The 126,560-nt window shown below is 44.9% G+C and overlaps 2 protein-coding genes and 2 pseudogenes across 2 annotated transcripts; 2 read left to right on the top strand and 2 right to left on the bottom strand.

Annotated features, from left to right (window-relative positions):
* Window positions 1-17,670: 17,670 nt before the first annotated feature.
* Window positions 17,671-56,914, bottom strand: LOC142428841 (cytochrome P450 2C23-like). The gene is made up of 9 exons (XM_075533726.1): window positions 56,735-56,914; window positions 48,898-49,060; window positions 33,734-33,883; window positions 31,852-32,012; window positions 31,135-31,311; window positions 30,587-30,728; window positions 29,306-29,493; window positions 19,141-19,282; window positions 17,671-17,852 (listed from the first exon to the last, which is right to left on the bottom strand). The coding sequence occupies exons 1-9, from the start codon at window positions 56,912-56,914 to the stop codon at window positions 17,671-17,673; spliced, it is 1,485 nt and encodes a 494-aa protein (XP_075389841.1).
* Window positions 51,062-52,451, top strand: LOC142428842 (NEDD8-activating enzyme E1 catalytic subunit pseudogene; annotated as a pseudogene).
* Window positions 56,915-74,915: 18,001 nt separating the features above from the next.
* LOC142428912 (cytochrome P450 2C23-like) lies at window positions 74,916-114,187 on the bottom strand. Its single transcript, XM_075533824.1, has 9 exons — window positions 114,008-114,187; window positions 106,164-106,326; window positions 91,004-91,153; window positions 89,122-89,282; window positions 88,404-88,580; window positions 87,856-87,997; window positions 86,576-86,763; window positions 76,378-76,519; window positions 74,916-75,097 (listed from the first exon to the last, which is right to left on the bottom strand). The coding sequence occupies exons 1-9, from the start codon at window positions 114,185-114,187 to the stop codon at window positions 74,916-74,918; spliced, it is 1,485 nt and encodes a 494-aa protein (XP_075389939.1).
* LOC142429553 (NEDD8-activating enzyme E1 catalytic subunit pseudogene) lies at window positions 108,341-109,724 on the top strand (annotated as a pseudogene).
* Window positions 114,188-126,560: the final 12,373 nt, after the last annotated feature.

The following is a 126,560-nucleotide window of genomic DNA, read 5'->3' as shown; positions in this document are numbered from 1 at the left end:
AAAGTACATCTGCAAAGAGGGTCGTCGGGGTGTTCCTACTGAAGCATCCCTTTGTCACGTCTCCCGTCATTAAAAGACTCCTGTGGATTCCCACTATTTATTATAGCAAATATTAAGACTCAGTTTGACACGAGGGAGAAGGAGGGGGCTTTCTACTCCTGTAGTCACTTACAGTTGATGAAACACACAGGGCCAGCTCTCCCCCGTCCAACGTGGTTGTCATGAAGTTAAATTTGACCCAACAGCAGTCATTTGGCACCAGTGTTCTTCATTAGATCGATCCTAATTTTGTTATTTGCCCCCCATGTTAGAGTTAACCCGCTGTATGTTCCACAGACGACTTATTGTCACCAAACTGATTTGCCTAGCAGATTGAGTCCACGGAGCTGTTCGAACAACATTCAGGATGATTTGTATATAAAGGGCAAGGGCTACAGAGGCAATGCTGTGTGACTTGTGGTGACTGGCTTCTTTCATTCGGCATAACTTGTCACGGTCCATCTACATTCTAGGATGTATCAGAACTTCATGTTCCATGATCACTGAGTAATATTCTGCTGTATTTCGTTGATCTACCCATCCGTTGATGGAGAGTTGATTTGTTTCCGCTTCTTGCCTATTTTGAGTCTCCTACGAACATCTATGTTCGAGTCTTTTGTGGACCTGTTTCAATTATTTTGGACAGATATCTGGAAGTGGAGCTGCTAGCTCACACGGTATTCCTAGGATTCATGTCTATTACATTTACATTGAGGAGCTACCAAAATGCTTACTTCAGTGCCTGCACCCGCAGTATCTATGAGGGTCCTAATGCTCCATCCTCACGAACATTTGCTAGTGTTGATCTTTTGACAATGAGCGATAGCTTCCTAGTGAGTGTCACTAGAGCCATGGTGTCATAGTGGGTTACTCACTGGTCGGCTAACCACAGGGTCAGCAGTTCAAACTCACCAGCTGCTCTATGGGAGAAAGATGAGGCTTTCTCCTCCTCTATAGAGTTATAGTCTCAGAACAGGGGCAGGTCTACACGGTCCTACAGGGTCACGCTGGGTCAGAATTGACTCAGTGTCAGTAAGTGATTGTCAAGTAATATCGCATTATGGTTCTGATTGGCCTTTCCTAACAATGAGTAAGTTGAATATCTTTTATGGTCTTATTAGTTATTTGCATATCTTCTTCAGGGACATATCTATTCAAATTCTTTATTCATTTTGAAATTGGTTATTTATTGTCTTAGCTTATTATTATTCCATGACTCTCATACTTCAACTTTCTCTCTTTTTTTAATTATTAAAAGATCATTTTAATGGGGGCTCTTATGGCAATGCATACATCAATTGTATCAAGCATATTTTGTACACGTTACTATAATTATTTTCTAAACATTTACTTTCTTTTTCAGCCCTTCGTATCAGCTTCTCTTTTTCTCTCCTTTGTAAACTCTCTCTTACATTCCCTTTCTTCCATTTAGGTGGTCTTATCACACTTGCAAAGGAGCCATGTTGTTCTCCTGGTTTACGAGTTGGGCAGTTCAAAACAACCAGGAGCTCTTTGCGAAAAACAGGCGACTGTCTGCTCCTGTAAAGACTTAGAAACTCGGAATCCCAGCAAGGTAGTTCTACCCTCTCCTGTCAGGACCCAGGAGTCAGATGAAACTCCATAGCACTGATCTTGGTTTGGGTTATTTCATCTCACCTGGAAAAGAGCCCTGGTGGTGTAGTGGCTTCCAAGCTGGTCTGCGAACCTCAGAGTGAGCAGTTTGAATCCAGCAGCCACTCCTCAGGAGGAAGATAGGCTTTCTGATTCCATCGAGATTGAGACTTGGAGACCCAGAGAGGCAGTTCTACCCTGCCGTAGGGGGTCTCGTTAGTCACGGAATCAGAATGCACTGGATGGCAGTGGGTTTGGGGTTGAGTATTGCACGTGGAACTCCTTGCTCAAGTTCTGCCTTCCCTTGAGACAGTGGTCAGTCTTGCTCACTGCTGTCTTGGTCTCTTTACACGGGTTCCTTTCCTGGCACCCACCAGGAACCTGCGAGGTATTCATTGGATCCACTTGGATTTTATGTTCACATGTTTCTCCTTTTGTCAGAAGGGTGACTTTATTCATTTAAAATGGTTTGGGGTATTTTTTGGAGTACCATATATCGCCGTATGAACTTTAAAGTTTTCCCTGGCTTCATAGGTAACCCATAAATTTGGTTGTGTAACTTTGCTGACACAGAGATGGTCAGGACCCAATTCAGGAAGGTGAAGTCGAGAGAGTGGAAAGTCCAAAGGTTCAGGGTGCCAAGTTCAGGAACTTTATGGCAGAAAGACATCATTTGTTCCCTTGGCACCCCAGCAGGAGAAGTCTCAGGACTGGAGGGTGTCATTTCCACAGTGCTCTAAAGCAAACGGTTAAAATAAATAAAGTTAAAATAAACAGATAAATAAAGCAAACAATTGTCTCTATTGAGGACAGCCCCAGGGACTTTACCATTGGGCTCTGCTGAATTTACTATCCCAGACTTTGTTTGAGGAGGCGGCACGGAGAAATGGCACAAAGGGCAGGTCCTGATAGTAGGACAGGCAAATAACGATGTGCTAATCGGACACTGCATACCCATGTACTTGTACACGTGTGTGTGAAGCTACAGCCTTTGGACTATGGTGATACCACCTAATGGGTGGTTTAAAACAGCTCATGTTATTTTCTCCTGCTTCTGGAAGTTCACCAAGAGACCCCTCCACCATGGAGCCCACTCTGACTCCAGACATTGTATCTTTTGATAGCCGGGCACCATCAGCTTTGTTCACCACACATGATTATGCCACCATTTGTCCTCTGCAATCGTATCAGGAAGGCAAGCTCACAATGATATGATTTTTCCTTCTTTGATGCCTGAAACCTGATCCCTTCGACAACTCGTAATCATACAGGCTGGTGTGCTTCTTCCGTGTGGCCTTGGTTGCTTCTCAGCTAGATGGCTGCTTGTTTATCTTCAAGTGTAAGACCCCAGACGCTATATATTTTAATAGCTGGGTACTCTCAGATTTCTTCACCACAGTTCCTTATGGACCCATTTGTCTTCAGCGATCATATCAGGGAGGTGAGCATCATGGAATGCCAGTTTAATAAAACAAAATGTTCTTGCATTGAGGGAGTACTTCAGTAGAAGCCCAATGTCCATCTGGTATCTTAGTACTAAACCTATAAGTATATGCACATAGATTTGTTTCCTCATCATCATAAATAAAAATATTTACATATGTACATGCCTGTATTTAGAGCTCTTTAAATGCTCTTTCCTCTATTTTCTTTGACTTTCCAGTTGTCCCACTATCATGCTCAGCCTTCATTTGGGTTTCTGCATTTCCTCTCGGCTACATTACCTTTGCTCAAGCCCTACCAGGCCTCCTACACCCTCCTCGCCACAAATTTTGGACCCATTTTTGTTCCTTTGTTCCTGAGTTTGTTAACACCACTTCCTTCCCTTCCCACCTCATTCCCCCTCTCCCTTGTTGCCCTGAAAAGTCAGCTCAGTTGTTTTTTCCTCCAGATTGGGTATCCAGGTATGCTCCCTTCTTGATTTGCTCCATTTTGCAGGGTTCAGACTATGCTGCTTCTCCACCCTGTGATCCCCAAAATATCCTCTGTCAGTCTGCTCCAATAAGGGGTCAGCATGATATGTGCTTTTGTCATTTGCCCAGTCCCTCTGTGTCCCATTATGTCCCAGCAAGGACATCATCCTCTGAGCATTGTGTGCCTGTGTAGGTCCCAGTTCGATCTCTTTCTCTTCCTCCCTCCTGGCCTGCCTCCGTATGGGTGTGGCATGCTGGGCCCTCTCCCCAACCTGCTCTCTGCAGAACCCACTTCCAGGGAAGGGGCCAGTTTGGCTCTGGTTGGGGCCATCCCTGAAGCTCTCTCTTTTCATCCTTGTGACCAGGCTGTCCTCTTGGTTTGGTGCTTCAAGGCAGTGTCTGCATGCCCCTTCCAGTTTCTGTGGAGACAGACCAGTACTCACCCCTGTGTAGATTAGTGCCCTGCTCCCTCCATTATCATTTCATGTTTAATCCCCCTGTTTTCTCCCTCCCCCTCCATCCTTTTCCCATTACTATGTTGGACCAACATGTACCTCCTTGGGTTTGGTTCAACCTCCTCCCACTGCCTTGTATCTCAACCCAATTTTTATGATATAGGTGGCTTCTCTTCTATACCTACCACTCTGATTACACTTACCTCAGGGGACTTATGCTGTACTTCTCCTTTTGTGATTGGTTGACTTTACTTAGCATAATTTCCTCCAACTCTTCCCATGAAAAGACTTGCTTCATGTGCTCTTCTGTGCTTTTTCGTAATGCATAGTACTCCGTTGTGTGTATGTGCCAGAGTTTACTGATCCACTCGTCTACCGATGGAAATTTAGATAGTTTCCAACTCTTTGCAATTGTGAATTGTGCTGCAATAAACATTGGAGTTCATGCAACTGGTCGTGGTTTCTTTCTTACCTCTTCTGAGGATATACCCCAGTAGAGGGATAGCTGGGTCATAAGGTAGCTCAACGTCCTTCTTCTTTAAGTCTCACCAGAGCGCTTTCCATAGTGGCTGTACATATCTACAGGACCAGCAGCAATGTAGGAGAGTTCCCGTCTCGCCACATCCCCTCCAACATTTGTTGCTCTCTGATTTTCTGATTTGGGTTAACCTCAAACGTGTTACATAGTATCTCATGGTTGTTTTGATTTGCATTTCTCTGATGGCTAATGATCATGAACATTTTCTCATATGTTTATTAGCCATATGAGTCTCCTCCCTAATGAAACTTCTTTTCAGTTCTTTTTCCCACTTCTTCAAAGGGTTAACTGTTTTCCTCTTTTTGCAGGCAAGGAGGGTATTGTAGAGTTTCGTAATACGTCCTTTGTCTATTGTGTCATTGCTAAAAATCCCAGTCTGTGGGTTGCCTTGATACTCTCTTGGTAAAGTCTATTGATGCAAACGTGTTTTATCCGTAGTAAATCCCATTTGTCTATTTCTGATCCCCCGGTGTGTGTACCCTGCCCTATTGCAGTTAGCCTTTGTATTCCCTGGGCCAAGTTCATTAGGTTTGTTCTGATTCCTTCACTAATGTTCCTGATGGTTTGGGGTTTTACTTCTAGGTCTGTGATCTATCTGAAGTTTGCTCTTGTGCATGGGGTGAGGTATATATCTGCTTTATTTTCCTACATATGGATTTCCATTGTTTCCAGCACCACTTGTTCAAACAGAGCATTGCCCTCCCACTTGATTTTTTTGAGGCCCTTGTCAATGATCAGATGTCTGTATGCTGATGGTTTTATTTCTGGGCTTTCTATTCTTTTCCATTGGTCTGTGTATCTATCATTATGCCAGTACCACACTGTTTTGACCACTGTGGCTTTGTAGTAGGTGTGAAAGTCTGGTAAAGCAAGCCCTCCGACTATGCTCTTCTTCTTCTGCTAATTCTGGGATTCTTCCTTCTCCATATGAAATTGTTGGTCAGTTTTTCCAATTCTATGAAGAAGATTGGTGGTATTTAAATCGGTATAGCATTAAACTTATAAATTGCCCTTCCACTCAAGTGCCTCCTTGAGTCTTCCAATCCATGAGAATAGGACATTCCTCCATTTGTGGAGGTTGCTTTTGGTTTCTTGTAGTTTTTCTTGTATAGGTCTTTTGATTTTTTTGGTTAGATATATCCCTAGATATTTCAGTTCCGTCTTGACTATTGTGAATGGTACTGCATTCCTGATCTCCTCTTCCATGGTCTTGTCCGATGTATACAGCAAACCAATCGACTTCTGTTTGTTGATCTTGTATCGTGCCACTCTTCCATATTCCTCTATTGCTGTCAGTACTCCAGTTGTGGAGCTTTGGGGGATTTTCATTGTACAGAATCATGTCATCTGCAAATAATGATAATTTCACCTCCTCCTCTCCCAATTGGATACCTTTGATGTCCTTCCATTGTCATATTTTATTAGCTAGGACCTCCAGTACGATATTGAATAGAAGTGGGGACAAGGGACATCCTTGTCTAGTCCCCTTCTTCAGTGGGATTGATTTAGTCTTTACTCCATTGACTATGATGTTAGCTGTCGCCTTTTTGTAGATAGCTTGTATTAACTTGAGAAACTGCCCTTCCATCACTATTTTCCTGAGCGTCTTAATTAGGAAGGGGTGCTGGGTATTGTCAAGTGCTTTTCCTGCATCTATAGATAGTATCATGTTCTTCTACTTTTCCTTATCAATGTGGTATATAATACTTATGGATTTTCAGATGTTAAACTATCCCTGCATCCCTGGGATGTGTCCTACCTGATACTGATGGTTGATATGTTTTGTATACTTTTGTATTCTATTGGCCAACATGTTGTTGAAGATTTTTGCATCTAGGTTCATTAGAGATATTGGTCTATAATTCCCTATCCCTGTGGGATCCTTGCCCTATTTGGTTTCAAAGTTATACTGGCTTCATAAAAGGAGTTTGGGAGTTTGCCATCCTTTTCTACTCTCTGAAATACTTTATGGAGGATCGGTATCAGCTCTACCCTGAATACTTTGTAAAATTCTTCAGTGAAGCCATCTGGTCTGGGAGCTTTTCTTGTCGATAGCTTCTTGATAACCATATCTATTTCTTCTTTTGCTATGGGTTTCTTTAGGTTCTTGTTCTTTACCTGGGATAGTCTAGGGAGGGATTGTTTTTCCAAGTATTTGTCCATGTTTTCCACATTGTTGAACTCCTTAGAGTACTTTGTGATTATCCTTTTAATTTCATTAGGGTCTCTTGTGATTACCCCTGTTTCATTCCTCATCCTGTCTATTGTTGTTTTCTCTTTTCTTTCGTTGGTTAGGGTTGCCAGTAGTCTGTCGATTCTGTTGATCCTTTCAAAGAACCAGCTTTTTGTTGCCTTAATCATCTGCATTGTTCTTTTGTCTTGCCAGTGGCTCAATTCTGCCCTGATTTTTATTAATTCCTTTCTTTTGATGTTAGAGGGATTGTTCAGTTGACTCTTCTAATTGCTGGAGGTTTTGTGAGAGCATATCCATCATAAGTCTCTCTGCCTTTTTCATATATGCTCCTATTGCAATCAAGCGACCCCTGATGACTGCTTTCGCCGAATCCCACAGGTTTTGATACAAAGTATTCTCATTAGCATCTAGAAACGTTTCGATCTCCCCTCTAATCTGGGTCAGTACCCACTCATGTTGCAGAAGATCATTATTAATCATCCAATTGTTTTCCCTTGTTTTCCTGGTCGTTCTTTTATTGATCTCCAGTTTTATGGCATGATGTCAATGTGTTTGAATTTACTCCGGCTTGACTTGTGTCTCAGCATGTGGTCTATTTTAAAAAATGTGCCATGCGCAATTGAGAAGAATGTTGTTGCTTTTTTTTTTCATTTGGATGGAAATTTCTAAATATTTCTGTCAGATCTAGTTGCCTAGTTGTAGTGTTTGGCTCTAGTCTCATTGCTGAGCTTCCGTCCCAATGATCTATCTTTTTTCTGAATGTTGTCTTAAAGTCCCCTACTATAACTGTTGAGTATGTGATATCTCTTTTCATTTTCTGAATAGTTTGTTTGACAAATTTAGCGGGTCTCTCATTTGGTGCACATATATTTATTAAGCTCACGGGTTCCTGGTAAAGTGATCCTTTGAGCATTATACAGTGCCCCCCTCTTATCTCTTTATGGTTTGAACCTTGAGATCACTTTTGTCTGAGATTAGAATTGCGACTCCTGCTTTTTTCGAGTCACCATTTGCCTGGTATAGCTTCCTTTAGCCTTTTGTTCTTAGTTTATTCTTGTCTGTGAGTGTAAGATGTGTTTCCTACAGGCAATAGATTGATGGGCTATTTTTCCAAGCCAGTCTGCAAGCCTTTTTATTTTAACATAGGAGTTAAGGCCATTGACATTTAGAGTTATTAACCCGATCTGTGGATTCATTGCTGACATATCGTGCCTTTTGATTTGTGTGTTTTCCTATCGCCCTTCTTATTGCTGTGCTGTGTCTTTGTTAGGGGCTTCTTTATTGCCATCTTTTCTCTCTGTGGCCATTTTATCTTGGTGATTGGTATCGGCTTGTTGGCTTTGGGTTGGAGTTGGGCTATATGATATTCTCCTGTTGTGCTTGGTGGACGTTGGTCTTCTGACCATAGTGAGTTGGCAAGGATCTTCCTCAGGGTTGGGTGTCTTGCAGCACATTCTTTAAGTTTTTCCTTGCCCTGGAAAACCCTTATTTCTCCCTCTATCTTAATAGATAATTTGGCAGGGTAAAGGATTCTAGGGGAGGCATTTTCTTTGAGCTTTTGGAAGATGCTAGTCCCCTCTCTCCTCCTCTTCATGGTTTCTGTTGATAGGGCTGAGCATATTCTTACCTGGGAGCCCTTGTATGTGTCTGTCTTCCTTTCTCTTGCTGCTCCTAGGATTTTCTTCACAGTTTGTTACTTTAACTATTATATATGCCTTGATGGGTTCTTCCTGTGGTTTAGTCTACTTGGCGTCCTCTCTGATTCTTGTGTGAGTGACTGATTTTCATTCGTTAGGGTGGGGAAATTTTCTTCCAGAAATTCCCTTGTTAGTTTAGCTGTTGACTTCTTCGCTGTGACTTGTTCTGGTAGGGCAATAATTTGGATTTTGTTCCTTTTCATAGCATCAGACATTGATCTCAGGTTTGCTTCCGCCTCTTTTATTATCTTGTTTGATTGTCTTTCTCATTTGCTGAGGTCTGCCTGATTATCTTCGAGATCACTGATACGTTTCTCCACCTTCTCTAGTCTGTTCATGAAATAAGTAATATTTCTTTTTGTGGCAGATGCACATCAGATTCTTCTATGAACATCGTTAGTTCTGCTGATGTGGCTTGTCTTTCTTGTTTACTTGTTGGGAGTTATGTGGTATGCTGTTGTTTACGTGATGATTTTGAAGAGGTGGGCACCATATTTCTGGGAGACCAAGAGGCCCTGTGTACTCTCACTGAGTGACTGGTGACAGTGTTTTCAATGGCTGACTGTGGCCTACTATGGAGGTTGGTCAGGCTGCTGTGAAGACAGGTGGCGTGTTGGCTCAGTGGTCAACAGTGATGAGAGGTGGCGAGCACGGCTGGGGACAGCTATGGGGAACTCAATTTGAGTGGTGGATAGTTTCAGTACAGTGGTAGGGCTATAGGGACACAATGGGCAGGTGGCATTACTCTTAGGACCTAAGGTGGTGTGACCCACATGGGCTATGGTAACTCCCAGTAGTGGGTCGCTTGTCCCCTGTATTCCAGATATAGGCTAGGTTTGAGGCAAGGATGCCCTAGGGGCCTGGGATGTACTATCCACTGAACCACTCGCTGCGTGGGCTAGGAGCAGACAGGGCAGCAAAGCTCCCCAAGCTGCGATTGACTCAGGTGGCGCCTAGCTGAGGCCCCAGGGACTGGGTGCTTGCTGGTCGGGCCTACAAAGATCTGGTTTGTGGCCCTCCGAGGGTCCTGACGAGGTAGTGCGCGGTAGGCCTGCAAGGACCCAGCCCACTAATCTGGGTGAGGTAACTCAAGATGTGTCTGTCTGGCCCCAGTCAGTGAATTGGTCTCCCACGCTAATGCAGAATTTGTGCATTGCGTGTCTGCAAGGACTGGGTGCAGGGGCTGTAGGAGGCGAGCTCTAATGGCCCTGGTCCCAATCTCTACTTTCCCATGGCTCCAGGCAGGCTACTCCTGCGACATGGGTGGGGGCAGGGTGCAGCACAATTCGCTGGGAGGAGAAAAAGGGGCTGGGAGAAGCAGGGGTTGCCAGAAGTCCCTGTGCAAGGGAAATGGTGGGCAGGAAGTGCGGGTGGTGCTCCCGGTGGCCGGTGTGATGCTGGGACCACAATAAGCAGAGGCACCCTTGAAATGGCAGGGGATAACTGTGTGGGAGTTGGAGGTGACCCAGGCCCTGGTGCTGGGTGCACCCAGCTGCAGGCACTCAAACTTGCTGCGGGTTCAGTCCTCGGGCCCTGGGCGGCAGCGGAGAGGGACCCGAGCATGGAGGCGGAATGGCTGCTCGCCCTGTGGAACATAGGGGGACCGTGGGAGAAAAGTGAAGCTCCCCCAAGTGGGAGCCACGAGTGGACAGATGCTATGTTGTGGTCAGGTCCGGCATTGGGTAGCTCCACAAGATAGCCATCCGGTTCCTGGGGCAGCAACCAGGCAAGGGGGTGAATGGGGGGAGTCACTGGATGGTGGCAGAGCACACAAGGGTCACACAGCTGGCAGGAAACCAGCTCTCCGTTGTTGAAATAAAGCTGATGTGGGGAAAGGCCCCTAATGGACAAGGAGAACCCCTCATAGGGACTTTTCCAGTCACCAGAACACTTCTACTGGACTTCCCAGACACCAGACTCACTGGAGCCCGCTGTATGGACTGCTTACCTTGGCACCATCTTGACCAGAAACCGCAAATCTGGCTTCTTTGTGAATCATTTATTGCTTCTTCTTGAATCTTGTCTCCTGGTTACTTAGTGAAATTCTCTCATTATATTCGCGTATGAGTGGAGTTTTCTCATCTCGTTTTTATGCTGAAAGGGCCCCACCCTCGGTTGTCTGTAGTAACATTAGGTGCCTCGGCTTATCCTCGGGTAAATACGGTATCGTTGTTCACTCCATCAACATTTGTTGTCGAGTTTCTTTGGTATAACAGTGGTATGTTGGGCTTCTCTGACACTTTCCTATGACAACACTGAATCAAAGGTGTCATCTGCTTGACTATTCATTTCAGAGGTGCTAAAACGTGACCTAAAGAGCACTTTACAGTCAATGAAATGGAGTTGCTGCCACAATATTCTGACTTACAGTCTCTCTGGTCCAGTTAACAGGGCCATCCAAAGTCTGACACGTGGTGGTCTCCCTATCCCACAGGATCAGATTATGCAGCACCAAGCTACTCTTGTCTGGTTAACCTTCTGCCTGACGCTTGCTTTGATGTCACAGGAAAAAAATACCCCTCTGTTATTGACAAGGAGGATTACAGTCAACTATTTACAAATGAGGCAATGATTATACAACAAATAGACTCAGAGTCCATGCCACACAGTGGCTTGAGACAGTCTAAGCCAACATTTCCCTGAAGCGGTGATTGCCTGGTGCAAAGTGAGGTTCGTGACAGCATATGGAAGAACCTAGATTTCTGGAAGGAGCTCTGTAGATTACGCGCTGGACTGCTAACTATAAGATCCGTGGTTCCAACCCATCAGTCGCTGCTTGGGAGAAAGATGAGACTTTCTGTTCTCATAAGGAGTTATAGCCTTAGGAACCCCCCAAATATGATCTCTGGTGATGTAGTTGGTTAAGCACTGAGCTGCCAATCATAGCGTCAGTGGTTCAAACCAGCCCACCATTCTCCAAGAGAAAGAAGAGGCTCTCTACTTCTCTAAAGATTTAAAGTCTCAGAAACCCAAAGGAACAGCTTGATTCTGCCCAACACGGTTGCCAGGAGTCAGGTTGACTTGATGGTAATGAGAGGTTTCTGGAATTTTGCTCAGTCATCTCCTGTGCTGTTCTAAAATCAATAAAATGTATGTGCAGAGGAGATAGTTCAATATTGGTTATACTTTTTCAACATTTGTTAAGCACCTGGTACATACTGTTGTGGTTGTTGTTGTAGAGTGCTGTGGATTTGGTTCCAACTTATTGCGACCCTGTGGACAACAGAATGAAACACCACCTGATTCAGAACCATCTCCCCAAGTGTTCTGCATGAACATGCTGCTGCAGGCATGTGTCCATCCGTCCTGGGAGGGTCTTCCTCATTTTCACTTCCCTCCTCTTTACCAAGCATGATGCCCTCCTCCAGGCACTGGTGTCTCCTCACAACATGTCAAAATACATGAGCCCAAGTCTCGCCTTCTTCTGGGAATGGAGAATAGGTGGAATTAATTCACAAGAAGAATTGATTGCCATTCAGTCATTTCCAGATGTAGTGTTTGATCAAGAATCAATCATCTTAAAGGAAAAACCCAGGCTACACTGAAGGCATAAGTTAAAAACAAGGTTCCAGGAATGAACAGAACCCCAACTGACGTGTTTCCAAAAATGGATAGAGCACTAGAAGCCTTCATTAGTCTGTTAAAAAAAAAAGGATGACAGCTACCTAGCCAATCATCATGATGGGATTCATATTTGTGCCCATCTCAAATAAATGTGACCCAAGACAATGCAAAAATAGTGAACAATATCACATGCAAGTAAAACTGTGCTGAAGATCGTTTCACAATGATCTCAGTAGTACATCCATGGAGAACTACCAGAAATTCAAAGGAGATTCAGGAGAGGATGTGACAGGAAAACCTAACATTGCGGCATCAGATGAATCTTGGCAATAAGCAGAGACTATCAGGAAGATGTTTACTTGTGTTTTATTGACAGTATGTGTTAGGCTGCATTGACTAGAGAAACAAATCCAGTGACACGCATATATGGGTACGAGAAACCTTTATCTTAAGAAATAATTATAGATAGCAACCAAACATCACATCCCAGTCCAGAGTAAATCCATACTTATGATACTTAGTCCCTAAGTCTCATCACAGCCACAGGCAATGATGCAGAATGCAGGAAGATCAAAGGCCAGTGGGTGCCTATGATCCAGTGGCGATGGCCACATCATAGAGCTCACAACACCCTGGGTCTGCCAGCAGGGAGATGAAGGCAGAGGAGTGGTGAGAGGTTCCCAGGCCCTTCCTCGAGGACAGCATGCCCACAGAAGGTGTCAGGCTGTGTCCTGGTTAACAGGTTAGAATCCACCCCTACATTTCTATAGATCAAGTTGACATTAGATTATGGAAAGACATTAGATAGTATGGATCATTATAGATAGATAGATAGATAGATAGATAGATGATAGATAGATAGATTATAGATAGATCGATAACATCACAAAAGATGGGAGGTCTAGAGCACTATGTTGTGTTCATAAAGAACCTGTACATTTACCAAGAGGCAGTTGCTTGAATAGAACAACTCACTGCCATCGAGTGGATGCCAACTCTATAGGGCATGGTAGAATCGCCCCTGTGACTTTCTGAGATTATAGCCCTTTTTAGGAGTAGAAAATTTATGGTTTTCAATGGTGGACCTTGCGGTTAGCAGGCCAACCTGGAACCGGCACCACCAGAGCTCCTGGTAAGGGAATACTACTTGGCTCAAAATCAGAAAAGGTGTGTGTCCTCTCCCCATACTTACTCAATCTGGACACTGGGCATATCATCTGAGAAGCTGGGCTGTGTGGAGAAGGAGAAGACGGCGTTAGGGTTGAAGGGAGGCTCGTTAACCTGCAACATGCAGGGCACAAAGCCTCGTTGACTGAAAACAAAGAGGACACGAAGTACTTACTGATGAAGATCGAGGTCTGCCGCCTTCAACATGGACTGCAAGTCAATGTATAGAAAACCCAAATCTTATATAAAAAAGAAAGAAAGAAAAGAAAACCCAAATTCTCACAGTTGGACCAACAGACAACATCATGCAAAATGGAAAAAGATTGAAGTTACTGAGGATTTCAGTTGACTTGGATCCACAATCAATGCTCATGGAAGCAGCAGACAAGGATGCAAATGACGTGTTGCCTTGGACAAATGTATTGCAAAAGACCTCTTTTTAAAGGGTTAGAGAACAAAGGTGGCCCTGTGAGCACTGAGGGTACCTGGCTCAAGCCATGGCATTTCCCATCGCTTCTCAGGCATGTGAAAGTGGGACAAGGAGAAAAGAAGTTGGGAGAAGAATGAGCATTTGAATGATGGTGTTGCTGAAGAAGATTCTGGGCTACCAGAAGAACAAAGAAATCGCCCCTGAAAGAGGGGTAGCAGAGTGCTCCTGAGAATCAAGGTTGGCGAGACTGTCTCGTGTCCTTTGGACATGTCATCAGGAGAGACCAGTCCCTGGGAAAAGGCTTCTTGTTTGACAGAGCGAGGATCATTACAAAAAGAAGACCCTCAATGAACTGGGTCGACACAGAGGCAACAACTAGGGGTTCTGACATCAGCACATTTGTGAGGATGGCACAGGACTGGGCAGTGTTTCTTTCTGTTGGACTTATGGCCACTGAGAGTCAGAGCTACCTCAAGGGAACCAGAGGAAATCAGCATGCAGTGTGAGTGTTGGGGCGGAGCGAGAGCTCTGATGCCGAACAGAAAGCCCAGCGTCGGGGCAGGGAGGGCCTGGTTGCCACGGGAAGAAATCAGGACTTTACTGAGGGGGGTCTGGAAATGATCAATATATTGTTGACTGTTTGGTTTCATAGAGATGATTTTTTTCTTATTGCTTCTTTATTTTTAAATCATTTTATTGGAGGCTCGTACAATTCTTATCACAATCAATACATACACCCATTATGTCAAGCACATTTGTACATTTGTTGCCATCATCATTCTCAAAACATTTGCTTTCTACTTGAACCCTTAATATCAGCTCATTTTCCCCCTTCCCTCCCCACTCATCCCTCCCTCATGAATCCTTGATAATTTATAAATTACAATTATTTTGTCATACCTTACACTGTCTAATATCTCCATTCACCCACTTTTCTGTTGACCATTCCTCAGGGAGGGGGGTAATATGTAGATCCTTTCTATCCCACCTTCCTTCTACCCTCCAGGTATCACCACTCTCACCCCTGGTCCTGAAGTGTTCATCTGTCCTGGATTCACTGTGTTTCCAGTTCCCATCTGTACCAATGAAAATCCTCTGGTCTAGCCAGATTTGTAACGTAGAATTAGGATCATGATAGTGGGGGGTGGAAGCATTTAAGAAGGAGAAGAAAGTTGTATGCTTCATCGTTGCTGCCGTGCAACCTGAGTGACTTGTCTCTTCCCTGCGACCCTTCAGTAAGGGGGTGTCCAGTTGCCTACAGATGGGCTTTGGGTCTCTACTCTGTACTCACCCTCATTTACAATAATATGGGTTTTTTTGTTCTTTGATGCCTGCTACCTGATCGCTTCGACACCTTGTGGTCACACAGGCTGGTGTGCTTCTTCCATGTGGGCTTTGTTGCTTCTGAGCTAGATGGCCGCTTGTTTATCTTCAAGTCTTTATGACCCCAGATACTATATCTTTTGATAACTGGGCACCATCAACTTTCTTCACCACATTTGCTTATGCATACATTTTAAGGTACGTTGTACTGAAGAGTAATGTTCATTGTTTTCCTGAGACAAGACTTCCACATTCTTGAACTGGGCAACAGGTGGTGCCATTTCCCAAACAAAAAATATGGAGATGGGGCTGGAGGTGGGGTGGGAGGGAAGAGATGTATTTAGATCCAAGCAGGTTACATTAAACTCCTGAAGGAATAGTCATCCTAGTCAAGGCAATAAGAAACTTATAAATGCAAACAGCATATACCTAACACTTCACAGTTTTTAAAAAACTCTTCTTGGATAGTGAGAATTAACTAGAGCAGACAGTGTGTGGTGCTGTGAGGGAAGTTTTTCTGTTGAAGAGGAGCATTGCGAGCAGTATCCATTGAAAACATTGAAAATCCAGCACTGCCCTTTACTGGAAAAACAATAACATTATTATTTCAATCCAGCATTATTGGATTGCCTTGATTTTTTTAGTATGTAAATTTTCTTTTTTTCTTTTTAAAATCGTTTTATTGGGGGCTCATACAACTCTTCTCACAATCCACACATACATGCACTGTGTCAAGCACATTTGTACATTTGTTGCCGTCATCATTCTCAAAACATTTTCTTTCTGGTTGAGTCCTTGTTATCAGCTCCTCTTTTTGCCCTCCCTGCCGACCCCTCCTTCATGAGCCCTTGGTAATTTATAAATTATTATTATTTTGTCATATCTTATACTGTCTGTAGTCTTCCTTCACCCCCTTTTCTGTTATCTGTCCCCCAGAGAGGGGGTTATATGTAGGTCTATGTGATAGGTTCCCCCATTCTTCCCCACCTTCCCCTTACCCCCTTCCCCTTATGACTAATCTAATTATTCATCCTGAGTTTTTTATTTGTCATGGATTCCCCGTGTTTCCAGTTCTTATCTGTACCAGTATATATCCTCTGGTCTAGGCGGAGTTGTAAGGTAGAATTGGGATCATGATAGTGTTGGGGATGAAGCATTAAAGAACTAGAGGAAAGTAGTAAGTTTCATCATTGGTACACTGCATCCCAACTGGCTCATCTCCTCCCACAGCCTTCTGTAAGGGGATCTCCAGTTGCCTACGGAAGGGCTTGGGGTCCCCACTCCACACACCCCCTCATTGATAATGATATGATTTTTGTTCCTTGATGCCTGGTAACTGATCACTTTGACACCTTGTGATCACACAGGCTGGTGTGCTTCTTCCATGTGGGCTTTGTGGCTTCTGAGCTAGATGGCCGCTAGTTTACCTTCAAGCTTTTAAGACCCCAGACGCTATATCTTTTGATAGCTGGGCACCATTAATTTTCTTCACCACATTTGCTTATGCATCCATTTGTTTTCAGTGATTGCACTGAGGAGGTGAGCACACAATGATATGATTTTTTTGTTCTCTGATGCCTCAAAACTGATCCCTTTGGTACCTAGTAATCACACAGGCTGGTGTGCTTCTTCTATGTGGGCTTTGTTGCTTCTCAGCTAGATGGCTGCTTGTTTACTTTCAAGTCTTAAAGACCCTAGGACTAGACACGATATATTTTGATAGCCGGGCTCCATCAGCTTTCTTCACCACATTTGCTTATGCACCCGCTTTGTCTTCAGCAATCGTGTTGGGAATGTGAACATCATGGAATGCCCGTTTAATAGAACAAAGTATTCTTGCATTGGGGGAGTATTTGAGTGGAGGCCCAATGTCCATCTGATACCTTAATGTCCTTTGTTTTCTAGATCCTATAATTATCAGCGTAGTTTCAATCTCTTGGCCACCATTACGGCTTCGTGCTGATGGTCTCTCTCATCTGCATCATTTGTCTTTGTCTTGCCTTTTCTCTAAAGAATTAATAAAGGGGTCTCTATAAAATACATTTGACTTTGGAGTCTTCTCCCGAGAATGAAGTCAACTATAAAATCTTTATTGAGAATAAGCTTTATTTTTTTAACGTGACAAAATTCATAAAAACGATTTCAATTGGAAATAGAAAAATACACATAGATCAGTCTGTAATGGTGTCTAGTTTAAAACCAAACCAACAAACTAGAAATTACCATTATATCTAAAAGCACCAAAATAGTGAAACCCAACCCACTTAGTGAACTCTGAATTGCAGTGATCCTGGAAAGAATGGAATAGAACTGCTCCCTAGTTTCTGAAGCTGGAAATATTTATGGGAATAGACAGCCTCATTTTCCTCCCATGGAGCAGCTGATGGGTTTGACCCACCGAGCTTATAGAGAGCAGCCCAATGACTGCCAGGGCTCCTTAGCAAGAAATGGTAAAGGCGCTACTGTTTGTTGATTGCCCATGATCCAGGCCATCTATCAGACTGGTCTGATTGGATCAGAGCTGGCTTCAGAGGCCATGGTGTACCTTGCACTTCACAGAATCCAGTCACTTTTGTCAAAGGATTTGTAGATTTCACCAAATGTCCATCAACTTTTTAGTGCATAGTGTTTCTAGCCTAAGTGGCATTTGAAAGGAAGAGATCGACATGAAATGAATTTCCAGTAGAGGGAAGAACATTAATTTCCAGTGCAGATGATGAATAGATAAGAATTCTTGTCTTATCTCGGAACGAGGCATAACTTGAAAGGTGGTGGGGAATTGATGATCCCACTAGTAAGAGGCTTGAGGGGCAGGTCCTCAGGCGCAGTGACGGGCTTCAAGGAAAAGCTCTGCAGGATGGTGGTGAGGAAGAGGAAGAGCTCCATGCGGGCCAGGCTCTCTCCGACACAAGCTCGTTTCCCTGGAAAGAGGAAGCACCTCGGCAGCTCGCTTACGTAACACCATTGAGGACCTACCCAGGACCCCACATCTGCTAGAGGACAGTTAACCGGTAAAGCATCACAAATTGAAACCCTCTAAAGAAGTTTACACAACTTCATCCAGTGATTCCCCTTCTGAGAACTTCTCTGCAAGAAATGGAAATTCGTGTGAGGATGTCAGTTGCATCCATTGTGTATGATATTAATGAATTAGGTGAAGCCCGACATCCATGGATGGATGTAAGAAATTATGCATCCATTTCTGAAAGAATATGTTTACAACGGACAGTCGTTTAGTCATGGCATATTAGTAAAAGCACTTTATCAAATAGATCAGGACTACATTTGCTTCTATAATATACATCTGTTGTATGCAGGAATAATTACTTGAAGTATACGTAGTAAAATAATGTTTATCTCCATAAGGTGAGAGGGCAGAACTTTCTTCTCTCTCTCTCTCTTCTGCATCTTCCATTATTTTTTTGTTGTATGGTTATAATTTCTGTAGCTCTAAATAAGAGGATTAAGGTGTGGGGGGGGGGAATCATCAACAGGGTACAAAGAATAACAAGGGGAAAGATTGTGTGCCACCAATCCTAAATTGGTTGACATGGCGATAGCGACAAGGAGCTACTCAGCTCTGGTCCAGAGGCAGCAGGGGTATGTGGGGCTCTGAAGTGTAGAGAGAAAGAAAGAAGATGAGGTGACCAAGGTCCCCTCCATGGCCTCGAGGTCTAAGAAACAGAAAACTCACACAGTTAGCCACTCTGTTTTGGGTAAGAAAGACGATTTTACAAAAAAAGGTCAATAAAGTTTGCAATGGCAGTTCCCTTGGTCATCTGGTAATACGTACCCTCTCCATTGGATTGACTTGTTATTTGTTAAACTGTCATTCTGTTCAATTGCCAAACCACAACCTAGTCCCTGGGTCATTTATCTGATCCCATTGGATGGAGGGGCACAGTGGTTATGAACTCAGCAGTCTTGCCTTGGGGAAAGGCTGAGGTTTTCTGCTCCTGTGAAGAGTTTCAATGTCTGAAACCCACAGGGGCAGTTCTAGTTTGTCCAATAGAGTCTCCATGGGTCAGTATTGACTCGATGACAGTGAGTGGTTTTATTGGTTAGAGACTTAAATGGCTCTATCTAAGTTTGGATGACAAGAGTTTGAAATGATTGACTTTGCAATCATCCAATGAGATGTAATGAATTCAGTGATCTAGAAATGGTCCACAGGGTCCATGTATGGTATGGGGGGTTATTTGTACTTACCAAGGGAAAAGGGCACAAAGTAGTCTGATTTCATGAAGTTGCCGTTTTTATCCAAAAAATGGTTCGGGTCAAACTTCTCCGGATTAGAAAACTCCTTGTCATCAAACAAGACTGAAGACAGTACCGGAAATATAGTAGTGCCCTAGAAGCAAGAAATGCAGAATGGACAGGTATTTGATTTTACTTATCCTTGATTCAGAGACAAGCTTAAGATTCTTAACATAGTAGGTATAGGATGGGTGAGTTCTTTCAAACTTTTCTGGTGACTCACTGTCTTGAGTTATAGCTTACTTTATAGACACTATTGTATACATTTTATACATGATCTTACCTAATAATAAAAACCATTCTGTTATAAAAGAAAAATTAGTAAACTTTTTTGATCAAAATGGTGTGATTGAATTTAAGTCAGTCTTTGCTGAATCTCTAAGATTCCATGGTGTCCCTGTTGGGCAAGGGGTGGACCGTCAACCTAAAGGCCATGGTTTGAACTCACTAGGCACCCTGCCTGAGAAAGACTATCTGCTCCCATAAAAATCCCAGTCACACAAATGCTATATAGTTAGGATCTACTCTACTGAAGTAGTAGGAATGACGCTTATCCAACTGCCTCTCTGGGACCGTGTATATATTCTCCTTACAAGCTCCTGAGAGTGCATTAAGTGCTAAGTGCCATAAACCTGAGAAAGAGGTTTCTCCTCTGGTTAAGTTAAGGCCTTATGGAAATACGCTCTGGGGGAGGACATTTTGGCAGAGCTGTCTTTTGTACAAAGTCGATGGGAGGAATATTTCTTTTTTTTTTAATCATTTTATTGGGGGCTCGTACAATTCTTATCACAATCCATGCATACATCCGTTGTGTCAAGAACATATGTACATTTGTTGACATCATCATTCTCAAAACATTTGCCTTCTACTTGAGCCCTTAATATCTGCTGCTCATTTTCCCCCCTCCCTCCCTACTCCCCCCTACCTCATGAACCCTTCATCATTCATATATTATTATTATTTTGTCATATATTACACTGTCCAATGTCTCCCCCCGCCTCCTCTGCTGTCCCTCGCCCAAGGAGGAGGCTATACGTAGATTCTTGTAATCAGTTCCCCCTTTCTACCCCACATTCTCTCCACCCTCCAGGCATCGCCACGCTCACCACTGGTCCTGGAGGTGTCATCTGTCCTGGATTCCCTGTGTTTCCAGTTGCTATCTGTACCAATGTACATCCTCTGGTCTAGCCAGATTTGTAAGGTAGAATTGGGATCATGAGAGTTGGGGGGAGGAAGCATTTAAGAACTAGAGGAAAGTTATATGTTTCATTGTTGCTACCCTGCATCCTGCCTGGTTCATCTCCTCCCAACAATCCTTCAGTAAGGGGTGTCCGTTGACTAACATTGAGCTTTGAGTCTCCACTCTGAACTCACCCACCTTTTCAATGATATGTTTTTTTGATGCTTGATACCTGATCCCTTCGACAGCTCGTGGTCACACAGGCTGGTGTGTTTCTTCCATGTGGGCTTTGTTGCTTCTGAGCTAGATGGTCACTTGTGTATCTTTGAACCTTTAAGACCCAAGACGCTATATTTTTTGATAGCTTAGCACCATCAGCTTTCTTCACATTTGCTTATGCACATGTTTGTCTTCATATATAGTATCAGGGAGGTGGGCACCCACTGATATGGTTTTTAGCTCTTTGATGTCTGATAACTGGTCCCTTCTGCACCTTGTGGTCAGACAGGCTAGTTTTCTTCTTCCATGTGGGCTTTGGCTTCTCAGCTAGATGCCCACTTGTTTATCTTCAAGCCTTTAAGACCCCAGATGCTATCTTTTGATAGCCGAGCACCATTAGCTTTCTTCATCACATTTGCTTATAAACACATTTGTTTTCAGTGGTTGTATGAGAGGAATATTTCTTTGTGACAAAACTGTAATACAAGTAAGGATCTTGAGGCTAGCCTGATATGAACTTTCCTAGACCACTTAAACATTTATATTAATGTTTGCTTCATGAAATGAGCCCCTGGTGCCACAAGGAATCCTCACACGCTCTTGAGATGTCTCCTTATAGCTGTGTCAACCCTAACGCTAGCTCTAGCCCTTAACTGTTAATCCTTAACCCAGGTGTTATCACTTTAGCCCTAACCCAGACTTAAAGCTAAACCAAGCCCAAAGCTGAGCACTAACCCTAACCTAGCACTAAAATAAATAAATAGCAACAACAAAAATAAATCTGTGTCAACTTCCACCAGGGATGCATTATGAACCCAATGAAAACTATAGCATATGATGAAGAATCCCTGTACGTCATTCCTAAAATCAACTACTGTATGATGCTGCCCCTTTAAGCGCATCGCCCAGTAGAAGCCCAGTCTGCATTCCTCACCCGTCCACAGGTGACCTCAAGGAAACCGCCAACTGTCTTTGTTTTGTGAACCGTGTCATCTGTGTGATAAAGTGTTCGTGGACGGCCTCAGTTCTCGACTGTGTAGACCGATGCCCTCCAAGTCGGGTGTGATCGCTCTGAGCACATTTCCATAGGCTGAGTGGATTCTTTTCTCCAGCCATGTAACACATGAAGCTGTCCATGGTCATGGGTAATAATCAACTGCTGGAGAGGAAGTGGAGTTTGCAACTCGCACGGTGTCCTGTGGTCGTTCTCGTCATTGCTGCCTCCCTTACAAAGAGCTCGATTTTATTCTTGCCTCAAATCCTCAAAGCTTACTTCGGGGGGAATTTCTTTTCTTCCTGGACTCAGGAGGGACAGAGAGACTTGGAGTTTTGACTCCGTTGGAATCCACTGAGTCACGTCCCGGAAACATTTTGTATGTGTGTGTGCCGAAACCCAGGAATGAAGCAGGAATCTTAAAGAACTAGGGGATAATTGTGTGGCTCCTCAGTGTCACACTGCATCCTGGATTTATCCTCTGTTCTGTGAGGCCCTTCTAAGAGGGACTGTCCAATTTTCTTGCTGGTGGACTTTGAGTCTCCACCATGTCCAGTTCCCTTCATATTCATTTGGATGTATGTTTTTTGAACTTGTGATACCTCTTCCCATCAATACCTCATGATCACACAGGTTGGTGTGCTTCCTCCATGTGGGCTTCATTACTTCCCTGCTAGATGGCTACTTGTTTAACCCCAAGCCTCTAAGACCCCAGACACTATAGCTTTTGATAGCCAGGCACCATAAGCTTTCTTCACCACAATTGCTTATGCACCCATTTGGTCTTCAGTGATCATGTTAGGAAGGTGAAGATCATACATTGCCACATTATTACAACAAACTATTCTTGTACAGAGGTAAGATTTAAGTAGAGGTCCAAAGTCCATCTGTTTCCTTGTTGCATTTACATATGTACATACACACATATATGTTTATACATAAATGCACATATACACATATATATTCAGTTTTGATTTTTTCCTCCCACCCTACTATTATGCTTGTATGTTGCTCACCTCTAAGCAATTCTTCTCAGATACAATTTGATTGACAGACATGCCCCCCAAAAGCCACACCCTCCTCACCGTTCATTTTAGAACTCTTACTATTCCCCTGGACCTGTAATTGTGGGCTCCCCACTCACCTCCCTGCCCCCTTCTCCCCTCCCATGCCCCTCAAGAACTGTTGGTCCAGCCACTGTCTCCTTAAGACTGCCCATCCTGCTTTCTTGTATAGATCAACACCAAAAACAAAAACAAAATAATAACAATCATAAGTAAAGAGAAAAACCAAACCAAAGCAAAAAAAAAAAAAGACAAAGAAAAAACATCAACATACAGATATCCACCAGAGGAACAGGGGTCATGACCTAGGGCCATCTTCTTGTTGAAAACAGTTTCCCATAGGTCCCATGGAGCTTTCAATGTCCTTCATCGCACCATCATCCAAAGGTAGCAGGGTTTTGTTTTTTCTAGTGTTCCATAGATAATGGACAATTGTAATATGCATCTGAAGCAGTTGAAAACACCATGGCTTTTGGGTCAGGTGCACATGAGTCCTCAAAGTGACATCTCTGCTTTTCAACACTCTAAAGCAGCGGTTCTCAACCTGTGGGCCGCCACCCTTTGGGGGTCAAATGACCCTTTCACAGGGGTTGCCCAATTCATAACTGTAGCAAAATGACAGTGATGAAGTAGCAACAAAAATGATTTTATGGTTGGGGTCACCACAACATGAGGAACTGTATTAAAGGGTGGGGCATTAGGAAGATTGAGAGCCACTGCTTTAAAGCAGGTGCAGAAGATTGACCCAATATACTGTATCATTTGATCTCTTGAGTGGTGTTCCCATGAGCATTGATTGTGGACTAATTGTGGATCCAAACAAGATGAAATCCTTGACAAATGCATGAATACTTTATATAAAAAGTGAAAAAGGTACAAATGACTATAGAGTAAAAATGAATTTCTTTCCCTTTTCTATACCCATAAAGACTTAAAGTCTTGGAAACTCACAGGGACAGTTCTACACTGTCCAATAAGGTTGCCATGAGTCAGAATCTACTTGAAGGCTGTGAGTTAGAAACCCTATTCAAAAAAATCAGAAAGCAACAAGTGTTGGAAGGGTTGTGGTGAGATAGGAACTGTCACTCACTGCTGGTGGACCTGTTCGTATGTATAGCCACTATGGACATGATTTGGCTGTATAAAAAATGGATAGAATTTGAGCTACCACACAACCCAGCAATCCGCCTTCTGGCCATATGCTCAGAAGAGGCAAGAAACAAACCATGGCCAGACATCTGTGCCCCAATGTTCATCGCGGTACAGTTCACAATTGGAAGGAGTTGGAAGCAACCCAAATTCCCATCAGCAGATGAAAGGATTAAACTGTGGTACATACATACAATGGAGTACTACGCATCTCTAAAAAGCAGTGATGAATGCATGAAGTACGTCACTCCATGGGAGGAACTGGAGGAAATTATGCTAACTGAAGTAAGCCAAGCATAAAAAGACAAGTACAACATGAGTCCACTGAGGTAAGCTTAAAAAAGAAATGCAAAAGGGGCATAGGGAAAAAGCTACTGTATACAAGCATTCCTGGGGTAAGGTCCAGGTAGTATGGCAGGGACCAGACCAAATCCATGGGTGCATATTGTAGCCAACTAAAAAGGAAAGGGGACAAAGGAAAAAAAAAGAGAAAATTGGGTAGCTGGTAGAACAGGGCACTGATCCATCCAAGGGGAGGGTATTGCTTATATTTCCACAGGGAAAGAGGGACCAGACTTCAACCCGGTGGTCCGAGATGTGAATGAAACATACTGGCATGAAGCAGGGAACCCATAGAGAGGTCTGAGGACCTGGCCCCAATCCCAACTACATGGACACCCACCCATCCCCCAAGAAGAATTCACTTCAGAGGACAGCACTGAAGCTACAGCGCAGGGAGAGGGACATGTATGATCAGAGCACAAGCAGTAAAGGAAGGGGGAGGAAGAGAGAGTGGAGCACACCCTGGCCCACCAAGCCTTGAGGACGATATCCCTGCTCAGAGCAGCCAATGCACAAAGAGGGCCATATGGCTGACCCCACTAGGAGACATGACATCCCTCACTGACCCATAGCCCTACAGGGGACAACACTGGAGTCACAGTGTCGGAATTGTGCCTGATCTGACCCCATCCCCACGGAGGCAAAACACTAAGGGCATGCAACAGAACAGCAAGGGGAACAGAGCAAGGAAGTCCCCAGATGAGGGTGTAGCATCCCATCAGACTCTACTGGAAAACACTCCTAAAGGTCAACAAACAGACTGAACTCTTTACAGGCTTTTCTCTTTTTTGTCATTGGTTTTTTAGTTTTCTTTTGTTGCTTTGTTTTGCTCTGTCTTGTTTTCTGTGGATATTATTAACTCTGCAGGTCTATGTAGATAAGATAGGTGGATGAACAGTCTGGAGGAGAAAACAAAGGGTCTGATGGTTCCAGCAGGACATGGGAAAGGGGGAGGTTGGAAAATGGAAGTGGTGTTAACAAAACCAAGGACAAGGGAATAACAAGTGATCTAAAAGTAGTGGGAAGGAGGGTGTAAGAGGCCTGATAGGGATTGATCAATGACAATGTAACTGAGAGGAATCACTGAAACCCAAATGAAGGCTGAGCATGATAGTGGGACAAGAGGAAAGTCAAAGGAAATAGAGGAAAGCACTAGGAGGCAAAGGGCATTTATAGAGGTCTAAATACAGGCATGTACATATGTGACTATATTTACATGATGATAGGGAAATAGATCTATGTGAATATATTTCTAGGTTTAGTTAAGGTAGCAGACGGACATTGGGTCTATACTTGAGTACTCCCTCAAGGCAAGAACACTTTGTTCTATTAAATTGGCATTCCATGATTCTCACCTTTGGACACAATCACTGAAGACAAAGCAGGTGCATAAGCAAATGTGGTGAAGAAAGCTGAAGGTGCCTGGCTATCAAAAGATATAGTGTCTGGGGTCCTAAAGGCTTGAAGGTAAACAAGCGGCCATCTAGCTCAGAAGCAACAAAGCCCACATGGAAGCAGCACACCAGCCTGTGTGATCATGGGTGTCGAAGGGATCAGGGATCAGGCATCAAAGAACACACAATCATATCAGTGTGAATGAGAGGCAGTGCAGATTGGGGACGCAAAGCTCATCTGTAGGCAACTGGACACCCCCCGACAGAAGGTTTGCAGGGAGGCGACGAGCCAGTCAGGGTGCAGTGTAGCAACAATGGAACACACAACTTTCTTCTAGTTCTTAAATCCTCCCCCCAACACTATCATGATCTCAAATTCTACCTTATAAATCTGGCTAGACCAGAGGATGTACATTGGTACAGCTAGGAACTGGAAACACGGGGAATCCAGGACAACTGATCCCTTCAGGACCAGTGATGAGAGTGGCGATACTGGGAAGGTGGAGGGAGGGTGAGGTGGAAAGGGGGAACTGATTACAAGGATCTACGTAGAATCCCTTCCCTGGGGGACGGACAACAGAAAAGTGGGTAAAGGGAGACGTCAGACAGTGTAAGGTGTGACAAAATAGTAGTAATTTATAAATTATCAAGGGCTTATGAGGGAGGCGAGAAGAGGGAGAGAGGGGAAACACCAGGAGCTGATACCAAGGGCTCAAGCAGAACACAAATGTTTTGAGAATGATGAGGGCAACAAATGTATACATGTGCTTGACACAATGGATGCCTTGATGGGTTGTGATAAGAGTTGTATGAGCCTCCAATACAATGATTTTATTTCAAGATTCCCTCCTTGGAGACGACACAATTTATACACTTTGTTTCATTTCATTCATTGCAATCTCTCATTTCCACACACTTAAAAGCTGTTTGTAATTCTTTCATCGAATTTTCACATTCTGGCCTTTGTACTTTCAGTGTTGGGGGTTGGGTTTTGCTCATGCCAACAGTGCCTGGGTCACCATGAGCTGGCAGCATCTCGGTGGCACACAGCAGTGGCTTTAGATGCTCATCTGGTTCCTCTGCCCCGAGTCCTTGGCTCTTGTGCATTACATGGCATTTCCCCTCAATTTGCCAGTTATCTTTTGACCTTGTGTCTTTGGGTAGATTTTTGTCTTATGTGCATGTAATTAAATTTATCCGTTCTTAAATTGGTCATCTCTTGTCCGCTCCCACCTCTGCCCCCTTTGGTCAATGTCAGGAAGGCTTTTGTCTTCTGACAGTCTCAACAACAACACAACATATTTCCCTTTAACTCAGTACGTTTATAGTTTAAGATTCAGCATGCGCACATCTGAGTCACCTGTAAGCTAGGAAGAGGGGTCTGTCCCTTTGTGAAGCTGTGAGAGCCGGCACTCCGTGGGGTGGGGGTGGGGGCTTGTGTTTTCAGGTGTCAGAAGTTTTCAGTCTTTCCCAGGGTGCATTTGAACACTTCTATGTGTGAGTGGGAATTATTCTTCATTTTCTTACAATTTTCTCCCTCATGCATGTTCTGGCTTACTTATGTAGGTTTGCCTGTATTTATTTCCAACTCCACTGGGAGTTTGCCAATATCTCTTAAGTAATCGAGTCCCAGCAAGGTGTAAACAGTGACAACACTGGGCTCTTGCATGAAGACTGGCGTCTGTCCCCGGTACCTCAGAAGAAAGGCTTGGTGCTCAGCTTCAAAAGATACCGGCCAAGTGGGGTGGCCTTGAGGGTAACTGCTTTGGTGCTTACCGAATAATTCAGATTTCCCTTCCTGGGTAAAAGGAAAAAGGACATCTTTATCATGTCCTATGATCCCATGTGTATGTAGCTTTGTTTCTTAGGCCCGTCATCATTGATCTGCCTATCCAAGGAGCTGTATGTCACTGCCTTAATTTGACTATGGCTTTAGAGTATGTTTCAATGTTCGGCAGGAACTACTCCTGAGATTCTTTATTTCTCAGTGTTCCATATCAGATTTGGGATCTGTTCGTCTAGTACTAAGGAAAAATATCGGGTTGATGTTTGGATTTAGATCTCATTATGTACATAGATTGACTTATTTATAATGTTTGTTATCTCTTAGTAAAAGTTTAGTTTTCTTTCTTTAAATCAATCTCGTGAATCACTTGTTTGTTCCTAAGTGTTTTACCTTCTTTGTTGTTTTGAGTCATGAAAAACTTTCATTATCTCTTTTAAATGATTTTGTATTTTAGAGAGTAACCATCGTTTTTTTGCAAACATGATTGGTACCCAATTATTATCATCATTTTTGCAATGGCATTTCTTTTAATTCTCTTACGTTTTCCAAGTGCTATTTTATGACCTGCAAGTCGGCCACCTTTAAATCGTTTTATGTCTCTTGTTGCTTTCTATTTTCTGGTTCATAGTGAATAATAATGGTAATGGATGGGCTTGTCTTATTTCTGTTTTTAAGGAGAATGGTTCTAGTCTTTTATTAATGAAATAATTGGGACATTTGCTTGAGAGATCTATTTTCTCTAATTAAATAGACATTCATCTATTCCTGGTCCATTGAAGGTTAAAATATCAAGAGTGAAGGCTGAACATTACCAAGTGCATTTTCTATACTGACTGGATCGCATGATGTCGAATCATTCTGGTGTTCCTGTTGTAATATATAATACCATGCTAACTGGATAGTGCTTTTTAATGTAAAGCTAGGCCTTAGGTGGAAGAGCCCTGGAGGCATAGTGGTTGCACATTCAGCTACTAACTACCAGGTGGGCAGTTCGAAACTACCAGCCACTCTATAGGAGAAAGATGAGGCTTTCTAATCCCATAAAGAGTTGCAGTCTCAGAAAACCACCAGGGGGCCATTCTACCCTGTCCTGTAGGGCTGCCACGAGTCAGAATAGACTGGATGGCAGTGTGCTGTGCTGTTGTGTTGGGGACCTAAAGTGTTCAAGGGATCCTTGTTGGTGTAGTGGTGATGTGTTGGACTGTGATCCACATGGTCAGCAGGTCGAAACCACTAGGAGGTCTGAAGGAGAAAGACGGGGCTTTCGACTCCCATAAACAATAACAATCTCAGAAACCCAAGAGGGTCGCCTTGAGTCAGCACTGACTCAGTGACAGTGAGATGTGTTAAAAGACTTCTCTACTGACCTTTGGGAGTATAGTAGCATTTTCAAACGGGGTTGACATCTTTTATGCCTCTTTTATGTTCAGAAAGAGGTGAAAGGTCAAATCCAAGCTCTTACTCACTACACAAGCCTGACGGCTTCCCCTGGATGCACACAGGCTAGTGTTCTATCCATAGGGACTTCCCAGGGCAGCGCTCCCTCCAATCGTCCTGGGAGGAGAGAGGTCCGAATAAAGGAAGGCGAGGCAGACTGGGCTCAAGTGGAGGCACATGTCCCATCCTTCCCTGTCCCTGTCTGTCTGTGTGTTGCTTGGCTCAGATTTCAGGTTCCAAGAGACTTATTCACCCAAATCGTTGCTCATTTGACATTGACACATTTGATATGAGCGGAGCAAGGAGCCTTGGAAGCCCTGGGCCAGCCTCCTGGATTCTACAAAGACAGAGAAGGACCCACAGAGGGAAGGGGTTGTACCAGGGTCAATGGTCACAGTGAAAGCTTTCAAGCTCAGATTCTGTAACGCTGCCCTCTGCTCTTCCTGTGACTCAGTCACCAGTCTCTCTGACCCAGGAATGACACGTCCCACAGACGCTTCCAGGTCCCACAGAGTCCCTCCCACCCCGCCGGCTCTGCCAGGCTGGTCTGACCTTAGGGATGACGTATGACCTGAATTCCGTGTCCTTGGTCACGGAGTGGGGCAGATTACAGGGAAGGAGGGTGATGAATCTTTGTATCTCGTGCAACACAGCCTCCGTGTAGGGCAGCTTCGTCCTGTCCATCGTGCAGGGGCTTTGCTTGTGGCCAATCACCCGGTCAATTTCTTCATGCACTTTGGCTGCAGAGACATAAATCGAAAATGCCGCTCAGGGGTCTGTTCCCTGGAGACCCAGAAAGGCGTTGCCCCGCCCCCAGAAAGGGGCCTGGAGAAGGGTCCCAAAGGCAGTTCCTAACCAGCACGCTGCCATGCTGCTGAGGGACTCTTCACTGTCCAGCTGGCTGCCAATAGGAGCCGTGGTGGTGCAGTGGTTACATGCTGGGCTGCTACCCACAGGGCCAGCAGTTCGAAACCACCAGCCGCTCCGGGAGAGAAAGGTGGGGCTTTCTCCTCCTGTGAAGAGCTACAGGCTCAGGAATTCCCAGGGGCGGTCTGACCCTGCTCTAACGGGCCATTTTCAGGGGGCACCGACTTGATGGCAGTGAGTTTGGCTGTTTCTGGTTTGAGCATTTTTTGGTTTTAATAGGTTTGTTCTCATGTACAGGTGAGCACCCAAGCGGGAGAGCTCTTGGCTTGTCCCCCAATTCTTGGCCAAGCCCCTGCAGAGAGACCATGTTGAACGCTCACTCTGGTGGAGTCCTCTCTCTGTCAGCCGTACACTCTGTCCTACGCATTTCAGAGGGCTGGCAGGTTCTGTCATTTTTACGCACGACACACACTGGCTTCTGAGGGTCTGAGCTCTGAGAGTAATGTTGGAGAAAATCGAACGAACATAAATTCGAAAAGCTTTGGATTTCAAGGGTGATTGGCGCCAGAAATCGTGCTTGGGGAGCTAGATCCCTTGTCAAGGTGTGAAAACATGGGCCCGCAAGGTAAAATAATATGTTAAGAGCCACTGTCAGGTAGCGGCAGGCAGAAAATGAGAAGTGTCCTCATCTAATTCGGGCTCCTTCTCTGGCTTTGTGTCTCAAAAATGAGGCATGGAATTCAGAAGACCCCTCCATTTGTAAGCATCATTCAAAGTGTTGTGTGCTCAAGAGACTGCTTCATCTCATCAACGCCATCAGATGGGATTCTGATCTATAAAAGTAAACCCACAACGAACGGCCCATTGCTTGGTGTTCTACAAGCAGCAGATACCGGCCAGTGTCTCCCTCTCCTCCTCCAGGGCCCTGTCCCCATCTTTCCATGGCTCTTAGGGAGTTTGATGTACCTTCCACTGCTGGGTGTTTCATTAGCAGCAGGAGCCCGAATCTCAGGGTGCTACTCGTTGTCTCTGTTCCCGCCACAAACAAATTAGATCCACAAGCTGCCAAGTTCCTCAAGTTAAATTCAGATGCCGGATTGTCTTTCTCCTGAAAGTGGAAGAGTTCGTGGCCACATGAGTTCAAGAGACTGTGACTCCTTTACTTTGGACATGTCGTTGGGAAGACCAATGCTGAGAAAGGACAGGCACGTCTGGTCAAGCAGGGGGTCAGCTAAGAGGGGAGAGATGGATTGACTCAACAGCCACAGGCATGGCTTCCCAAGCCTCGTGGTGAGGGCCCAGAACCAGGCAACGCATTCTGTCAGACATCAGGCTGGCACGAGTCAGCGCCGACGTGGCCGTAACCAGCAGCACATTATTCATGAGGGCAGCGTCTGCTGTCGCTATGAGATACCAAAATATCCATCATTACCCACATGGTGTAACTATGCCCGCGTGCTGTACTTGCACGGATTGACGGGTACGGGGCCTGGGCACGACAGCGCCGGGGGTACCTGCTCCATCTTGTTCAGGAAACAATCAATGTAGTCCCGAGGGTTGTTCGGATCCAGAGACTCCTGATGCTCCTTGACTTTCTCCAGGATGAAATCCCTCATGTCCTGAGTTCTTTTTATGAATGCTCTGTGCTCTCCAGGAAGATGTTTTATGAGTCTTGGCCAGAGATTATACAACTGAAAATGGGGAGAAACAAAGGGGATATGTGTGTACACACACACACACACACACACACACACACACACACACACACACACACACAGGAGATTCAGTTTGTGAAAGGAGACCAGCTTATGGAATGGAACACCTAACCCTCTGAGCTATCTGACCATGCAGCATCCTTCCCCGGCTTTCATAAAGAAAAGTGAATTCTGAGCCTCCCATTCAAGGAGTCGCCCTTCCCCATCTGCTTGCTCAGTTCAACTGCGCCTGGCCACAGCGGACAATAGGATGTTAGGGACCTTACAAGAAACTTGAGAGCAGAATGTTCTGCCTTCTTTTGTCTGAGTAAACCCATGGTGGGAAGCAGAGGGCAACGTGGCCTCGATGCTGGGCTAAGTGATCTGCAGTCCTCCATCCTGCCAAGATTGAGGGAAGGTGGCCTGCCCACGTTGGCACTTGCTCCCTGGAGTGGGTCAGCAGCTCCTCCCCCCTCCTTCTGAAGGCATTCTGAGTCAGGAAGAGAACCCCAAGTGCAGAGACAGTCTTAGCCTCACCTGGATTGATCGAGAGTTGAGGCACCTGAAATTTTCATTTAGCAAATTCATCAGGTGCAGGAATCTCTCATCAGTGTACTGGAAACGCTCGTTGAAGAGGATGGAGCAGATCACATTACAAGGAGCACAGGAGAAGATGAAGGAGGGGTCAAAGGGCTGGGCTGGTGTAAGAGAAGAACAGCTCTCACATGGAGAAAGGGCAACATCCTGCTGTGTCATCCCAAGCACAAGACCTCTTCTGCTCAGGTGAAGACACAGTCAGGGCGACGTACGATCACCCTGTTCCTAAGACTGACCGCAGTGCTCCAGGAACAGCACCCCTGCTGTCAAGTTGGTTCGGACTCACAGCGACTCCACGGGTGTTCCAGAAGGACTGTGATCCGTAGGGATTTTAATGGCTGACTTTGTGGAGAGGTTACCAGGCCTTTAGGCTGAGCACATTAACCATTTGCACCACCCAGGACTTCCCAGTCTAATAACAGCACCCATCGTGTCATGCAGTATTGAACGCATGCTGCATATTCTGTACAAGCAAAGCCACCAGCCTGCACCAGGTGAGAAAGTGGGGCTTTCTACTCTTGGAAAAACAGTGACAGTCTGCGACACCCACAGGGGCAGCTCTTCCCTGTCCTACGGAGGCGCTATGAGTGGCATAGACGTGAAGGCGGGGAGCTTTGGAGGATTATGGACATGTTTTCTATCACTCAATTCTCGTTCTGATGTCTGACTTATAGCCCTATTTGTTTAGGATGAGGAAAATGTCCTAGTGGAGCTAAGTTCCGTGTCAGTATGTCTGGACTCGTAGTGCTCAGGGGGCCCTAGGGACACAGTGTTTAAAGCAGGAGGCTGCTAACCAAGAGGTGGGTAGTGAAGACACCCCCCAGCGTCTCCATTAGAGGGAGCTGTGCAGTCTGCTTCCATCAAGAGTGACAGCCATGGAGAAGCTGTGGAACAGTGATGCTCTGTCCCCCAGGGTGGCTGTGCGGTGGAATGGCCTCTCCAAGGGTGGGGCTGGGTCTGGTTGGGTAAGAGCCCCTGTTGGGACATCAGCCAAGACACAAGGAAGCCAGGGTCCTGACTCACTATCCATCCCACTCCTTTCTCTGCACTAACTCATCAGATCAGATGCTGGGCTGGGACCCTCACTGATGCCGCTGATTCTGACTCGGCCAGCATAGAACCGTCCAGGTGGGTCTCCAAGACTGCGGATCTTTCCTGTAATGGAAAGAGTCGGGTTTCTCCTGAGGAGCAGCTGGTGGTTTCAAACTACCGACCTTGCTGCTTCGCAGCTGTGGTAGATATATAATCGTTTGTCAGTTGGAGGATTAAGAGTGGAGGGGTGGAGTCTAGCTGTCAAGCAGATCATATTCAATGAGACCTCTGTGTGGGCGTGGCCTTCTCCTGAGTATTCTGGGAAATCTGGTATTTTCCTCCTTGGAGACGGGAGAGACTCTCACTACTTCACATCCTGGGAGACAAAACCGCTGACAAGACGCATGAACCCTCCCTGATGCAGAGACCTCTGTCAGCGCCGAGATGTTTCCAATGCCACTGGACCCAGCGACTGGCCTGTGATCTACATTCGGCATCACGGCATGTGTTTCGTGAGTCAGAGGGGGACTTTCTAGATTAGTATCAGTCATATGGGCTAATATCGGACTTAGGGACTTGATCTGGACTGGGCTGAGATGTTTTCTCAATGTTCAATTGCTCTTGTATATAAATCTCTTTGTAATTCACAGGAGTGTCTCTATGAATTTGTTTCTCTAGTCTACCTGGACTAACACGGCAGGCAACTCCTAAGTGCCTCCCCAAGGAGGAGCGTGTAGGTCAGTGTGGGTGGCTCATCCTTGCTCCCAAAGGTCTGCTGAGAGAGATTCACCCTTTGTGTTCCGGAGCTCCTCCACAAGGCACCGGGCTTCCTCCTGGATCCTCTCCTCGATGCTCCTCTTCCCCATTCCAAAGTTCCTCAGGGTCAGGAGGGAGAAGCGCCGCATCTGCTTCCACCTCTCTCCTTGACTGAAAACGATTCCTAGGGGAAAGAGCAAAGACCCAGAAAGCACTTTGTGTCCTAGAGCCATTGTTCCCGAGGGCCCATCTCTTGTGTCCACCCCTGATGCCCCAGGGCCCCTTCTCCGGCAACGTAAGGGCACACATGATCTGTGGTTTCGACCAAGTTTTGTGATAAAGAAAAACCAAGCCAAGCTGTTGTCAGAACGGGAAGATGGTAGCATTGGACGGGGCGACTATTGGCAGGTGGAGCGCATTCCCACACATGGGTTTGTTCCTTCCATCTGACTGTGTGAAAGGTCGTTATAAATGGCACGTGAGCTCACGACACCCCTTCCCCTGGGCTCTGGTTTCACACTTCCCTCTCTCAGAGGAATTGGTTTCACAGGAGATCTGTGATCTTCTCACTAAACTCACCACACCATTTTGTGTCCCCATTTTGCTTCTGGCTCCCAATTTTGTCCCTGCCCTGTTTCCTTCTTTGAGTGTCTGGCTCTCCTTTCACACTCATTTCTAAAAGCTTATCTGTGAAGCCTTCTTGAGACTCTTCTGCAGGAGGGAATCTTCCTTAAGCTTGTTTTCCCCCTGTCTTTTAATGTCTCAGTGCAAGTTCTCTTTTCTACCTTGAATTTCATAATTTGATTCCTGCCGTGATTTCTCTTCAGAGGTTTGGTCTCCTGTAGTTAGGTATCTGACTGACCTCTCCAAATACTCCCTGGGATGCATGGCCCTTTACCTTGCACCTAGTTCAACATGCAATGAGTTCAATATCTGTTTCGTATCCCCTAAATCAGCAAGCATGTAGAGATTGTATAAATTTTCCACGATGCTACATATTTTGAAAATTTAAGGATTACTTAGAGAAAATGATTAAAACTGTCTCTGACCCATTGATTGCTCTTCTAAAAGTTGCAGAAAGAAATAGTTCTACAAAGGTATACAGATGGATGCTGCGACGCTCTCCGTACCAACTTAAGGAAATTGTAAGCCATTTAGACAATAACAACAGGGCAATTGTTTGCGCGGCTACCGTAAATGAACACTAAAAAGGAACCACACCCACTGCCATGAAGGTGGTGCCAGTCCCTAGTGGTTCCACAGGACAGCGGAGCAGGGTCTCACAGGGCTTCCCAGGCTGTGTACCTGGATGGAAGCAGACCACCAATCGTCAACCCTCAGACAAGCTGTTGGGGTCAAACCGTCCACCTCTCAGTTAATAGGCAAGTGCTGCAACCATGGAACCACTAGGGGTCCTCAGTCAACCCTTCCAAACCCACTGCCTCTGAATTGATTCTGACTCCTAGCGACTCGACAGAGCAGAGCAGAGGTGCTGCTGGGGGTTTCCAAGGCTATCATGTTCAGGGGTGTACACGGACTCATCTGTCTCCCATGGATCGACTTGTGGGTTTGAACCATCAACTTTCCAGCTGACCACACAGTGCTCAGCCCCCAGTACACCCAGGCTCCTCCAAGTCAGCATCAGTCATCCACAAACTAAGCCGTCGGCGAAATGATTATTCTGAAAACGATGTAGAAATACATGAAACGATATGAGTATCCTAAAAGAGATCCGTTAGCCAACGTTTCTGTGTACCTTCACTACGGCTGTGTAAAATGCATGGCAGCATCTGGAGGATGATACGTGCAAGTCGCCGTGTGCAGTGCATGGCGGCAGGTTACTTAGTGCTTACGGCCTCCACACTTAGACACTGCGTCCACAGCTCTGCTCCCACACGCTCTATCCTAGAAACGTCCTTTACTCCTATCGCCTCTGATTCTGCATCTGTGTGCAAATTAAAGAGTACATTCCTCCTGGGAACACTATGTTGATGAAATACGATAATATCCATAACACATTCAACTATGTATGTGGTATATAAAAATACTCAATGAATATTAATATCATAACTATTGTTATTTGATGCTTAGGTGTAGTTTTTTTAAAAATGCTTAAACATAGAAATATTTCATTATATTCACAAATTCTGAGGGTCAGTAATTCGGACAGGGCTCAGCAGGGATGTTTGTCCCTTCTCCACATGGTCCAGAGCCATGGTGGGCCATGATTCTCCAGTCTGGGAGTCATGAGGCAGCTTGACAGTTAGCACTCCATGATGTAATCATCTCCACGATCAGATTTGCTATGAAATGCCAATCAGTTGACATGGAGTTTCCTCAGTAGAGTGGCCTGCATCCAACATGAGGGGTCTTTTAAAAGTTAATGGGAAAGTAGAATTAAAACATGGAATTTTCCCCAGAAACCTTTTGAAATCCCTTCCTCAAGATGAATGCTCTGGCAGAGTCCGCCAGCCTTTTGCTCTCTCTAAATCCTGCATCTGGCTCCTCATCTGACATCGCGGTTTGAGACTTGAGACGGCGGCCTACTGCATGGCCCACCAATGTCAGACGGATCAGCCTCGACGGCCCATGAGCCAGCAGCCTGCGGCCTGACCGGCCAGTCTGGGTTCATCCACTCATTGTAGAGACAGGTGCACACGCGGTTTCTGTGGAATGAAGCTGTGCTTCCCTGACCTGGGTCTCCAGTTGTGGTGACTTTTTATTTCCCATGTGACACATGGTATGCACATGTAGCATCAGTTTCTTATTTACATGTGTGTGTGCGTGTGTGCATGTCCAGAGCCTTGGTGGCTTAATAGTTACACATTGGGCTGTTGAGCACAAGGTCAGCAGTTTGAAACCCCCAGTCACCCCTTGGGCAAAAGGCAAAATTGTCTGCTCTTGAAATATTTAGTCTTGGAAACCCACAGGGGCAGTTACTCCGAGCCATCCGGTCAGTTCTGATTCACGGCGACCCTACATACAGCAGAACTGCGCCCCCTCCCCCCACGGGTCCTGCTCCGTCCTCACAGTGGTTCTGATGCTGGAGCCCATTGGTGCAGCCGCTGTGTCAGTCCATCTTGAGGAGGGTCTCCCTCTTTCTCACTGCCCCTCTCCTTTACCAAGCATAATGTCCTTCTCCAGGGACCGGACTCCCCTGACCACACGTCCAAAGCACATGAGATGAATCTCGTCATCCTTGCCTCTTACAAGTTTTCTGGCTGGCCTTACCCCAACCCGACGTGGTTCTGCTTTTGGCAGTCCAGCGGGCTTCAGTGCTCCTCATTCGCACCATCGCGCAAAGCATCCTCATCCCATGTCCAACTCTCTCGTGCCTAAGACGTCAACAAGCTGCACAACTTATTTTTAAATTGAATCGCCTCAGTGCATCCCAACAAGTTTGTTGTATTTGCACTCCTCAGTGAAGGAATGTATGTCTAGTTATACTTTCTATTTCTTTTAAAAATCATTTTATTCATACATCCATCCATTGTGTCAAGCACATTTGTTGCCACCATCATTCTCAAATTGTTTTCTTCCTACTTCAGCCCTTGGTATCAGCTCTTCTTTTTTCCCCTCTCTCAATCTCCCTCTGTCACAACCCCTTGATAACTTATAAATTATGATTATTTTGTCATGTCTCCCTTCACTCACTTTTCTGTTGTCTGTCTCCCAGGGAATAGGTTATACATAGTTCATTGTGATTGTTTCCCCCTTTCTATACCACCTTCCCTCCCGGTATCACCCCTCTTAACACTGGTCCTGAGGGGTTCATCCGTCCTGGCTTCCTTGTGTTTCCAGCTCTTATCTGTACTAGTGTACATCCCCTGGTCTAGCTGGATTTGTAAGGTAGAATTGGGATCATGATAATGATGTGGAAGAAGCATTGAAGAACTAGAGGAAAGCTGTGTGTTTCATTGGTACTACACTGCATTCTGAATGGCTCATCTCCTCCCTACAACCCTTCTGTAAGGGGATGTCCAGGTGGGTTTCCAGTCTCCATTCCACTCTGCATACCCCTCATTCACAATTATATGATTTTTTGTTCTTTGATGCCTGATACCTGATCCCAGCGACACCTCACGATCACACAGGCTGGTGTGATTCTTCAATATGGGCTTTGTTGCTTTTCAGCTAGATGGCCACTTATTTATTATTAAGTCTTTTAGATCCCAGATGCTATCTCTTCTGATAGCTGGGGACCATCAGCTTTCTTCACCACATTTGCCAATGCGCCCATTTTGTCTGCAGTGACCGTATTCAGAAGGTGAGCATCATGGAATGCCAGTATAATAAAGCTGCGGCCTGCACCAGGGAACCTTCCTGTCCCAGAGAGTCCAGGCTTCTCCCCTGGGTCCCTAACTCTGACCAGGACGCCTCTCAGGGTTACCGGGCCACTTCCTATCTGATACGTGGGGACAGAGACCAGGAGACATCCTTCTCCCTTTACCCATACCCCTTGCAGTTTGAGAAAACATGGGAAATGCTCTGTCTAAGTCTCCTAAGGATAGTCCTTTGGGATGCTTGCTGGCCAATCTCACCAAGCTGGGCCTGGCTCCAGACATTCACCCCAAATGTCTAGTCTTTTTCTGTAACCAAGTGTGGCTACAATACCAATTAGACAATGGGTCTAACTGGCCAGAAATTGGTACTTTCGATTTTAACATTCTCTGCGACCTCTACAATTTTTGTCAACAAACTGACAAGTGGTCAGAAGTCCCATATGTTCAGGGCTTTTTCTTTTTTTCCTCCCATCCCTCTCTACTACCTGTCGCCCTGCTCAAGTTCTCTTTGCCAAACGCTCTCGTAATCAGGCCCCTGAGCGTGCTCCCCCTCATCTTTCTCTGAACCCTCTGAATCCTTTTCTGCACCCCCAGTAAAATCTCCTCCAAATTCTGAGTGTCCCTCACTACCACCTCCTTCTGCTACCCTCTCACTCCCAGAAACTGAGGCGGCTGCATCCCCAACACTTTTGCCCTCTCTGAAGCCCCGAACCCTTCAGACTCCCTAGAATCTCTCTCTCTCTCCCCCTTTCCTGGCTTCCTCCATACTCAACCTCCTCTGAAGCGACACCCGAAACCTCCCAAATTCTCCCATTGCCAGCTACACCTGTTCCCACCATACCCTTGTCTGTCCGCCCCAGGAGGTTGCGGGGGCAGAAAAGCCAGTCAGGGTCCATACACTGTTCTCCCCAATGGACCTCTCCCAAATAAAAAAGTGGTAAGTGTTTTCTCACAAAACCCTATCACCTTTATTAAAGAGTTCCAATTCCTTACTCAGGCTTAGGACCTCACTTAACATGATATTTAAACTTTACAAAGCTGAGGATGGCCCTCAGACCCCCTTCCATGACCTGGTCAATATGGCATTTAAAGGTTTAACTCCTGAGATGAACAGGCTAAGGCAGTTTATGAATCCCAAGCCCACCAAGGGGCAAGCGGGCAAGCCCAAGTCTTGATTGCCGCCCTGAGGTCAACTGGAGGGGTCAGAAGACACCAGGCAGCAACAACTCTAACCATGCCTCTAACTGGCCCCTGCCAGGACCTTGTTTTAAATATGACACTGGGCTAAACATTGCCCACAGCCCCGACTACCAAGTAAACCTTGTCCGCTATGCGGTCAGCAGGGCCATTGGGGAAGCGACTACCCCTCGGTGCCTAGCCACAGAGCCACAGAGGGACTGTCCCTCCAAACCCCGACCCACCATTAGCACTGCTGTTCCTGGCCACCAAAGATGATTGAAGACACCCTGACTCAATGAACCCGGTGACCCTCGCTGAGCCTCAGGCAACAATCAAGGTAGTGGGTAAACTAGTCTCCTTTTTGGTGGACACAGGAGCTGCCTTCTCTGTCCACCCTTCCTTCTCAGGCCCCACCTCTCCTTTCCTGGTCATGGTTGTAGGTATAACCCCTAGTGACACATCCTTTGTTCTAGATATAGAAAACTCCCCTCTTTAACACTCCTTTTTACTAATGCAGTAATGACTTGCACTGTTACTAGGTAGAAATCTCCTTTCCGAGTTGGGAGTTAGTTTTCAGTGGAGCTGTTTGCTATCCACTTCTCCCTCCCCAACTTCCTTTTGCTAACGGTTTGCACAACTGAACCTCAGTCTGCACCCTCCCCCAACCCACTTCCACATTATGTAAACCCAGAAGTGTGGAACACTTCCCAATCTGTTGTTGCAAGACATCACCACCCTGTTTTTATTCACCTTAAAAATCCATCCACCTTCCCATCTTGCTCCCAATTTCTAATCTCCTTCACTCACCCTAAGGGCCTGAAGCTGATCATTCAACACCTTGTCACTAACCAACTCATTGTACCTGCTCACTCTCCATGTAATACCCCTGTCTTGCGTGTCAAGAAGGCAGAGGGGTCCTATCACCTAGTACAGGACTTGTGTCTTATCAATGAAGTCATAGTCCCCATCCACCCTGTAGTCCCTAACACATACACTGTTCTGTCCCGCATTCCACCTATACAACCCATTTTACTGTACTCGATCTAAAAGATGCTTTCTTTACAATTCCCCTGGACCTTGCTTCTAGTTTCTCTTTGCCTTCACTTGGGAGGACCCAGACACCGGAACTGCCTCTCAGGATACGTGGTCCATTTTACATCAGGGCTACCGCAACTCCCCCTACTTGTTTGGCCAAGCGCTAACCATTGACCTCTTACACTGTCCTCTCCACCGTCCACCTTGCTAGAGTACACAGATGACCTGCCACTGTGTAGCCCATCCAAAACCAGTTCACTAGAACACACACCCAAGTCGTAAACTACTTAGCTTCCAAAGGCTACCAAGTGCTACACGCTAAGGCCCAACTCTCTCACCCAACCATTACCTACTTAGCCCTACAACTTACTCCCACCACCCGGGAACTCACAGCAGACCAGCGCCAAGTGGTGAGAGAGCTCTGAGCTCTAGAAACCACACACCAAATACTTTCCTACTTAGGCTTTGTAGGATTTTTCTGACACTGGATTCCTAACTTCTCCTTATTAGTTAAACCACTCTACGAAGCTGCTAAGGCTACTCCTGTTGGTCCTTTAGACCCTCCCCAGTTAGCCAAAGCAGCCTTTAACAAACTCCAACATACTATCCTTCTATCCCCACCTTTACATTTACCAAATCTTTTTTTACTTTGCACAGATGCAAAACAAGGTATAGCAATTGGAGTCCTAACAGCCCTTGGGTCCTGCTCTACCCCATGTAGCTTATCTGTACAAACAGTTAGATACAACAGTCAGAGGCTGGCAATGGTGGCTCTGGGGCATGGCGGCAGCTGCCCCCCTTACCAAAGAAGGCCTCAAGCTAACATTGTGAGAGGCTATCCAGACGTTATCCACCCACAAACTGCAGGACCTCCTCTCACATAGAGTCCTCTTTTTGCTGTCTTCAAGCCGCTTACAGGAAATCCCAATCATGTTTATTGAAAACACAAGAAAATGTTTATTGGGAACCCTGTGCCACGCTCCCTCTTTAAACCCAGCAACCCTGGCCTCATCTCCCAGACATGCCAGAACCTAGCAGTCACTCCTGTCCACAAGGAATTGAAGAACTAGCACTACCCTGACCTAAACTCTCAGACCAACCCTATTCTAATCCAGATCTGACTTTGTTTGATGATGGTAGCTCTGTTGTAGACACCCAAGGACAATGAGCAGCCCCCTATACTGTTGTCTCCCTTGACCAGGTCTGGGAAGTTGCATGTTTCCCAGTCAGGACCACCTCTAAAAAAGCAGAGCTCATTTCTCTCACTCGAACTCTCCACTTAGCTAAAAGAAAAACAGCTAATATCTATTCAGACTCTAAGTATGTGTTCCTCATAGCTCACTGTCACGCCACCATTTGGAAAAAACAGGGATTTCTTACAACCAAGGGGTCCCTCATTGTAAACAGTAAATTAATAGCTAATCTCTTACGGGCTCTTCAGCTACCAACAAAAGTGGCTATAATCCATTGCAGAGAACACCAGACCTATAACTCACTTGTCACACTGGGCAAGGACAAAGCAGACACTACTGCAAGGGACCTCCCTACCAGCCCTGCTAACCCAGCTCCAATTCTCTGCATTACCATCCCTGAGGTCCAATCCTCTTACACACGCCAAGAAGAAGCCACCCTAACCCAGAAGAGGGGACAGAAAACCCTGAAGTTATTCGCAGCCAAATAGCATTACCAACACAGCAAGCTGAACACCTCCTACACCAAACACATACCTTTCTACACATAGTACCTCGTGCCCTTCATTCACAGGATGGGTGGAAGCCTTCCCCACCAAATGGGAGAGAGGAGACACAGTCATAGTCATTTTACTAACCCAAATCATTCCCAGGTTTGTCCTCCCCAACTCTATACAAACTTATAACTGTCCCTGCTTCATATCCCAAATCATACAACAAGTCTCACTCTCCCTAAACATTAAGTGGCCCTTACACATTCCATACAGGCCTCAATCCTCTGCAAAAGTTGAAAAAATGAATGGAATTATAAAAAACCACTTGTCTAAACTGTCCCTAAAACGTCGCTGTTCATAGGTGGACCTACTCCCCATTGTCTTAATTCTAATTCAATCCACCCCTAGCTCCCCTTCCTTTTTTATTTTTTGTTGACATTTTAGAATGCTCACTTTTTTTTCTTCAAACACACATCAAACAATCTTAAAATTAACTGAAGTCATTAGTTATAAGGGTAACACAAGATTAATTCAGCATCCTATCATTTACTGGTTCTTAGTCCCGGTAGGGATTGCCTTCATCCGTGTCCTCACCCAGGTAGAGTTGGAGAGAGCTGGAGCTGATATCTCCTCTTTGGTTCCTAGTGCAGTCCCTTTTATTTCTATTTTTTAAACGTTTTATTAGGGGCTCATATAACTCTTAACACAATCCATACATACATCAATTGTGTAAACCACATCTGTACATTCATTGCACTCTTCATTTTCTTTTTTTAATCTTTTATTGGGGCTCATAAGGCTCTTATCACAGTCTGTACATACATCAATTGAGACACTCTTCATTTTCAAAACATTTGCTCTTCACTTAAGCCCTTGGCATCAAGTCCTTTCCCCCCACCTCCCTCCCTGCTCCTCACTCCCTCACGAGCCCTTGATAATTTATAAATTATTATTTTGTCATTTCTTGCCCTGTCCGACGTCTACCTTCACACCCTTTTCTGTTGTCCATCCCCCAGGGAGGAGGTCACATGTAGAGCCTTGTAATTGATTCCCTCTTTCCAACCCACTCTCCCTCTACCCTCCCAGTATCGCCACTCACACCACTGGTCCTGGAGGTATCATCCGCCCTGGATTCCCTGTGCTTCCAGCTCCTATCTGCACCAGTGTACATCCTCTGCTCTATCCAGACTTGCAAGGTAGAGTTCAGATCATGATAGTCGGGGGATGGGGGAAGCATTTAGGAACTAGAGGAAAGATGTATTCTTCATCGGTGCTACATCACACCCTGACTGACTCATCTCCTCCCCTAGACCCCTCTGTGAGGGGAGCTCCAGTGGCCGACAAAGGGGCTTTGGGTCTCCACTCTGCACTTCTCCCTTCATTCACTATGGTAAGACTTTTTTGTTCTGACTATGCCTTATACCTGATCCCTTTGACACCTCATGATCGCACAGGCTGGTGTGCTTCCATGTAGGCTTTGTTGCTTCTGAGCCTTTACCTTCAAGCCTTTAAGACCCCAGACACTACACCTTCTGATAGTTGGGCACCATCAGCTTTCTTTGCCACATTTGCTTATGCATCCTTTTGTCCTCAGCGATGTATCATGGAGGTGTGCACCCAATGATATGATTTTTTTTGTTCTTTGATGCCTGATAACTGAACCCTTCGGAACCCCGTAATCGCACATGCTGATGCGTTCTTCCATGTGGGCTTTGTTACTTCTGAGCTAGATGGCCGCTTTTTTATCTTCAAATTTTTAAGAGTCCAGAGGCTATCTCTTTTGATAGGCGGGCACCATCAGCTTTCTTCACCACATTTGCTTGTTCACCGCTTTGACTTCAGCGGTTATGTCGGGCGAGTGAGCATCATAGAATGCCAATTTAATAGAAGAAAGTATTCATGCATTGAGCTCCCTTTCCTATCAAAGCCCTTTTGAGCTTCTATATGGCAGGCCCTTTCTTATAAACCACAGCATACCAATCCAAACACCACCACTAGCAAACTATTTACCTTTTCTTTCTCTTTTAAGGAAACTGCTCCAGGAGCATGCAGACCGGTGTCTGCCCACCCCTGATCCTACATGGCCTGACTTGCCGGTGATCAGTCCGGGAGACTCTGTCCTGCTGAAAGAACTTAACCCTCAGCCTTTGTAGCCTAAGTGGACAGGACCATACACAATCGTCCTCACCACCCCCGGGGCTCTCAAAATCCTCAGTGGCCCTAACTGGCATCAACTCACCAGAGTGAAGCTAGCCCCCAACACAAATCATGCCCGGTATTCAACCCAAGTTGTGGGGCCTACTACCCTATGCTTTACTAAGGTGCCTCCTGTTTCCAATACCTAATGCAGCTTGTGCTTTGTGGTATAAACAAAGAGAATTGCCTTTCCCGTGCCCATCTTCCACCCTAACAAGCCCAGGGTCTTCTGTGTGGCCATTTGTTGTTTGAGAAACCTATCAAGGCAAACCTCATGTTGTCAGCAAAGCACACTGTGGTCGGAGTGGATGTCAGGGAACAGTCTGCATCCCATTTAACTGGACTGACCTCTCCTCCAGAGTCGCAAACGCAGTTGGTTATGACTTTGAAAGTAAAGTTGACCCTCTAATGCTCTGCTTTCTTTATGATCAGGTCAAAGACACCTGTAAACAGTGGCCTGACCAGTACAAGGGGTGTCCTGATTGGTCGTGCAAATACCACTTAGACTTTTTCAGTTCCAATGTCTTCACCACCATTAAGTGAGGAAAGTATAAACTCTATATGTCAGTTACCTGGGACCCAAGATGGGGGAACGTGTTGGGAGGGAGGTCTGTGTTACTACCACTGGGGCAAGGAACCCAGAGCCACCCTGAAAATCCACAGATAATATATCCAGATTCCCCCCTCCAAGAAGCTAGATGAAATTGCTGAAGAAATAGGAAACCTATAACTTCATCTATTAACCCAAGTAACAAAAAAAGACCATAACCCTCACCCTTTCAAGTGGGTGAAGCTGCTCTAGGAAGCAGCCTTCTTATTACATGCTTCTGGGATGGAAAACTGATCCTGCTTTCTCTGGGCTTCCCTCCAACGTGCATTGTTGCCAGCTGTTCCAATAAACTCCCTCCCCTCTAGTAATATTAGCAGCACCTGTCTTGCTTCCATTCCTAATATACCATTATCTGTCCAGAAGGCCACATTAATGTTAGCTAGCCCCTGTGCTATTTACCATCCACAGCACAGACCCACAGCATACCTAGCTGCAACCTCACCACAAAGGTTACAGGCACTCAAACCCCTCTAGGAGCCCATTTCTGGTGCATTGGGACCCTCATAAAGTGCCTCAATGCCTCCCACCACTCCCCTTCCCTCCCAGTCACTGCAGTTCCACAATTTATGATGTTTTGACAAGCCGAATTCCAGTGGCTGTGAGAACTACAACTCGTTCTAACCCTCGAATCAAATGAGCATTATTCTTTCCAGTATTAGTAGGACTCAGTTTTTGCTTCCTCCTTAGTTGCAGCTGGCATGTCGGAAGGAACAATAGGACAAACCCTTATTCAAGCTCAGACCTTTAACGACGAATACAATTTGCTATGAATTCCACTTGTAACTCTCTTGTCTCCCTCCAAAAGCAGTTAACATCCTTAGAACAAGTCACCCTACAAAATCACTCAGCCCTCGATTTACTAACAGTAGATAACGGAGAAGCATGCATGTTCTTAAATGAAGAATGTTGTTACTATATTAATGAATCAAGTATAGTTCAGCAAAACATTAAAGCACTCCGCACCACGGCCGATGAAATAAAAAAAGTCAGTGGGGCACCACCAGCCCTTCCTCATGGTTTCAGGATCCTGTCATGACCTGGGTTATGCCCTGATCAGGTCCCTAATAATATGTCTACTATTACTTTTAGCTCCCTGTGTGTTTACATTTTTACTGGAATGGATGAAAGACATCTCCAATCTAGCCATCAACCAGCTCCAACTTCATCCCTACAGTCCACTGCCAACTGACACAAGCCCTAAACCTGCCAACTCTTACACCCTTCCCTTGTCGCCCTATCTCAGCAGGAAGTAGTTACAGACAATACTTAGCATCCCTTATCAGTAAGAAACTGGGATGTTTGGGCCCGGTCTGAACCTTGCAGCCCCTTCCTTCAACCTCTCAGAAAGATGGGTGCTCTGCTTGACTTTGCAGTCCCTGCCTCCTGCATTCCAAGGAGCTTATGTCTCTGGGAAGGGTTCACCCAGCCCTTTCCCCGAGCATTCCTGATTGAGGCATGAAGCAAGTTTGCAAAAACAAGATGATTTATTCACAGACCCCATCCTGGCTCAAATCCTTTTTATACAGCACTAAAAAACTCCCTTCCCCTTTTCAGTACTTACATCCTGACTCAAACACTATATATCACACCACCTGACTGCCTAGTGCAACTGCCTTTACCTAGCTCGTTTGGTTGTAGAATTTGCTGGGAGTTCTTTCCCTGCCTCAATAAAGCCTTTCTTAACTTCACATTCTTGGCTGAATTCTATCTGCTCTGCATCTCTGTTTTTTTACATCTCATATGCATGCAAATGCCTGTATTTAGCCCTTTATAAATGCCCTTTCCTCCTATTTCTTTCCTCTATTTCCTTTGACTTTCCTCTTGTCCCGGAATCATGCTCAGCCTTTATTGGGTTTCCGTAATTCCTTTCAGTTACATTGCCCTTGATCAAGCCCTACCAGGCCTCCTACACCCACCATGCCATCTAATTTGGATCACTTGTTGTTTCCTTGTCTCTAGGTTTGTTAACACCCACTTCCTTGTCCCCACCTTCCCATCTCCCATGTACCCCCGGAAAGTCGGTCCCATTGTTTTCTCCTCTAGATTGTTTATCCCACCTATCTGACCTAAATAGACCTGCAGAGATAATAACATGCACCAAAAACAAGACAGAGCAAAACAAAGCAACAAAAGAAAACAAAACAAAAAACCAATGACAAAAAGAGCCTGTAAATAGTATACATTTTGTTTGTTGACTTTTAGGAGTGTTTACCAGTACAGGTAGATGGGGTGTCACGTCCCTGCCTGAAAGTCTGTTTCGGGGACTCCCTTAGGACTTCCTTGTCTGCTCCCCTTGCTGTTCTGTTACACTCCCTTAGTCATTTGCCTCAGTGTAGTGGGGTCAGATTGGGCACAATTCCCGCACTGTGTCTCCATTATCATCCCCTGTAGGGCTATGGGTCAATGAGGGATGTTGTGTCTTATAGTGGGGCCAGCCATTTGGTCCTCTCTGTGCATTGGCAGCTCTGAGTAGGGATATCGTCCTCAAGGCTATTGGGCCAGGATGTGCTCCACTCTCTCTTGCTCCCACTTCACTTGCTCCTGTGTGCTCTGATCAGACATGTCCCTCTGACTGATCTGTAGTTTCAGTGCTCTCCTCTGAATTCTTCGGGGGCGGGGGGTGAGGTGGGGAGAGGGCTGTCCATGTAGTTGGGATTGGGGCTTTATTTATATTTTTAAGGATGCCAGAAACTATTTTAACTTTTGGCATTTGGGACAATAAGTGATGACCCTGAGCTCTGGTGTGCAGACTGCACAAATAAAAGAAGCTTCTAATCTTTCAGTGAGACAAATGTGTAAAGGTTAGGCAACTAGGAAAAACACGGACTTAAAGGGAGGGCATGTTTCATCAACTTGATCCGTGTTAACACACGGATTGCAGGCAGGAATTTGAAACATTAGATTAATTTTTTTCAAGGATCGAAACAAGCCCTTTAGTATCCCAGCGGAGAACTTCATTTGGGAAGGAGAACTACGAATGCAATGTTTGGTCTTCTCTTAGCAGCCCTTGTAGTATGGGGGTTATGGGTTGGGCTGCAATTGGAAAGGTCAGCAGTTTGCAACCACCAGCCTCTCTTTGGGAGAAAGGCAGGGCTCTCTAGTCCCATGAAGACTAGAAACCCACAGCGTCAGTGTAATCCTGTCCTACAGGGTCCCTGTGCGTCGGCATCGCCTCCATGGCAGTGATTGTGGTTTTGGCTCTTTATGTTTTTCCAGATTAGAGAGGTTGAGGGAAGAAGTAGTTTCTGTCATGTGCAAGTAAGGAGCATTAAGAAGGATTTTATAGGAAGCTTATAAATCACTTTCCGCGGAGTTACAAAAACTGCAAGTGATGAAAAATTCCCCCACGTCAGTTCAGTCCAGCCCAGCAGCTTGTGTTTCTAGTTAAGAGTTAATCCAATCGCTCTCACACAGCCAGTGGACTCCACCTGCTTAGGGGGAAAGAGCATAACCAAGGGAAAAGACCCCATTGTGCCTTTGGTTAAACACATGCAGCCGACTCTGCCCGGAGGAAGACCAAAGATGGCCTTGTTTCAGCCCTTAGTACACTGTCTTACATTTATTTTGCTATCCACAGATAGGCTTCGAAAATCATTGATTGCTTTTCCTCTTGAACTTTTAATTTTCCAAAGTCATATTGTGGAGACATTCAAATTATCCTAAAACATTTCTTTGACTATGCACTATTTGATGCCAAGCAAGGAATATATGGCAAAATATTGAAGCCTAATCATTCAATGAATTATCAGTGAAACTCTCATCCATCTGAAGAAGTAGATCCTTACTGCAACTCTCTGAGTCTGTTGTCACCATAATCACCTGCACTACTCCGTGACAAACAGGCCACCATGGAAACCACGGGGATTTCAGTATCTAGTTGTCTGTGTGTGGTTGCAGCCTTGGGACCATGTGAGACCTAAACCCACGTGTGACTTTCCCAGCTCTCTCAACTGTAGGCCCTCCAACCTGATTGTCTTTTTCTGAAGCGTCTTTATAGAATATGAATAGTCACAGATTGCTTTTCCTGAAACCTGGTCACAGAATCACCACTTGGGCCTTTGGCGTCTGTGACGGCGGTCTCAATGGTGTTATCAGGGCATCTAACTCAACTGCTCTGTGCAAAACAGATACTTGTCCCATTAGCTCATCAGACTTTTTGGCTAAATATTCAGGTATCAATAAAATAATGCATAATAGTATTGAAAACATACCACATCCTCTGAGGGTGTCTTCAGCGATTGGTATTGATCCTCTACCCATGAACTCGTCACCCTGATCAATCAGAGCTTCTTTCACTGCCTCGTATCCATGTAAGATCACAGTGAGCTGCGGACCAAGGCGCAGGGTGAAGACAGGGCCGTATTCCTTAGCCAGCTGAAAAAAGAGTACCACTGTGAAATAGCTCACTTGGAGGCTCACAGTAGAAAATAAGTTCTAAATTGACATGTCGCTTAGCCTTTGCTCCAACAATTCCATTTTAGGAATGGAACCAGATGAACTTAATAGAATAGAATCACCTATCTTATTTGTTCTTTACTAATAGTCTGTTGGCATAGAATTCATATTTTGTCCAATGCAACGTTCAGTCATACTAAGAAGCGTCGTAAGGTCATCATCACAATGATGTTTGCATTGTCTAGCTTCTTGTAGTCATTGCTATTCGCTCCCCACTCCCCCCCAACCTCCCCTGCCACACCCCCAAGAAACCATTCCTGCAGCTCCTGTCACAAAGCCTCATCTCTCTCCCACGGAGCTAAGTTTCACCACTCTCCTTTCCTTGGTCACCGAGGGGCCTACAGTCACACCTTGGAGAGCCACTCTCTAGCCTCCGGTGGCTACCTGCCAGCGTCAGAGGGAAACGCTGTCCTCGGTGTTCCCTGTGATGGCGTCCTGAGGCCCCCAGGCCACGGGACTCATTCCCCCACATTGTTTTCTGTGTTTAAGAAGTTTTCGTAACCGTGCCCTGTCTGCTCCACTACATCCGTGGCTATTTTTGCAGAAAAGGCAAGTGCATGTGTTGAAATAACCCAAGCGTTTGACGTGTCCCCTTTTGCACACCTTCCCCACAGCAAACAACCCCAAACTCCAGTTTTCAGAGAGGAAGTCTTGATGGTGAGGGGAGCCACTGAACACACCTCTCCTCCTCCAACATAATTAGAAAAAATAAGAGTAAATAGAAGCACCAAGAAAGTATTAATCATTTTTGTTGTTAAAAATGTGCAGTTTTGGGGTTACACTCTAAATGGCAGGCAGTTTAATCACTCAGTCTTATTAAACAGGTTTGTGCAGTCTTCACCACAACCAATGTCAGAACAGTATTATTGGTTTTTCATGGTTGTCAGCTCCCCACTGCCTCCATCTCCTCGCCACACCCCTAGGCAATTATCAATCCAGTTACCATCTCTATAGATCTTCCTCTCTGGGATTTCACACGCAGAAAATGATACAAAACACTAAACAAACAAACACACAAACAAAACTCAAGAACGACTAGAAAAAAAACAAAGAAAAATCTAATTTAGAAAGAAAACCGAAAATGTTAAAAGTTGAAACAACTGAGGGGTCTAAGGGAGGAGATGAGTCAGTCAGGATGCGATGCAGCACCATTGAAGAATACAGCTTTCCTCCAGTTCCTAAATGCTTCCTCCCCCCAACTACCATGATCCGAATTCTACCTTGCAGGGCTGGATAGGGCAGAGGCTGTACACTGGTACATATGAGGGCTGGAGGTACAGGGAATCCAGGGTGGATGATACCTTCAGGACCAAGGGTGTGAGGGGCGATGCTGGGAGAGTGGGTTGGAAAGGGGGAACTGATTACAAGGATCCACATGCGACCTCTTCCCTGGGAGAGGGACAGCAGAGAAGGGGGCGAAGGGAGACTCCGAATAGGGCAAGATATGACAAAATAATGATGTATAAATTACCAAGGGTACATGAGGGAGGGGGGAAAGGGGAGAGAGGGGAAAAAAAAAAGAGGACCTGATGCAAAGGGCTTAAGTGGAGAGCAAATGCTTTGAGAATGATTGGGGCAGGGAATGTATGGATGTGCTTTATACAATTGATGTATGTATATGTATGGATTGTGATAAGAGTTGTGTGAGTCCCTAATAAAATGTAAAAAAAGAAAAGAGGAGAAAAAAAATGATTAGGGCAAAGACTGTACAGATGTGCTTTATACCATTGATGTATGTATATGTATGAACTGTGATAAGAGTTGTATGAGCCCCAATAAATTGTTAAAAAAAACCAAATAAATAAATTCACTAGGATCAGGAAAAAAAAATTTATTTACGACCCAGGGGTAGGCGACCCCGCCCTCCCTGCCAGCGGCCCCGCCCACCACGAGGGATTCTGGGAAGAGGCGGAAACCAATATGGTGGATGGCGACGACCCGGAGAAGAAAGGAAGGAGACTAGAGTTGCTGCTGGCTGAGAAAATGGCTGTTGATGGTGGGTGTGGGGACACTGGAGACTGGGAAGGTCGCTGGAACCATGTAAAGAAGTTCCTCAAGCGGTCTGGACCCTTCACACACCCCGATTTCGAACCAAGCAATGAATCTCTTCCATTTTTGTTAAGATACATGTAAAGTTCTGGTCATTGGAGCTGGCGGCTTAGGATGTGAGCTCCTGAAAAACCTGGCATTGTCTGGTTTTAGACAGATTCATGTTATAGACATGGACACTATAGATGTTTCCAATCTAAATAGGCAGTTTTTGTGTAGGCCCAAAGATGTTGGAAGACCAAAGGCTGAAGTTGCTGCTGAATTTCTGTATGACAGAGTTCTGAATTGCAATATAGTTCCACATTTCAACAAGATTCAAGACTTTAACGACACTTTCTATAGACAATTTCATATTATTGTTTGCGGACTAGACTCTATCGTTGCCAGAAGATGGATAAATGGCATGCTGGTATCGCTTCTAAATTATGAAGATGGTGTGTTAGATCCAAGCTCCATTGTCCCTTTGATAGACAGAGGCACTGACAGTTTTAAAGGCAATGCCCGAGTGATTCTGCCTGGAATGACTGCTTGTATTGAGTGCACGTTGGAACTTTATCCACCTCAGGTTACTTTTCCCATGTGCACCATTGCATCAATGCCCAGGCTACCTGAACACTGTATTGAGTATGTAAGGATGTTGCAGTGGCCTAAGAAGCAGCCTTTTGGAGAAGGCATTCCATTAGATGGAGATGATCCTTATCATATTCAGTGGATTTTCCAAAAATCTCTAGAGAGAGCATCACAATACAATATTAGGGGTGTTACATAGAGACTCACTCAAGGGGTGGTGAAACGAATGATTCTTGCAGTAGCTTCCACAAATGCAGTTATTGCAGCTGTGTGTGCCACTGAAGTTTTAAAGATAGCAACAAGTGCGTACATTCCCCTAACAATTACTTGGTATTCAACGATGCAGATGGGCTGGACACGTACACATTTGAAGCAGAGAGAAAGGAAAACTGCCCAGCTTGTAGCCAGCTCCCTCAGAACACCGCGTTCTCCCCTTCGGCTACACTGCAGGAGGTTCTGGACTACCTGACCAACCGTGCTGCTCTGCAAATGAAATCTCCAGCCCTTACAGACAGCCACATTAGAGGGAAAAACAGAACACTTCATTTATAGTCAGTAGCCTCCATTGAGGAACGAACAAGGCCAAATCTCTCCAAGACATTGAAAGAACCGGGACTCGTTGATGGGCAAGAATTGGCAGTTGCTGATGTCACCACAGACTGTGCTAGTCAAACTTCATTTTACATCTTAAGGAAAATAAATGTGCACATAATAGTAAACTCATGGAAATAGACTTTGTGGCTATCAAGAAATTTAGCTTCGTTTTTAGCATTGGTGTTGCTGGAATTGACTTTCTAAAATATATATACAATGAATCCTCTTTTTTAAACAACTTTGTAACTTATCCTTGAAGACAGAATTTTGGGGTTGGTGTCTATAAGCACTTTCTCGATAACCTGTGAAATGCCTGCAAAGATGATGTGCATGTGACTTGCTTCTCCAGGAGGAGAGGCGAACATTCTTGTGTGTGAATTTTGTTGGTTGTGGTCAAAGAAGGTATTCTTCAGCTTTCAGTTGCATACTCACACCCCTTGACAACAATAAGACAATGAAATTTTAAAAACAAAACAAAAATGTAACCACTTATCAACCATCTAGAGCATAGTTACCAGAGTATTTTTTGCGTGATTTAATAATTATTTACTTATGGCTGTCCACATGAATGTAAATTATTTAAAAGGTTTATCTTGTCCATAATAATTTGTAAATGATGTTATAGCCAAATACCTGTGCATGGAAATGGGAATATTTTCATGTATGTATTTGTGTTGTGGTGCCATAGAAGATAATATGCACATCATTAAAGCCAAGATGTTTAAGAAGAATTTAATGTTTAAATAGTTATCACTGATGCTTTCACATTTATTAATAAAATTGTATATTGTCTAAACATTTATTTACTCTTTTCATTTTTCAAAATCAGTTTGGGATGTCATAGTCTGTGTACCTACCTTTAAAGGGTGGGCATGAGAGGCATGCCCGAGGAGAGAGCTGCGGGACCAGTCATGCCGGGAGACCTGGGAGGTGAGGTTGGTGGCGGAAGGCGGTGGTGAGTAGACTGTGCCATGCACTGGGGTTTTGGAGTCAATAACAAGGAGGTAGGGATCTGAGGGAGGACGTGGGTGGGGGAGGTGGGGTGTTGGTGGTGTAGGAGCAACTGCAAAATAGATAAGAAGAGGTACCAGGAGGTGGAAATAAGGGGAAAGTGACAGTGGAGCAGGAAAAAAGGTAAAAGGAAACAGAGGAAGAACCTAGGATAAAAAGCAATTGATAGAGGTATAAACATAGAGGTGTACATATCCACAAAATACATTAATCCACAAAAATAGAAGTAATGGCCTATGTACATGTATTTATATGGCAATGCACTGAGATAGTGGAAGGACTTTGGGTCTCTACTCATATTGTCTCTCAATACAAGAACACTTTGTTCTAACAAATCAGCATTCTTAGATGTTCGCCCTCCCAACACAATTGCTGAAGACAAAACGGGTGCATAAGCAAATGTGGTGAAGAAGGCGGATGATGCCCAGCTATTAAAAGATAGAGCGTCTGGGGTCTTTAAAGCGTGAAGTTACACAAGGCACCATTCAGCAGTGAAGCATCAAGTCCACATGGAAGAAGCACACCAGCAGTGCAATCACGAGGAGGCATAGGGACCGGATAATAGGCATCAGCAGACACATAACAAACAAAAACATATTGTTGAGAATGAGGGGGGCTGGAGAAGAGATCCAAAGCCCATCCAAAGACAGTGGAACAATCTCCCCACACAGAGGCCACAGGGGAGGGATGAGTCACCAGGGTTCAGTAAAGCATCAATGAAACACTCTATATTCCTCTGGTTCCTTGAGGCTTCCTCACCCCCCGCTACCATGACCCCAGTGCTGCTTCTCAATTCAGACGAGACCAGAGCATGTGAACAGCTATAGAAAAGGATGAGAACTCACAACACACAGAATCCAGAAACAGGAGTGGGAGTAGTGATACCAGAAGAGTAGGAGGAAGAGGGAGAGCAGAGGGGGGAAAGGGGGAATGGATCACAATGATCAACACATAACCATGCACCCCTCTCCAGGGGGAAGAACAACAGAGGACATGGGGAAGCGAAAGAGCGGTCAGTGTGAGAGATTAAAATAATGACAATGTACAGTCTATCGGGGGTTATGGGGGTAGGCAGGGTAGAGAAGAGCTGATACCCCGGCCTCAATATAAAGTAAATGTCTAGAAAAGAAGGAGGGCAACATATGTACAAACATGCCTGATTCAATTGATGAATTGTGATAAGAGTTGTATGAGCCACCAATAAAATGATTTTTTAAAAAGACAGAAAACGATGATGGCAACATATGTACAAATGTGCTGGACACAATAGAGGTATGTTTGGATTGTGATAAGAGCTGTAAGAGCTCCCAATAAAATTATTTAATTCCAAAACGAATTATATGTCATGATTAAGGATGACATCTGGGAATGCAAGGGTAGTTCAACAGTAGAAAATCAATTACTAACAAAAGGGAAAGATTCACCATCTCCATCAACACAGAAAAAGCATTTGACAAAATCAAGGCTTCAAACCAGTTAGTTCAGGTCCCACCCCCTGCAGGGAGTTTGCTTTTGCCCCAGGTCTACAAAATCAGAATCAGCATTTTAAGAAGGTCCCAGGTGGTTCCTCTAGAGCCCCTCATGATGCTTAGATCTATATAAGAACATATTCGTGGAAGTCTTGTCAAAATATAGAACTTGATTTAGTATATCTGAGGGTGGGGGGGGTTGGTTGGAAAGACACATTCTCAGCAGGAGGTTGAACCAGAACGAGCTGGTTGGAAGCCCTGGACAAAACTCAATACTGTTTTATGACAAAAACATTCAACAAACCTGGAATAGAAGGAACATTCCTCAGTGTGACAAGGAACATTTATGAAAGCCGCAGCTACAAACCTGGAGCTTGCCCCTTAAGAAAAGGAACCACACAAGGATTCTTGCTCTGTCCACTGCTATTCAGAATTGTATTACGCTACCTATAGACTCCACGGGAAAGCTTCTGCAACAAACAAGGGAATCCAGCACCTTTTCAGCATATAAAATCAGCCCACCAAACTCAGTTGTGGTTTGCTATACCAGGAATGAGCCATCTAGAAAGGAAATTAAGAAAACAATCCCATTTACAATAGCATCTAAGAGGAAAATATACCTAGGAACAAATTTATTCAGGGAGCTGAAAGATTTCTGTACTGAAAACTAGAAACATGGATGAAATAAATAGACCTAAATAGGTAAAGGGCGGGGGGAGCCTCATGTACATGGATGGGAAGATTTCCTGTGAAGATGTTAAGAATCCAAAGCAATCTACAGATTGAGTGCAATGCCAATAAAAATTCCAACAATCATCTTTGAAGAAATGGCCAGCTATCCCCCAACTTATATAACATTGCAAGGGACCCCCTCATAGGCAAGGCAATCTTGAAAAAGAAGAACAAGGTAGAAGGAGGCGCATCCTCATTCCAAACCCTCTCATGCTAGTCTGAAGCACGGAAATCAATAGTAGAGCGATCTGGTAAAAGCAGGGGGCACCTCTGGCTGCCGCCCTGTCGTCACCGAAGGCTTCCTATTGAAATGCTCACCCTGGGTCTCCCTTCTCTCCGGAGCCTTAAACATATCCCACCTAAAGTGCTGAGTCCTTCACTAATCTCTGTGCTGTCTGTCAGATGTCCCTCGAGAGAATATTCTCTAAATTAGGCTGGTGTTTTGCCTCTTTGTTCATAGAAGTATCCCCAGAGCTTGGCAAAGAGTATGGGCTCATTAAACGTTTATCAAGCACATTAATTATCTAGTGCTGCGGCTGATAACCAAAGAAGACATCCCCAGCACTGGTTCTTCTTTTCGGGAGGATCTGTTTTTGCACCATGTACTCAGAGACAGTATCTTTTCCCCAAGGAATATTTAAAGTATGTGAACAGCATACCACGCAGCAGGGTTGGGTTTCCTGAGAGCAGGATTATTCTTTACAAGTAACATAATTAATCATAACATAAAAGAACTATATTACATTTGCCAGACATTGTGATCATAAGATGAATGCATTAGATTAATAAATCTATACAACCACTTCAGGGACTAAGTACTGCCATTATTTCCCATTCACATGTGAGTAATTTAATCAAGCCTATGTTAACATTATCAGGAAGAACCAAGATTTTCACTCAGCTCTTAGATGCAAGTGATACCATTTGTGGATTTGGCTTGCCTCTTGGTGGTGTGACCTCAAGGTGTTCTGGTACCAGAATGCTCTCATTCAATAGAATTGAACCACTGTTTCCATTATATTACCAGCTCTAAAGCGTTCTAGTCCACACAGTAATGCAGAAATAGACACGCCAGAGTGTTCCCTTGAGGAGCAGAACACGAGAGTGAGGCAAGACCACCAGCTAGCCGTCGTCTGAGATGCACTGCTGGGAGATCACAAGCCCTTACCTTGGAGAAGGATGCAGGGAGGTCATTGGGGTCCAGCTGCAGCATATTCCCAATGATGGGAAGAGGCGTTGGACCAGGAGGGAGGCTTCTCTGGCGCAGACTGTTCCTCCATACCCAAAGAAAAATCAGGCAAGCGACACAAATCGTCAGGGTAAGAGTAGGCACTTCCAGAAGCACCATTTCACCCGCTCAGCATCCAGAACTCTCAGGATGGCCTGCCAGAGAATCAGGCCTATTATACACAGGATGAGACCTGCAGGGCAAAGGTTGGTCTGGGTTTTTGGAATCCCTTTGGACTCAGCCAGTACAACGTGCTTTGGGTTTATTTGCTTTGCTGAAGCATGGGATTCATACTTTATACTTCTCATTCATGAAATCTGCAACCTCATCCCTTTGATTTTATAAGTATTTCCACAGTTTAATTTCCCCCCCTGTCAACACTAGTCATTCATGAAATATGAAGGTATTCTAAGGTTCCAAAGCTGTGTACACACTAGAAAAAAAAGGGGTAGATCCTACTCCCACAACCTGAAAGTACATCTGCAAAGAGGGTCGTCGGGGTGTTCCTACTGAAGCATCCCTTTGTCACGTCTCCCGTCATTAAAAGACTCCTGTGGATTCCCACTATTTATTATAGCAAATATTAAGACTCAGTTTGACACGAGGGAGAAGGAGGGGGCTTTCTACTCCTGTAGTCACTTACAGTTGATGAAACACACAGGGCCAGCTCTCCCCCGTCCAACGTGGTTGTCATGAAGTTAAATTTGACCCAACAGCAGTCATTTGGCACCAGTGTTCTTCATTAGATCGATCCTAATTTTGTTATTTGCCCCCCATGTTAGAGTTAACCCGCTGTATGTTCCACAGACGACTTATTGTCACCAAACTGATTTGCCTAGCAGATTGAGTCCACGGAGCTGTTCGAACAACATTCAGGATGATTTGTATATAAAGGGCAAGGGCTACAGAGGCAATGCTGTGTGACTTGTGGTGACTGGCTTCTTTCATTCGGCATAACTTGTCACGGTCCATCTACATTCTAGGATGTATCAGAACTTCATGTTCCATGATCACTGAGTAATATTCTGCTGTATTTCGTTGATCTACCCATCCGTTGATGGAGAGTTGATTTGTTTCCGCTTCTTGCCTATTTTGAGTCTCCTACGAACATCTATGTTCGAGTCTTTTGTGGACCTGTTTCAATTATTTTGGACAGATATCTGGAAGTGGAGCTGCTAGCTCACACGGTATTCCTAGGATTCATGTCTATTACATTTACATTGAGGAGCTACCAAAATGCTTACTTCAGTGCCTGCACCCGCAGTATCTATGAGGGTCCTAATGCTCCATCCTCACGAACATTTGCTAGTGTTGATCTTTTGACAATGAGCGATAGCTTCCTAGTGAGTGTCACTAGAGCCATGGTGTCATAGTGGGTTACTCACTGGTCGGCTAACCACAGGGTCAGCAGTTCAAACTCACCAGCTGCTCTATGGGAGAAAGATGAGGCTTTCTCCTCCTCTATAGAGTTATAGTCTCAGAACAGGGGCAGGTCTACACGGTCCTACAGGGTCACGCTGGGTCAGAATTGACTCAGTGTCAGTAAGTGATTGTCAAGTAATATCGCATTATGGTTCTGATTGGCCTTTCCTAACAATGAGTAAGTTGAATATCTTTTATGGTCTTATTAGTTATTTGCATATCTTCTTCAGGGACATATCTATTCAAATTCTTTATTCATTTTGAAATTGGTTATTTATTGTCTTAGCTTATTATTATTCCATGACTCTCATACTTCAACTTTCTCTCTTTTTTTAATTATTAAAAGATCATTTTAATGGGGGCTCTTATGGCAATGCATACATCAATTGTATCAAGCATATTTTGTACACGTTACTATAATTATTTTCTAAACATTTACTTTCTTTTTCAGCCCTTCGTATCAGCTTCTCTTTTTCTCTCCTTTGTAAACTCTCTCTTACATTCCCTTTCTTCCATTTAGGTGGTCTTATCACACTTGCAAAGGAGCCATGTTGTTCTCCTGGTTTACGAGTTGGGCAGTTCAAAACAACCAGGAGCTCTTTGCGAAAAACAGGCGACTGTCTGCTCCTGTAAAGACTTAGAAACTCGGAATCCCAGCAAGGTAGTTCTACCCTCTCCTGTCAGGACCCAGGAGTCAGATGAAACTCCATAGCACTGATCTTGGTTTGGGTTATTTCATCTCACCTGGAAAAGAGCCCTGGTGGTGTAGTGGCTTCCAAGCTGGTCTGCGAACCTCAGAGTGAGCAGTTTGAATCCAGCAGCCACTCCTCAGGAGGAAGATAGGCTTTCTGATTCCATCGAGATTGAGACTTGGAGACCCAGAGAGGCAGTTCTACCCTGCCGTAGGGGGTCTCGTTAGTCACGGAATCAGAATGCACTGGATGGCAGTGGGTTTGGGGTTGAGTATTGCACGTGGAACTCCTTGCTCAAGTTCTGCCTTCCCTTGAGACAGTGGTCAGTCTTGCTCACTGCTGTCTTGGTCTCTTTACACGGGTTCCTTTCCTGGCACCCACCAGGAACCTGCGAGGTATTCATTGGATCCACTTGGATTTTATGTTCACATGTTTCTCCTTTTGTCAGAAGGGTGACTTTATTCATTTAAAATGGTTTGGGGTATTTTTTGGAGTACCATATATCGCCGTATGAACTTTAAAGTTTTCCCTGGCTTCATAGGTAACCCATAAATTTGGTTGTGTAACTTTGCTGACACAGAGATGGTCAGGACCCAATTCAGGAAGGTGAAGTCGAGAGAGTGGAAAGTCCAAAGGTTCAGGGTGCCAAGTTCAGGAACTTTATGGCAGAAAGACATCATTTGTTCCCTTGGCACCCCAGCAGGAGAAGTCTCAGGACTGGAGGGTGTCATTTCCACAGTGCTCTAAAGCAAACGGTTAAAATAAATAAAGTTAAAATAAACAGATAAATAAAGCAAACAATTGTCTCTATTGAGGACAGCCCCAGGGACTTTACCATTGGGCTCTGCTGAATTTACTATCCCAGACTTTGTTTGAGGAGGCGGCACGGAGAAATGGCACAAAGGGCAGGTCCTGATAGTAGGACAGGCAAATAACGATGTGCTAATCGGACACTGCATACCCATGTACTTGTACACGTGTGTGTGAAGCTACAGCCTTTGGACTATGGTGATACCACCTAATGGGTGGTTTAAAACAGCTCATGTTATTTTCTCCTGCTTCTGGAAGTTCACCAAGAGACCCCTCCACCATGGAGCCCACTCTGACTCCAGACATTGTATCTTTTGATAGCCGGGCACCATCAGCTTTGTTCACCACACATGATTATGCCACCATTTGTCCTCTGCAATCGTATCAGGAAGGCAAGCTCACAATGATATGATTTTTCCTTCTTTGATGCCTGAAACCTGATCCCTTCGACAACTCGTAATCATACAGGCTGGTGTGCTTCTTCCGTGTGGCCTTGGTTGCTTCTCAGCTAGATGGCTGCTTGTTTATCTTCAAGTGTAAGACCCCAGACGCTATATATTTTAATAGCTGGGTACTCTCAGATTTCTTCACCACAGTTCCTTATGGACCCATTTGTCTTCAGCGATCATATCAGGGAGGTGAGCATCATGGAATGCCAGTTTAATAAAACAAAATGTTCTTGCATTGAGGGAGTACTTCAGTAGAAGCCCAATGTCCATCTGGTATCTTAGTACTAAACCTATAAGTATATGCACATAGATTTGTTTCCTCATCATCATAAATAAAAATATTTACATATGTACATGCCTGTATTTAGAGCTCTTTAAATGCTCTTTCCTCTATTTTCTTTGACTTTCCAGTTGTCCCACTATCATGCTCAGCCTTCATTTGGGTTTCTGCATTTCCTCTCGGCTACATTACCTTTGCTCAAGCCCTACCAGGCCTCCTACACCCTCCTCGCCACAAATTTTGGACCCATTTTTGTTCCTTTGTTCCTGAGTTTGTTAACACCACTTCCTTCCCTTCCCACCTCATTCCCCCTCTCCCTTGTTGCCCTGAAAAGTCAGCTCAGTTGTTTTTTCCTCCAGATTGGGTATCCAGGTATGCTCCCTTCTTGATTTGCTCCATTTTGCAGGGTTCAGACTATGCTGCTTCTCCACCCTGTGATCCCCAAAATATCCTCTGTCAGTCTGCTCCAATAAGGGGTCAGCATGATATGTGCTTTTGTCATTTGCCCAGTCCCTCTGTGTCCCATTATGTCCCAGCAAGGACATCATCCTCTGAGCATTGTGTGCCTGTGTAGGTCCCAGTTCGATCTCTTTCTCTTCCTCCCTCCTGGCCTGCCTCCGTATGGGTGTGGCATGCTGGGCCCTCTCCCCAACCTGCTCTCTGCAGAACCCACTTCCAGGGAAGGGGCCAGTTTGGCTCTGGTTGGGGCCATCCCTGAAGCTCTCTCTTTTCATCCTTGTGACCAGGCTGTCCTCTTGGTTTGGTGCTTCAAGGCAGTGTCTGCATGCCCCTTCCAGTTTCTGTGGAGACAGACCAGTACTCACCCCTGTGTAGATTAGTGCCCTGCTCCCTCCATTATCATTTCATGTTTAATCCCCCTGTTTTCTCCCTCCCCCTCCATCCTTTTCCCATTACTATGTTGGACCAACATGTACCTCCTTGGGTTTGGTTCAACCTCCTCCCACTGCCTTGTATCTCAACCCAATTTTTATGATATAGGTGGCTTCTCTTCTATACCTACCACTCTGATTAGACTTACCTCAGGGGACTTATGCTGTACTTCTCCTTTTGTGATTGGTTGACTTTACTTAGCATAATTTCCTCCAACTCTTCCCATGAAAAGACTTGCTTCATGTGCTCTTCTGTGCTTTTTCGTAATGCATAGTACTCCGTTGTGTGTATGTGCCAGAGTTTACTGATCCACTCGTCTACCGATGGAAATTTAGATAGTTTCCAACTCTTTGCAATTGTGAATTGTGCTGCAATAAACATTGGAGTTCATGCAACTGGTCGTGGTTTCTTTCTTACCTCTTCTGAGGATATACCCCAGTAGAGGGATAGCTGGGTCATAAGGTAGCTCAACGTCCTTCTTCTTTAAGTCTCACCAGAGCGCTTTCCATAGTGGCTGTACATATCTACAGGACCAGCAGCAATGTAGGAGAGTTCCCGTCTCGCCACATCCCCTCCAACATTTGTTGCTCTCTGATTTTCTGATTTGGGTTAACCTCAAACGTGTTACATAGTATCTCATGGTTGTTTTGATTTGCATTTCTCTGATGGCTAATGATCATGAACATTTTCTCATATGTTTATTAGCCATATGAGTCTCCTCCCTAATGAAACTTCTTTTCAGTTCTTTTTCCCACTTCTTCAAAGGGTTAACTGTTTTCCTCTTTTTGCAGGCAAGGAGGGTATTGTAGAGTTTCGTAATACGTCCTTTGTCTATTGTGTCATTGCTAAAAATCCCAGTCTGTGGGTTGCCTTGATACTCTCTTGGTAAAGTCTATTGATGCAAACGTGTTTTATCCGTAGTAAATCCCATTTGTCTATTTCTGATCCCCCGGTGTGTGTACCCTGCCCTATTGCAGTTAGCCTTTGTATTCCCTGGGCCAAGTTCATTAGGTTTGTTCAGATTCCTTCACTAATGTTCCTGATGGTTTGGGGTTTTACTTCTAGGTCTGTGATCTATCTGAAGTTTGCTCTTGTGCATGGGGTGAGGTATATATCTGCTTTATTTTCCTACATATGGATTTCCATTGTTTCCAGCACCACTTGTTCAAACAGAGCATTGCCCTCCCACTTGATTTTTTTGAGGCCCTTGTCAATGATCAGATGTCTGTATGCTGATGGTTTTATTTCTGGGCTTTCTATTCTTTTCCATTGGTCTGTGTATCTATCATTATGCCAGTACCACACTGTTTTGACCACTGTGGCTTTGTAGTAGGTGTGAAAGTCTGGTAAAGCAAGCCCTCCGACTATGCTCTTCTTCTTCTGCTAATTCTGGGATTCTTCCTTCTCCATATGAAATTGTTGGTCAGTTTTTCCAATTCTATGAAGAAGATTGGTGGTATTTAAATCGGTATAGCATTAAACTTATAAATTGCCCTTCCACTCAAGTGCCTCCTTGAGTCTTCCAATCCATGAGAATAGGACATTCCTCCATTTGTGGAGGTTGCTTTTGGTTTCTTGTAGTTTTTCTTGTATAGGTCTTTTGATTTTTTTGGTTAGATATATCCCTAGATATTTCAGTTCCGTCTTGACTATTGTGAATGGTACTGCATTCCTGATCTCCTCTTCCATGGTCTTGTCCGATGTATACAGCAAACCAATCGACTTCTGTTTGTTGATCTTGTATCGTGCCACTCTTCCATATTCCTCTATTGCTGTCAGTACTCCAGTTGTGGAGCTTTGGGGGATTTTCATTGTACAGAATCATGTCATCTGCAAATAATGATAATTTCACCTCCTCCTCTCCCAATTGGATACCTTTGATGTCCTTCCATTGTCATATTTTATTAGCTAGGACCTCCAGTACGATATTGAATAGAAGTGGGGACAAGGGACATCCTTGTCTAGTCCCCTTCTTCAGTGGGATTGATTTAGTCTTTACTCCATTGACTATGATGTTAGCTGTCGCCTTTTTGTAGATAGCTTGTATTAACTTGAGAAACTGCCCTTCCATCACTATTTTCCTGAGCGTCTTAATTAGGAAGGGGTGCTGGGTATTGTCAAGTGCTTTTCCTGCATCTATAGATAGTATCATGTTCTTCTACTTTTCCTTATCAATGTGGTATATAATACTTATGGATTTTCAGATGTTAAACTATCCCTGCATCCCTGGGATGTGTCCTACCTGATACTGATGGTTGATATGTTTTGTATACTTTTGTATTCTATTGGCCAACATGTTGTTGAAGATTTTTGCATCTAGGTTCATTAGAGATATTGGTCTATAATTCCCTATCCCTGTGGGATCCTTGCCCTATTTGGTTTCAAAGTTATACTGGCTTCATAAAAGGAGTTTGGGAGTTTGCCATCCTTTTCTACTCTCTGAAATACTTTATGGAGGATCGGTATCAGCTCTACCCTGAATACTTTGTAAAATTCTTCAGTGAAGCCATCTGGTCTGGGAGCTTTTCTTGTCGATAGCTTCTTGATAACCATATCTATTTCTTCTTTTGCTATGGGTTTCTTTAGGTTCTTGTTCTTTACCTGGGATAGTCTAGGGAGGGATTGTTTTTCCAAGTATTTGTCCATGTTTTCCACATTGTTGAACTCCTTAGAGTACTTTGTGATTATCCTTTTAATTTCATTAGGGTCTCTTGTGATTACCCCTGTTTCATTCCTCATCCTGTCTATTGTTGTTCTCTCTTTTCTTTCGTTGGTTAGGGTTGCCAGTAGTCTGTCGATTCTGTTGATCCTTTCAAAGAACCAGCTTTTTGTTGCCTTAATCATCTGCATTGTTCTTTTGTCTTGCCAGTGGCTCAATTCTGCCCTGATTTTTATTAATTCCTTTCTTTTGATGTTAGAGGGATTGTTCAGTTGACTCTTCTAATTGCTGGAGGTTTTGTGAGAGCATATCCATCATAAGTCTCTCTGCCTTTTTCATATATGCTCCTATTGCAATCAAGCGACCCCTGATGACTGCTTTCGCCGAATCCCACAGGTTTTGATACAAAGTATTCTCATTAGCATCTAGAAACGTTTCGATCTCCCCTCTAATCTGGGTCAGTACCCACTCATGTTGCAGAAGATCATTATTAATCATCCAATTGTTTTCCCTTGTTTTCCTGGTCGTTCTTTTATTGATCTCCAGTTTTATGGCATGATGTCAATGTGTTTGAATTTACTCCGGCTTGACTTGTGTCTCAGCATGTGGTCTATTTTAAAAAATGTGCCATGCGCAATTGAGAAGAATGTTGTTGCTTTTTTTTTTCATTTGGATGGAAATTTCTAAATATTTCTGTCAGATCTAGTTGCCTAGTTGTAGTGTTTGGCTCTAGTCTCATTGCTGAGCTTCCGTCCCAATGATCTATCTTTTTTCTGAATGTTGTCTTAAAGTCCCCTACTATAACTGTTGAGTATGTGATATCTCTTTTCATTTTCTGAATAGTTTGTTTGACAAATTTAGCGGGTCTCTCATTTGGTGCACATATATTTATTAAGCTCACGGGTTCCTGGTAAAGTGATCCTTTGAGCATTATACAGTGCCCCCCTCTTATCTCTTTATGGTTTGAACCTTGAGATCACTTTTGTCTGAGATTAGAATTGCGACTCCTGCTTTTTTCGAGTCACCATTTGCCTGGTATAGCTTCCTTTAGCCTTTTGTTCTTAGTTTATTCTTGTCTGTGAGTGTAAGATGTGTTTCCTACAGGCAATAGATTGATGGGCTATTTTTCCAAGCCAGTCTGCAAGCCTTTTTATTTTAACATAGGAGTTAAGGCCATTGACATTTAGAGTTATTAACCCGATCTGTGGATTCATTGCTGACATATCGTGCCTTTTGATTTGTGTGTTTTCCTATCGCCCTTCTTATTGCTGTGCTGTGTCTTTGTTAGGGGCTTCTTTATTGCCATCTTTTCTCTGTGTGGCCATTTTATCTTGGTGATTGGTATCGGCTTGTTGGCTTTGGGTTGGAGTTGGGCTATATGATATTCTCCTGTTGTGCTTGGTGGACGTTGGTCTTCTGACCATAGTGAGTTGGCAAGGATCTTCCTCAGGGTTGGGTGTCTTGCAGCACATTCTTTAAGTTTTTCCTTGCCCTGGAAAACCCTTATTTCTCCCTCTATCTTAATAGATAATTTGGCAGGGTAAAGGATTCTAGGGGAGGCATTTTCTTTGAGCTTTTGGAAGATGCTAGTCCCCTCTCTCCTCCTCTTCATGGTTTCTGTTGATAGGGCTGAGCATATTCTTACCTGGGAGCCCTTGTATGTGTCTGTCTTCCTTTCTCTTGCTGCTCCTAGGATTTTCTTCACAGTTTGTTACTTTAACTATTATATATGCCTTGATGGGTTCTTCCTGTGGTTTAGTCTACTTGGCGTCCTCTCTGATTCTTGTGTGAGTGACTGATTTTCATTCGTTAGGGTGGGGAAATTTTCTTCCAGAAATTCCCTTGTTAGTTTAGCTGTTGACTTCTTCGCTGTGACTTGTTCTGGTAGGGCAATAATTTGGATTTTGTTCCTTTTCATAGCATCAGACATTGATCTCAGGTTTGCTTCCGCCTCTTTTATTATCTTGTTTGATTGTCTTTCTCATTTGCTGAGGTCTGCCTGATTATCTTCGAGATCACTGATACGTTTCTCCACCTTCTCTAGTCTGTTCATGAAATAAGTAATATTTCTTTTTGTGGCAGATGCACATCAGATTCTTCTATGAACATCGTTAGTTCTGCTGATGTGGCTTGTCTTTCTTGTTTACTTGTTGGGAGTTATGTGGTATGCTGTTGTTTACGTGATGATTTTGAAGAGGTGGGCACCATATTTCTGGGAGACCAAGAGGCCCTGTGTACTCTCACTGAGTGACTGGTGACAGTGTTTTCAATGGCTGACTGTGGCCTACTATGGAGGTTGGTCAGGCTGCTGTGAAGACAGGTGGCGTGTTGGCTCAGTGGTCAACAGTGATGAGAGGTGGCGAGCACGGCTGGGGACAGCTATGGGGAACTCAATTTGAGTGGTGGATAGTTTCAGTACAGTGGTAGGGCTATAGGGACACAATGGGCAGGTGGCATTACTCTTAGGACCTAAGGTGGTGTGACCCACATGGGCTATGGTAACTCCCAGTAGTGGGTCGCTTGTCCCCTGTATTCCAGATATAGGCTAGGTTTGAGGCAAGGATGCCCTAGGGGCCTGGGATGTACTATCCACTGAACCACTCGCTGCGTGGGCTAGGAGCAGACAGGGCAGCAAAGCTCCCCAAGCTGCGATTGACTCAGGTGGCGCCTAGCTGAGGCCCCAGGGACTGGGTGCTTGCTGGTCGGGCCTACAAAGATCTGGTTTGTGGCCCTCCGAGGGTCCTGACGAGGTAGTGCGCGGTAGGCCTGCAAGGACCCAGCCCACTAATCTGGGTGAGGTAACTCAAGATGTGTCTGTCTGGCCCCAGTCAGTGAATTGGTCTCCCACGCTAATGCAGAATTTGTGCATTGCGTGTCTGCAAGGACTGGGTGCAGGGGCTGTAGGAGGCGAGCTCTAATGGCCCTGGTCCCAATCTCTACTTTCCCATGGCTCCAGGCAGGCTACTCCTGCGACATGGGTGGGGGCAGGGTGCAGCACAATTCGCTGGGAGGAGAAAAAGGGGCTGGGAGAAGCAGGGGTTGCCAGAAGTCCCTGTGCAAGGGAAATGGTGGGCAGGAAGTGCGGGTGGTGCTCCCGGTGGCCGGTGTGATGCTGGGACCACAATAAGCAGAGGCACCCTTGAAATGGCAGGGGATAACTGTGTGGGAGTTGGAGGTGACCCAGGCCCTGGTGCTGGGTGCACCCAGCTGCAGGCACTCAAACTTGCTGCGGGTTCAGTCCTCGGGCCCTGGGCGGCAGCGGAGAGGGACCCGAGCATGGAGGCGGAATGGCTGCTCGCCCTGTGGAACATAGGGGGACCGTGGGAGAAAAGTGAAGCTCCCCCAAGTGGGAGCCACGAGTGGACAGATGCTATGTTGTGGTCAGGTCCGGCATTGGGTAGCTCCACAAGATAGCCATCCGGTTCCTGGGGCAGCAACCAGGCAAGGGGGTGAATGGGGGGAGTCACTGGATGGTGGCAGAGCACACAAGGGTCACACAGCTGGCAGGAAACCAGCTCTCCGTTGTTGAAATAAAGCTGATGTGGGGAAAGGCCCCTAATGGACAAGGAGAACCCCTCATAGGGACTTTTCCAGTCACCAGAACACTTCTACTGGACTTCCCAGACACCAGACTCACTGGAGCCCGCTGTATGGACTGCTTACCTTGGCACCATCTTGACCAGAAACCGCAAATCTGGCTTCTTTGTGAATCATTTATTGCTTCTTCTTGAATCTTGTCTCCTGGTTACTTAGTGAAATTCTCTCATTATATTCGCGTATGAGTGGAGTTTTCTCATCTCGTTTTTATGCTGAAAGGGCCCCACCCTCGGTTGTCTGTAGTAACATTAGGTGCCTCGGCTTATCCTCGGGTAAATACGGTATCGTTGTTCACTCCATCAACATTTGTTGTCGAGTTTCTTTGGTATAACAGTGGTATGTTGGGCTTCTCTGACACTTTCCTATGACAACACTGAATCAAAGGTGTCATCTGCTTGACTATTCATTTCAGAGGTGCTAAAACGTGACCTAAAGAGCACTTTACAGTCAATGAAATGGAGTTGCTGCCACAATATTCTGACTTACAGTCTCTCTGGTCCAGTTAACAGGGCCATCCAAAGTCTGACACGTGGTGGTCTCCCTATCCCACAGGATCAGATTATGCAGCACCAAGCTACTCTTGTCTGGTTAACCTTCTGCCTGACGCTTGCTTTGATGTCACAGGAAAAAAATACCCCTCTGTTATTGACAAGGAGGATTACAGTCAACTATTTACAAATGAGGCAATGATTATACAACAAATAGACTCAGAGTCCATGCCACACAGTGGCTTGAGACAGTCTAAGCCAACATTTCCCTGAAGCGGTGATTGCCTGGTGCAAAGTGAGGTTCGTGACAGCATATGGAAGAACCTAGATTTCTGGAAGGAGCTCTGTAGATTACGCGCTGGACTGCTAACTATAAGATCCGTGGTTCCAACCCATCAGTCGCTGCTTGGGAGAAAGATGAGACTTTCTGTTCTCATAAGGAGTTATAGCCTTAGGAACCCCCCAAATATGATCTCTGGTGATGTAGTTGGTTAAGCACTGAGCTGCCAATCATAGCGTCAGTGGTTCAAACCAGCCCACCATTCTCCAAGAGAAAGAAGAGGCTCTCTACTTCTCTAAAGATTTAAAGTCTCAGAAACCCAAAGGAACAGCTTGATTCTGCCCAACACGGTTGCCAGGAGTCAGGTTGACTTGATGGTAATGAGAGGTTTCTGGAATTTTGCTCAGTCATCTCCTGTGCTGTTCTAAAATCAATAAAATGTATGTGCAGAGGAGATAGTTCAATATTGGTTATACTTTTTCAACATTTGTTAAGCACCTGGTACATACTGTTGTGGTTGTTGTTGTAGAGTGCTGTGGATTTGGTTCCAACTTATTGCGACCCTGTGGACAACAGAATGAAACACCACCTGATTCAGAACCATCTCCCCAAGTGTTCTGCATGAACATGCTGCTGCAGGCATGTGTCCATCCGTCCTGGGAGGGTCTTCCTCATTTTCACTTCCCTCCTCTTTACCAAGCATGATGCCCTCCTCCAGGCACTGGTGTCTCCTCACAACATGTCAAAATACATGAGCCCAAGTCTCGCCTTCTTCTGGGAATGGAGAATAGGTGGAATTAATTCACAAGAAGAATTGATTGCCATTCAGTCATTTCCAGATGTAGTGTTTGATCAAGAATCAATCATCTTAAAGGAAAAACCCAGGCTACACTGAAGGCATAAGTTAAAAACAAGGTTCCAGGAATGAACAGAACCCCAACTGACGTGTTTCCAAAAATGGATAGAGCACTAGAAGCCTTCATTAGTCTGTTAAAAAAAAAAGGATGACAGCTACCTAGCCAATCATCATGATGGGATTCATATTTGTGCCCATCTCAAATAAATGTGACCCAAGACAATGCAAAAATAGTGAACAATATCACATGCAAGTAAAACTGTGCTGAAGATCGTTTCACAATGATCTCAGTAGTACATCCATGGAGAACTACCAGAAATTCAAAGGAGATTCAGGAGAGGATGTGACAGGAAAACCTAACATTGCGGCATCAGATGAATCTTGGCAATAAGCAGAGACTATCAGGAAGATGTTTACTTGTGTTTTATTGACAGTATGTGTTAGGCTGCATTGACTAGAGAAACAAATCCAGTGACACTCATATATGGGTACGAGAAACCTTTATCTTAAGAAATAATTATAGATAGCAACCAAACATCACATCCCAGTCCAGAGTAAATCCATACTTATGATACTTAGTCCCTAAGTCTCATCACAGCCACAGGCAATGATGCAGAATGCAGGAAGATCAAAGGCCAGTGGGTGCCTATGATCCAGTGGCGATGGCCACATCATAGAGCTCACAACACCCTGGGTCTGCCAGCAGGGAGATGAAGGCAGAGGAGTGGTGAGAGGTTCCCAGGCCCTTCCTCGAGGACAGCATGCCCACAGAAGGTGTCAGGCTGTGACCTGGTTAACAGGTTAGAATCCACCCCTACATTTCTATAGATCAAGTTGACATTAGATTATGGAAAGACATTAGATAGTATGGATCATTATAGATAGATAGATGATAGATAGATTATAGATAGATCGATAACATCACAAAAGATGGGAGGTCTAGAGCACTATATTGTGTTCATAAAGAACCTGTACATTTACCAAGAGGCAGTTGCTTGAATAGAACAACTCACTGCCATCGAGTGGATGCCAACTCTATAGGGCATGGTAGAATCGCCCCTGTGAGTTTCTGAGATTATAGCCCTTTTTAGGAGTAGAAAATTTATGGTTTTCAACGGTGGACCTTGCGGTTAGCAGGCCAACCTGGAACCGGCACCACCAGAGCTCCTGGTAAGGGAATACTACTTGGCTCAAAATCAGAAAAGGTGTGTGTCCTCTCCCCATACTTACTCAATCTGGACACTGGGCATATCATCTGAGAAGCTGGGCTGTGTGGAGAAGGAGAAGACGGCGTTAGGGTTGAAGGGAGGCTCGTTAACCTGCAACATGCAGGGCACAAAGCCTCGTTAACTGAAAACAAAGAGGACACGAAGTACTTACTGATGAAGATCGAGGTCTGCCGCCTTCAACATGGACTGCAAGTCAATGTATAGAAAACCCAAATCTTATATAAAAAAGAAAGAAAGAAAAGAAAACCCAAATTCTCACAGTTGGACCAACAGACAACATCATGCAAAATGGAAAAAGATTGAAGTTGCTGAGGATTTCAGTTGACTTGGATCCACAATCAATGCTCATGGAAGCAGCAGACAAGGATGCAAATGACGTGTTGCCTTGGACAAATGTATTGCAAAAGACCTCTTTTTAAAGGGTTAGAGAACAAAGGTGGCCCTGTGAGCACTGAGGGTACCTGGCTCAAGCCATGGCATTTCCCATCGCTTCTCAGGCATGTGAAAGTGGGACAAGGAGAAAAGAAGTTGGGAGAAGAATGAGCATTTGAATGATGGTGTTGCTGAAGAAGATTCTGGGCTACCAGAAGAACAAAGAAATCGCCCCTGAAAGAGGGGTAGCAGAGTGCTCCTGAGAATCAAGGTTGGCGAGACTGTCTCGTGTCCTTTGGACATGTCATCAGGAGAGACCAGTCCCTGGGAAAAGGCTTCTTGTTTGACAGAGCGAGGATCATTACAAAAAGAAGACCCTCAATGAACTGGGTCGACACAGAGGCAACAACTAGGGGTTCTGACATCAGCACATTTGTGAGGATGGCACAGGACTGGGCAGTGTTTCTTTCTGTTGGACTTAGGGCCACTGAGAGTCAGAGCTACCTCAAGGGAACCAGAGGAAATCAGCATGCAGTGTGAGTGTTGGGGCGGAGCGAGAGCTCTGATGCCGAACAGGAAGCCCAGCGTCGGGGCAGGGAGGGCCTGGTTCCCACGGGAAGAAATCAGGACTTTACTGAGGGGGGTCTGGAAATGATCAATATATTGTTGACTGTTTGGTTTCATAGAGATGATTTTTTTCTTATTGCTTCTTTATTTTTAAATCATTTTATTGGAGGCTCGTACAATTCTTATCACAATCAATACATACACCCATTATGTCAAGCACATTTGTACATTTGTTGCCATCATCATTCTCAAAACATTTGCTTTCTACTTGAACCCTTAATATCAGCTCATTTTCCCCCTTCCCTCCCCACTCATCCCTCCCTCATGAATCCTTGATAATTTATAAATTACAATTATTTTGTCATACCTTACACTGTCTAATATCTCCATTCACCCACTTTTCTGTTAACCATTCCTCAGGGAGGGGGGTAATATGTAGATCCTTTCTATCCCACCTTCCTTCTACCCTCCAGGTATCACCACTCTCACCCCTGGTCCTGAAGTGTTCATCTGTCCTGGATTCACTGTGTTTCCAGTTCCCATCTGTACCAATGAAAATCCTCTGGTCTAGCCAGATTTGTAACGTAGAATTAGGATCATGATAGTGGGGGGTGGAAGCATTTAAGAAGGAGAAGAAAGTTGTATGCTTCATCGTTGCTGCCGTGCAACCTGAGTGACTTGTCTCTTCCCTGCGACCCTTCAGTAAGGGGGTGTCCAGTTGCCTACAGATGGGCTTTGGGTCTCTACTCTGTACTCACCCTCATTTACAATAATATGGGTTTTTTTGTTCTTTGATGCCTGCTACCTGATCGCTTCGACACCTTGTGGTCACACAGGCTGGTGTGCTTCTTCCATGTGGGCTTTGTTGCTTCTGAGCTAGATGGCCGCTTGTTTATCTTCAAGTCTTTATGACCCCAGATACTATATCTTTTGATAACTGGGCACCATCAACTTTCTTCACCACATTTGCTTATGCATACATTTTAAGGTACGTTGTACTGAAGAGTAATGTTCATTGTTTTCCTGAGACAAGACTTCCACATTCTTGAACTGGGCAACAGGTGGTGCCATTTCCCAAACAAAAAATATGGAGATGGGGCTGGAGGTGGGGTGGGAGGGAAGAGATGTATTTAGATCCAAGCAGGTTACATTAAACTCCTGAAGGAATAGTCATCCTAGTCAAGGCAATAAGAAACTTATAAATGCAAACAGCATATACCTAACACTTCACAGTTTTTATAAAACTCTTCTTGGATAGTGAGAATTAACTAGAGCAGACAGTGTGTGGTGCTGTGAGGGAAGTTTTTCTGTTGAAGAGGAGCATTGCGAGCAGTATCCATTGAAAACATTGAAAATCCAGCACTGCCCTTTACTGGAAAAACAATAACATTATTATTTCAATCCAGCATTATTGGATTGCCTTGATTTTTTTAGTATGTAAATTTTCTTTTTTTCTTTTTAAAATCGTTTTATTGGGGGCTCATACAACTCTTCTCACAATCCACACATACATGCACTGTGTCAAGCACATTTGTACATTTGTTGCCGTCATCATTCTCAAAACATTTTCTTTCTGGTTGAGTCCTTGTTATCAGCTCCTCTTTTTGCCCTCCCTGCCGACCCCTCCTTCATGAGCCCTTGGTAATTTATAAATTATTATTATTTTGTCATATCTTATACTGTCTGTAGTCTTCCTTCACCCCCTTTTCTGTTATCTGTCCCCCAGAGAGGGGGTTATATGTAGGTCTATGTGATAGGTTCCCCCATTCTTCCCCACCTTCCCCTTACCCCCTTCCCCTTATGACTAATCTAATTATTCATCCTGAGTTTTTTATTTGTCATGGATTCCCCGTGTTTCCAGTTCTTATCTGTACCAGTATATATCCTCTGGTCTAGGCGGAGTTGTAAGGTAGAATTGGGATCATGATAGTGTTGGGGATGAAGCATTAAAGAACTAGAGGAAAGTAGTAAGTTTCATCATTGGTACACTGCATCCCAACTGGCTCATCTCCTCCCACAGCCTTCTGTAAGGGGATCTCCAGTTGCCTACGGAAGGGCTTGGGGTCCCCACTCCACACACCCCCTCATTGATAATGATATGATTTTTGTTCCTTGATGCCTGGTAACTGATCACTTTGACACCTCGTGATCACACAGGCTGGTGTGCTTCTTCCATGTGGGCTTTGTGGCTTCTGAGCTAGATGGCCGCTAGTTTACCTTCAAGCTTTTAAGACCCCAGACGCTATATCTTTTGATAGCTGGGCACCATTAATTTTCTTCACCACATTTGCTTATGCATCCATTTGTTTTCAGTGATTGCACTGAGGAGGTGAGCACACAATGATATGATTTTTTTGTTCTCTGATGCCTCAAAACTGATCCCTTTGGTACCTAGTAATCACACAGGCTGGTGTGCTTCTTCTATGTGGGCTTTGTTGCTTCTCAGCTAGATGGCTGCTTGTTTACTTTCAAGTCTTAAAGACCCTAGGACTAGACACGATATATTTTGATAGCCGGGCTCCATCAGCTTTCTTCACCACATTTGCTTATGCACCCGCTTTGTCTTCAGCAATCGTGTTGGGAATGTGAACATCATGGAATGCCCGTTTAATAGAACAAAGTATTCTTGCATTGGGGGAGTATTTGAGTGGAGGCCCAATGTCCATCTGATACCTTAATGTCCTTTGTTTTCTAGATCCTATAATTATCAGCGTAGTTTCAATCTCTTGGCCACCATTACGGCTTCGTGCTGATGGTCTCTCTCATCTGCATCATTTGTCTTTGTCTTGCCTTTTCTCTAAAGAATTAATAAAGGGGTCTCTATAAAATACATTTGACTTTGGAGTCTTCTCCCGAGAATGAAGTCAACTATAAAATCTTTATTGAGAATAAGCTTTATTTTTTTAACGTGACAAAATTCATAAAAACGATTTCAATTGGAAATAGAAAAATACACATAGATCAGTCTGTAATGGTGTCTAGTTTAAAACCAAACCAACAAACTAGAAATTACCATTATATCTAAAAGCACCAAAATAGTGAAACCCAACCCACTTAGTGAACTCTGAATTGCAGTGATCCTGGAAAGAATGGAATAGAACTGCTCCCTAGTTTCTGAAGCTGGAAATATTTATGGGAATAGACAGCCTCATTTTCCTCCCATGGAGCAGCTGATGGGTTTGACCCACCGAGCTTATAGAGAGCAGCCCAATGACTGCCAGGGCTCCTTAGCAAGAAATGGTAAAGGCGCTACTGTTTGTTGATTGCCCATGATCCAGGCCATCTATCAGACTGGTCTGATTGGATCAGAGCTGGCTTCAGAGGCCATGGTGTACCTTGCACTTCACAGAATCCAGTCACTTTTGTCAAAGGATTTGTAGATTTCACCAAATGTCCATCAACTTTTTAGTGCATGGTGTTTCTAGCCTAAGTGGCATTTGAAAGGAAGAGATCGACATGAAATAAATTTCCAGTAGAGGGAAGAACATTGATTTCCAGTGCAGATGATGAATGGATTAGAGTTCTTGTCTTATCTCGGAACGAGGCATAACTTGAAAGGTGGTGGGGAATTGATGATCCCACTAGTAAGAGGCTTGAGGGGCAGATCCTGAGGCGCAGTGACGGGCTTCAAGGAAAAGCTCTGCAGGATGGCGGTGAGGAAGAGGAAGAGCTCCATGCGGGCCAGGCTCTCTCCGACACAAGCTCGTTTCCCTGGAAAGAGGAAGCACCTCGGCAGCTCGCTTACGTAACACCATTGAGGACCTACCCAGAACCCCACATCTGCTAGAGGACAGTTAACCGGCAAAGCATCACAAATTGAAACCCTCTAAAGAAGTTTACACAACTTCATCCAGAGATTCCCCTTCTGAGAACTTCTCTGCAAGAAATGGAAATTCGTGTGAGGATGTCAGTTGCATCCATTGTGTATGATACTAATGAATTAGGTGAAGCCCGACATCCATGGATGGATGTAAGAAATTATGCATCCATTTCTGAAAGAATATGTTTACAACGGACAGTTGTTTAGTCATGGCATATTAGTAAAAGCACTTTATCAAATAGATCAGGACTACATTTGCTTCTATAATATACATCTGTTGTATGCAGGAATAATTACTTGAAGTATACGTAGTAAAATAATGTTTATCTCCATAAGGTGAGAGGGCAGAACTTTCTTCTCTCTCTCTCTTCTGCATCTTCCATTATTTTTTTGTTGTATGGTTATAATTTCTGTAGCTCTAAATAAGAGGATTAAGGTGTGTGGGGGGGGGAATCATCAACAGGGTACAAAGAATAACAAGGGGAAAGATTGTGTGCCACCAATCCTAAATTGGTTGACATGGCGATAGCGACAAGGAGCTACTCAGCTCTGGTCCAGAGGCAGCAGGGGTATGTGGGGCTCTGAAGTGTAGAGAGAAAGAAAGATGAGGTGACCAAGGTCCCCTCCATGGCCTCGAGGTCTAAGAAACAGAAAACTCACACAGTTAGCCACTCTGTTTTGGGTAAGAAAGACGATTTTACAAAAAAAGGTCAATAAAGTTTGCAATGGCAGTTCCCTTGGTCATCTGGTAATACGTACCCTCTCCATTGGATTGACTTGTTATTTGTTAAACTGTCATTATGTTCAATTGTTAAACCACAACCTAGTCCCTGGGTTATCTGATCCCATTGGATGGAGGGGCACAGTGGTTATGAACTCAGCAGTCTTGCCGTGGGGAAAGGCTGAGGTTTTCTGCTCCTGTGAAGAGTTTCAATGTCTGAAACTCACAGGGGCAGTTCTAGTTTGCCCAATAGAGTCTCCATGGGTCAGTATTGACTCGATGACAGTGAGTGGTTTTATTGGTTAGAGACTTAAATGGCTCTATCTAAGTTTGGATGGTAAGATTTTGAAATGATTGACTTTGCAATCATCCAATGAGATGTAATGAATTCAGTGGTCTAGAAATGGTCCACAGGGTCCATGTATGGTATGGGGGGTTATTTGTACTTACCAAGGGAAAAGGGCACAAAGTAGTCTGATTTCATGAAGTTGCCGTTTTTATCCAAAAAATGGTTCGGGTCAAACTTCTCCGGATTAGAAAACTCCTTGTCATCAAACAAGACTGAAGACAGTACCGGAAATATAGTAGTGCCCTAGAAGCAAGAAATGCAGAATGGACAGGTATTTGATTTTACTTATCCTTGATTCAGAGACAAGCTTAAGATTCTTAACATAGTAGGTATAGGATGGGTGAGTTCTTTCAAACTTTTCTGGTGACTCACTGTCTTGAGTTATAGCTTACTTTATAGACACTATTGTATACATTTTATACATGATCTTACCTAATAATAAAAACCATTCTGTTATAAAAGAAAAATTAGTAAACTTTTTTGATCAAAATGGTGTGATTGAATTTAAGTCAGTCTTTGCTGAATCTCTAAGATTCCATGGTGTCCCTGTTGGGCAAGGGGTGGACCGTCAACCTAAAGGCCATGGTTTGAACTCACTAGGCACCCTGCCTGAGAAAGACTATCTGCTCCCATAAAAATCCCAGTCACACAAATGCTATATAGTTAGGATCTACTCTACTGAAGTAGTAGGAATGACGCTTATCCAACTGCCTCTCTGGGACCGTGTATATATTCTCCTTACAAGCTCCTGAGAGTGCATTAAGTGCTAAGTGCCATAAACCTGAGAAAGAGGTTTCTCCTCTGGTTAAGTTAAGGCCTTATGGAAATACGCTCTGGGGGAGGACATTTTGGCAGAGCTGTCTTTTGTACAAAGTCGATGGGAGGAATATTTCTTTTTTTTTTAATCATTTTATTGGGGGCTCGTACAATTCTTATCACAATCCATGCATACATCCGTTGTGTCAAGAACATATGTACATTTGTTGACATCATCATTCTCAAAACATTTGCCTTCTACTTGAGCCCTTAATATCTGCTGCTCATTTTCCCCCCTCCCTCCCTACTCCCCCCTACCTCATGAACCCTTCATCATTCATATATTATTATTATTTTGTCATATATTACACTGTCCAATGTCTCCCCCCGCCTCCTCTGCTGTCCCTCGCCCAAGGAGGAGGCTATACGTAGATTCTTGTAATCAGTTCCCCCTTTCTACCCCACATTCTCTCCACCCTCCAGGCATCGCCACGCTCACCACTGGTCCTGGAGGTGTCATCTGTCCTGGATTCCCTGTGTTTCCAGTTGCTATCTGTACCAATGTACATCCTCTGGTCTAGCCAGATTTGTAAGGTAGAATTGGGATCATGAGAGTTGGGGGGAGGAAGCATTTAAGAACTAGAGGAAAGTTATGTGTTTCATTGTTGCTACCCTGCATCCTGCCTGGTTCATCTCCTCCCAACAATCCTTCAGTAAGGGGTGTCCGTTGACTACCATTGAGCTTTGAGTCTCCACTCTGAACTCACCCACCTTTTCAATGATATGTTTTTTTGATGCTTGATACCTGATCCCTTCGACAGCTCGTGGTCACACAGGCTGGTGTGTTTCTTCCATGTGGGCTTTGTTGCTTCTGAGCTAGATGGTCACTTGTGTATCTTTGAACCTTTAAGACCCAAGACGCTATATTTTTTGATAGCTTAGCACCATCAGCTTTCTTCACATTTGCTTATGCACATGTTTGTCTTCATATATAGTATCAGGGAGGTGGGCACCCACTGATATGGTTTTTAGCTCTTTGATGTCTGATAACTGGTCCCTTCTGCACCTTGTGGTCAGACAGGCTAGTTTTCTTCTTCCATGTGGGCTTTGGCTTCTCAGCTAGATGCCCACTTGTTTATCTTCAAGCCTTTAAGACCCCAGATGCTATCTTTTGATAGCCGAGCACCATTAGCTTTCTTCATCACATTTGCTTATAAACACATTTGTTTTCAGTGGTTGTATGAGAGGAATATTTCTTTGTGACAAAACTGTAATACAAGTAAGGATCTTGAGGCTAGCCTGATATGAACTTTCCTAGACCACTTAAACATTTATATTAATGTTTGCTTCATGAAATGAGCCCCTGGTGCCACAAGGAATCCTCACACGCGCTTGAGATGTCTCCTTATAGCTGTGTCAACCCTAACGCTAGCTCTAGCCCTTAACTGTTAATCCTTAACCCAGGTGTTATCACTTTAGCCCTAACCCAGACTTAAAGCTAAACCAAGCCCAAAGCTGAGCACTAACCCTAACCTAGCGCTAAAATAAATAAATAGCAACAACAAAAATAAATCTGTGTCAACTTCCACCAGGGATGCATTATGAACCCAATGAAAACTATAGCATATGATGAAGAATCCCTGTACGTCATTCCTAAAATCAACTACTGTATGATGCTGCCCCTTTAAGCGCATCGCCCAGTAGAAGCCCAGTCTGCATTCCTCACCCGTCCACAGGTGACCTCAAGGAAACCGCCAACTGTCTTTGTTTTGTGAACCGTGTCATCTGTGTGATAAAGTGTTCGTGGACGGCCTCAGTTCTCGACTGTGTAGACCGATGCCCTCCAAGTCGGGTGTGATCGCTCTGAGCACATTTCCATAGGCTGAGTGGATTCTTTTCTCCAGCCATGTAACACATGAAGCTGTCCATGGTCATGGGTAATAATCAACTGCTGGAGAGGAAGTGGAGTTTGCAACTCGCACGGTGTCCTGTGGTCGTTCTCGTCATTGCTGCCTCCCTTACAAAGAGCTCGATTTTATTCTTGTCTCAAATCCTCAAAGCTTACTTCGGGGGGAATTTCTTTTCTTCCTGGACTCAGGAGGGACAGAGAGACTTGGAGTTTTGACTCCGTTGGAATCCACTGAGTCACGTCCCGGAAACATTTTGTATGTGTGTGTGCCGAAACCCAGGAATGAAGCAGGAATCTTAAAGAACTAGGGGATAATTGTGTGGCTCCTCAGTGTCACACTGCATCCTGGATTTATCCTCTGTTCTGTGAGGCCCTTCTAAGAGGGACTGTCCAATTTTCTTGCTGGTGGACTTTGAGTCTCCACCATGTCCAGTTCCCTTCATATTCATTTGGATGTATGTTTTTTGAACTTGTGATACCTCTTCCCATCAATACCTCATGATCACACAGGTTGGTGTGCTTCCTCCATGTGGGCTTCATTACTTCCCTGCTAGATGGCTACTTGTTTAACCCCAAGCCTCTAAGACCCCAGACACTATAGCTTTTGATAGCCAGGCACCATAAGCTTTCTTCACCACAATTGCTTATGCACCCATTTGGTCTTCAGTGATCATGTTAGGAAGGTGAAGATCATACATTGCCACATTATTACAACAAACTATTCTTGTACAGAGGTAAGATTTAAGTAGAGGTCCAAAGTCCATCTGTTTCCTTGTTGCATTTACATATGTACATACACACATATATGTTTATACATAAATGCACATATACACATATATATTCAGTTTTGATTTTTTCCTCCCACCCTACTATTATGCTTGTATGTTGCTCACCTCTAAGCAATTCTTCTCAGATACAATTTGATTGACAGACATGCCCCCCAAAAACCACACCCTCCTCACCGTTCATTTTAGAACTCTTACTATTCCCCTGGACCTGTAATTGTGGGCTCCCCACTCACCTCCCTGCCCCCTTCTCCCCTCCCATGCCCCTCAAGAACTGTTGGTCCAGCCACTGTCTCCTTAAGACTGCCCATCCTGCTTTCTTGTATAGATCAACACCAAAAACAAAAACAAAATAATAACAATCATAAGTAAAGAGAAAAACCAAACCAAAGCAAAAAAAAAAAAAGACAAAGAAAAAACATCAACATACAGATATCCACCAGAGGAACAGGGGTCATGACCTAGGGCCATCTTCTTGTTGAAAACAGTTTCCCATAGGTCCCATGGAGCTTTCAATGTCCTTCATCGCACCATCATCCAAAGGTAGCAGGGTTTTGTTTTTTCTAGTGTTCCATAGATAATGGACAATTGTAATATGCATCTGAAGCAGTTGAAAACACCATGGCTTTTGGGTCAGGTGCACATGAGTCCTCAAAGTGACATCTCTGCTTTTCAACACTCTAAAGCAGCGGTTCTCAACCTGTGGGCCGCCACCCTTTGGGGGTCAAATGACCCTTTCACAGGGGTTGCCCAATTCATAACTGTAGCAAAATGACAGTGATGAAGTAGCAACAAAAATGATTTTATGGTTGGGGTCACCACAACATGAGGAACTGTATTAAAGGGTGGGGCATTAGGAAGATTGAGAGCCACTGCTTTAAAGCAGGTGCAGAAGATTGACCCAATATACTGTATCATTTGATCTCTTGAGTGGTGTTCCCATGAGCATTGATTGTGGACTAATTGTGGATCCAAACAAGATGAAATCCTTGACAAATGCATGAATACTTTATATAAAAAGTGAAAAAGGTACAAATGACTATAGAGTAAAAATGAATTTCTTTCCCTTTTCTATACCCATAAAGACTTAAAGTCTTGGAAACTCACAGGGACAGTTCTACACTGTCCAATAAGGTTGCCATGAGTCAGAATCTACTTGAAGGCTGTGAGTTAGAAACCCTATTCAAAAAAATCAGAAAGCAACAAGTGTTGGAAGGGTTGTGGTGAGATAGGAACTGTCACTCACTGCTGGTGGACCTGTTCGTATGTATAGCCACTATGGACATGATTTGGCTGTATAAAAAATGGATAGAATTTGAGCTACCACACAACCCAGCAATCCGCCTTCTGGCCATATGCTCAGAAGAGGCAAGAAACAAACCATGGCCAGACATCTGTGCCCCAATGTTCATCGCGGTACAGTTCACAATTGGAAGGAGTTGGAAGCAACCCAAATTCCCATCAGCAGATGAAAGGATTAAACTGTGGTACATACATACAATGGAGTACTACGCATCTCTAAAAAGCAGTGATGAATGCATGAAGTACGTCACTTCATGGGAGGAACTGGAGGAAATTATGCTAACTGAAGTAAGCCAAGCATAAAAAGACAAGTACAACATGAGTCCACTGAGGTAAGCTTAAAAAAGAAATGCAAAAGGGGCATAGGGAAAAAGCTACTGTATACAAGCATTCCTGGGGTAAGGTCCAGGTAGTATGGCAGGGACCAGACCAAATCCATGGGTGCATATTGTAGCCAACTAAAAAGGAAAGGGGACAAAGGAAAAAAAAAGAGAGAATTGGGTAGCTGGTGGAACAGGGCACTGATCCATCCAAGGGGAGGGTATTGTTTATATTTCCACAGGGAAAGAGGGACCAGACTTCAACCCGGTGGTCCGAGATGTGAATGAAACATACTGGCATGAAGCAGGGAACCCAGAGAGAGGTCTGAGGACCTGGCCCCAATCCCAACTACATGGACACCCACCCATCCCCCAAGAAGAATTCACTTCAGAGGACAGCACTGAAGCTACAGCGCAGGGAGAGGGACATGTATGATCAGAGCACAAGCAGTAAAGGAAGGGGGAGGAAGAGAGAGTGGAGCACACCCTGGCCCACCAAGCCTTGAGGACGATATCCCTGCTCAGAGCAGCCAATGCACAAAGAGGGCCATATGGCTGACCCCACTAGGAGACATGACATCCCTCACTGACCCATAGCCCTACAGGGGACAACACTGGAGTCACAGTGTCGGAATTGTGCCTGATCTGACCCCATCCCCACGGAGGCAAAACACTAAGGGCATGCAACAGAACAGCAAGGGGAACAGAGCAAGGAAGTCCCCAGATGAGGGTGTAGCATCCCATCAGACTCTACTGGAAAACACTCCTAAAGGTCAACAAACAGACTGAACTCTTTACAGGCTTTTCTCTTTTTTGTCATTGGTTTTTTAGTTTTCTTTTGTTGCTTTGTTTTGCTCTGTCTTGTTTTCTGTGGATATTATTAACTCTGCAGGTCTATGTAGATAAGATAGGTGGATGAACAGTCTGGAGGAGAAAACAAAGGGTCTGATGGTTCCAGCAGGACATGGGAAAGGGGGAGGTTGGAAAATGGAAGTGGTGTTAACAAAACCAAGGACAAGGGAATAACAAGTGATCTAAAAGTAGTGGGAAGGAGGGTGTAAGAGGCCTGATAGGGATTGATCAATGACAATGTAACTGAGAGGAATCACTGAAACCCAAATGAAGGCTGAGCATGATAGTGGGACAAGAGGAAAGTCAAAGGAAATAGTGGAAAGCACTAGGAGGCAAAGGGCATTTATAGAGGTCTAAATACAGGCATGTACATATGTGACTATATTTACATGATGATAGGGAAATAGATCTATGTGAATATATTTCTAGGTTTAGTTAAGGTAGCAGACGGACATTGGGTCTATACTTGAGTACTCCCTCAAGGCAAGAACACTTTGTTCTATTAAATTGGCATTCCATGATTCTCACCTTTGGACACAATCACTGAAGACAAAGCAGGTGCATAAGCAAATGTGGTGAAGAAAGCTGAAGGTGCCTGGCTATCAAAAGATATAGTGTCTGGGGTCCTAAAGGCTTGAAGGTAAACAAGCGGCCATCTAGCTCAGAAGCAACAAAGCCCACATGGAAGCAGCACACCAGCCTGTGTGATCATGGGTGTCGAAGGGATCAGGGATCAGGCATCAAAGAACACACAATCATATCAGTGTGAATGAGAGGCAGTGCAGATTGGGGACGCAAAGCTCATCTGTAGGCAACTGGACACCCCCCGACAGAAGGTTTGCAGGGAGGCGACGAGCCAGTCAGGGTGCAGTGTAGCAACAATGGAACACACAACTTTCTTCTAGTTCTTAAATCCTCCCCCCAACACTATCATGATCTCAAATTCTACCTTATAAATCTGGCTAGACCAGAGGATGTACATTGGTACAGCTAGGAACTGGAAACACGGGGAATCCAGGACAACTGATCCCTTCAGGACCAGTGATGAGAGTGGCGATACTGGGAAGGTGGAGGGAGGGTGAGGTGGAAAGGGGGAACTGATTACAAGGATCTACGTAGAATCCCTTCCCTGGGGGACGGACAACAGAAAAGTGGGTAAAGGGAGACGTCAGACAGTGTAAGATGTGACAAAATAGTAGTAATTTATAAATTATCAAGGGCTTATGAGGGAGGCGAGAAGAGGGAGAGAGGGGAAACACCAGGAGCTGATACCAAGGGCTCAAGCAGAACACAAATGTTTTGAGAATGATGAGGGCAACAAATGTATACGTGTGCTTGACACAATGGATGCCTTGATGGATTGTGATAAGAGTTGTACGAGCCTCCAATACAATGATTTTATTTCAAGATTCCCTCCTTGGAGACGACACAATTTATACACTTTGTTTCATTTCATTCACTGCAATCTCTCATTTCCACACACTTAAAAGCTGTTTGTAATTCTTTCATCGAATTTTCACATTCTGGCCTTTGTACTTTCAGTGTTGGGGGTTGGGTTTTGCTCATGCCAACAGTGCCTGGGTCACCATGAGCTGGCAGCATCTCGGTGGCACACAGCAGTGGCTTTAGATGCTCATCTGGTTCCTCTGCCCCGAGTCCTTGGCTCTTGTGCATTACATGGCATTTCCCCTCAATTTGCCAGTTATCTTTTGACCTTGTGTCTTTGGGTAGATTTTTGTCTTATGTGCATGTAATTAAATTTATCCGTTCTTAAATTGGTCATCTCTTGTCCACTCCCACCTCTGCCCTCCTTTGGTCAATGTCAGGAAGGCTTTTGTCTTCTGACAGTCTCAACAACAACACAACATATTTCCCTTTAACTCAGTACGTTTATAGTTTAAGATTCAGCATGCGCACATCTGAGTCACCTGTAAGCTAGGAAGAGGGTTCTGTCCCTTTGTGAAGCTGTGAGAGCCGGCACTCCGTGGGGTGGGGGTGGGGGCTTGTGTTTTCAGGTGTCAGAAGTTTTCAGTCTTTCCCAGGGTGCATTTGAACACTTCTATGTGTGAGTGGGAATTATTCTTCATTTTCTTACAATTTTCTCCCTCATGCATGTTCTGGCTTACTTATGTAGGTTTGCCTGTATTTATTTCCAACTCCACTGGGAGTTTGCCAATATCTCTTAAGTAATCGAGTCCCAGCAAGGTGTAAACAGTGACAACACTGGGCTCTTGCATGAAGACTGGCGTCTGTCCCCGGTACCTCAGAAGAAAGGCTTGGTGCTCAGCTTCAAAAGATACCGGCCAAGTGGGGTGGCCTTGAGGGTAACTGCTTTGGTGCTTACCGAATAATTCAGATTTCCCCTCCTGGGTAAAAGGAAAAAGGACATCTTTATCATGTCCTATGATCCCATGTGTATGTAGCTTTGTTTCTTAGGCCCGTCATCATTGATCTGCCTATCCAAGGAGCTGTATGTCACTGCCTTAATTTGACTATGGCTTTAGAGTATGTTTCAATGTTTGGCAGGAACTACTCCTGAGATTCTTTATTTCTCAGTGTTCCATATCAGATTTGGGATCTGTTCGTCTAGTACTAAGGAAAAATATCGGGTTGATATTTGGATTTAGATCTCATTATATACATAGATTGACTTATTTATAATGTTTGTTATCTCTTAGTAAAAGTTTAAAGTTTTCTTTCTTTAAATCAATCTCGTGAATCACTTGTTTGTTCCTAAGTGTTTTACCTTCTTTGTTGTTTTGAGTCATGAAAAACTTTCATTATCTCTTTTAAATGATTTTGTATTTTAGAGAGTAACCATCGTTTTTTTGCAAACATGATTGGTACCCAATTATTATCATCATTTTTGCAATGGCATTTCTTTTAATTCTCTTGCGTTTTCCAAGTGCTATTTTATGACCTGCAAGTCGGCCACCTTTAAATCATTTTATGTCTCTTGTTGCTTTCTATTTTCTGGTTCATAGTGAATAATAATGGTAATGGATGGCCTTGTCTTATTTCTGTTATTAAGGAGAATGGTTCTAGTCTTTTATTAATGAAATAATTGGGACATTTGCTTGAGAGATCTATTTTCTCTAATTAAATAGACATTCATCTATTCCTGGTCCATTGAAGGTTAAAATATCAAGAGTGAAGGCTGAACATTATCAAGTGCATTTTCTATACTGACTGGCTCGCATGATGTCGAATCATTCTGGTGTTCCTGTTGTAATATATAATACCATGCTAACTGGATAGTGCTTTTTAATGTAAAGCTAGGCCTTAGGTGGAAGAGCCCTAGAGGCATAGTGGTTGCACATTCAGCTGCTAACTACCAGGTGGGCAGTTCGAAACTACCAGCCACTCTATAGGAGAAAGACGAGGCTTTCTAATCCCATAAAGAGTTGCAGTCTCAGAAAACCACCAGGGGGCCATTCTACCCTGTCCTGTAGGGCTGCCACGAGTCAGAATAGACTGGATGGCAGTGTGCTGTTCTGTTGTGTTGGGGACCTAAAGTGTTCAAGGGATCCTTGTTGGTGTAGTGGTGATGCGTTGGACTGTGATCCACATGGTCAGCAGTTCGAAACCACTAGCAGGTCTGAGGGAGAAAGACGGGGCTTTCAACTCCCATAAACAATTACAATAAAAAAATAAATTAAAAAAACAATTACAATCTCAGAAACCCAAGAGGGTCGCCTTGAGTCAGCACTGACTCAGTGACAGTGAGATGTGTTAAAAGACTTCTCTACTGACCTTTGGGAGTATAGTAACATTTTCAGACGGGGTTGACATCTTTTATGCCTCTTTTATGTTCGGAAAGAGGTGAAAGGTCAAATCCAAGCTCTTACTCACTACACAAGCCTGATGGCTTCCCCTGGATGCACACAGGCTAGTGTTCTATCCATAGGGACTTCCCGGGGCAGCGCTCCCTCCAATCGTCCTGGGAGGAGAGAGGTCCAAATAAAGGAAGGCGAGGCAGACTGGGCTCAAGTGGAGGCACATGTCCCATCCTTCCCTGTCCCTGTCTGTCTGTGTGTTGCTTGGCTCAGATTTCAGGTTCCAAGAGATTAATTCACCCAAATCGTTGCTCATTTGACATTGACACATTTGATATGAGCAGAGCAAGGAGCCTTGGAAGCCCTGGGCCAGCCTCCTGGATTCTACAAAGACAGAGAAGGACCCGCAGAGGGAAGGGGTTGTACCAGGGTCAATGGTCACAGTGAAAGCTTTCAAGCTCAGATTCTGTAACGCTGCCCTCTGCTCTTCCTGTGACTCAGTCACCAGTCTCTCTGACCCAGGAATGACACGTCCCACAGACCCTTCCAGGTCCCACAGAGTCCCTCCCACCCCGCCGGCTCTGCCAGGCTGGTCTGACCTTAGGGATGACGTATGTCCTGAATTCCGTGTCCTTGGTCACGGAGTGGGGCAGATTACAGGGAAGGAGGGTGATGAATCTTTGTATCTCGTGCAACACAGCCTCCGTGTAGGGTAGCTTCGTCCTGTCCATCGTGCAGGGGCTTTGCTTGTGGCCAATCACCCGGTCAATTTCTTCATGCACTTTGGCTGCAGAGACATAAATCGAAAATGCCGCTCAGGGGTCTGTTCCCTGGAGACCCAGAAAGGCTTTGCCCCGCCCCCAGAAAGGGGCCTGGAGAAGGGTCCCAAAGGCAGTTCCTAACCAGCACGCTGCCATGCTGCTGAGGGACTCTTCACTGTCCAGCTGGCTGCCAATAGGAGCCGTGGTGGTGCAGTGGTTACATGCTGGGCTGCTACCCACAGGGCCAGCAGTTCGAAACCACCAGCCGCTCCGCGGGAGAAAGGTGGGGCTTTCTCCTCCTGTGAAGAGCTACCGGCTCAGGAATTCCCAGGGGCTGTCCGACCCTGCTCTAACGGGCCATTTTCAGGGGGCACCGACTTGATGGCAGTGAGTTTGGCTGTTTCTGGTTTGAGCATTTTTTGGCTTTAATAGGTTTGTTCTCATGTACAGGTGAGCAGCCAAGCGGGAGAGCTCTTGGCTTGTCCCCAATTCTTGGCCAAGCCCCTGCAGAGAGACCATGTTGAACGCTCACTCTGGTGGAGTCCTCTCTCTGTCAGCCGTACACTCTGTCCTACGCATTTCAGAGGGCTGGCAGGTTCTGTCTCTTTTACGCACGACACACACTGGCTTCTGAGGGTCTGAGCTCTGAGAGTAATGTTGGAGAAAATCGAACGAACATAAATTCGAAAAGCTTTGGATTTCAAGGGTGATTGGCGCCAGAAATCGTGCTTGGGGAGCCAGATCCCTTGTCAAGGTGTGAAAACATGGGCCCGCAAGGTAAAATAATATGTTAAGAGCCACTGTCAGGCAGCGGCAGGCAGAAAATGAGAAGTGTCCTCATCTAATTCGGGCTCCTTCTCTGGCTTTGTGTCTCAAAAATGAGGCATGGAATTCAGAAGACCCCTCCATTTGTAAGCTTCATTCAAAGTGTTGTGTGCTCAAGAGACTGCTTCATCTCATCAACGCCATCAGATGGGATTCTGATCTATAAAAGTAAACCCACAACGAACGGCCCATTGCTTGGTGTTCTACAGGCAGCAGATACCGGCCAGTGTCTCCCTCTCCTCCTCCCGGGCCCTGACCCCATCTTTCCATGGCTCTTAGGGAGTTTGATGTACCTTCCACTGCTGGGTGTTTCATTAGCAGCAGGAGCCCGAATCTCAGGGTGCTACTCGTTGTCTCTGTTCCCGCCACAAACAAATTAGATCCACAAGCTGCCAAGTTCCTCAAGTTAAATTCAGATGCCGGATTGTCTTTCTCCTGAAAGTGGAAGAGTTCGTGGCCACATGAGTTCAAGAGACTGTGACTCCTTTACTTTGGACATGTCGTTGGGAAGACCAATGCTGAGAAAGGACAGGCACGTCTGGTCAAGCAGGGGGTCAGCTAAGAGGGGAGAGATGGATTGACTCAACAGCCACAGGCATGGCTTCCCAAGCCTCGTGGTGATGGCCCAGAACCAGGCAACGCATTCTGTCAGACATCAGGCTGGCACGAGTCAGCGCCGACGTGGCCGTAACCAGCAGCACATTATTCATGAGGGCAGCGTCTGCTGTCGCTATGAGATACCAAAATATCCATCATTACCTACATGGTGTAACTATGCCCGCGTGCTGTACTTGCATGGAATGACGGGTACGGGGCCTGGGTATGACAGCGCAGGGGGTACCTGCTCCATCTTGTTCAGGAAACAATCAATGTAGTCCCGAGGGTTGTTCGGATCCAGAGACTCCTGATGTTCCTTGACTTTCTCCAGGATGAAATCCCTCATGTCCTGAGTTCTTTTTATGAATGCTCTGTGCTCTCCAGGAAGATGTTTTATAAGGTTTGGCCAGAGATTATACAACTGAAAATGGGGAGAAACAAAGGGGATATGTGTGTACACACACACACACACACACACACACACACACACACACACACACACACACACAGGAGATTCAGTTTGTGAAAGGAGACCAGCTTATGGAATGGAACACCTAACCCTCTGAGCTATCTGACCATGCAGCATCCTTCCCCGGCTTTCATAAAGAAAAGTGAATTCTGAGCCTCCCATTCAAGGAGTCGCCCTTCCCCATCTGCTTGCTCAGTTCAACTGCGCCTGGCCACAGCGGACAATAGGATGTTAGGGACCTTACAAGAAACTTGAGAGCAGAATGTTCTGCCTTCTTTTGTCTGAGTAAACCCATGGTGGGAAGCAGAGGGCAACGTGGCCTCGATGCTGGGCTAAGTGATCTGCAGTCCTCCATCCTGCCAAGATTGAGGGAAGGTGGCCTGCCCACGTTGGCACTTGCTCCCTGGAGTGGGTCAGCAGCTCCTCCCCCTCCTCCTGAAGGCATTCTGAGTCAGGAAGAGAACCCCAAGTGCAGAGACAGTCTCAGCCTCACCTGGATTGATCGAGAGTTGAGGCACCTGAAATTTTCATTTAGCAAATTCATCAGGTGCAGGAATCTCTCATCAGTGTACTGGAAACGCTCGTTGAAGAGGATGGAGCAGATCACATTACAAGGAGCACAGGAGAAGATGAAGGAGGGGTCAAAGGGCTGGGCTGGTGTAAGAGAAGAACAGCTCTCACATGGAGAAAGGGCAACATCCTGCTGTGTCATCCCAAGCACAAGACCTCTTCTGCTCAGGTGAAGACACAGTCAGGGCGACGTACGATCACCCTGTTCCTAAGACTGACCGCAGTGCTCCAGGAACAGCACCCCTGCTGTCAAGTTGGTTCGGACTCACAGCGACTCCACGGGTGTTCCAGAAGGACTGTGATCCGTAGGGATTTTAATGGCTGACTTTGTGGAGAGGTTACCAGGCCTTTAGGCTGAGCACATTAACCATTTGCACCACCCAGGACTTCCCAGTCTAATAACAGCACCCATCGTGTCATGCAGTATTGAATGCATGCTGCATATTCTGTACAAGCAAAGCCACCAGCCTGCACCAGGTGAGAAAGTGGGGCTTTCTACTCTTGGAAAAACAGTGACAGTCTGCGACACCCACAGGGGCAGCTCTTCCCTGTCCTACGGAGGCGCTATGAGTGGCATAGACGTGAAGGCGGGGAGCTTTGGAGGATTATGGACATGTTTTCTATCACTCAATTCTCGTTCTGATGTCTGACTTATAGCCCTATTTGTTTAGGATGAGGAAAATGTCCTAGTGGAGCTAAGTTCCGTGTCTGTATGTCTGGACTCGTAGTGCTCAGGGGGCCCTAGGGACACAGTGTTTAAAGCAGGAGGCTGCTAACCAAGAGGTGGGTAGTGAAGACACCCCCCAGCATCTCCATTAGAGGGAGCTGTGCAGTCTGCTTCCATCAAGAGTGACCGTCATGGAGAAGCTGTGGAACAGTGATGCTCTGTCCCCCAGGGTAGCTGTGCGGTGGAATGGCCTCTCCAAGGGTGGGGCTGGGTCTGGTTGGGTAAGAGCCCCTGTTGGGACATCAGCCAAGACACAAGGAAGCCAGGGTCCTGACTCACTATCCATCCCACTCCTTTCTCTGCACTAACTCATCAGATCAGATGCTGGGCTGGGACCCTCACTGATGCCGCTGATTCTGACTCGGCCAGCATAGAACCGTCCAGGTGGGTCTCCAAGACTGCGGATCTTTCCTGTAATGGAAAGAGTCGGGTTTCTCCTGAGGAGCAGCTGGTGGTTTCAAACTACCGACCTTGCTGCTTCGCAGCTGTGGTAGATATATAATCGTTTGTCAGTTGGAGGATTAAGAGTGGAGGGGTGGAGTCTAGCTGTCAAGCAGATCATATTCAATGAGACCTCTGTGTGGGCGTGGCCTTCTCCTGAGTATTCTGGGAAATCTGGTATTTTCCTCCTTGGAGACGGGAGAGACTCTCACTACTTCACATCCTGGGAGACAAAACCGCTGACAAGACGCATGGACCCTCCCTGATGCAGAGACCTCTGTCAGCGCCGAGATGTTTCCAATGCCACTGGACCCAGCGACTGGCCTGTGATCTACATTCAGCATCACGGCATGTGTTTCGTGAGTCAGAGGGGGACTTTCTAGATTAGTATCAGTCATATGGGCTAATATCGGACTTAGGGACTTGATCTGGACTGGGCTGAGATGTTTTCTCAATGTTCAATTGCTCTTGTATATAAATCTCTTTGTAATTCACAGGAGTGTCTCTATGAATTTGTTTCTCTAGTCTACCTGGACTAACACGGCAGGCAACTCCTAAGTGCCTCCCCAAGGAGGATCGTGTAGGTCAGTGTGGGTGGCTCATCCTTGCTCCCAAAGGTCTGCTGAGAGAGATTCACCCTTTGTGTTCCGGAGCTCCTCCACAAGGCACCGGGCTTCCTCCTGGATCCTCTCCTCGATGCTCCTCTTCCCCATTCCAAAGTTCCTCAGGGTCAGGAGGGAGAAGCGCCGCATCTGCTTCCACCTCTCTCCTTGACTGAAAACGATTCCTAGGGGAAAGAGCAAAGACCCAGAAAGCACTTTGTGTCCTAGAGCCAATGTTCCCGAGGGCCCATCTCTTGTGTCCACCCCTGATGCCCCAGGGCCCCTTCTCCGGCAACGTAAGGGCACACATGCTCTGTGGTTTCGACCAAGTTTTGTGATAAAGAAAAACCAAGCCAAGCTGTTGTCAGAACGGGAAGGTGGTAGCATTGGACGGGGCGACTATTGGCAGGTGGAGCGCATTCCCACACATGGGTTTGTTCCTTCCATCTGACTGTGTGAAAGGTCGTTATAAATGGCACGTGAGCTCACGACACCCCTTCCCCTGGGCTCTGGTTTCACACTTCCCTCTCTCAGAGGAATTGGTTTCACAGGAGATCTGTGATCTTCTCACTAAACTCACCACACCATTTTGTGTCCTCATTTTGCTCCTGGCTCCCAATTTTGTCCCTGCCCTGTTTCCTTCTTTGAGTGTCTGGCTCTCCTTTCACACTCATTTCTAAAAGCTTATCTGTGAAGCCTTCTTGAGACTCTTCTGCAGGAGGGAATCTTCCTTAAGCTTGTTTTCCCCCTGTCTTTTAATGTCTCATTGCAAGTTCTCTTTTCTACCTTGAATTACATAATTTGATTCCTGCCGTGATTTCTCTTCAGAGGTTTGGTCTCCTATAGTTAGGTATCTGACTGACCTCTCCAAATACTCCCTGGGATGCATGGCCCTTTACCTTGCACCTAGTTCAACATGCAATGAGTTCAATATCTGTTTCGTATCCCCTAAATCAGCAAGCATGTAGAGGTTGTATAAATTTTCCATGATGCTACATATTTTGAAAATGTAAGGATTACTTAGAGAAAATGATTAAAACTGTCTCTGACCCATTGATTGCTCTTCTAAAAGTTGCAGAAAGCAATAGTTCTACAAAGGTATACAGATGGATGCTGCGACGCTCTCCGTACCAACTTAAGGAAATTGTAAGCCATTTAGACAATAACAACAGGGCAATTATATGCGTGGCTACCGTAAATGAACACTAAAAAGGAACCACACCCACTGCCATGAAGGTGGTGCCAGTCCCTAGTGGTTCCACAGGACAGCGGAGCAGGGTCTCACAGGGCTTCCCAGGCTGTGTACCTGGATGGAAGCAGACCACCAATCGTCAGCCCTCAGACAAGCTGTTGGGGTCAAACCGTCCACCTCTCAGTTAATAGGCAAGTGCTGCAACCATGGAACCACTAGGGGTCCTCAGTCAACCCTTCCAAACCCACTGCCTCTGAATTGATTCTGACTCCTAGCGACTCGACAGAGCAGAGCAGAGGTGCTGCCGGGGGTTTCCAAGGCTGTCATGTTCAGGGGTGTACACGGACTCATCTGTCTCCCATGGATCGACTTGTGGGTTTGAACCATCAACTTTCCAGCTGACCACACAGTGCTCAGCCCCCAGTACACCCAGGCTCCTCCAAGTCAGCATTAGTCATCCACAAACTAAGCCGTCGGCGAAATGATTATTCTGAAAACTATGTAGAAATACATGAAACGATATGAGTATCCTAAAAGAGATCCGTTAGCCAACGTTTCTGTGTACCTTCACTACGGCTGTGTAAAATGCGTGGCAGCATCTGGGAGATGATACGTGCAAGTCGCCGTGTGCAGTGCATGGCGGCAGGTTACTTAGTGCTTACGGCCTCCACACCTAGACACTGCGTCCACAGCTCTGCTCCCACACGCTCTATCCTAGAAACGTCCTTTACTCCTATCGCCTCTGATTCTGCATCTGTGTGCAAATTAAAGAGTACATTCCTCCTGGGAACACTATGTTGATGAAATACGATAATATCCATAACACATTCAACTATGTATGTGGTATATAAAAATACTCAATGAATATTAATATTAATATAACTATTGTTATTTGATGCTTAGGTGTAGTTTTTTAAAAAATGCTTAAACATAGAAATATTTCATTATATTCACAAATTCTGAGGGTCAGTAATTCGGACAGGGCTCAGCAGGGATGTTTGTCCCTTCTCCACGTGGTCCAGAGCCATGGTGGCCATGATTCTCCAGTCTGGGAGTCCTGAGGCAGCTTGACAGTTAGCACTCCATGATGTAATCATCTCCACGATCAGATTTGCTATGAAATGCCAATCAGTTGACATGGAGTTTCCTCAGTAGAGTGGCCTGCATCCAACATGAGGGGTCTTTTAAAAGTTAATGGGAAAGTGGAATTAAAACATGGAATTTTCCCCAGAAACCTTTTGAAATCCCTTCCTCAAGATGAATGCTCTGGCAGAGTCCGCCAGCCTTTTGCTCTCTCTAAATCCTGCATCTGGCTCCTCATCTGACATCGCGGTTTGAGACTTGAGACGGCAGCCTACTGCATGGCCCACCAATGTCGGACGGATCAGCCTCGACGGCCCATGAGCCAGCAGCCTGCGGCCTGACCGGCCAGTCTGGGTTCATCCACTCATTGTAGAGACAGGTGCTCACGCGGTTTCTGTGGAATGAAGCTGTGCTTCCCTGACCTGGGTCTCCAGTTGTGGTGACTTTTTATTTCCCATGTGACACATGGTATGCACATGTAGCATCAGTTTCTTATTTACATGTGTGTGTGCGTGTGTGCATGTCCAGAGCCTTGGTGGCTTAATAGTTACACATTGGGCTGTTGAGCACAAGGTCAGCAGTTTGAAACCCCCAGTCACCCCTTGGGCAAAAGGCAAAATTGTCTGCTCTTGAAATATTTAGTCTTGGAAACCCACAGGGGCAGTTACTCCGAGCCATCCGGTCAGTTCTGATTCACGGCGACCCTACATACAGCAGAACTGCGCCCCCTCCCCCCACGGGTCCTGCTCCGTCCTCACAGTGGTTCTGATGCTGGAGCCCATTGGTGCAGCCGCTGTGTCAGTCCATCTTGAGGAGGGTCTCCCTCTTTCTCACTGCCCCTCTCCTTTACCAAGCATGATGTCCTTCTCCAGGGACCGGACTCTCCTGACCACACGTCCAAAGCACATGAGATGAATCTCGTCATCCTTGCCTCTTACAAGTTTTCTGGCTGGTCTTACCCCAACTCGACGTGGTTCTGCTTTTGGCAGTCCAGCGGGCTTCAGTGCTCCTCATCCGCACCATCGTGCAAAGCATCCTCATCCCATGTCCAACTCTCTCGTGCCTATGACGTCAACAAGCTGCACAACTTATTTTTAAATTGAATCACCTCAGTGCATCCCAACAAGTTTGTTGTATTTGCACTCCTCAGTGAAGGAATGTATGTCTAGTTATACTTTCTATTTCTTTTAAAAATCATTTTATTCATACATCCATCCATTGTGTCAAGCACATTTGTTGCCACCATCATTCTCAAATTGTTTTCTTCCTACTTCAGCCCTTGGTATCAGCTCTTCTTTTTTCCCCTCTCTCAATCTCCCTCTGTCACAACCCCTTGATAACTTATAAATTATGATTATTTTGTCATGTCTCCCTTCACTCACTTTTCTGTTGTCTGTCTCCCAGGGAATAGGTTATACATAGTTCATTGTGATTGTTTCCCCCTTTCTATACCACCTTCCCTCCCGGTATCACCCCTCTTAACACTGGTCCTGAGGGGTTCATCTGTCCTGGCTTCCTTGTGTTTCCAGCTCTTATCTGTACTAGTGTACATCCCCTGGTCTAGCTGGATTTGTAAGGTAGAATTGGGATCATGATAATGATTTGGAAGAAGCATTGAAGAACTAGAGGAAAGCTGTGTGTTTCATTGGTACTACACTGCATTCTGAATGGCTCATCTCCTCCCTACAACCCTTCTGTAAGGGGATGTCCAGGTGGGTTTCCAGTCTCCATTCCACTCTGCATACCCCTCATTCACAATTATATGATTTTTTGTTCTTTGATGCCTGATACCTGATCCCATCGACACCTCACGATCACACAGGCTGGTGTGATTCTTCAATATGGGCTTTGTTGCTTTTCAGCTAGATGGCCTCTTATTTATTATTAGATCCCAGATGCTATCTCTTCTGATAGCTGGGGACCATCAGCTTTCTTCACCACATTTGCCAATGCGCCCATTTTGTCTGCAGTGACCGTGTTCAGAAGGTGAGCATCATGGAATGCCAGTATAATAAAGCTGTGGCCTGCATCAGGGAACCTTCCTGTCCCAGAGAGTCCAGGTTTCTCCCCTGGGTCCCTAACTCTGACCAGGACGCCTCTCAGGGTTACCGGGCCACTTCCTATCTGATACGTGGGGACAGAGACCAGGAGACATCCTTCTCCTTTACCCATACCCCTTGCAGTTTGAGACAACATGGGAAATGCTCTGTCTAAGTCTCCTAAGGATAGTCCTTTGGGATGCTTGCTGGCCAATCTCACCAAGCTGGGCCTGGCTCCAGACATTCGCCCCAAATGTCTAGTCTTTTTCTGTAACCAAGTGTGGCTACAATACCAATTAGACAATGGGTCTAACTGGCCAGAAATTGGTACTTTCGATTTTAACATTCTCTGCGACCTCTACAATTTTTGTCAACAAACTGACAAGTGGTCAGAAGTCCCATATGTTCAGGGCTTTTTCTTTTTTTCCTCCCATCCCTCTCTACTACCTGTCGCCCTGCTCAAGTTCTCTTTGCCAAATGCTCTCGTAATCAGGCCCCTGAGCGTGCTCCCCCTCATCTTTCTCTGAACCCTCTGAATCCTTTTCTGCACCCCCAGTAAAATCTCCTCCAAATTCTGAGTGTCCCTCACTACCACCTCCTTCTGCTACCCTCTCACTCCCAGAAACTGAGGCGGCTGCATCCCCAACACTTTTGCCCTCTCTGAAGCCCCGAACCCTTCAGACTCCCTAGAATCTCTCTCTCTCTCCCCCTTTCCTGGCTTCCTCCATACTCAACCTCCTCTGAAGCGACACCCGAAACCTCCCAAATTCTCCCATTGCCAGCTACACCTGTTCCCACCATACCCTTGTCTGTCCGCCCCAGGAGGTTGCGGGGGCAGAAAAGCCAGTCAGGGTCCATACACTGTTCTCCCCAATGGACCTCTCCCATATAAAAAAGTGGTAAGTGTTTTCTCACAAAACCCTATCACCTTTATTAAAGAGTTCCAATTCCTTACTCAGGCTTAGGACCTCACTTAACATGATATTTAAACTTTACAAAGCTGAGGATGGCCCTCAGACCCCCTTCCATGACCTGGTCAATATGGCATTTAAAGGTTTAACTCCTGAGATGAACAGGCTAAGGCAGTTTATGAATCCCAAGCCCACCAAGGGGCAAGCGGGCAAGCCCAAGTCTTGATTGCCGCCCTGAGGTCAACTGGAGGGGTCAGAAGACACCAGGCAGCAACAACTCTAACCATGCCTCTAACTGGCCCCTGCCAGGACCTTGTTTTAAATATGACACTGGGCTAAACATTGCCCACAGCCCCGACTACCAAGTAAACCTTGTCCGCTATGCGGTCAGCAGGGCCATTGGGGAAGCGACTACCCCTCGGTGCCTAGCCACAGAGCCACAGAGGGCCTGTCCCTCCAAACCCCGACCCACCATTAGCACTGCTGTTCCTGGCCACCAAAGATGATTGAAGACACCCTGACTCAATGAACCCGGTGACCCTCGCTGAGCCTCAGGCAACAATCAAGGTAGTGGGTAAACTAGTCTCCTTTTTGGTGGACACAGGAGCTGCCTTCTCTGTCCACCCTTCCTTCTCAGGCCCCACCTCTCCTTTCCTGGTCATGGTTGTAGGTATAACCCCTAGTGACACATCCTTTGTTCTAGATATAGAAAACTCCCCTCTTTAACACTCCTTTTTACTAATGCAGTAATGACTTGCACTGTTACTAGGTAGAAATCTCCTTTCTGAGTTGGGAGTTAGTTTTCAGTGGAGCTGTTTGCTATCCACTTCTCCCTCCCCAACTTCCTTTTGCTAACGGTTTGCACCACTGAACCTCAGTCTGCACCCTCCCCCAACCCACTTGCACATTATGTAAACCCAGAAGTGTGGAACACTTCCCAATCTGTTGTTGCAAGACATCACCACCCTGTTTTTATTCACCTTAAAAATCCATCCACCTTCCCATCTTGCTCCCAATTTCTAATCTCCTTCACTCACCCTAAGGGCCTGAAGCTGATCATTCAACACCTTGTCACTAACCAACTCATTGTACCTGCTCACTCTCCATGTAATACCTCTGTCTTGCGTGTCAAGAAGGCAGAGGGGTCCTATCACCTAGTACAGGACTTGTGTCTTATCAATGAAGTCATAGTCCCCATGCACCCTGTAGTCCCTAACACATACACTGTTCTGTCCCGCATTCCACCTATACAACCCATTTTACTGTACTCGATCTAAAGATGCTTTCTTTACAATTCACCTGGACCTTGCTTCTAGTTTCTCTTTGCCTTCACTTGGGAGGACCCAGACACCGGAACTGCCTCTCAGGATACGTGGTCCATTTTACATCAGGGCTACCGCAACTCCCCCTACTTGTTTGGCCAAGCGCTAACCATTGACCTCTTACACTGTCCTCTCCACCGTCCACCTTGCTAGAGTACACAGATGACCTGCCACTGTGTAGCCCATCCAAAACCAGTTCACTAGAACACACACCCAAGTCGTAAACTACTTAGCTTCCAAAGGCTACCAAGTGCTACACGCTAAGGCCCAACTCTCTCACCCAACCATTACCTACTTAGCCCTACAACTTACTCCCACCACCCGGGAACTCACAGCAGACCAGCGCCAAGTGGTGAGAGAGCTCTGAGCTCTAGAAACCACACACCAAATACTTTCCTACTTAGGCTTTGTAGGATTTTTCTGACACTGGATTCCTAACTTCTCCTTATTAGTTAAACCACTCTACGAAGCTGCTAAGGCTACTCCTGTTGGTCCTTTAGACCCTCCCCAGTTAGCCAAAGCAGCCTTTAACAAACTCCAACATACTATCCTTCTATCCCCACCTTTACATTTACCAAACCTTTTTTTTACTTTGCACAGATGCAAAGCAAGGTATAGCAATTGGAGTCCTAACAGCCCTTGGGTCCTGCTCTACCCCATGTAGCTTATCTGTACAAACAGTTAGATACAACAGTCAGAGGCTGACAATGGTGGCTCTGGGCCATGGCGGCAGCTGCCCCCCTTACCAAAGAAGGCCTCAAGCTAACATTGTGAGAGGCTATCCAGACGTTATCCACCCACAAACTGCAGGACCTCCTCTCACATAGAGTCCTCTTTCTGCTGTCTTCAAGCCGCTTACAGGAAATCCCAATCATGTTTATTGAAAACACAAGAAAATGTTTATTGGGAACCCTGTGCCACGCTCCCTCTTTAAACCCAACAACCCTGGCCTCATCTCCCAGACATGCCAGAACCTAGCAGTCACTCCTGTCCACAAGAAATTGAAGAACTAGCACTACCCTGACCTAAACTCTCAGACCAACCCTATTCTAATCCAGATCTGACTTTGTTTGATGATGGTAGCTCTGTTGTAGACACCCAAGGACAATGAGCAGCCCCCTATACTGTTGTCTCCCTTGACCAGGTCTGGGAAGTTGCATGTTTCCCAGTCAGGACCACCTCTAAAAAAGCAGAGCTCATTTCTCTCACTCGAACTCTCCACTTAGCTAAAAGAAAAACAGCTAATAACTATTCAGACTCTAAGTATGTGTTCCTCATAGCTCACTGTCACGCCACCATTTGGAAAAAACAGGGATTTCTTACAACCAAGGGGTCCCTCATTGTAAACAGTAAATTAATAGCTAATCTCTTACAGGCTCTTCAGCTACCAACAAAAGTGGCTATAATCCATTGCAGAGAACACCAGACCTATAACTCACTTGTCACACTGGGCAAGGACAAAGCAGACACTACTGCAAGGGACCTCCCTACCAGCCCTGCTAACCCAGCTCCAATTCTCTGCATTACCATCCCTGAGGTCCAATCCTCTTACACACGCCAAGAAGAAGCCACCCTAACCCAGAAGAGGGGACAGAAAACCCTGAAGTTATTCGCAGCCAAATAGCATTACCAACACAGCAAGCTGAACACCTCCTACACCAAACACATACCTTTCTACACATAGTACCTCGTGCCCTTCATTCACAGGATGGGTGGAAGCCTTCCCCACCAAATGGGAGAGAGGAGACACAGTCATAGTCATTTTACTAACCCAAATCATTCCCAGGTTTGTCCTCCCCAACTCTATACAAACTTATAACTGTCCCTGCTTCATATCCCAAATCATACAACAAGTCTCACTCTCCCTAAACATTAAGTGGCCCTTACACATTCCATATAGGCCTCAATCCTCTGCAAAAGTTGAAAAAATGAATGGAATTATAAAAAACCACTTGTATAAACTGTCCCTAAAACGTCACTGTTCATAGGTGGACCTACTCCCCATTGTCTTAATTCTAATTCAATCCACCCCTAGCTCCCCTTCCTTTTTTATTTTTTGTTGACATTTTAGAATGCTCACTTTTTTTTTCTTCAAACACACATCAAACAATCTTAAAATTAACTGAAGTCATTAGTTATAAGGGTAACACAAGATAAATTCAGCATCCTATCATTTACTGGTTCTTAGTCCCGGTAGGGATTGCCTTCATCCGTGTCCTCACCCAGGTAGAGTTGGAGAGAGCTGGAGCTGATATCTCCTCTTTGGTTCCTAGTGCAGTCCCTTTTATTTCTATTTTTTAAACGTTTTATTAGGGGCTCATATAAATCTTATCACAATCCATACATACATCAATTGTGTAAACCACATCTGTACATTCATTGCACTCTTCATTTTCTTTTTTTTAATCTTTTATTGGGGCTCATAAAGCTCTTATCACAGTCTGTACATACATCAATTGAGACACTCTTCATTTTCAAAACATTTGCTCTCCACTTAAGCCCTTGGCATCAAGTCCTTTCCCCCCACCTCCCTCCCTGCTCCTCACTCCCTCACGAGCCCTTGATAATTTATAAATTATTATTTTGTCATTTCTTGCCCTGTCCGACATCTGCCTTCACACCCTTTTCTGTTGTCCATCCCCCAGGGAGGAGGTCACATGTAGAGCCTTGTAATTGATTCCCTCTTTCCAACCCACTCTCCCTCTACCCTCCCAGTATCGCCACTCACACCACTGGTCCTGGAGGTATCATCTGCCCTGGATTCCCTGTGCTTCCAGCTCCTATCTGCACCAGTGTACATCCTCTGCTCTATCCAGACTTGCAAGGTAGAGTTCAGATTATGATAGTCGGGGGATGGGGGAAGCATTTAGGAACTAGAGGAAAGATGTATTCTTCATCGGTGCTACATCACACCCTGACTGACTCATCTCCTCCCCTAGACCCCTCTGTGAGGGGAGCTCCAGTGGCCGACAAAGGGGCTTTGGGTCTCCACTCTGCACTTCTCCCTTCATTCACTATGGTAAGACTTTTTTGTTCTGACTATGCCTTATACCTGATCCCTTTGACACCTCGTGATCACACAGGCTGGTGTGCTTCCATGTGGGCTTTGTTGCTTCTGAGCCTTTACCTTCAAGCCTTTAAGACCCCAGACACTATACCTTCTGATAGTTGGGCACCATCAGCTTTCTTTGCCACATTTGCTTATGCATCCTTTTGTCCTCAGCGATGTATCATGGAGGTGTGCACCCAATGATATGATTTTTTTGTTCTTTGATGCCTGATAACTGAACCCTTCGGAACCCCGTAATCGCACATGCTGATGCGTTCTTCCATGTGGGCTTTGTTACTTCTGAGCTAGATGGCCGCTTTTTTTTATCTTCAAATTTTTAAGAGTCCAGAGGCTATCTCTTTTGATAGGCGGGCACCATCAGCTTTCTTCACCACATTTGCTTGTTCACCGCTTTGACTTCAGCGGTTATGTCGGGCGAGTGAGCATCATAGAATGCCAATTTAATAGAAGAAAGTATTCATGCATTGAGCTCCCTTTCCTATCAAAGCCCTTTTGAGCTTCTATATGGCAGGCCCTTTCTTATAAACCACAGCATACCAATCCAAACACCACCACTAGCAAACTATTTACCTTTTCGTTCTCTTTTAAGGAAACTGCTCCAGGAGCATGCAGACCGGTGTCTGCCCACCCCTGATCCTACATGGCCTGACTTGCCGGTGATCAGTCCGGGAGACTCTGTCCTGCTGAAAGAACTTAACCCTCAGCCTTTGTAGCCTAAGTGGACAGGACCATACACAATCGTCCTCACCACCCCCGGGGCTCTCAAAATCCTCAGTGGCCCTAACTGGCATCAACTCACCAGAGTGAAGCTAGCCCCCAACACAAATTATGCCCGGTATTCAACCCAAGTTGTGGGGCCTACTACCCTATGCTTTACTAAGGTGCCTTCTGTTTCCAATACCTAATGCAGCTTGTGCTTTGTGGTATAAACAAAGAGAATTGCCTTTCCCGTGCCCATCTTCCACCCTAACAAGCCCAGGGTCTTCTGTGTGGCCATTTGTTGTTTGAGAAACCTATCAAGGCAAACCGCATGTTGTCAGAAAAGCACACTGTGGTCGGAGTGGATGTCAGGGAACAGTCTGCATCCCATTTAACTGGACTGACCTCTCCTCCAGAGTCGCAAACGCAGTTGGTTATGACTTTGAAAGTAAAGTTGACCCTCTAATGCTCTGCTTTCTTTATGATCAGGTCAAAGACACCTGTAAACAGTGGCCTGACCAGTACAAGGGGTGTCCTGATTGGTCGTGCAAATACCACTTAGACTTTTTCAGTTCCAATGTCTTCACCACCATTAAGTGAGGAAAGTATAAACTCTATATGTCAGTTACCTGGGACCCAAGATGGGGGAACGTGTTGGGAGGGAGGTCTGTGTTACTACCACTGGGGCAAGGAACCCAGAGCCACCCTGAAAATCCACAGATAATATATCCAGATTCCCCCCCTCCAAGAAGCTAGAAGAAATTGCTGAAGAAATAGGAAACCTATAACTTCATCTATTAACCCAAGTAACAAAAAAAGACCATAACCCTCACCCTTTCAAGTGGGTGAAGCTGCTCTAGGAAGCAGCCCTCTTATTACATGCTTCTGGGATGGAAAACTGATCCTGCTTTCTCTGGGCTTCCCTCCAACGTCCATTGTTGCCAGCTGTTCCAATAAACTCCCTCCCCTCTAGTAATATTAGCAGCACCTGTCTTGCTTCCATTCCTAATATACCATTATCTGTCCAGAAGGCCACATTAATGTTAGCTAGCCCCTGTGCTATTTACCATCCACAGCACAGACCCACAGCATACCTAGCTGCAACCTCACCACAAAGGTTACAGGCACTCAAACCCCTCTAGGAGCCCATTTCTGGTGCAATGGGACCCTCATAAAGTGCCTCAATGCCTCCCACCACTCCCCTTCCCTCCCAGTCACTGCAGTTCCACAATTTATGATGTTTTGACAAGCCGAATTCCAGTGGCTGTGAGAACTACAACTCGTTCTAACCCTCGAATCAAATGAGCATTATTCTTTCCAGTATTAGTAGGACTCAGTTTTTGCTTCCTCCTTAGTTGCAGCTGGCATGTCGGAAGGAACAATAGGACAAACCCTTATTCAAGCTCAGACCTTTAACGACGAAATACAATTTGCTATGAATTCCACTTGTAACTCTCTTGTCTCCCTCCAAAAGCAGTTAACATCCTTAGCACAAGTCACCCTACAAAATCACTCAGCCCTTGATTTACTAACAGTAGATAACGGAGAAGCATGCACGTTCTTAAATGAAGAATGTTGTTACTATATTAATGAATCAAGTATAGTTCAGCAAAACATTAAAGCACTCCGCACCACGGCCGATGAAATAAAAAAAGTCAGTGGGGCACCACCAGCCCTTCCACATAGTTTCAGGATCCTGTCATGACCTGGGTTATGCCCTGATCAGGTCCCTAATAATATGTCTACTATTACTTTTAGCTCCCTGTGTGTTTACATTTTTACTGGAATGGATGAAAGACATCTCCAATCTAGCTATCAACCAGCTCCAACTTCATCCCTACAGTCCGCTGCCAACTGACACAAGCCCTAAACCTGCCAACTCTTACACCCTTCCCTTGTCACCCTATCTCAGCAGGAAGTAGTTACAGACAATACTTAGCATCCCTTATCAGTAAGAAACTGGGATGTTTGGGCCCGGTCTGAACCTTGCAGCCCCTTCTTTCAACCTCTCAGAAAGATGGGTGCTCTGCTTGACTTTGCAGTCCCTGCCTCCTGCATTCCAAGGAGCTTATGTCTCTGGGAAGGGTTCACCCAGCCCTTTCCCCGAGCATTCCTGATTGAGGCATGAAGCAAGTTTGCAAAAACAAGATGATTTATTCACAGACCCCATCCTGGCTCAAATCCTTTTTATACAGCACTAAAAAACTCCCTTCCCCTTTTCAGTACTTACATCCTGACTCAAACACTATATATCACACCACCTGACTGCCTAGTGCAACTGCCTTTACCTAGCTCGTTTGGTTGTGGAATTTGCCGGGAGTTCTTTCCCTGCCTCAATAAAGTCTTTCTTAACTTCACATTCTTGGCTGAATTCTATCTGCTCTGCATCTCTGTTTTTTCACATCTCATATGCATGCAAATGCCTGAATTTAGCCCTTTATAAATGCCCTTTCCTCCTATTTCTTTCCTCTATTTCCTTTGACTTTCCTCTTGTCCCGGAATCATGCTCAGCCTTTATTGGGTTTCCGTAATTCCTTTCAGTTACATTGCCCTTGATCAAGCCCTACCAGGCCTCCTACACCCACCATGCCATCTAATTTGGATCACTTGTTGTTTCCTTGTCTCTAGGTTTGTTAACACCCACTTCCTTGTCCCCACCTTCCCATCTCCCATGTACCCCCGGAAAGTCGGTCCCATTGTTTTCTCCTCTAGATTGTTTATCCCACCTATCTGACCTAAATAGACCTGCAGAGATAATAACATGCACCAAAAACAAGACAGAGCAAAACAAAGCAACAAAAGAAAACAAAACAAAAAACCAATGACAAAAAGAGCCTGTAAATAGTATACATTTTGTTTGTTGACTTTTAGGAGTGTTTACCAGTACAGGTAGATGGGGTGTCACGTCCCTGCCTGAAAGTCTGTTTTGGGGACTCCCTTAGGACTTCCTTGTCTGCTCCCCTTGCTGTTCTGTTACACTCCCTTAGTCATTTGCCTCAGTGTAGTGGGGTCAGATTGGGCACAATTCCCGCACTGTGTCTCCATTATCATCCCCTGTAGGGCTATGGGTCAATGAGGGATGTTGTGTCTTATAGTGGGGCCAGCCATTTGGTCCTCTCTGTGCATTGGCAGCTCTGAGTAGGGATATCGTCCTCAAGGCTATTGGGCCAGGATGTGCTCCACTCTCTCTTGCTCCCACTTCACTTGCTCCTGTGTGCTCTGATCAGACATGTCCCTCTGACTGATCTGTAGTTTCAGTGCTCTCCTCTGAATTCTTCGGGGGCGGGGGGTGAGGTGGGGAGAGGGCTGTCCATGTAGTTGGGATTGGGGCTTTATTTATATTTTTAAGGATGCCAGAAACTATTTTAACTTTTGGCATTTGGGACAATAAGTGATGACCCTGAGCTCTGGTGTGCAGACTGCACAAATAAAAGAAGCTTCTAATCTTTCAGTGAGACAAATGTGTAAAGGTTAGGCAACTAGGAAAAACACGGACTTAAAGGGAGGGCATGTTTCATCAACTTGATCCGTGTTAACACACGGATTGCAGGCAGGAATTTGAAACACTAGATTAATTTTTTCAAGGATCTAAACAAGCCCTTTAGTATCCCAGCGGAGAACTTCATTTGGGAAGGAGAACTACAAATGCAATGTTTGGTCTTCTCTTAGCAGCCCTTGTAGTATGGGGGTTATGGGTTGGGCTGCAATTGGAAAGGTCAGCAGTTTGCAACCACCAGCCTCTCTTTGGGAGAAAGGCAGGGCTCTCTAGTCCCATGAAGACTAGAAACCCACAGCGTCAGTGTAATCCTGTCCTACAGGGTCCCTGTGCGTCGGCATCGCCTCCATGGCAGTGATTGTGATTTTGGCTCTTTATGTTTTTCCAGATTAGAGAGGTTGAGGGAAGAAGTAGTTTCTGTCATGTGCAAGTAAGGAGCATTAAGAAGGATTTTATAGGAAGCTTATAAATCACTTTCCGCGGAGTTACAAAAACTGCAAGTGATGAAAAATTCCCCCACGTCAGTTCAGTCCAGCCCAGCAGCTTGTGTTTCTAGTTAAGAGTTAATCCAATCGCTCTCACACAGCCAGTGGACTCCACCTGCTTAGGGGGAAAGAGCATAACCAAGGGAAAAGACCCCATTGTGCCTTTGGTTAAACACATGCAGCCGACGCTGCCCGGAGGAAGACCAAAGATGGCCTTGTTTCAGCTCTTAGTACACTGTCTTACATTTATTTTGCTATCCACAGATAGGCTTCGAAAATCATTGATTGCTTTTCCTCTTGAACTTTTAATTTTCCAAAGTCATATTGTGGAGACATTCAAATTATCCTAAAACATTTCTTTGACTATGCACTATTTGATGCCAAGCAAGGAATATATGGCAAAATATTGAAGCCTAATCATTCAATGAATTATCAGTGAAACTCTCATTCATCTGAAGAAGTAGATCCTTACTGCAACTCTCTGAGTCTGTTGTCACCATGATCACCTGCACTACTCCGTGACAAACAGGCCACCATGGAAACCACGGGGATTTCAGTATCTAGTTGTCTGTGTGTGGTTGCAGCCTTGGGACCATGTGAGACCTAAACCCACGTATGACTTTCCCAGCTCTCTCAACTGTAGGCCCTCCAACCTGATTGTCTTTTTCTGAAGCGTCTTTATAGAATATGAATAGTCACAGATTGCTTTTCCTGAAACCTGGTCACAGAATCACCACTTGGGCCTTTGGCGTCTGTGACGGCGGTCTCAATGGTGTTATCAGGGCATCTAACTCAACTGCTCTGTGCAAAACAGATACTTGTCCCATTAGCTCATCAGACTTTTTGGCTAAATATTCAGGTATCAATAAAATAATGCATAATAGTATTGAAAACATACCACATCCTCTGAGGGTGTCTTCAGCGATTGGTATTGATCCTCTACCCATGAACTCGTCACCCTGATCAATCAGAGCTTCTTTCACTGCCTCGTATCCATGTAAGATCACGGTGAGCTGCGGACCAAGGCGCAGGGTGAAGACAGGGCCATATTCCTTAGCCAGCTGAAAAAAGAGTACCATTGTGAAATAGCTCACTTGGAGGCTCACAGTAGAAAATAAGTTCTAAATTGACATGTCGCTTAGCCTTTGCTCCAACAATTCCATTTTAGGAATGGAACCAGATGAACTTAATAGAATAGAATCACCTATCTTATTTGTTCTTTACTAATAGTCTGTTGGCATAGGATTCATATTTTGTCCAATGCAACGTTCAGTCATACTAAGAAGCATCGTAAGTTCATCATCACAATGACGTTTGCATTGTCTAGTTTCTTGTAGTCATTGCTATTCGCTCCCCACTCCCCCCCAACCTCCCCTACCACACCCCCAAGAAACCATTCCTGCAGCTCCTGTCACAAGGCCTCATCTCTCTCCCACGGAGCTAAGTTTCACCACTCTCCTTTCCTTGGTCACCGAGGGACCTACAGTCACACCTTGGAGAGCCATTCTCTAGTCCAGCCTCCAGTGGCTACCTGCCAGCGTCAGAGGGAAACGCTGTCCTCGGTGTTCCCTGTGACGGCGTCCTGAGGCCCCCAGGCCACGGGACTCATCCCCCACATTGTTTTCTGTGTTTAAGAAGTTTTCGTAACCGTGCCCTGTCTGCTCCACTACATCCGTGGCTATTTTTGCAGAAAAGGCAAGTGCACGTGTTGAAATAACCCAAGCGTTTGACGTGTCCCCTTTTGCACACCTTCCCCACAGCAAACAACCCCAAACTCCGGTTTTCAGAGAGGAAGTCTTGATGGTGAGGGGAGCCACTGAACACACCTCTCCTCCTCCAACATAATTAGAAAAAATAAGAGTAAATAGAAGCACCAAGAAAGTATTAATCATTTTTGTTGTTAAAAATGTGCAGTTTTGGGGGTTAAACTCTAAATGGCAGGCAGTTTAATCACTCAGTCTTATTAAACAGGTTTGTGCAGTCTTCACCACAACCAATGTCAGAACAGTATTATTGGTTTTTCATGGTTGTCAGCTCCCCACTGCCTCCATCTCCTCGCCACACCCCTAGGCAATTATCAATCCAGTTACCATCTCTATAGATCTTCCTCTCTGGGATTTCACACGCAGAAAATGATACAAAACACTAAACAAACAAACACACAAACAAAACTCAAGAACGACTAGAAAAAAAACAAGGAAAATCTAATTTAGAAAGAAAACCGAAAATGTTATAAGTTGAAACAACTGAGGGGTCTAAGGGAGGAGATGAGTCAGTCAGGATGCGATGTAGCACCATTGAAGAATACAGCTTTCCTCCAGTTCCTAAATGCTTCCTCCCCCCAACTACCATGATCCGAATTCTACCTTGCAGGGCTGGATAGGGCAGAGGCTGTACACTGGTACATATGAGGGCTGGAGGTACAGGGAATCCAGGGTGGATGATACGTTCAGGACCAAGGGTGTGAGGGGCGATGCTGGGAGAGTGGAGGGTGAGTGGGTTGGAAAGGGGGAACTGATTACAAGGATCCACATGCGACCTCTTCCCTGGGAGAGGGACAGCAGAGAAGGGGGGGAAGGGAGACTCCGAATAGGGCAAGATATGACAAAATAATGATGTATAAATTACCAAGGGTACATGAGGGAGGGGGGGAAGGGGAGGGAGGGGAAAAAAAAGAGGACCTGATGCAAAGGGCTTAAGTGGAGAGCAAATGCTTTGAGAATGATTGGGGCAGGGAATGTATGGATGTGCTTTATACAATTGATGTATGTATATGTATGGATTGTGATAAGAGTTGTATGAGTCCCTAATAAAATGTAAAAAAAGAAAAGAGGAGAAAAAAAATGATTAGGGCAAAGACTGTACATATGTGCTTTATACCATTGATGTATGTATATGTATGAACTGTGATAAGAGTTGTATGAGCCCCAATAAATTGTTAAAAAAAACCAAATAAATAAATTCACTAGGATCAGGAAAAAAAAAATTATTTACGACCCAGGGGTAGGCGACCCCGCCCTCCCTGCCAGCGGCCCCGCCCACCACGAGGGATTCTGGGAAGAGGCGGAAACCAATATGGCGGATGGCGACGACCCGGAGAAGAAAGGAAGGAGCCTAGAGTTGCTGCTGGCTGAGAAAATGGCTGTTGATGGTGGGTGTGGGGACACTGGAGACTGGGAAGGTCGCTGGAACCATGTAAAGAAGTTCCTCAAGCGGTCTGGACCCTTCACACACCCCGATTTCGAACCAAGCAATGAATCTCTTCCATTTTTGTTAAGATACATGTAAAGTTCTGGTCATTGGAGCTGGCGGCTTAGGATGTGAGCTCCTGAAAAACCTGGCATTGTCTGGTTTTAGACAGATTCATGTTATAGACATGGACACTATAGATGTTTCCAATCTAAATAGGCAGTTTTTGTGTAGGCCCAAAGATGTTGGAAGACCAAAGGCTGAAGTTACTGCTGAATTTCTGTATGACAGAGTTCTGAATTGCAATATAGTTCCACATTTCAACAAGATTCAAGACTTTAACGACACTTTCTATAGACAATTTCATATTATTGTTTGCGGACTAGACTCTATCGTTGCCAGAAGATGGATAAATGGCATGCTGGTATCGCTTCTAAATTATGAAGATGGTTTGTTAGATCCAAGCTCCATTGTCCCTTTGATAGACAGAGGCACTGACAGTTTTAAAGGCAATGCCCGAGTGATTCTGCCTGGAATGACTGCTTGTATTAAGTGCACGTTGGAACTTTATCCACCTCAGGTTACTTTTCCCATGTGCACCATTGCATCAATGCCCAGGCTACCTGAACACTGTATTGAGTATGTAAGGATGTTGCAGGGGCCTAAGAAGCAGCCTTTTGGAGAAGGCATTCCATTAGATGGAGATGATCCTTATCATATTCAGTGGATTTTCCAAAAATCTCTAGAGAGAGCATCACAATACAATATTAGGGGTGTTACATAGAGACTCACTCAAGGGGTGGTGAAACGAATGATTCTTGCAGTAGCTTCCACAAATGCAGTTATTGCAGCTGTGTGTGCCACTGAAGTTTTAAAGATAGCAACAAGTGCGTACATTCCCCTTAACAATTACTTGGTATTCAACGATGCAGATGGGCTGGACACGTACACATTTGAAGCAGAGAGAAAGGAAAACTGCCCAGCTTGTAGCCAGCTCCCTCAGAACACTGCGTTCTCCCCTTCGGCTACACTGCAGGAGGTTCTGGACTACCTGACCAACCGTGCTGCTCTGCAAATGAAATCTCCAGCCCTTACAGACAGCCACATTAGAGGGAAAAACAGAACACTTCATTTATAGTCAGTAGCCTCCATTGAGGAACGAACAAGGCCAAATCTCTCCAAGACATTGAAAGAACCGGGACTCGTTGATGGGCAAGAATTGGCAGTTGCTGATGTCACCACAGACTGTGCTAGTCATTTTATGTCTTAAGGAAAATAAATGTGCACATAATAGTAAACTCATGGAAATAGACTTTGTGGCTATCAAGAAATTTAGCTTCGTTTTTAGCATTGGTGTTGCTGGAATTGACTTTCTAAAATATATATACAATGAATCCTCTTTTTTTAACAACTTTGTAACTTATCCTTGAAGACAGAATTTTGGGGTTGGTGTCTATAAGCACTTTCTCGATAACCTGTGAAATGCCTGCAAAGATGATGTGCATGTGACTTGCTTCTCCAGGAGGAGAGGCGAACATTCTTGTGTGTGAATTTTGTTGGTTGTGGTCAAAGAAGGTATTCTTCAGCTTTCAGTTGCATACTCACACCCCTTGACAACAATAAGACAATGAAATTTTAAAAACAAAACAAAAATGTAACCACTTATCAACCATCTAGAGCATAGTTACCAGAGTATTTTTTGCGTGATTTAATAATTATTTACTTATGGCTGTCCACATGAATGTAAATTATTTAAAAGGTTTATCTTGTCCATAATAATTTGTAAATGATGTTATAGCCAAATACCTGTGCATGGAAATGGGAATATTTTCATGTATGTATTTGTGTTGTGGTGCCATAGAAGATAATATGCACATCATTAAAGCCAAGATGTTTAAGAAGAATTTAATGTTTAAATAGTTATCACTGATGCTTTCACATTTATTAATAAAATTGTATATTGTCTAAACATTTATTTACTCTTTTCATTTTTCAAAATCAGTTTGGGATGTCATAGTCTGTGTACCTACCTTTAAAGGGTGGGCATGAGAGGCATGCCCGAGGAGAGAGCAGCGGGACCAGTCATGCCGGGAGACCTGGGAGGTGAGGTTGGTGGCGGAAGGCGGTGGTGAGTAGACTGTGCCATGCACTGGGGTTTTGGAGTCAATAACAAGGAGGTAGGGATCTGAGGGAGGACGTGGGTGGGGGAGGTGGGGTGTTGGTGGTGTAGGAGCAACTGCAAAATAGATAAGAAGAGGTACCAGGAGGTGGAAATAAGGGGAAAGTGACAGTGGAGCAGGAAAAAAGGTAAAAGGAAACAGAGGAAGAACCTAGGATAAAAAGCAATTGATAGAGGTATAAACATAGAGGTGTACATATCCACAAAATACATTAATCCACAAAAATAGAAGTAATGGCCTATGTACATGTATTTATATGGCAATGCACTGAGATAGTGGAAGGACTTTGGGTCTCTACTCATATTGTCTCTCAATACAAGAACACTTTGTTCTAACAAATCAGCATTCTTAGATGTTCGCCCTCCCAACACAATTGCTGAAGACAAAACGGGTGCATAAGCAAATGTGGTGAAGAAGGCGGATGATGCGCAGCTATTAAAAGATAGAGCGTCTGGGGTCTTTAAAGCGTGAAGTTACACAAGGCACCATTCAGCAGTGAAGCATCAAGTCCACATGGAGGAAGCACACCAGCAGTGCAATCACGAGGAGGCATAGGGACCGGATAATAGGCATCAGCAGACACATAACAAACAAAAACATATTGTTGAGAACGAGGGGGGCTGGAGAAGAGATCCAAAGCCCATCCAAAGAGAGTGGAACAATCTCCCCACAGAGAGGCCACAGGGGAGGGATGAGTCACCAGGGTTCAGTAAAGCATCAATGAAACACTCTATATTCCTCTGGTTCCTTGAGGCTTCCTCACCCCCCACTACCATGACCCCAGTGCTGCTTCTCAATTCAGACGAGACCAGAGCATGTGAACAGGTATAGAAAAGGATGAGAACTCACAACACACAGAATCCAGAAACAGGAGTGGGAGTAGTGATACCAGAAGAGTAGGAGGAAGAGGGAGAGCGGAGGGGGGAAAGGGGGAATGGATCACAATGATCAACACATAACCATGCACCCCTCTCCAGGGGGAAGAACAACAGAGGACATGGGGAAGCGAAAGAGCGGTCAGTGTGAGAGATTAAAATAATGACAATGTACAGTCTATCGGGGGTTATGGGGGTAGGCAGGGTAGAGAAGAGCTGATACCCCGGCCTCAATATAAAGTAAATGTCTAGAAAAGAAGGAGGGCAACATATGTACAAACATGCCTGATTCAATTGATGAATTGTGATAAGAGTTGTATGAGCCACCAATAAAATGATTTTTTAAAAAGACAGAAAACGATGATGGCAACATATGTACAAATGTGCTGGACACAATAGAGGTATGTTTGGATTGTGATAAGAGCTGTAAGAGCTCCCAATAAAATTATTTAATTCCAAAACGAATTATATGTCATGATTAAGGATGACATCTGGGAATGCAAGGGTAGTTCAACAGTAGAAAATCAATTACTAACAAAAGGGAAAGATTCACCATCTCCATCAACACAGAAAAAGCATTTGACAAAATCAAGGCTTCAAACCAGTTAGTTCAGGTCCCACCCCCTGCAGAGAGTTTGCTTTTGCCCCAGGTCTACAAAATCAGAATCAGCATTTTAAGAAGGTCCCAGGTGGTTCCTCTAGAGCCCCTCATGATGCTTAGATCTATATAAGAACATATTCGTGGAAGTCTTGTCAAAATATAGAACTTGATTTAGTATATCTGAGGGTGGGGGGGGTTGGTTGGAAAGACACATTCTCAGCAGGAGGTTGAACCAGAACGAGCTGGTTGGAAGCCCTGGACAAAACTCAATACTGTTTTATGACAAAAACATTCAACAAACCTGGAATAGAAGGAACATTCCTCAGTGTGACAAGGAACATTTATGAAAGCCGCAGCTACCAACCTGGAGCTTGCCCCTTAAGAAAAGGAACCACACAAGGATTCTTGCTCTGTGCACTGCTATTCAGAATTGTATTACGCTACCTATAGACTCCACGGGAAAGCTTCTGCAACAAACAAGGGAATCCAGCACCTTTTCAGCATATAAAATCAGCCCACCACACTCAGTTGTGGTTTGCTATACCAGGAATGAGCCATCTAGAAAGGAAATTAAGAAAACAATCCCATTTACAATAGCATCTAAGAGGAAAATATACCTAGGAACAAATTTATTCAGGGAGCTGAAAGATTTCTATACTGAAAACTAGAAACATGGATGAAATAAATAGACCTAAATAGGTAAAGGGCGGGGGGAGCCTCATGTACATGGATGGGAAGATTTCCTGTGAAGATGTTAAGAATCCAAAGCAATCTACAGATTGAGTGCAATGCCAATAAAAATTCCAACAATCATGTTTGAAGAAATGGCCAGCTATCCCCCAACTTATATAACATTGCAAGGGACCCCCTCATAGGCAAGGCAATCTTGAAAAAGAAGAACAAGGTAGAAGGAGGCGCATCCTCATTCCAAAACCTCTCATGCTAGTCTGAAGCACGGAAATCAATAGTAGAGCGATCTGGTAAAAGCAGGGGGCACCTCTGGCTGCCGCCCTGTCGTCACCGAAGGCTTCCTATTGAAACGCTCACCCTCGGTCTCCCTTCTCTCCGGAGCCTTAAACATATCCCACCTAAAGTGCTGAGTCCTTCACTAATCTCTGTGCTGTCTGTCGGATGTCCCTCGAGAGAATATTCTCTAAATTAGGCTGGTGTTTTGCCTCTTTGTTCATAGAAGTATCCCCAGAGCTTGGCAAAGAGTATGGGCTCATTAAACGTTTATCAAGCACATTAATTATCTAGTGCTGCGGCTGATAACCAAAGAAGACATCCCCAGCACTGGTTCTTCTTTTCGGGAGGATCTGTTTTTGCACCATGAACTCAGAGACAGTATCTTTTCCCCAAGGAATATTTAAAGTATGTGAACAGCATACCACGCAGCAGGGTTGGGTTTCCTGAGAGCAGGATTATTCTTTACAAGTAACATAATTAATCATAACATAAAAGAACTATATTACATTTGCCAGACATTGTGATCATAAGATGAATGCATTAGATTAATAAATCTATACAACCACTTCAGGGACTAAGTACTGCCATTATTTCCCATTCACATGTGAGTAATTTAATCAAGCCTATGTTAACATTATCAGGAAGAACCAAGATTTTCACTCAGCTCTTAGATGCAAGTGATACCATTTGTGGATTTGGCTTGCCTCTTGGTGGTGTGACCTCAAGGTGTTCTGGTACCAGAATGCTCTCATTCAATAGAATTGAACCACTGTTTCCATTATATTACCAGCTCTAAAGCGTTCTAGTCCACACAGTAATGCAGAAATAGACACGCCAGAGTGTTCCCTTGAGGAGCAGAACACGAGAGTGAGGCAAGACCACCAGCTAGCCGTCGTCTGAGATGCACTGCTGGGAGATCACAAGCCCTTACCTTGGAGAAGGATGCAGGGAGGTCATTGGGGTCCAGCTGCAGCATATTCCCAATGATGGGAAGAGGCGTTGGACCAGGAGGGAGGCTTCTCTGGCGCAGACTGTTCCTCCATACCCAAAGAAAAATCAGGCAAGCGACACAAATCGTCAGGGTAAGAGTAGGCACTTCCAGGAGCACCATTTCACCCGCTCAGCATCCAGAACTCTCAGGGTGGCCTGCCAGAGAATCAGGCCTATTATACACAGGATGAGACCTGCAGGGCAAAGGTTGGTCTGGGTTTTTGGAATCCCTTTGGACTCAGCCAGTACAACGTGCTTTGGGTTTATTTGCTTTGCTGAAGCATGGGATTCATACTTTATACTTCTCATTCATGAAATCTGCAACCTCATCCCTTTGATTTTATAAGTATTTCCACAGTTTAATTTCCCCCTCTGTCAACACTAGTCATTCATGAAATATGAAGGTATTCTAAGGTTCCAAAGCTGTGTACACACTAGAAAAAAAAGGGGTAGATCCTACTCCCACAACCTGAAAGTACATCTGCAAAGAGGGTCGTTGGGGTGTTCCTACTGAAGCATCCCTTTGTCACGTCTCCCGTCATTAAAAGACTCCTGTGGATTCCCACTATTTATTATAGCAAATATTAAGACTCAGTTTGACACGAGGGAGAAGGAGGGGGCTTTCTACTCCTGTAGTCACTTACAGTTGATGAAACACACAGGGCCAGCTCTCCCCCGTCCAACGTGGTTGTCATGAAGTTAAATTTGACCCAACAGCAGTCATTTGGCACCAGTGTTCTTCATTAGATCGATCCTAATTTTGTTATTTGCCCCCCATGTTAGAGTTAACCCGCTGTATGTTCCACAGACGACTTATTGTCACCAAACTGATTTGCCTAGCAGATTGAGTCCACGGAGCTGTTCGAACAACATTCAGGATGATTTGTATATAAAGGGCAAGGGCTACAGAGGCAATGCTGTGTGACTTGTGGTGACTGGCTTCTTTCATTCGGCATAACTTGTCACGGTCCATCTACATTCTAGGATGTATCAGAACTTCATGTTCCATGATCACTGAGTAATATTCTGCTGTATTTCGTTGATCTACCCATCCGTTGATGGAGAGTTGATTTGTTTCCGCTTCTTGCCTATTTTGAGTCTCCTACGAACATCTATGTTCGAGTCTTTTGTGGACCTGTTTCAATTATTTTGGGCAGATATCTGGAAGTGGAGCTGCTAGCTCACACGGTATTCCTAGGATTCATGTCTATTACATTTACATTGAGGAGCTACCAAAATGCTTACTTCAGTGCCTGCACCCGCAGTATCTATGAGGGTCCTAATGCTCCATCCTCACGAACATTTGCTAGTGTTGATCTTTTGACAATGAGCGATAGCTTCCTAGTGAGTGTCACTAGAGCCATGGTGTCATAGTGGGTTACTCACTGGTCGGCTAACCACAGGGTCAGCAGTTCAAACTCACCAGCTGCTCTATGGGAGAAAGATGAGGCTTTCTCCTCCTCTATAGAGTTATAGTCTCAGAACAGGGGCAGGTCTACACGGTCCTACAGGGTCACGCTGGGTCAGAATTGACTCAGTGTCAGTAAGTGATTGTCAAGTAATATCGCATTATGGTTCTGATTGGCCTTTCCTAACAATGAGTAAGTTGAATATCTTTTATGGTCTTATTAGCTATTTGCATATCTTCTTCAGGGACATATCTATTCAAATTCTTTATTCATTTTGAAATTGGTTATTTATTGTCTTAGCTTATTATTATTCCATGACTCTCATACTTCAACTTTCTCTCTTTTTTTAATTATTAAAAGATCATTTTAATGGGGGCTCTTACGGCAATGCATACATCAATTGTATCAAGCATATTTTGTACACGTTACTATAATTATTTTCTAAACATTTACTTTCTTTTTCAGCCCTTCGTATCAGCTTCTCTTTTTCTCTCCTTTGTAAACTCTCTCTTACATTCCCTTTCTTCCATTTAGGTGGTCTTATCACACTTGCAAAGGAGCCATGTTGTTCTCCTGGTTTACGAGTTGGGCAGTTCAAAACAACCAGGAGCTCTTTGCGAAAAACAGGCGACTGTCTGCTCCTGTAAAGACTTAGAAACTCGGAATCCCAGCAAGGTAGTTCTACCCTCTCCTGTCAGGACCCAGGAGTCAGATGAAACTCCATAGCACTGATCTTGGTTTGGGTTATTTCATCTCACCTGGAAAAGAGCCCTGGTGGTGTAGTGGCTTCCAAGCTGGTCTGCGAACCTCAGAGTGAGCAGTTTGAATCCAGCAGCCACTCCTCAGGAGGAAGATAGGCTTTCTGATTCCATCGAGATTGAGACTTGGAGACCCAGAGAGGCAGTTCTACCCTGCCGTAGGGGGTCTCGTTAGTCACGGAATCAGAATGCACTGGATGGCAGTGGGTTTGGGGTTGAGTATTGCACGTGGAACTCCTTGCTCAAGTTCTGCCTTCCCTTGAGACAGTGGTCAGTCTTGCTCACTGCTGTCTTGGTCTCTTTACACGGGTTCCTTTCCTGGCACCCACCAGGAACCTGCGAGGTATTCATTGGATCCACTTGGATTTTATGTTCACATGTTTCTCCTTTTGTCAGAAGGGTGACTTTATTCATTTAAAATGGTTTGGGGTATTTTTTGGAATACCATATATCGCCGTATGAACTTTAAAGTTTTCCCTGGCTTCATAGGTAACCCATAAATTTGGTTGTGTAACTTTGCTGACACAGAGATGGTCAGGACCCAATTCGGGAAGGTGAAGTCGAGAGAGTGGAAAGTCCAAAGGTTCAGGGTGCCAAGTTCAGGACCTTTATGGCAGAAAGACATCATTTGTTCCCTTGGCACCCCAGCAGGAGAAGTCTCAGGACTGGAGGGTGTCATTTCCACAGTGCTCTAAAGCAAACGGTTAAAATAAATAAAGTTAAAATAAACAGATAAATAAAGCAAACAATTGTCTCTATTGAGGACAGCCCCAGGGACTTTACCATTGGGCTCTGCTGAATTTACTATCCCAGACTTTGTTTGAGGAGGCGGCACGGAGAAATGGCACAAAGGGCAGGTCCTGATAGTAGGACAGGCAAATAACGATGTGCTAATCGGACACTGCATACCCATGTACTTGTACACGTGTGTGTGAAGCTACAGCCTTTGGACTATGGTGATACCACCTAATGGGTGGTTTAAAACAGCTCATGTTATTTTCTCCTGCTTCTGGAAGTTCACCAAGAGACCCCTCCACCATGGAGCCCACTCTGACTCCAGACATTGTATCTTTTGATAGCCGGGCACCATCAGCTTTGTTCACCACACATGATTATGCCACCATTTGTCCTCTGCAATCGTATCAGGAAGGCAAGCTCACAATGATATGATTTTTCCTTCTTTGATGCCTGAAACCTGATCCCTTCGACAACTCGTAATCATACAGGCTGGTGTGCTTCTTCCGTGTGGCCTTGGTTGCTTCTCAGCTAGATGGCCGCTTGTTTATCTTCAAGTGTAAGACCCCAGACGCTATATATTTTAATAGCTGGGTACTCTCAGATTTCTTCACCACAGTTCCTTATGGACCCATTTGTCTTCAGCGATCATATCAGGGAGGTGAGCATCATGGAATGCCAGTTTAATAAAACAAAATGTTCTTGCATTGAGGGAGTACTTCAGTAGAAGCCCAATGTCCATCTGGTATCTTAGTACTAAACCTATAAGTATATGCACATAGATTTGTTTCCTCATCATCATAAATAAAAATATTTACATATGTACATGCCTGTATTTAGAGCTCTTTAAATGCTCTTTCCTCTATTTTCTTTGACTTTCCAGTTGTCCCACTATCATGCTCAGCCTTCATTTGGGTTTCTGCATTTCCTCTCGGCTACATTACCTTTGCTCAAGCCCTACCAGGCCTCCTACACCCTCCTCGCCACAAATTTTGGACCCATTTTTGTTCCTTTGTTCCTGAGTTTGTTAACACCACTTCCTTCCCTTCCCACCTCATTCCCCCTCTCCCTTGTTGCCCTGAAAAGTCAGCTCAGTTGTTTTTTCCTCCAGATTGGGTATCCAGGTATGCTCCCTTCTTGATTTGCTCCATTTTGCAGGGTTCAGACTATGCTGCTTCTCCACCCTGTGACCCCCAAAATATCCTCTGTCAGTCTGCTCCAATAAGGGGTCAGCATGATACGTGCTTTTGTCATTTGCCCAGTCCCTTCTGTGTCCCAATATGTCCCAGCAAGGACATCATCCTCTGAGCATTGTGTGCCTGTGTAGGTCCCAGTTCGATCTCTTTCTCTTCCTCCCTCCTGGCCTGCCTCCGTATGGGTGTGGCATGCTGGGCCCTCTCCCCAACCTGCTCTCTGCAGAACCCACTTCCAGGGAAGGGGCCAGTTTGGCTCTGGTTGGGGCCATCCCTGAAGCTCTCTCTTTTCATCCTTGTGACCAGGCTGTCCTCTTGGTTTGGTGCTTCAAGGCAGTGTCTGCATGCCCCTTCCAGTTTCTGTGGAGACAGACCAGTACTCACCCCTGTGTAGATTAGTGCCCTGCTCCCTCCATTATCATTTCATGTTTAATCCCCCTGTTTTCTCCCTCCCCCTCCATCCTTTTCCCATTACTATGTTGGACCAACATGTACCTCCTTGGGTTTGGTTCAACCTCCTCCCACTGCCTTGTATCTCAACCCAATTTTTATGATATAGGTGGCTTCTCTTCTATACCTACCACTCTGATTACACTTACCTCAGGGGACTTATGCTGTACTTCTCCTTTTGTGATTGGTTGACTTTACTTAGCATAATTTCCTCCAACTCTTCCCATGAAAAGACTTGCTTCATGTGCTCTTCTGTGCTTTTTTGTAATGCATAGTACTCCGTTGTGTGTATGTGCCAGAGTTTACTGATCCACTCGTCTACCGATGGAAATTTAGATAGTTTCCAACTCTTTGCAATTGTGAATTGTGCTGCAATAAACATTGGAGTTCATGCAACTGGTCGTGGTGTCTTTCTTACCTCTTCTGAGGATATACCCAGTAGAGGGATAGCTGGGTCATAAGGTAGCTCAACGTCCTTCTTCTTTAAGTCTCACCAGAGCGCTTTCCATAGTGGCTGTACATATCTACAGGACCAGCAGCAATGTAGGAGAGTTCCCGTCTCGCCACATCCCCTCCAACATTTGTTGCTCTCTGATTTTCTGATTTGGGTTAACCTCAAACGTGTTACATAGTATCTCATGGTTGTTTTGATTTGCATTTCTCTGATGGCTAATGATCATGAACATTTTCTCATATGTTTATTAGCCATATGAGTCTCCTCCCTAATGAAACTTCTTTTCAGTTCTTTTTCCCACTTCTTCAAAGGGTTAACTGTTTTCCTCTTTTTGCAGGCAAGGAGGGTATTGTAGAGTTTCATAATACGTCCTTTGTCTATTGTGTCATTGCTAAAAATCCCAGTCTGTGGGTTGCCTTGATACTCTCTTGGTAAAGTCTATTGATGCAAACGTGTTTTATCCGTAGTAAATCCCATTTGTCTATTTCTGATCCCCCGGTGTGTGTACCCTGCCCTATTGCAGTTAGCCTTTGTATTCCCTGGGCCAAGTTCATTAGGTTTGTTCAGATTCCTTCACTAATGTTCCTGATGGTTTGGGGTTTTACTTCTAGGTCTGTGATCTATCTGAAGTTTGCTCTTGTGCATGGGGTGAGGTATATATCTGCTTTATTTTCCTACATATGGATTTCCATTGTTTCCAGCACCACTTGTTCAAACAGAGCATTGCCCTCCCACTTGATTTTTTTGAGGCCCTTGTCAAAGATCAGATGTCTGTATGCTGATGGTTTTATTTCTGGGCTTTCTATTCTTTTCCATTGGTCTGTGTATCTATCATTATGCCAGTACCATACCACACTGTTTTGACCACTGTGGCTTTGTAGTAGGTGTGAAAGTCTGGTAAAGCAAGCCCTCCGACTATGCTCTTCTTCTTCTGCTAATTCTGGGATTCTCCATATGAAATTGTTGGTCAGTTTTTCCAATTCTATGAAGAAGATTGGTGGTATTTAAATCGGTATAGCATTAAACTTATAAATTGCCCTTCCACTCAAGTGCCTTCTTGAGTCTTCCAATCCATGAGAATAGGACATTCCTCCATTTGTGGAGGTTGCTTTTGGTTTCCTGTAGTAGGGTCTTGTAGTTTTTCTTGTATAGGTCTTTTGATTTTTTTGGTTAGATATATCCCTAGATATTTCAGTTCTGTCTTGACTATTGTGAATGGTACTGCATTCCTGATCTCCTCTTCCATGGTCTTCTCCGATGTATACAGCAAACCAATCGACTTCTGTTTGTTGATCTTGTATCGTGCCACTCTTCCATATTCCTCTATTGCTGTCAGTACTCCAGTTGTGGAGCTTTGGGGGATTTTCATTGTACAGAATCATGTCATCTGCAAATAATGATAATTTCACCTCCTCCTCTCCCAATTGGATACCTTTGATGTCCTTCCATTGTCATATTTTATTAGCTAGGACCTCCAGTACGATATTGAATAGAAGTGGGGACAAGGGACATCCTTGTCTAGTCCCCTTCTTCAGTGGGATTGATTTAGTCTTTACTCCATTGACTATGATGTTAGCTGTCGCCTTTTTGTAGATAGCTTGTATTAACTTGAGAAACTGCCCTTCCATCACTATTTTCCTGAGCGTCTTAATTAGGAAGGGGTGCTGGGTATTGTCAAGTGCTTTTCCTGCATCTATAGATAGTATCATGTTCTTCTACTTTTCCTTATCAATGTGGTATATAATACTTATGGATTTTCAGATGTTAAACTATCCCTGCATCCCTGGGATGTGTCCTACCCGATACTGATGGTTGATATGTTTTGTATACTTTTGTATTCTATTGGCCAACATGTTGTTGAAGATTTTTGCATCTAGGTTCATTAGAGATATTGGTCTATAATTCCCTATCCCTGTGGGATCCTTGCCCTATTTGGTTTCAAAGTTATACTGGCTTCATAAAAGGAGTTTGGGAGTTTGCCATCCTTTTCTACTCTCTGAAATACTTTATGGAGGATCGGTATCAGCTCTACCCTGAATACTTTGTAAAATTCTTCAGTGAAGCCATCTGGTCTGGGAGCTTTTCTTGTCGATAGCTTCTTGATAACCATATCTATTTCTTCTTTTGCTATGGGTTTCTTTAGGTTCTTGTTCTTTACCTGGGATAGTCTAGGGAGGGATTGTTTTTCCAAGTATTTGTCCATGTTTTCCACATTGTTGAACTCCTTAGAGTACTTTGTGATTATCCTTTTAATTTCATTAGGGTCTCTTGTGATTACCCCTGTTTCATTCCTCATCCTGTCTATTGTTGTTTGCTCTTTTCTTTCGTTGGTTAGGGTTGCCAGTAGTCTGTCGATTCTGTTGATCCTTTCAAAGAACCAGCTTTTTGTTGCCTTAATCATCTGCATTGTTCTTTTGTCTTGCCAGTGGCTCAATTCTGCCCTGATTTTTATTAATTCCTTTCTTTTGATGTTAGAGGGATTGTTCAGTTGACTCTTCTAATTGCTGGAGGTTTTGTGAGAGCATATCCATCATAAGTCTCTCTGCCTTTTTCATATATGCTCCTATTGCAATCAAGCGACCCCTGATGACTGCTTTCGCCGAATCCCACAGGTTTTGATACAAAGTATTCTCATTAGCATCTAGAAACGTTTCGATCTCCCCTCTAATCTGGGTCAGTACCCACTCATGTTGCAGAAGATCATTATTAATCATCCAATTGTTTTCCCTTGTTTTCCTGGTCGTTCTTTTATTGATCTCCAGTTTTATGGCATGATGTCAATGTGTTTGAATTTACTCCGGCTTGACTTGTGTCTCAGCATGTGGTCTATTTTAAAAAATGTGCCATGCGCAATTGAGAAGAATGTTGTTGCTTTTTTTTTTTCATTTGGATGGAAATTTCTAAATCTTTCTGTCAGATCTAGTTGCCTAGTTGTAGTGTTTGGCTCTAGTCTCATTGCTGAGCTTCCGTCCCAATGATCTATCTTTTTTCTGAATGTTGTCTTAAAGTCCCCTACTATAACTGTTGAGTATGTGATATCTCTTTTCATTTTCTGAATAGTTTGTTTGACAAATTTAGCGGGTCTCTCATTTGGTGCACATATATTTATTAAGCTCACGGGTTCCTGGTAAAGTGATCCTTTGAGCATTATACAGTGCCCCCCTCTTATCTCTTTATGGTTTGAACCTTGAGATCACTTTTGTCTGAGATTAGAATTGCGACTCCTGCTTTTTTCGAGTCACCATTTGCCTGGTATAGCTTCCTTTAGCCTTTTGTTCTTAGTTTATTCTTGTCTGTGAGTGTAAGATGTGTTTCCTACAGGCAATAGATTGATGGGCTATTTTTCCAAGCCAGTCTGTAAGCCTTTTTATTTTAACATAGGAGTTAAGGCCATTGACATTTAGAGTTATTAACCCGATCTGTGGATTCATTGCTGACATATCGTGCCTTTTGATTTGTGTGTTTTCCTATCGCCCTTCTTATTGCTGTGCTGTGTCTTTGTTAGGGGCTTCTTTATTGCCATCTTTTCTCTGTGTGGCCATTTTATCTTGGTGATTGGTATCGGCTTGTTGGCTTTGGGTTGGAGTTGGGCTATATGATATTCTCCTGTTGTGCTTGGTGGACGTTGGTCTTCTGACCATAGTGAGTTGGCAAGGATCTTCCTCAGGGTTGGGTGTCTTGCAGCACATTCTTTAAGTTTTTCCTTGCCCTGGAAAACCCTTATTTCTCCCTCTATCTTAATAGATAATTTGGCAGGGTAAAGGATTCTAGGGGAGGCATTTTCTTTGAGCTTTTGGAAGATGCTAGTCCCCTCTCTCCTCCTCTTCATGGTTTCTGTTGATAGGGCTGAGCATATTCTTACCTGGGAGCCCTTGTATGTGTCTGTCTTCCTTTCTCTTGCTGCTCCTAGGATTTTCTTCACAGTTTGTTACTTTAACTATTATATATGCCTTGATGGGTTCTTCCTGTGGTTTAGTCTACTTGGCGTCCTCTCTGATTCTTGTATGAGTGACTGATTTTCATTCATTAGGGTGGGGAAATTTTCTTCCAGAAATTCCCTTGTTAGTTTAGCTGTTGACTTCTTCGCTGTGACTTGTTCTGGTAGGGCAATAATTTGGATTTTGTTCCTTTTCATAGCATCAGACATTGATCTCAGGTTTGCTTCCGCCTCTTTTATTATCTTGTTTGATTGTCTTTCTCATTTGCTGAGGTCTGCCTGATTATCTTCGAGATCACTGATACGTTTCTCCACCTTCTCTAGTCTGTTCATGAAATAAGTAATATTTCTTTTTGTGGCAGATGCACATCAGATTCTTCTATGAACATCGTTAGTTCTGCTGATGTGGCTTGTCTTTCTTGTTTACTTGTTGGGAGTTATGTGGTATGCTGTTGTTTACGTGATGATTTTGAAGAGGTGGGCACCATATTTCTGGGAGACCAAGAGGCCCTGTGTACTCTCACTGAGTGACTGGTGACAGTGTTTTCAATGGCTGACTGTGGCCTACTATGGAGGTTGGTCAGGCTGCTGTGAAGACAGGTGGCGTGTTGACTCAGTGGTCAACAGTGATGAGAGGTGGCGAGCACGGCTGGGGACAGCTATGGGGAACTCAATTTGAGTGGTGGATAGTTTCAGTACAGTGGTAGGGCTATAGGGACACAATGGGCAGGTGGCATTACTCTTAGGACCTAAGGTGGTGTGACCCACATGGGCTATGGTAACTCCCAGTAGTGGGTCGCTTGTCCCCTGTATTCCAGATATAGGCTAGGTTTGAGGCAAGGATGCCCTAGGGGCCTGGGATGTACTATCCACTGAACCACTCGCTGCGTGGGCTAGGAGCAGACAGGGCAGCAAAGCTCCCCAAGCTGCGATTGACTCAGGTGGTGCCTAGCTGAGGCCCCAGGGACTGGGTGCTTGCTGGTCGGGCCTACAAAGATCTGGTTTGTGGCCCTCCAAGGGTCCTGACGAGGTAGTGCGCGGTAGGCCTGCAAGGACCCAGCCCACTAATCTGGGTGAGGTAACTCAAGATGTGTCTGTCTGGCCCCAGTCAGTGAATTGGTCTCCCACGCTAATGCAGAATTTGTGCATTGCGTGTCTGCAAGGACTGGGTGCAGGGGCTGTAGGAGGCGAGCTCTAATGGCCCTGGTCCCAATCTCTACTTTCCCATGGCTCCAGGCAGGCTACTCCTGCGACATGGGTGGGGGCAGGGTGCAGCACAATTCGCTGGGAGGAGAAAAAGGGGCTGGGAGAAGCAGGGGTTGCCAGAAGTCCCTGTGCAAGGGAAATGGTGGGCAGGAAGTGCGGGTGGTGCTCCCGGTGGCCGGTGTGATGCTGGGACCACAATAAGCAGAGGCACCCTTGAAATGGCAGGGGATAACTGTGTGGGAGTTGGAGGTGACCCAGGCCTTGGTGCTGGGTGCACCCAGCTGCAGGCACTCAAACTTGCTGCGGGTTCAGTCCTCGGGCCCTGGGCGGCAGCGGAGAGGGACCCGAGCATGGAGGCGGAATGGCTGCTCGCCCTGTGGAACATAGGGGGACCGTGGGAGAAAAGTGAAGCTCCCCCAAGTGGGAGCCACGAGTGGACAGATGCTATGTTGTGGTCAGGTCCGGCATTGGGCAGCTCCACAAGATAGCCATCCGGTTCCTGGGGCAGCAACCAGGCAAGGGGGTGAATGGGGGGAGTCACTGGATGGTGGCAGAGCACACAAGGGTCGCACAGCTGGCAGGAAACCAGCTCTCCGTTGTTGAAATAAAGCTGATGTGGGGAAAGGCCCCTAATGGACAAGGAGAACCCCTCATAGGGACTTTTCCAGTCACCAGAACACTTCTACTGGACTTCCCAGACACCAGACTCACTGGAGCCCGCTGTATGGACTGCTTACCTTGGCACCATCTTGACCAGAAACCGCAAATCTGGCTTCTTTGTGAATCATTTATTGCTTCTTCTTGAATCTTGTCTCCTGGTTACTTAGTGAAATTCTCTCATTATATTCGCGTATGAGTGGAGTTTTCTCATCTCGTTTTTATGCTGAAAGGGCCCCACCCTCGGTTGTCTGTAGTAACATTAGGTGCCTCGGCTTATCTTCGGGTAAATACGGTATCGTTGTTCACTCCATCAACATTTGTTGTCGAGTTTCTTTGGTATAACAGTGGTATGTTGGGCTTCTCTGACACTTTCCTATGACAACACTGAATCAAAGGTGTCATCTGCTTGACTATTAATTTCAGAGGTGCTAAAACGTGACCTAAAGAGCACTTTCCAGTCAATGAAATGGAGTTGCTGCCACAATATTCTGACTTACAGTCTCTCTGGTCCAGTTAACAGGGCCATCCAAAGTCTGACACGTGGTGGTCTCCCTATCCCACAGGATCAGATTATGCAGCACCAAGCTACTCTTGTCTGGTTAACCTTCTGCCTGATGCTTGCTTTGATGTCACAGGAAAAAAATACCCCTCTGTTATTGACAAGGAGGATTACAGTCAACTATTTACAAATGAGGCAATGATTATACAACAAATAGACTCAGAGTCCATGCCACACAGTGGCTTGAGACAGTCTAAGCCAACATTTCCCTGAAGCGGTGATTGCCTGGTGCAAAGTGAGGTTCGTGACAGCATATGGAAGAACCTAGATTTCTGGAAGGAGCTCTGTAGATTACGCGCTGGACTGCTAACTATAAGATCCGTGGTTCCAACCCATCAGTCGCTGCTTGGGAGAAAGATGAGACTTTCTGTTCTCATAAGGAGTTATAGCCTTAGGAACCCCCCAAATATGATCTCTGGTGATGTAGTTGGTTAAGCACTGAGCTGCCAATCATAGCGTCAGTGGTTCAAACCAGCCCACCATTCTCCAAGAGAAAGAAGAGGCTCTCTACTTCTCTAAAGATTTAAAGTCTCAGAAACCCAAAGGAACAGCTTGATTCTGCCCAACACGGTTGCCAGGAGTCAGGTTGACTTGATGGTAATGAGAGGTTTCTGGAATTTTGCTCAGTCATCTCCTGTGCTGTTCTAAAATCAATAAAATGTATGTGCAGAGGAGATAGTTCAATATTGGTTATACTTTTTCAACATTTGTTAAGCACCTGGTACATACTGTTGTGGTTGTTGTTGTAGAGTGCTGTGGATTTGGTTCCAACTTATTGCGACCCTGTGGACAACAGAATGAAACACCACCTGATTCAGAACCATCTCCCCAAGTGTTCTGCATGAACATGCTGCTGCAGGCATGTGTCCATCCGTCCTGGGAGGGTCTTCCTCATTTTCACTTCCCTCCACTTTACCAAGCATGATGCCCTCCTCCAGGCACTGGTGTCTCCTCACAACATGTCAAAATACATGAGCCCAAGTCTCGCCTTCTTATGGGAATGGAGAATAGGTGGAATTAATTCACAAGAAGAATTGATTGCCATTCAGTCATTTCCAGATGTAGTGTTTGATCAAGAATCAATCATCTTAAAGGAAAAACCCAGGCTACACTGAAGGCATAAGTTAAAAACA

Source organism: Tenrec ecaudatus, chromosome 16 (assembly GCF_050624435.1).
Source record: "Tenrec ecaudatus isolate mTenEca1 chromosome 16, mTenEca1.hap1, whole genome shotgun sequence".
Taxonomy (NCBI): domain Eukaryota; kingdom Metazoa; phylum Chordata; class Mammalia; order Afrosoricida; family Tenrecidae; genus Tenrec; species Tenrec ecaudatus.
Note: the sequence above shows the minus strand (reverse complement) of the source record. Positions and strands in the feature narration are given on the sequence as shown.

Bases quoted from the DNA above. Each gene is read 5' to 3' on its own strand.
- LOC142428912 (XM_075533824.1), bottom strand. From the start codon at position 114,187: ATGGTGCTCCTGGAAGTGCCTACTCTTACCCTGACGATTTGTGTCGCT. The intron at 106,327-114,007 runs GTAAGGGCTTGT...CTCTTTTTTCAG, and splicing joins TCCCTGCATCCTTCTCCAAG to CTGGCTAAGGAATATGGCCC. The intron at 86,764-87,855 runs GTACATCAAACT...ATGTCTCTGCAG, and splicing joins GAAACACCCAGCAGTGGAAG to CCAAAGTGCATGAAGAAATT.
- LOC142428841 (XM_075533726.1), bottom strand. From the start codon at position 56,914: ATGGTGCTTCTGGAAGTGCCTACTCTTACCCTGACGATTTGTGTCGCT. The intron at 32,013-33,733 runs GTGAATCTCTCT...CTCTTACACCAG, and splicing joins GGAGCTCCGGAACACAAAGG to CCCAGCCCTTTGACCCCTCC. The intron at 30,729-31,134 runs GTACCCCCGGCG...TTCCACTTTCAG, and splicing joins TCCTGAACAAGATGGAGCAG to GAGAAAGACAATCCGGCATC.